At 43.2% G+C, this 144,179-nt stretch overlaps 1 protein-coding gene across 2 annotated transcripts; it reads right to left on the bottom strand.

Moving 5' to 3' along the window:
- Positions 1-23,635: 23,635 nt before the first annotated feature.
- Positions 23,636-100,303, bottom strand: LOC115370084 (fibroblast growth factor 12-like). Of its 2 annotated transcripts, none has more exons than XM_030066915.1 (5): positions 99,810-100,303; positions 43,348-43,458; positions 38,949-39,052; positions 25,438-25,636; positions 23,636-23,883 (listed from the first exon to the last, which is right to left on the bottom strand). In XM_030066915.1, the coding sequence occupies exons 1-5, from the start codon at positions 99,835-99,837 to the stop codon at positions 23,741-23,743; spliced, it is 585 nt and encodes a 194-aa protein (XP_029922775.1). In that variant the 5' UTR covers positions 99,838-100,303; the 3' UTR covers positions 23,636-23,740. The 2 variants fall into 2 exon arrangements, with proteins under 2 accessions (XP_029922775.1, XP_029922774.1); XM_030066914.1 differs by lacking the exon at positions 99,810-100,303 and adding an exon at positions 51,935-52,133.
- Between the last annotated feature and the right edge of the window lie 43,876 nt (positions 100,304-144,179).

The following is a 144,179-nucleotide window of genomic DNA, read 5'->3' as shown; positions in this document are numbered from 1 at the left end:
GTTAGGGGAAAAGTTTTGAAATTAGGTTTAAAAAACATACATACGGTAGTTTTTCAACACCAAAACTATAACCTTAACATGTAGCCTATGTTTATATCACGAATAAAGATGTGTTATGAAAAATAAAAATATATATATATAAATCGTTAGTGCTATTTTTTTTTGTTTTTCCACCCGCTCTGTTTCGCTGACTGAAAGGGTTGTGTTCAATGGCGTAACATATCAGCACATTATCAACTTTCATGCACTTTATTACACTTTATTGACTTTATTGATGAAAGTCAAATCAGACACGTCGCTGATAAACACTAGGATTATGGGTAATGTAGTGCTTCTCTGTGATATGACATCGCAAATAAAACGTGTTTTCTTAAAATAAAGTTGATATTATACGGGACTTGTGGACTCGGCTGAAGCACATGCCATCGTTACACATCCTCATAGCTCGTGGTAAGTCTGCCTTGGATGGTTACAACGTTATGGCTAATAATCAGACCTTTTTCCGGAATATCGATTAAATTTGCACTTCCGGGATCTATGAACTACCACCCACAGCGTGACGTCACGGAATCTCGCCGACTTTCAGTGAACACCGTTTGTGTGGTGATCACACGGAATTAAAACCATAGAAATCGATTAAAACAGGTTACATGCGAGGAGCACGCAATGCGTTATTAGGAGGTCATGCTCATTTCACGGATTTCTGTGAGAGCAGGTTAACCCCACGCCTCCCTCCCCAGATTTCCACGGCGAGCGGAAGCTACATCAGCGACAGTGGTAGCAGCGTCCATAGCAACAGCCATAGCAACGATAGAAACCTGAAAGAATCTTCGTAATAACTAACAAAGTAAACATTATATACACTAACTGAACGAAGATTTTGGAAATAAAATGCACATTTCCCGCTAGAAATGTTATCAAAACGCACTTGAATGCATAAGCTCTCTTAAAATATTGCATTTTCCACTGAGAATAAAAGGAATGTCCGCCATTTTTCTTAAGGCTCTCGCTTCGGGGCTTGCGCAGGCGCGCTGATCGCTCGTGCTGCTGGAAATTCGTAGGAAAATGCACGAAAATTTGTGCATTATTTTTCGTACGATATCATACGAACTGTTTCATGAGAATACGTTGACCTGAGCAGTGTTTAAGGTTTGGCCCAAAGAGTGTTTGATCGGAAAAATGAGTTTAGGCTGCTGAGAATTTGGTTCAGAGAATGGAGTTTACAGTTTAAGCAACTGAGGAACTGTATGTTTGCTTTACTGTACTGTAAAGTACAGTATACTGTATACAGTTTTGAGTTTTTTGGTAATTATATTCAGTTGTTAGTGTGGAAAAAATGCTTAATTCCTATTTTGAGCTTTGCAGAATTCTTTTTGAAGAAATAAATGAAATGCAGTAAAAAAAAAAAAAATGCAGTGTTTTGTGTTCAGTATGTTATTGTGTTTCTGCTGATGTGAAAGTGTGTTCATGTGATGGAAATGTGTTTCCTTTTGTCATCAGAGTTAAATTTTGACAAAGGATTTTGAAGTTTTGATGACAGTGTTTGCCATAAATGTGTATGGTTTATTTCCAGGTGTTGTGTCTTATTTGCTTGTGTTTAGAGTTTTGGCACAGTGAGCAAAGCATTTGCAAAATGAGTTCAAGCAGTCGAAAAAAAAAAAACAAACAAAACTGTAACCTTCTCTTTTATCTGCTGGTTTGGGTCTCTCACTGTGAAGGACAAGAACAGGCTTAACTGCATAGTGAGAATGTGTGGCAGAGGAGGAGCTCTCTGTTCTGTATAGAGCCAGGGCTGCTGGGAAAGCAGGAAGCATCCTGACTGGTCCCAGTCACCCGCTGGCCTGCCAGTACAGGCTCCTGCCTTCTGGTGGCCGGTACATGGTACCAAAGGTCAGAACCAACAGACTGAAAAACTGTATTTATTACTTTGTGGTGAATGTGTGTGTTATTGTCTCTGTTGTGTTGCTGTGTTGTTTTTCTGCCGGCTGCACAACAAATTGCCCCTCATGGGGACAATAAAGTTCACTAAGACTAAGAATACATAGCTCTGTTTGTGTATATATGTCTGTGTGTCTCTATGTTTAAATACACATGCTTGTCTGTGTGTTTGTGTGTGTGTGTGTGTGTGTGTGTATTTGTGCGTGAATGTGTATGTGTGTGTTTGTGTGCGTTTGTGAATGAGTGTTCATATGTCAGTGAGCATGCAAAGTGTCTGGACCTTTCTTTTGGTTCCGTAAAAGGAGCATATAAGTCCTTCAGCAGAGCTCCACTCGGTATGTCCGATCATAACATGGTTTATCTTGTTCCGTCTTACAAACCCGTCCTGAAGAGGAACAAGCCGGAGAGAAGATTGGTTCCGGTTTGGTCAGAGGAATCGATCCACTGCCTCCAGGACTGTTTCCACACTACGGACTGGGATTTCTTCAAAAACGTTTGTGTGGATATTAATGAATTAACTGATGTTGTCTCTTCATATGTTTCTTTTTGTGAGGCCTCCATTATTCCACGGAAAGAAATTTTCTTTTACCCCAATAATAAGCCATGGGTGACTAAAAGTGTAAAAACTGTAATTAACCAGAGAAACATTTGTTTCGCTCAGGGCGACACTGCTCGATATAGAGAGCTCCAAAAACAGCTAAAAAAGGAGCTTAAACTTGCTAAATGCAGGTATAAGGACAAGGTAGAGAGCATGCTAAGGGCAGGCAGCTCTCGTCCTGCATGGGAGGGGGTCAAATCTATGATGGGGATGCAACCCAGGAAGAGCCATGTCTCCCTCACTGGAAGGCCTGATCTGGTGCTCTCTAATGAACTGAACAATTTTTATAACCGAAGTTACAGTTCAACAACTGTAACTTCAGTGAGGAATTGTCAGTTTTTAAAAATGTTGTCTCTTCACAGTATAATCTTGTTGACAGGAACAAGGTGTGTAAACTTTTCCGTGGAGTCAAGGAAAGGAAGAGCCCTGGCCCGGATGGGATTGGAGGGCGTGTTCTCAGGAACTGTGCTGACCAGCTGGCAGACATATTTACTTTTATCTTTTCAATGTCCCTCCAGCTTCACAGGGTCCCCTCTCTTTGGAAGGATTCCATTATTGTTCCAGTTCCCAAATCTGCATCCCCCAAATCATTAAATGATTTTAGACCTGTGGCATTGACTTCCCTTGTTATGAAGTCCTTTGAGAAAATTGTCAAGGAAAGACTTCTGACCTGTGTTCAAGACAACCTGGACCCGCTGCAGTTCGCTTACAGGTCAGGTAGAGGTGTCGAAGATGCATTAGCCACCCTTTTAAATCTCGTCTTGACTCATCTTGAGGGAGCCAAGACTTTTGCCCGTCTTTTATTCATTGACTTTTCATCTGCTTTTAACTGCATACAGCCACACATTTTAGCAGGAAGATTGAGGGACTTCCACAGCATTGATCCTGGTCTAATAGCCTGGCTAATGGACTTTTTAACGGAAAGACCACAGCGTGTGAGGGTCAATGGTGTCCTGTCAGACACTCTTGTCTCCTCCACTGGATCACCTCAGGGCTGCGTCCTTTCACCTTTGTTGTTTGTGTTGTACATGAACGAGTGCCGTAGCCAACATGTGGGGCGTCACATCCTGAAATTTGCTGATGACTCAGTAATCGTGTCCTTGCTGAGCAGTGATGACCCTGACCATGGCCCTGTAGTAAAGGAATTCACGGACTGGTGTTCCTCATCGTTTATGTGCATCAATGTGTCAAAAGCTAAAGAAATGTTGATTGACTTCCGTAAACATCTGTCAGTCACCTCTCCTCGTGTCATTGAGGATCAAGCTGTCGAGCTGGTCCACAATTACAAATATCTTGGGACTAACATTGATGACAAGCTGTGTTTTGATTTTCATGTGGATGCTGTCTGTAAAAAGGCACATCAACGAATGTACTTTTATAGGAAACTGTGGAGCTTTAATGTTGACAGCACTTTCATGAGGATGTTTTATTCCTGTTTCATTGAATCTGTTCTGACCTTTTCTTTTGTTTGCTGGTTCGGCTTGCTTTCCCTTAAGAACAAAAACAGATTGCAGGGTATAGTGAAAGCGTGCAGCAAAATTGCAGGGATTAATCTAAATGCTCTTTCTGACATATATAAGCTCAGAACCCTGAGCAAGGCCCGCTCACTCCTCACTGATCAGAGCCACCCCTTGGTTGGTGAGTTTGTGCTGCTCCTGTCAGGCCGCAGGTATATCCTGCCAACATGCAGAACGAACAGACTAAAATACTCTTTTGTCCCTGCTGCCATTGGGTTTCTGAACAAATGATTGATAATTGTCTGTTCTAATTATTGTTTCATTCTGTGTTATATGAGTCGTCATTCTGTGTTTGTGGCTGATTGTTTTGTCCTACTATTGCTGGCTGCAGAGCAACTTGCCCCACGGGGATAATAAAAGACTCCTTGAACCTTGAATCTTGAGCGTGAGAGTGTGTGTTTGTGTATGTGCTGTAATTTATATGTGTGTTTGTGTGTGTGTGTGGTGGGGGGTGGGGGGTGGGGTTGGCTTGGTGCCACCCTCAGCTGAGTCGAAGCCCCACTTGGGCCACCGCAGTCGTAACAGTGTGGACACACCACTGGTTTTTACAGTTTTTCTCAATTGCTTAAACACAATTTCTGGAACAACTCACCATTTTCTCAAATCTTCACACACAATTCTAAAAACTCACACCCAACGGTACAAACATCCAACTTCTGGGTCCCAATTAGTTTTTACCCTCAGACAACACACACAAGCTGTCAAAACACACACTACATGAGTGTTTGTTCCACACTGCAGGGATTCATTCAAAACGCTGCCACCAAAATGTCCACAATAGGTTTTATTCACAGTATTTCCATATTCAGCACATATACAGGTTCATCAGCATCAGCATCAGCAACAGCATTAGCATGATCTTGTCTCAGGTCAGGGTCAGGCCATAGTATTTCGTCAGCATCACACATTATGTCTGCTCTTGCCAGGCAGCGTGGGAAATATCCCCTTGTGGACCCAGTATGGCATGGTGGTGGAGGTGCCACGATTGCTAATAGCTGCACACATGGTGATGCTGCCCCTCCCCTCTGGCCTGGAACTTGTGTGATTGTTCGGTGTCCAATGATGTTGCGGCCCCTTTTGCGCATTTTTGTCAGATTGAAGCCTGCTTCATCGATAAAGATGTACTCATGATGGCATCCATCTCAAAGCTTCTCTACAGGAGTCAAAAACACACATTTTACTTGAAACACAGTACTGTGTGTATTGGAATGAAAGATGGGCCTTTACTCTACATACTATAACATTTCTGTGTTGTATAGCAATAACCTGCACATATTGGAATCATTGCTCCTTAACTCTGTCAGAATTCCTCTCAAAAGGCACACGGTAAAGTTGCTTCATCATCTTCCTCTTCCTCTTTGTTGTCCACCAACCTCGGCATGGTTGTGTCCAAAGCACATGAACATGCCTCCAAGGCAAGGCAAGGCAAGTTTATTTGTATAGCACATTTCAGCGACAAGGCAATTCAAAGTGCTTTACATAGAGCATAAAGGCATTAAAACAATATAAAAGCAACACAAGAAAACATACATAAAAACAATTAATAAAAAGAAGCTAAAAGGAGAATAAGATAGAACAGGAAATTAAAAGTTACAGTGCAGTGTAAAATATTAACTAAACCCTTAATGTGGTTCAATGGAAGGCAGCGGCAAACAGAAAAGTCTTCAGCTGTGATTTAAAAGAACTGAGAGTCGCAGCAGATCTACAGTTTTCTGGGAGTTTGTTCCAGATATGTGGAGCATAAAAACTAAACGCTGCTTCTCCATGTTTAGTTTTTCCTCTGGGGACAGAAAGCAGACCTGTCCCAGACGACCTAAGAGGTCTGGACGGTTCATAATTTAGCAGCAGATCAGAGATGTATTTTGGCCCTAAACCATTTAGTGCTTTATAAACCAACAGCGATATCTTGAAATCAATTCTTTGACACACAGGAAGCCAGTGTAAAGATCTGAGAACTGGAGTGATATGATCCACTTTCTTGGTCTTCGTGAGGACTCGAGCAGCAGCATTCTGAATCAACTGCAGCTGTCTGATGGATTTTTTAGGGAGACCTGTGAAGACAGCATTACAGTAGTCAAGTCTACTGAAGATAAATGCATGGACAAGTTTTTCCAAATCCTGCTGAGACATAAGTCCTTTAATTCTTGATATATTCTTAAGGTGATAGTAGGCTGACTTTGTAACTGTCTTAATGTGGCTGTTGAAATTCAGGTCTGAGTCCATGACTACACCAAGATTTCTGGCTTGGTTTGTGGTTTTTAACATTATTGACTGAAGCTGAGCGCTAACTTTTAATCGTTCTTCTCTGGCTCCAAAAACAATTCCTTCAGTTTTGTCTTTGTTTAACTGAAGGAAATTCTGGCACATCCAATTGTTGATTTGTTCAATGCACTTACTCAGTGCTTGTACTGGACCATAGTCCCCTGGTGATATGGTTATGTAGATTTGTGTGTCATCTGCATAACTGTGGTAGCATATTTTGTTGTTTTCCATAATCTGAGCTTGTCCGCTCAGATGTGTAATTACCTATGGACACAAAGTACTCTCTGTCCTTTAAGTAGGATTCAAACCAGTTTAGCACTGTGCCAGAAAGCCCCAACCACTTTTCCAGTCTGTCCATTAATATGTTGTGGTCAACCGTGTCAAATGCAGCACTGAGATCTAGTAATACAAGCACTGTAACCCTGCCACTGTCAGTGTTTAAGTGTATATCATTAAATACTTTAACAAGAGCGGTCTTAGTGCTGTGGTTTGATCTCCAGGTCCTATTTATTGACCCACAATTCTGACTGGTGTGTTAACAATTTTTAGGCTGAGTGTTTGCACTTGGAGAAAGGTGTGGTCTCTACGTTTAGGTCATGATAACTTGAGTTAATTATATTGAGAGCGTGTGTTTGCTGAATGAACACAGTGCAGTGAATGATTTATCTGGCCACTTTTGTGTAAGGTTTTGCAGAAAGAGTTTTGAATATTGAAACGTGTGGAAACAGGTGAATTGTGTTTATGGTTATGGGAAATGCGTGTGTGCTTCTGGGAAAGACAAAAAGGTTTGGTTTTTTGTGCAACAGGAACCAGTTTTTATGTTTTAGCAATCGAGAAAAACTGTAAAAGGTGTTGTTTGAATATTTATGAAAGTCAAGAGCTTCATGTTGCTTTAGAGTTTCAGCTGTTTTGTTTGGTCCAAATGAATTTCTCCTCCCACCCTCCTAGAAACAGGTTGGTACAGTCGAGTGCAGAGGTCCAACCCATCGCTGTGAGGTGGGGGTTAACGTGTTTCAGCATCTAAATATTCATCATGTCATGATATTTAATGTTGACTGAGGACAAAATCATCTTTGTCTGAAATGTTTTACCTGTGTGTTTTACTGCTGATCAAAGTCTGCGTCAGGTAGATTGTAATCTGAACAGTTCAACGTTCATTTTTTTTCTGCTGTTGATCCACCAAGAGAGCAAAACACTGTCACAGATTATTGTAGCTGTTATATAATATTTTACATGCAGGTAGGGTCAGAGCAAAGTCGACTGGACTTGATAGTAGATTTCAGAAAACATTTTGCTTCTCCTCCAAGAAGCTTCTTCAGTTTTGACTGACTGGCAGGGAATCCCAGGTATTTAACCTGTGTGGGGTCGTTGTCAGGGTCATTGATACCACTAATATAGGAGCTGCTGGGTGTTAACCATCATCACTAATACCCCTTTTCCACCAAAGAGGTTCCAGGGCTGGTTCGGAGCCCGTGCCTGACTTAGCACCTGTTCTTTGTTTTTCCACCGCCCAAGCACGGGGCCAGGCAAGCACCGACTGCGAGCAGGGGCAGGGGAGTTGGAGTAGTAACATGAAAGGGCGCAAGCCAGTAATTTCGCCTAGGGCGGCAACATAGGCAAAACCGCCACTGGGTGGTTCAATCTCCTGGGAAGGGATGAGAGGACAGCGTTGTAGATGGAGGACAGGTGGTGTCTGAGGCCTCCTCCTCTGTGGACTGATGGTTTCTCTGCTTTGACACAGATCGCCTCTTTCACTCCTCTTTCAAACCAGCTGTCCTCCCCGTCCACAATATGGACATTGTACTCGTCTTCCTCATGCAACAAGTCCTTCAACTCAAACCGCCAGACAGCTGCTTTGTTCCTGCCCTCTAATACGACCCACAGGAATGGTTCCTACATTAGCGCCCCCTACCTGCAGCAGGAGATATGCCACAAGCCATCGAATGTCAAACGGTCACAGTTTGGTGAAGTTTAGGCAACAAAAATACTTGGTTAAAGTTAGGGTAAGATTAAGGGTTAAGGTTATGGTCAGGTGAAAGGTTAGGTTTTAAGGGTTAAGGTTGGGGTAAGGTTAAGGTTTAGGTAAGGTGAAGGGTTAAGGTTGCCTCTGGAGTTGCCGTTGTTAAGCCCAGGTCTTATCAGCAAGAGTTTAGAGTTTTAAACTAAATTCAAAGTCTCTCAGCTAAGTGGTTACAGTGTAGATTGAGGCTTTAAGTTTTTGGGGTTCCTGGTTATGCACCTATGGTCCCTTTGCAAACGTGCTCGTCACCTAAGCCTAGGCCGGCTTAGGTGAGGTCCTTAATTTGGAGAGTCATGATTGGTTGAAAATGCCCAAATTGAGACACAAATACTTGATGAAGGTTAGGGTAAGGTTAAGGGTTAGGGTTAGAGGACCTTCATCTTGACAAAAATAAACACGCAGAAACAAAACATCGGAAAAGTAATACCAGTCTTGCTTCACGTGGGAATCAAACTCAGGTCTCCCATGTGAAAGGTGTGTTTTGTGGCATGACCTGCCTCCTACATGACTCCGTCACAGTTTATAAGAACACACATCACTTTATTACCCCTACCTAACTTTAAAACAGGGCTCTGGCTCAGAATAATGTGCTTGTGCAAACAAACCGTGGGGTTGTTTTTTGGGGGAGGGCAGCCTCACTCCTGCACTGTGAGAATTCACACTCTGTTATCACATCTGATGTTCTGCATGGAAAAACACCTTCTGCACAGCAATCAGATAAATGTAGTGTGTGTGTGTGTGTGTGTGTGTGTGTGTGTGTGTGTGTCTGTGCTGTATCCAGCAGGTGGCGCACAGCTCACACATCATGTGAGTGTTGAAGCTTCACTCTGATGAAGACGAGCTGAAAACATGAAGAACAAAAGAAAGAGAAGGACCAAAACCAAGAAAAAAACTAAAAAAAACTATAGAAACACAGAAAGAAGGAAAGAAAGAAAGAAAGAAAGAAAGAAAGAAAAAGAAAAAAGAAAGAAAGAGAAGGGATAAGTGGTTTGAAAATGAATGACTGGATGAAGACAGAAAGAATTCACTCACCAGAAAAGATGAAGAGCAAACTGGCAAGAAATGACTAGCAGATTAGCATGAAAATAGTAAAAAATAAAAAAATAAACAAGTCACAGGGAAATGACCATGTTGCCGTGTGCTTGTTGGAATTACAAGATACTTGGATTTCCCACATTGACCTGAACGCAGCATCAGCATCGAAACCTGTGCTCCTTTCTGAACTTCCTGCAACAAGTTCCAACACACTGATGCGTGTGTTCGAGAATTAATGAATATATATAAATGTGTGTGTGTGTGTGTATGTTTGTATATATGTGCATATATGTGTGTATTGTTTTTAATATTTTTTTTTTTTTATCTCAGCATCATGTATGTATAATTATTCATTTTCATAGGACAAGTTGGCTATTTTGCAAAATATTTCTATGATAAGCTCCTTCCGCCTTTGTTTTTCAGTTCAGCTTTGAATGACTTGATCACACACACACACACACACACACACACACACACACTGCTGGTGGTGGTGTGTGGTCGTTAGAGGCGAGCTGTGACAAACGCTGACATCAGCAGCTGAGCCGCGAGTCGCCGAGTCGCTCAGACGCTCTCACCTCCAGTGTTAGTCATCTGAGTCAGTAGAACACCATGCTCTGTGTGTGTGTGTGTGTGTGTGTGTGTGTGTGTGTGTGTGTGTGTGTGTGTGTGCAGGCTGCTCCCTGACTCCTCTGACCCACATCACTTACAGAGTCACAGTGTGCTGCACCATCAAGTACAGAAACACAACCCTGGACACACAACACACCTGCTTCTATAGGGTGTGTGTTGTAGAGAGCAGTGGTGTTCAGCGTGGGATCCGGGGCCCCCCAGGGGTCCTTGAGTGTCCTCCAGGAGGTCCTCAGCAAAATGAAGAATCGTTTAAATGCTTGTGAAAGGCGTCTGAACACAGCCTCAAAAAATCTGATCTGATCTGATCTGATATATATATATACAGTACAGGCCAAAAGTTTGGACACACCTTCTCATTCAATGCGTTTTCTTTATTTTCATGACTATTTACATTGTAGATTCTCACTGAAGGAATCAAAACTATGAATGAACACATGTGGACTTATGTACTTAACAAAAAAAGGTGAAATAACTGAAAACATGTTTTATATTCTAGTTTCTTCAAAATAGCCACCCTTTGCTCTGATTACTGCTTTGCACACTCTCGGCATTCTCTCCATGAGCTTCAAGAGGTAGTCACCTGAAATGGTTTTCACTTCACAGGTGTGCCTTATCAGGCTTAATTAGTGGAATTTCTTGCTTTATCAATGGGGTTGGGACCATCAGTTGTGTTGTGGAGAAGTCAGGTTACTACACAGCCGACAGCCCTATTGGACAACTGTTAAAATTCATATTATGGCAAGAACCAATCAGCTAACTAATGAAAAACGAGTGGCCATCATTACTTTAAGAAATGAAGGTCAGTCAGTCCGGAAAATTGCAAAAACTTTCAATGTGTCCCCAAGTGGAGTAGCAAAAACCATCAAGCGCTACAACGAAACTGGCACACATGAGGACCGACCCAGGAAAGGAGGACCAAGAGTCACCTCTGCTTCTGAGGACAAGTTCATCCGAGTCACCAGCCTCAGAAATCGCAAGTTAACAGCAGCTCAGATCAGAGAGCAGATAAATGCCACACAGAGTTCTAGCAGCAGACCCATCTCTAGAACAACTGTTAAGAGGAGACTGCGCCAATCAGGCCTTCATGGTCAAATAGCTGCTAGGAAACCACTGCTAAGGAGAGGCAACAAGCAGAAGAGATTTGTTTGGGCCAAGAAACACAAGCAATGGACATTAGACCAGTGGAAATCTGTGCTTTGGTCTGATGAGTCCAAATTTGAGATCTTTGGTTCCAACTGCCATGTCTTTGTGAGACGCAGAAAAGGTGAACGGATGGATTCCACATGCCTGGTTCCCACTGTGAAGCATGGAGGAGGAGGTGTGATGGTGTGGGGGTGTTTTGCTGGTGACACTGTTGGGGATTTATTCAAAATTGAAGGCACACCGAACCAGCATGGCTACCACAGCATCCTGCAGCGACATGCCATCCCATCCGGTTTGCGTTTAGTTGGACCATCATTTATTTTTCAACAGGACAATGAGCCCAAACACACCTCCAGGCTGTGTAAGGGCTATTTGACCAAGAAGGAGAGTGATGGAGTGCTGCGGCAGATGACCTGGCCTCCACAGTCACCGGACCTGAACCCAATCCAGATGGTTTGGGGTGAGCTGGACCGCAGAGTGAAGGCAAAGGGGCCAGCAAGTGCTAAACACCTCTGGGAACTCCTTCAAGACTGTTGGAAAACCATTTCAGGTGACTACCTCTTGAAGCTCATGGAGAGAATGCCAAGAGTGTGCAAAGCAGTAATCAGAGCAAAGGGTGGCTATTTTGAAGAAACTAGAATATAAAACATGTTTTCAGTTATTTCACCTTTTTTTGTTAAGTACATAACTCCACGTGTTCATTCATAGTTTTGATTCCTTCAGTGAGAATCTACAATGTAAATAGTCATGAAAATAAAGAAAACGCATTGAATGAGAAGGTGTGTCCAAACTTTTGGCCTGTACTGTATATACTACTCACAAAAAGTTAGGGATATTTGGCTTTTGGGTGAAATTTATGGAAAATGTAAAATGTTCACGCTACAGTGTTATTATATCATGAAAGTAGGGCATTTAAGTAGAAGCATGCACTGGTGATTTCCTCATCTCAAACAATTTCTTGAAACAAAAGCCAACAACAGTGGTGAATATACCACAACAAAAACTGTCATTGTCAATAACTTGTCATGTGCCCTTGAGCATCAATTACAGCTTGACAGCGACGTCTCATGCTGTTCACAAGTCGACTTATTGTCTGCTGAGGCATGGCATCCCACTCTTCTTGAAGGGCGGCCCTCAGGACATTGAGGTTCTGGGGTACAGAGTTACGAGCCTCTACACGGCGACTCAGCTGATCCCATAGGTTTTCTATGGGATTCAGGTCTGGAGAAAGTGCAGGCCACTCCATTTGAGGTACCCCAGTCTCCAGCAGCCGTTCCCTAATGATACGACCTCGATGAGCTGGAGTATCAAACACCTGATGTGAATTTTGTCGTTAAGCTCTTTGTTAGAGAACAGCAACTTGTGCAAAAAGTACTGCAACACTGAACAGTTGGACATGTGCATTCAAAAATTTACAGAAGGTCACATTAAGTTCACCTGTAAAGGTTATAATGCATTTTAGGTCCATCCTGAAATTTCACAAAAAAGCCGAATATCCATAACTTTTTGTGAGTAGTGTGTATTTATATATATATATATATATAGTTCTAATTTGCTAATCATCTCTTTCCCCTATTTTAAAAGAATCCAGTGAATTTGCTCAGGTTTCAAAGAGTTAACCCTTTGAAACCTGATTTCTGTCAAATACACCAGGAACCTGTCAAGAAATGACACTATTATTGAAATAAATTAGAGAGAGAGAGAGAGAGAGAGAGAGAGAGAGAGAGAGAGAGAGAGAGATTTATTACAAAATGTCCAGAAAATATTAATTATTAACTATATATATATCTAAACTATATATGAACTTCAGGAAAAGGTCTTTTTATTTTGTTGGTTTTCTTGTTGTTGTTGGGTGTTTTTTTTTTTTTTTTTTTTTTGGCTAATTTTCAATGTCATTTCCCAGAAACCAAATGAAGCTGCTCAGGTGTCACAGCATCCCTGCAGGAAGTGATGCATCATGTTCTTCATGTGTGCAGTACAGAAGACACAACAATGTAGGAGCACTAATAGTACCAGTAGTTGTTATTTTGTTAGCAGTACTGTAGCAGTAGTGGCAGTAGTTATTTTCTTAGTAGTAATAATAATAGTAGTCATTATTTTCTTACTACTAGTAGTACCTGAAGTAGTTATTTTCTTAAGTAGTAGTAGTAGTAGTAGAAGTTATTTTGTCAGCAATCATCGTTGTAATAGCAATAGTAGTAGTAATAGTAGTTATTTTATTAGTAATACTAGTAGTCATAGTTGTACTAGTAGTAGTTATTTTTGTTAGTATTATAAGTGGTAGTGGTAGTACTTATTAGCAATAGCCATAGTAGGAGCAGTTCTAGTACTACTAGTAATTATTCTTTAAGTAGTACCAGTAGACCTAGTAGTCATTTTGTTAGTAGCAGTAATAGTAGTTGTTTTGTAGTTGTAGTCATTTTGTTAGTAGTAGTACTAGTAGTTTTAGTGTTAGCAATATTTAGGTTGTAGTTTGAACAGTAACTGGATGAAACAGGATGAAAAAACACACACAGAGGACTTTGTATCATTCTTTTTTATTTTTGAATAATCTTTTTCATCCTGCTGCGTATTTGCGATGACTTGTTTCTATTATATGATGCATTTATATGAACGTGTCTCAAAAAAGGTGCAAACATCAGCAAACACAAAGAAAGAGAAGAAGAGAGTTCAGGCTTGACAAAGACCGTTTCAATATGGCGACAGTTTCGTCTCCGTGCCTCACAGAGGGCCCCTGTCGCTTGGTAATGACATCATCATATCGTCCCGGCACACGTGGGCAGCCCTGCTAACCTCCCCTCCGCTCTCTTTCTCCAGGCCTGACCTCCAACTCCTTACAGGAAGTGAACCGAGAGCCGGCCGACCCGCCGACGTCCGGGCCGGGACGCCCCGGGAAGGGAAAGGGCCCAGAAACTCTCATGGACGCCAACGAACTAAACCATGGCGCGTTCAGCCCGCTCACCCACGACTCATCTGTCACCACCAACACCCGCTCGGCCGCGGTGCCCGATCCACTGATATCAACGGGTCGCGAGGCAGCTTGGACGTCCTTGGGTCGGCCGGCCACTTACATTCAAATCACGAAACTCTTCACAAGGAAGTGCCCGTTCCTTTCTAACCTCTCTAATTCTATGAAGCTCAACTTTCCGCTAAATCACCGCTTCTGCGTCCGTGTACTATCACACTTACAGTGACCACTTCAGAAGTGGGCGTGGCCACAGGTTCCGGAAGAATCTTTCCCATTGTACATGTTGTACACATTCATCTCTATGAACTGACTCTGCTCTTGCAGGGGAGGGACAGGGTTCTGGTGCTGGAAGCGTTCTGGTTGCTGATTGGTTTTTATGACGGTAAATGGTACTGTGTCCTCTGGATGCCTTTTTACTAAAACCTGTCAGATTTTAACTAACGTTTATCAATGCATTATTGAGAGCATCCTCGCCACTTCTTTCATGGTGTGGTTTGGTAACCTTACTGCACAGGACCAGGGTAGTTAATCTGGCCCAAAAACTCACTGGTACCGACCTGCCTGATCTTGATGAGCTCTACAACTTGAGACTTTTAGTCCAGGCTTCAAAGCTTGTCAGCGACACTCGTCACCCTGCCTCCCACCTGGCAGACGGTACCGTTCCATTAAATGTTCTGCCTCTTGGTTCACAAAGAGTTTCTTTCCCTGTGCTGTGTGTCGCTTAAATAACCTTTAACTGCACACCTGAATCCATCCTTGTACCTGCATGCTCAGGTGCCAAACATGAGTACTCTCTCTCTTTTGTATTTTTGTCTATGATTTTAGAGTAAATGTTTTCACTTTTATATATTTCTTATATCCTTTTAGATGGTTGTGGGACTATCTCTGGTGGCACTGTCATTCTTTATGCACCTAACTGTTTTTATTATTTATCTTACCTATTTTAACTGTTGTCTCACTGTCCCTTATGTCTTAAATGTGAACTTAAATGTGACTCTGACTCTGACTCGCTTCTAACACACCTACAAAGAGAATCGATGTTTGGGTGCTGATTTCCACCCAAGAGGAGCAAACTGGCTCCCTGAACTAGCAGTTAGCTCGACCGGCACTAGATGGTGCTGTAGTGCAGAGTTTGGCTCATCAGAGATGCTAAGCTTTACAGACACATGAAATAATCATAAAACAATCCCATTGGACATGTCAGATGTTTAACTGTATGTGTTACGGCTGAATGATGACCAGAGGAAAAAATACAGTTTGAACGGCAGGTTTTCTACCCAGAAGTGACTGTTGTTGTTGGTCTGTCGTCATGGCGACTCGGTCGGTGTCAGTCGGACTCCTGGACACAGAAACCAGACCACAGGGCTACGATACAGCTGAGAAATGTTTACACCTGCCTGTCTGAGAAATCACTAAATACTACAGTACCCATGAGCCTCGGCGACTCAGCGTTACCATGGTGAAGAAGCCAGGAACATATTCAGATATAGTCAGTGTTAGTTGACACTGTGTTGTAGATCAGCAGCGTCTGTTTGTCAAAGTCAAAGCTGCAAAGCTCAGAATCAGAATGGAGCCCTGTGATTGGCTGTGCCTTGAAGCAATGCACTGTGGGACTCGTGGTTGACTTGTCACCTAAACTTGTTCTGTGCACAGGCTACTACCTTTGGTGGGGGTTTTTTTGTTTTGTTTTGTTTTTTTCAGTCATTTAAAGTCAGTTTCATGTCCGTCCACGTGTTGAAACAGACCGGCATGTTGTGTTCACTAGGGGGAAAATTAATGGGAATTTTACTTTCGGAACCCGGGGCACCCAAAAATCACCTACGTCGTAACTCTATTCCAAAAAAAAAAAAAAAAAAAATACTGCTCACATGTGCCACCTGGTGGAGATCACAGGCAGGTACGTGTGGGAAGTTTTTGTGGCTACGATTTGTCCTTTAACGCAGGCGGTGAACATGACAGAAAGATCTCTGTTTCTCCTGGGTCTCAGGTCTTTTCACATCATAAAACAGATCCTGTCGGTTGTTAAAATAACTCATAATACAGTCGCCAGCTTGGATGCCAACAATCCTAATACCAGTTTCCAGAGATAAAACATCACACCACTCTGTGTGTTGACACGTAGCATTAATTAATTAAAATCATACTGGATTTGAAGGGCGTTCCCACTCTAGGCAATCCAGTTCTTCTGCTGACGGTTAACACTGACTCCATAGAACTCCATAGAATTAGACTGGATAGAGAGGACATTCTCTCTGAAAACAAAAGGACACACTGTGTGCTGGGGGTTTGGCTGCAGGTTACAGTGACAAACAGAGAAGTGCATTAATGCAGCGTGATCTCGCTCGGTGTACAGTCGCTTCAAACCAAAACGGTGAAAACACAGGGAAGAGCCTTTTCTATTAATTTCAGTTCTACGGTGTGACCTCACCCCTCTCCCCTGCTGGTGTCGGTTCCCCGTTGGAAGACGTACTCAGAGGCAGTATGCAGTGCGGACTGTGATTGGCTCGTTCATTTCCCTCCATCCTTCCACACTTTACAGACAAAATGCCAAATCCCCCCGCGGGGACAAGCTTTCAAAATAAAATTTAATTCAGTTTAAAAAAAAAAAAAAAAAAAAAAAAAAGGGCCACGGTGGCCAATTAAAGTCAAGCTCCTGACCTCCTGACTCCGCCCACTCTTGCTCCCTGCCACTGAGCTCTCGTCTGGTTGGTCAGATGCTGGCAGAAACCGCGGTGTGTTTGCTAACAACAGAGCATGCATCTCAATTTGCTGTCAGGTGACATGTTTTTTTGTGTTATTATTTTAAATCACATGCAAAAATGTTAACACTTCACTCTTCTGTGTTTATATCAATCGGCAGAAATAATAATAACTTCCTAATATGTTAGTTATGGCAAGCTTCTCCGGCCAGAAGTTTGATCGCATTTCCTTGCCAAAGCGAATCCACTTCCTGTCTGGACTGGCATGAGCAGGACCTGAAGCCAGCCCGTCGTGGCTGATGGGAGGCGACTGGGTTTCCAAAAATCCTCTTCAGGTGAAGTGAATCTCTGTTTACTCACGCAGAGATTAACTTCAGCCTGACTCGTGCAGGACATATATCTGTAATATGTGTATTAACTGTGAAGCTTTCAATCCCATGCAAATCTTCCATGTCTGTAATCCAGAAATTACAAATTCCGGCAGCAGTGACCCCTCGCAGACCCGTGACGATCGAGGCTTACTGACAAAAATTAATTCTGCGCAAACTGAACTGTTGATTATTTGTTCTCAGCATGTGATTTATTTTTCTTTACTTTTTCTGTAGACATGCAGTTTCTACCTCCATGAAAAAGCAGCGGTGGAAGGTGTGGAGGAAGATTTTGGTCACATTTTTAGCGCGGGGCAAGCTGCTAGCGGTTCACAGAAGCAGCGGTGATTCTGGCAGATTTTATAACGCCGCATGAACGAGCTTAACGAGGATTATGAGGCGAAGCAGAATGCATTGCGAATCCTGCGAGAGTCGGACATTCATCGAGATTTTGGGAAACTCAGCCTGCAGTTGCTGAGAGGAAGAGGCGACGTTAGTAGAAAAAGAGGGAAGGTAAATGTCAGACAGGGCAGTGCAGCTTCCCAGCTGAGGGTCCCAGCCTCACACTCTGAAAACAAACGGGTCTTTTTCAACACCTTCATCAGTTTAACTTGGGACAAAATGCGCCTTGGGTTCCTTTTCAACACTTTCAATAACAACAACTTCAATGAATCAATAGTTTCAATGGTAAAAAAGACACATTTGGTGCCAGACACTCCCAGCCAAATGTGCCACACACTCTCTGATATTAATTTATTTTTAAAATTTCTCAAATCTGTACAATTTCTAATCGCCTGCCTTTCAGCAGGAACTCTAACAGCAAACTGCAAGAGAGAATGCGTGTCGTTAAGATGCATTCAAGTACAACTGATGTTGGTGTAAAACAACACAACGCTCAGCACTGACGCACTGAAAAGGAAGTGAAGACGCATCCTGATGAACAAAACCCACAGTGTTGACAAAAAGACAAACTGCTGTTGGCAGAACCAGAAACTCAGATTTCTCCAATCCAGATTTGAGTTCAAAAGCAGAAGACACTGAATTCAGAACAAAGCTCCAGCGTCTGAGCTGAAGCCTCTGTAAGCCTCTGTCTTGTTTGGTTATCATTTGACGTCCGGGTTTGATTTTTCCAATGAACAGCAAGTGAAGGCATCACTGTCGAGCAGCCAGCCTGTGAACTGAACATCAGAGTTAAATGATAAACATCTGCTGGCGGAAGTCCTGATGCCTGAACTGGGGGCAGGACGACGGATAAATTCAGAATGAATTCAGAATAAAGCTAGAATACATCAGTTGATATGTTAAAATTCATTATATCTATTATATTATTAAATTATTTTTTCAAATTGTTAGATACTTATCATGTCAGAATATTCATCTTTTTATTTACTAAATTTGGATTTGTTATTTTTTAAAGATATGAAAACCTCATTATTTCTACTTCCTGCAAAATAGGACATCTTCAGTCAGGAAGCAAAATGCCCTCAAAAGCCATTTCAATGTGACTTGCATGGTTAATATCCTAACAGGCCCAGTGGCATGACTTTGAGGATCGGTGGCTCAGCATCGTTCTGCACAGTTGCTCAACGCTTTGATTACATCACGTCATGGATATATCGAATTGTATGGTGAGTTAAGCCCCTGATCTGACCGTCATCACACCATCAAATGGGCGTATCTGTCAGAGCCAATCAAACATTAGCTTTAGCCACTTTCATTTGGTTGGGCAAAGGTTAGGTTGGTTACGGTTAGGAAAGGGTCTTTGTTTAGCTTAGGAAAGGGACTGTCGTCATGGTTAAGGTTGGGAAATGCTCTTTGTTAAAGTTAGAAAAGGGACCGTTGTTATGGGTAAGGTTAGGAAAGGGACCATCATCATGGCTAAGGTTAGGAAAGGGACCATTGTCATGGTTAAGGTTAGGAAAGGGACTGTCATCATGGTTAAGGTTAGGAAAGGATCTTTGTTAAGGTTAGGAAAGGGACCATCATCATGGTTAAGGTTAGGAAAGGGACCATCATCATGGTTAAGGTTAGGAAAGAGACTGTCGTCATGGTTAAGGTTAGGAAATGCTCTTTGTTAAGGTTAGGAAAGGGACTGTCATTATAGTTAAGGTTAAAAAAGGCTCTTTGTTAAGGTTAGGAAAGGGACTATCCTCATGGTTAAGGTTAGGAGAGGGACTGTCATCATGGTTAAGGTTAGGAAATGCTATTTGTTAAGGTTAGCAATGGGACCATCGTCATGGTTATGGTTAGGAAAGGGACCATCGTCATGGTTAAGGTTAGGAAATGTAATGCAACACTCGTTAACTTTAGCTAGGCTTTGGCTGGATATTGTTGGCTCGCTGAAGTCAGGACTGGATCCCGGGTCTCTGGCAAGAATCTGAATCTGAATCTGAGTCAAATCAGGTTGTAACTTTTTGAAACTGCTTGTTAGCAGCAAACAAACCACCGAGTTTCTTTGACGGAGGCGATGAGGCTGTTTTCCTGCTTCCTGAAGCTCATGGACTCACTGGAGACGACGGCTCCACCAACAGCAGCCATGGTTTTTTTGTGTTGTTTTTTTGGTGTGGGGTTGGTGGAGGCTGGGTTAAGACAGTTAGTTTAAGGGCAGTGCTTTTTCCTGTACAGGAAATTCAACGTATACATGAAGCAGGGCAGTGTTGTCCAACGCGCTCCCATCAGCCAACGCCTCGACACACTGGAATGCTGGGTAAGTGTTACCACGACAACTGGGATCTGCAGCGTGTCCGGGCTGTGGAGAGCACGCTGATGTCACATCTGGATGATCTCAATTTTTTATTATTATTTTTTAAGTCAGAACACTTGAAAGTAACTTGAAGTAGGAAGAAACTGAAGTTGGGGGCTGAACCTGAAGCCCTGACAGTTTAACTGCTCACCGCTGATGAGAACCCTGTGTCACACCCACTTGGATGTGATGCTTCCACTGCAGCCTCAATCTAATTAAAAAACAAAAACAAAAACAAAAACAAAACAAAACAAAACAGCATATCTGACTCAAGCTGCAGCTAAAACTCTGGCCTGGTCATACACATGAAGGCTGGGATCAGACTGGATGCGCTGACAGGAACGAGTGGCGTCTTTTTCTAGTTGTTTTCAGTGGGGCTGAAGCGTTCTGCCAGCTGCCGCTTCCATTCAAAAACACAGAAAAACACGAGTTGAAAGTGATCTTATTGTTATACGCTCCTGCATTGCGCGTCATCCTTCGCTGTCCAATTGGATGAAAACAGAGGCGAGTCTCGGTGTGGTGTTTTCCCATGTCGGCAGTTGTTAAAAAATGAAACTGGAGGAGAATTTGGTCGTAGTCGTGACGGCCGACCCCGAGCTGTACGATTTATCAAACTGTGACTACCATGTTGAAAACAAGGCATGGCAACAAATGACTGTCACAATTGAGCAAAATGGTAAGTCACTAAAAATCACAAGACTGTTTACCATCGCTGCTGCCATCTTCAGCTAATTTAATTTGATTATCTGCCCATCTGGTGGACACCAAATGCACTTGCAGGTTTTTAATTTAGATTTTTTTTATAGTTAAGTCAGGGGTTGTTGTTCTGTTTGGTTTGTTGTAAACTTGTGCGCCTGTGAAGCCCTTCGAGACTGTAAACATGATTTTGGGACCTTGAATTGAATTGGCTAACTGTCACTGGTCAGCATTAGCTGTTGAGTTGTTGTGTACGATAGCAAAAGCCAAAATGTGCTTGTGTTAGTTTTTTGTGGCTCCTTCTCCAGAAGAGCCAGAACATGCTCTCTAACATGCTGCTTGACAGGTGGGAAAAAACAGACGCCTCGAGAAACACCACAGTTCGCTTCACCTGTGCTGACGGCGAATTGTTTCGGATCCAGTAAAAATCCTCACCACCTTCTGATTCCAGCTTCACCGACATCATCAAGACTCTCAGACTGCCTTCCTTCTCTCTGTTCACGTCTTTATAAAATTAATACTTTGGGGTTTTTTTGGCTGCTGGTCAGACTAAAGAAGATGTTTGAAGGCATCACTTTGGGCTCTGACCACTTCCCATCAGACTTTGTCATGATTTGAAACTAAATGACAAGGCAGTTGACCAAAGAATGAACTTAAAAATAGATGAAGATGTTCAGTTGCAGCCGTTGAATCTGCACTGAAGGTTTTATGATTTACGGTCAAACATGAGCGTGTGAACTCTTCAGCGTGACGTCACCGTCCTCTTCTGCTTCTTCCTTGCAGCTCAGAGGCTGGAAGCTTCCCAGTTCCCGGGTGTCCTGAACGCACCGCGAGTCTCACACATGAACAGGCTGACAGGAGGAGAGGAGGAAGCCTGCGGCCTCGTCAACTCGTCTGCAGCTGTGCTGGATAGATTATGATATATATATAAACACACACACATATATATAAATGTCCTTTATATCTGACTGATCATGCATCTGTGTCTGTCCGGCAGTCCATCCAGCCATCTGTGTTTCTGTCTGATCTTTGGCCTGATGTTAACTACATTCCCACAGGAAAAGACTTTTAAAAAAAAAAAACAAAAAAAAAAACCCTCTAAGATCTGATCTCTTTACTGCAGGGGGAACCATCCAAACCATCAGAAACCACAAAGGGTTAAAAATCTGTTTTTGGCATAAAAATCGATGAAATGAATAATCAACTGCCACTTTCAAAGGTGAGTTTGTAAACTCGGTGCTCAGCGTGTTCATCACCGCCCAAACAGTTCAGATCAGACTGTTCTCCCGTTCTGTGGAAACTAAAAAAAAATAGATATATATATGAATGATTATTAATTTCAACATGCAAAGACATTGTTTAACCCTTTGTCACTCAAACCTGACATTTTCATTGGAGGTTAAACGTGGAAAAAAAAACATCACATGTGATTCACAAAGAGTTAAACGTCTGACTTTTTCTGGTGCTTTGTAATACCCAATAACGAGTAATTAATATCCAGTTAATGAAACAATCATTAATAATCAGACATAGATGAAGCTAGGGAGAGGAAGCTGCTGTAATACTGAGCTGAGGGTCCCTCCTGCCTGATGACATCACCAGGTAGTCGCAATGCCATTGGTCAGACAGGTAAGTAGACCCCGCCCCTTGCAGAGGGCCTCGCAGCAGCGCGGCCTGAGCAAAACTTTTCGACACGTGTTTTCTCAGCATGAACACCATCTATAATATCATATCAGATTATAACACAGATCAGCAGACTGTTTTCTAACGTTAGCATGCCTGGACAGGGAAGGAGGAGACTCAGAATCACATGTGCTTGGACTGAAACGCAGCATCAGACACACCGGACGCGTCGCCGTCAGACGAGGACGAGGAGGGGCCGCAGGCGATCAGAACCACCGTTTCCTCCATCCGACTGTATGTATGTCAGAATATTTAGATAGAGACGACTCCCCATTTCAAACAGAGAGGAATCATGAACTTGCTACCACGTCCATGCAGTGAACTGGATACTAACAGTTGAGAAACCCAACGCGCGCTTTCCCCCAAAATGCATTGCAACTGGAACGGTTGGTGAGGACGCCAGGCATTGCACTGAAGGCGAAAGAAACTTCCAGTGCGGCGCAACTCCGCGGCACATCCGGTGCATCTGAGGCATTACTCAACAGTGTCAATAATATAATTTTTTTATGTTTCGTGTCGGTGATTCCAGAAACGATCAGGATTCACAAAATCTCTGCTCTGAAGACTTTGTGGGGTCTGACTGTGAAAGCACCACAAAGCCAGGAGAGGGAGGATGCATTCACCAGATTATTATTATTATTATTTTTTTTATCACATGCTTTCTCTCCATTTCAGACCTGAACTGGGAGCGGGTTGTGCAGTAACTATCACCATCAAGTACAAACAAAAACCAGAGAGCAGGACCTTATCTCACAGTTCATTTTGTTTCCTCGGCAGTGTCTGCAACAAAAACCTCCCTGTCCCGCCGCTTTAACCCACCAGAACGAACTGAAAGAGGAACAGAACAAGAAAACCTGTGGCAGCGCAGGACAGAAAAACAAACTTAAAGAGACATTTTGATCGTCGAATAAAACTCTCGTCTCTGATTGGCTCAGAGCAACACAGAGAAGCAGGGTGCCAAAGTGCCGTTTGCATTCATCGAAACAGAAGAAGAAGAAGAAGTGAAGTTTCTACATGGCTTAAAGCTTCGGAGTTCTCAGCGCTCGACTCGGAAACATTTTAAACGCCGTCGTCGGCGAAGATGATGATGATGGTTTACGATAGTGATGACGAAGAGCGGATGTGCTAGCCTCCCGGCGCCACTCAGCAGCGCTTTTTGCATAAAATGTAAATTCATCACCAACATCCTGATTTGCTTTTTCAAATCCCCAACCCCCACCCACACCTTATTATTTTTTATTTTCTCTAAAATATTTCATCACAGGCAAGATTTTTTTTTTCATTTGTGTTAACTTCTTTTTTTCTTTGTTTTTTTTTTGTCGTCTTCGTCGTCGCTGTTGTCGCTGACATCGTTGTCGTCGTCACGGTTGTTGTTGTGGTTGTTGTGGCTGTTGTTGTTGTTGTTGTTGTGGCTGTTATGGGCAGCAGGGGGCGCTGCAGCTACGAGCCGTCCTGCTCTGTACAGTCCTCCTGCTGCTCCTCCTCGTCTCCCACCTTCTCCCCTCCGTTCAGCATCAGGCTCCCTGAGTCTTTCCTCGTCTTCTCCTCGATCTCATGCAGCGACGGCTCCTTGTACATACACACTGAGGAGAGAGAGAGGCACACGCTGTTAACCCTGCAAGCCCCGCCCACACGCCCTCACAAGAAATTACGTATCATAATTGTAATAATACGGGTTTTCTGGACATTTTCCCTATTTGTCTATTTATTTATGGAATAATTCTTTATCTTTCTTTCTTTGAATCTTTTCTGTTTCATTTTCATTATCAGATTTCTTAGACATGTCCATGATATGATCTGAATCTGCCAAGGAGGAATTTGTGATCCACTTGTGATCCAAGGCAGCACTCAGGTTTAACAGGAAGGGGAAGGAGTCAAGGAGACAGAGGCAGGGATGGAGGGATGCAGAAAGGAAGAGAGTGCGGGGGTGAAGAGAAGAAGATGAAAAGAGGAGAAGGAAGAGAGGAAGAAAGAAGAGAAGAAGGGGGAATGCGATAGTGGAGGGATATTTGTGAATAAATTTAGAGGAGAAGACAGGAAGTGATAGGGTATGGAGAGAGAGAGAGAGAGAGAGAGAGAGAGAGGGGGAGAGAGAGAGAGGAACAGATGAGAGGAGATGAAAGCAGAGCCTGAGCGCCGGCTTCGTGTTTCCAGTTAAACCTCCATCTGTGATATTAGAGCTTCACTTTGTCCTCAAACTCAGAGGAAGTCAGCGAGTCGCACTTCCTGCAGGACGACCGCTGCTAAACTTCAGCCGGTTCACGTCCAGACGCGCCTCAGCGGGACGCCGTCGTGTCGGAGCGGCTGCAATCCCACCTCCTGCGTTTCCACGGTTACTCTCCTCCTGCTGCAGGCAGTTTGAGGCGCATCACAGCTGGACTGCCTGCCTCCTTAAAGCACTGGTCCCCAACCCCAAAACTCAAACCCATCCCGTCCTGTCTTGTCCCGTCCCATCTTGTTCTGCCCCGTCCTGTCCTGCCCCACCCCGTCCCGTCCCGTCCTGTCCTGTCCCGTCCCATTACGTCACATCCTGCCCTGTCCTGTCCTGTCCCGTCCTGTCCTGTCCCATCCTGTCCCATCATGTCCTGTCCTGCCCAGCCCCGTCCTGTCCTGCCCAGCCCCGTCCTGTCCTGCAGGTTTCTGCCCCAGCTCTACTCCTGCACATCTGACCCAGTTAGGGCCCATGCACCTTCCTGCATGCCCTGTTCAGGTAGATCTGTTTCAACTAATCAGACCAGTCAATGAAACAAAAACCTGCAGGACAGGACAGGACGGGACAGGGCATGGGGACTGGGTGACTGGGCTGGGAACCACTGCCCTAAAGAATCACTGAGAGCCTCCCAGTCACATTCACTGGATTGCATTCTGGTCTATGGATGCTGCAGTGTTGCATTCTGGTCTATGGAGGCTTCAGTGTTGCATTCTGGTCTATAGCGGCTGCAGTGTTGCATTCTGGTCTATGGAGACTGCAGCTGGGAGGGACCGACACCAAAACTGGACGTTTCCCGGCCGAAGTTTTAGATCACTGGAAGAATTTATGGTATTGTAATGTTGTAGGAAGTGTGTGAGTGTGTGAGTGTGTTAGAGTGTGTGTGTGTGTGTGTGTGTGTGTGTGTGTGTGTGTGTGTGTGTCTCACCCTCGATGGGTCTGGGGACAAAGTGTGCGCTGGGTTTGGTTTTCTTCACCCGGTTTCCCTTCATGATGACTCCGTCCTTGTTGAGGCCGAGGAACCAGGCGCGGCCCGACTCGTGCTGCCGGTACAGCGTGGACGAGTAGATGACGTAGTAGTTCTCGAACACCGACTCCTTAAACTTACACTCTGCTGTGAAGATATCCTGGTGCACGCGCACACACACACACACACACACACATACACACACACATAGGAAAAACAGAATGTGTTGATGAAAATCAGCATGAGGGACCGGCGCATTTACACAACTTTCTTTCTCAAATTTTGTGCCCCCTTTCGGTCCTGGCACAACTAAACTAACATTTTTTTTTTTTTTTTTTAAACTCGTAGTGATAGCCACTTTTCTGCAGAGGTTTCTAATCTGACTGCAATACCGGCACAATCCACTGTGGCGCTATACTGCAGTCAGCACAGAGCTGCCAAAGAGGAAGAGCTCTGGGTTTGGGTTCGTTAGCCTGGCTAGCTCAGTCGGACCCAGTGGCCACACACTGAGCTGAGACACACACACACACACACACACACACACACACACACACAGCACACACACTGGTGAATCGTAAGTCCATTTGCACCGAAGCAATTTCTTGTATTTCAATAAATCTGTTTACTGACTTACATCAGACGAGCTCAACGACACAAACTGCCGTTAATAAAGCTAATAAGCATAGCGTTACAATGTCTATTTATAATAAACGGTACTTTTTTTTTTAATTCACAGGCCTTGTGCAGTTAAAATACATTATCACAAGTTTAAGTGTAAATTATTATGAAAGATTACGCCCTAAATTCACGGTGCTTTCATTGTTTTCCCTCAATGCGATTTAATTACTGCATGAATACTAGAGCACAGTTTCAGAAATGGGGGTACGTGGAGGAACTCCAGGGGGTACATGAGATTTAAAAAAATTATACAACACGTAGATCCGACCGAGCAATCTGACTGGTCAATCAGACGTTTAGAATGTGCTCAAATGAGCATGACAGCACGGCTAGCCGTGCTCAAATGAAAAATACCTCATCACTGAAAATATTACTCCGCCTGTATTTTATTGCCAGAATCTGTGTGGTTTCCATGGCAGCACGAAACGTTTCACTGAAACCCGCATCAAAAGCCGCTGTCAACTTTGTTAGTCTGCATAATGGACCATTTGGTTGTCAATTTTGATTTATTTGGCGACCTAAGTTTGGATGAATGGCTGAAGGAGGAAGACAAGACAGAAGAGAAAAAGGAGAGATACACGAGAGTGACGAGTGAAGAGCTGGATCAGCTGGAGAGGTCAGGAAATGAAGCCGGTACGGCCCGGTCAACGTCTTGGGCCGTCAAATGTCTACAAGACTACCTGACAAACACCGGGAAAACAGCTGATTTCTCAGCTGTAAGGAAAGAAGAGCTGAACAAGATCCTCCGTGAATTTTATGGAGCTTTAATTTCTATAATAAAGAGAATGAAATGCCTCAGCAGATTCAGCACCACGGACAGTACCTGCCTCAGCAGATTCAGCACCACGGACAGTACCTGCCTCAGCAGATTCAGCACCAAGGACAGTACCTGCTGAGGCAGCGTCAGCACCACGGACAGTACCTGCTGAGGCAGATTCAGCACCACGGACAGTACCTGCTGAGGCAGGTTCAGCACCACGGACAGTACCTGTCAGATTTTCCACGGAGATGTGCGGCTGTAACTTTGTTCTTGTTATTAATGTGTTAATGTTATCAGTTATTAATTAGCCTGTTAGTCATTATTAATTTGTTTAGGCTTTATGAGTTTCCTAGGCCACTGATTTAATTAATTTGTCTTTTTTTTTTTTTTGCATCCGTACATTGAAATGAACATTTAATGAATCAAAATATCTGTGAAAACTGTCATCTTTATTTCAGAGGTAAATTGATAACAGACTGAAAAGGTGATTCTATAACTCTGTTCAGCCTTAATGTGACTGCTTACTGTCCTTACTTTTGCTGCTTAGCCACATTAATCGGAGCTGACGTTAAATTGGAGTGACACACCCCCAGCTGAAATAAAACATCTGTCGGTGAGTTTATGAAAAGACAGATGTTTGTTGTGGCGCCGACACTGGAAAGCAGTAGCCTGTATTTAAATATAACTGTTAATATAAGTTGGTTGTAGATAAAGATCAGCTGTGCTGCTGAGTCGTTGTCACGGCAACTGTTAGATTGAAAATGACTGAGAAGTCGGCAGAAGTATAACTATCAGTCCATGAAAAAAATGTTTTTTTTCCAGCGGATATTCTAGTTACAACATGATTGAGCTAGCAGAGCAGTTTTGTGTTGCTGTGTGTGGCATTTATTCAGTTTTGGGGAATCACGATGTCTAGAAAACATGACAAGCTCAAGCTGGCTACTGACAAGGACTAGTTACCGTCAGATCTCATGTATTTCCGCTAAAACGGAGAGAATACTAGCAAAAAACTTTGATATTTTGAGAGTGAAATGCCCACAGTATGAATACATTTTGATTATACATTTTATTTTAGTTGTATAATCACATTATTAATAATGCTTAAATATATGTTAAAAAATAGCATCCATGGAAGGTTCCTTAAAAAATATTATTTAGCCTAATAAATATTCATTAAAATATAAATGGGAGTTCATAAACAGAATTTTATATTCAGTATTCAATTTCATCATCCCGAAACACCCCGAGACCAACAGGGCTGTGATTTGTCTGTTCCTAATCATCGCTGTCGGGAAAAAAGCACCAAAAGTTTCTGCTGTTACAGACAATTTTTCTTTGCCGGGATATTAGACCTCGAATACTAATGAGAACATTTTCATAGCCCGAATTTTATTCATGTTCAGCACAGGTAGGATTATATGACAGGAGAATAATACCGTTTCCCCTGGGACTATTTTCCCTGGAGCAGGAGGAGGAGGGAGCGTTTCAGTGTGAAAAAGTCCTGAAAAGCCAACAGTGCTGCTGCTTTTAGGAAAACTCCTGTGGAGGACTTTATTGGGCTGATGGAAAACTGGAGTGAAGAAAGTGTGAAGGCTCTGAAAGTTCATGTTCATATCGTAGTGGAATGAATGGAAACCAGCAGCTGGAGGAAAGGGAGGAGGAGTGATGTGGCAGCTCTGAAACCCCACTGCTCGCTCTGGGAGGAGAGCAGAGGAACGTTCTGGAACATGCAGAAGAACCGGGACGCAGCTTTAAGATGTGACTGTCCACTTGAGACTGGACTGGAACTTGCACTAAAAGACTTAAAATCAGCTCTGGGGACAGGTTTTCACCCAGACCCTGGTAGAAAGCTCTGATATCTACAAACTGTAAACTGTACATCCCGTGAGCTCACATCTATAATCTGCCTCTGAACTGACTGAAGTCCTACTGACATGAATCCAGTGAAATGTATTTACAACGATCTGACACTGCAGCACTTTGACTCAGCTTTGACTAAACTGGATATGAAATGGAATCTCTTTTTTAAAAAAATTCTTTTCTGATGTGTTTGTCTGGACATGGGGACGTAGAACTAGAGCAGGCAGAGCAGCTGTGGAGTAAAGCGTTGAGCTGGACGATTTGAGACCAAACTGGACTTTAATGGAACATTTTCCAACACCATTTTAGCACAGCACCTCCCCTTAGACATAACAGGTGTGTGTGTGAGAGTGTGTGAGTGTGTGTGTGTGTGCGTGTGTGCATGCATGCACCCTCCGGATATAACAGGTGGTCAAGGTGGAGAAAGGAATCAATCAGAGCAGAACACACACACACACACACACCCGCACACACAGAGTTTTAACCTTCCTCCTCTGTTTTCAAAGCAACAGTTGGTTCCTGCTGCTCCACATCCGAGGACCAGCTGATTCTTGAATAGAAGTTTTCTAAAGTTTCACAGAAAAATGTGCTAAAGTTTCGCATGAACTCTAACTGATCGTCTGCAGACACGCGGCAGCTGCGTTTCCTTTGCTGGTCACCAGTTTTTTCTGTCTTGGTTGGTTCTCTTGGTTGGCCACCGTCGGCACAGTGAGCAGCACACAGCCACAGAGGAAGAACACACCAGCAGTTTGTTTCACGTTAAGTTGAACGCAGACGACTGCTGGGCCTGCTGGTGGCGCCAGAGCAAAGGACTTTGTGGAATGCACTACCTCTCAGTTTGCGTACTGCAAACAGTCTCTCCACTTTTAAAGCCCAACTGAAGACGCACTTGTTCACTTTAGCTTTTGGCGGAGTATAATTACTTTTATTGGGTCTATATTCATTTTGTTTTTATGTCTTTTCTATGTTACATGTCTTTTTTTTTTATTGCTTGCTATTGCTTTTATTGCTTCTGCTTCTTTACTGCAAAACACTTTGGTAGGCCACTGGCTGTTTTAAATGTGCTATACAAATAAAGCTGACATTGACATTGACATTGACATTGACTTAGGGTCACCGAGGCGCCAGGCGTCATCCAGGTGTGTTGTCACAAAACATCACAGCGATCCTCTGAGCAGTTTTGGAGACACAGTGTTTATTTAATGTTTTCACCATCAAACTGTCTGGAGCCCAAATCCCCCAGGACACGTCTGAGCGAGGCTGCATCCTGTTTCAGCTGCTTTCACATACATACAGTTTTTTGGACAGGTTTTTGATAATTTTCTAATAACATTTTTTTTTTTTTTTTAGCTAATTTCCTTTCCGGAGTTGATGAACTATTGAGTGAGATATCTCACTTTCGCCCCTCTCTGTAGACAGCTGGTCTCGCTGGACGGATCCGGCGCTGACACCGTCCACCGGTAACGTCGTTTTCGCTGGTGTTGCAAGGCATTGTGGGATTCCCTGCTCTGCCTGAAGAGCAGCTGCATGCTTCTCTCCTCCACAACAAGGAACCCTAGGCTTGACTTCCTGTGTCCTCATTGGAAAATGTCCACTCCCAAGCAAGAAGTGCTGCCAAAAAAGGAAGATTTGCCGAGACGGAGCCATAAATCTCCATTTGTCTGCCTCTCTGTCACCGTCTCTGCACGTCAACATCCACTCCTCTCTCTCTCTCTCGCTCTTTATTCTCCACGCAGAGCAACTAAAGAATTGCACTTTAAACTTTGATGGCAGCAGCAGACATGAATAATGGATGCTGAGTGGACTCAGCCAAGCAGAAATCAGCCTCCCAGCCGCTGGTTTCTGTCCTGAGCCGAGACTCGGTCCGGCTGCTTTAGGATGCTTTACGTCAAATTTAGGGGTGTAGCGGTTCACCTAACCCACGGTTTGGTTCAAACCTCGGTTTTCAGAAACTACTAAAGAAACGTTTTGAAAACTTGAAAACAGAAAAAATGTCTGGATTTTATCAACAAAATGTTGCTTTGCAATAGAGAACATGAGCATTACTATAACACTTTTCTTACCACTCCTCTTCCACTCTGATACGGTGGCCTGTAGTATTTTCGACAGATGTTCACTTGTGTGTCTGAAGAACAGGATTTTTAATGACCCAGTTGTCGGTGATATAATGTGCGGTGATTGTGATGAAGCTCTCCGTTGCGTGCGACATCCAACCGTCCGTAGTTAAAGCAGTGAACTCTGCGCTGCTTCAGTCCTCGTGTAGTTTAGCCTTCACGTCGTCATGAAGTTTAGGCAACACATTTTGGCTGAAACGTGGTCGACTGGGCACGTCGTATCACTGTTGTCTGAATCCAGGGTTTTCAACGAGTGAAAAGGGGCGCATATCCGATTTGAAGAGTTTGCTGTTGTTGTTTACTTTTTACTCCGCTGGGCTGAGTAAGTGCAGCGTTGGGCTGACGTCTCTGAATATGCGCTTGCACGTTTGAAGTGTTGCCAGCCGCTTCCACAGCAAGTTTCACAAAGCACAGATGACAAATTACGTGTGTTTTGATAATGTCACGACTTCCGTCCTCATTGATATGAACAGTGAACCTGAAGAGGTTCGGGAAGATGGAGTGAGTTTCTAAACCGAAATCCTTTGAACCAAGGTTTTCCGGTTCTGTCCAAAACCGTTACACCCCCGGTCAAATTACACTGCACATCAGTTTTACTGTGTCAAAAAGTTTCCTGTGTTGCGGTAATACCATGAGAGTCAGAAGATAAGTCTGGAAAAACTGCTGTATTCAAAACCAAATTACTGCATTTTTACATCCCCATGTTTTATATTTATGAACAACATGAATTTATTTAGTACATGACAAAAAGGGGCGGAGTTTCAAGAGGGGAGACATTATTCTATTTTTTACTGTTTTATATTGAGACATCCTAAATTAATGAACATACTTGTTTCTCTTATTAACTTTTTTTTTTTTTTTATTACTCTGGTAGACGTCTGTTTTGCTGCTGCAGCAGAAACAGTTTCTGAGGAAAGTGAAACCTCTTCTGACAAAAAAAAAAAAAAAAAAAAACAATTTTCTTATTATTTTTATGATAATCATTATAAACCATTATATTATAGTAATTCCTAATTACTATCATTATTATCTATTTTTTTTTCTTACGACCTAATCTGATGTGTTTTTCAAGCCAGGATTGTCTGTGGCTGTGAAACATGAACTGACTGATGCTTAAAGATGTAATTTTATTTTTATATTTCTGAGAAGTGCTTTGGAGGCATTTTGAAAATTATTATGATTATTATTATTTTTTCTTTTTTCTTTTTTTCTTTTTTTCATTTTTAAAGAAACTTGAATGAAAGGCAGGTTGCTGTTCAGGCTGCTGTGTTTTCAGGCGAGTCCCAGCAGCCTGACTTTTCCTCAAATAGCAGCAACTTTATCTGGCAAAACTATCTGGCAGATAATGTGACGATGTGACAGAAAATATCATGAAACGAGATCGCTGTGAACGCAAGGAGGAAAAAAAACTGCAGAAAATGACAAGCAGATCGTCAAACTTAGAGGATGAGGACGTTTCCCTGCACTGGAAGGAAACTTTACAGTTTCAGCCAGAAGTTAAATAAATGTATTGATTTTTTTTTTTTTTTTTTTTTTGATAATGGTTATGTGATTAAGTTCCACTGACACAACAATAATTAAATATTGCTGCAACATAATATCATGACTGAGCTGAACTTAAAATATTTGATTCAGCATAAAAGAACACGTCATTTAAGTCCTGGCAACTTAATTACATTTGTTTAATTTCTCTATTCTTTAGCTTGAATTTAGTTCTTGAATCTAGATTTTTTGGTTTTTAGTTTCTTGGGGTCTGAAACAATGTGTTTTTTTTTTTTTTTTGCTTTCGATGGTGATAATGTAGTATGAATGGTATGAATATCAGTAAACATGTGAGCTCGTCCCTCTGCGCCTGTTAGCTTTTCGTGAATCTGCTCTAAACCCTGACCTGCAGTGAACAGGGGGCATTTCATGGTGCAGGGAAAAAACTGATCCACTTAAGTGTAAAGCTTCTTTTTCTTATGTTTTCTTTAACAATTTTTTTAATTTCTGAATCATGCAATTAAAAAACAAAACAAAAACAACAATAAATCATAACACTGAATCTCAGTACTTGTAGAATTGCAATACTTAAGGCCTTAAATACTTAAATACTTCATGCATATTGTTCATGCAACTGTTTCCCATGGTCCAGTGTTTGAAAAAAAAGTGAACAAAAATTACAATAAATTGTAATGTCAAATTGAAATACTTGAGAATCACAATATACAGTACAGGCCAAAAGTTTGGACACACCTTCTCATTCAATGCGTTTTCTTTATTTTCATGACTATTTACATTGTAGATTCTCACTGAAGGCATCAAAACTATGAATGAACACATGTGGAGTTATGTACTTAACAAAAAAAAGGTGAAATAACTGAAAACATGTTTTATATTCTAGTTTCTTCAAAATAGCCACCCTTTGCTCTGATTACTGCTTTGCACACTCTTGGCATTCTCTCGATGAGCTTCAAGAGGTAGTCACCTGAAATGGTTTTCCAACAGTCTTGAAGGAGTTCCCAGAGGTGTTTAGCACTTGTTGGCCCCTTTGCCTTCACTCTGTGGTCCAGCTCACCCCAAACCATCTGGATTGGGTTAAGGTCCGGTGACTGTGGAGGCCAGGTCATCTGCCGCAGCACTCCATCACTCTCCTTCTTGGTCAAATAGCCCTTACACAGCCTGGAGGTGTGTTTGGGCTCATTGTCCTGTTGAAAAATAAATGATGGTCCAACTAAACGCAAACCGGATGGGATGGCATGTCGCTGCAGGATGCTGTGGTAGCCATGCTGGTTCAGCGTGCCTTCAATTTTGAATAAATCCCCAACAGTGTCACCAGCAAAACACCCCCACACCATCACACCTCCTCCTCCATGCTTCACAGTGGGAACCAGGCATGTGGAATCCATCCGTTCACCTTTTCTGCGTCTCACAAAGACACGGCGGTTGGAACCAAAGATCTCAAATTTGGACTCATCAGACCAAAGCACAGATTTCCACTGGTCTAATGTCCATTCCTTGTGTTTCTTGGCCCAAACAAATCTCTTCTGCTTGTTGCCTCTCCTTAGCAGTGGTTTTCTAGCAGCTATTTGACCATGAAGGCCTGATTGGCGCAGTCTCCTCTTAACAGTTGTTCTAGAGATGGGTCTGCTGCTAGAACTCTGTGTGGCATTTATCTGGTCTCTGATCTGAGCTGCTGTTAACTTGCGATTTCTGAGGCTGGTGACTCGGATGAACTTGTCCTCAGAAGCAGAGGTGACTCTTGGTCTTCCTTTCCTGGGTCGGTCCTCATGTGTGCCAGTTTCGTTGTAGTGCTTGACGGTTTTTGCGACTCCACTTGCGGACACATTGAAAGTGTTTGCAATTTTCCGGACTGACTGACCTTCATTTCTTAAAGTAATGATGGCCACTCGTTTTTCTTTAGTTAGCTGATTGGTTCTTGCCATAATATGAATTTTAACAGTTGTCCAATAGGGCTGTCGGCTGTGTAGTAACCTGACCTCTGCACAACACAACTGATGGTCCCAACCCCATTGATAAAGCAAGAAATTCCACTAATTAACCCTGAAAAGGCACACCTGTGAAGTGAAAATCATTTCAGGTGACTACCTCTTGAAGCTCATCGAGAGAATGCCAAGAGTGTGCAAAGCAGTAATCAGAGCAAAGGGTGGCTATTTTGAAGAAACTAGAATATAAAACATGTTTTCAGTTATTTCACCATTTTTTGTTAAGTACATAACTCCACATGTGTTCATTCATAGTTTTGATTCCTTCAGTGAGAATCTACAATGTAAATAGTTATGAAAATAAAGAAAACGCACTGAATGAGAAGGTGTGTCCAAACTTTTGGCCTGTACTGTACATCCCAGTCATCATGACAGTATTGAATCGGGAGACGAGCCTATAGTCTACCGGAGAGCATAATGGAGAAGATCAAACAGCCACACATTTAACCGCATCATGGCAGGTTTCCACTGTGGCTTGTATTTTCAAATTAAACATTATTTTTTATTGCAAATCATTTAATTTGTCACATAATGCCAAACACACCTTGACCTGCTTAATAGTAGGTGATTGATTTGATTGTGACAAATTGTGCAACTCAGACAGAAGTTTATGATTATGAGTTCATGATGGCTTTAGCTACATAAAACGTGTGCATGACAAACCTGCTGCTACTTCACTACCACTTCATTGTTACTGCGCTGCAAATACATTGTTCTGTCGAGTGTGTTGTGATATGTGACAACAGTTTGCTGTATTCAGCACAACGCACTGGGACTGCAAAACACTTGAAACTAGAGAGCATCTTGAATGCACCCAGCAGACCCTCTGCAGGCTCGCTTGAGGAGGCACCACTGTGAAATTTAGGAGGCTGTTGTGTCACAAATGGTGAATGAACTTTGTGATGCCGACCCTTTTAGCTCTGCCCGGGGTGGCCGGTGGTCACCGATCCTCCGCCTACGAAAGAGGAGAGTAACCTCTTCAACTCGGCCGGCATATTTTCTTTCAGAGGCAGTGACTGGCTCGAAAGCTAGAGTGAAGATAATGGTATCATATGAAACTAGATGCTCTGAGGTGTCCATTGATACCAAACATGTCATGCTAGGTTGTCAGCAAGGTGGCTAAATATTGCTACAAACCTATATTTCTGCATTTTCAGTGGGGTCCCTCGACCTCTGACCTCCAGCTGTGTGAATGAAAATGGGTTCTCTGGGCAGCCACGGCTCTCCCCTTTGCAGACACGCCCACCTTCTGCTAATCCCATGCAGTTTGGGCCCCAAAGCCTGCAGTCCACATGTGTTCTTGTGGCCTGTTGTAAAATGGTGTGTGTGTGCAGACTGGGGCCTATACCAGACTATGCTTTCATACCAAGTTTTCCTCATATTTACATAAACATACTTTGGTTATGTAGCCTAATTGTTTCCCACTGGAAGCTGTCATATTTGCTACTACTGGAAAAGGCATAACTGTAACCAATCCGTGGAGGTTAAAGTCAGTAAGGCAGTAAGACGCTGACCAAAACAAAATCAAGTGGAAGGGCAGATAAATCGCCATCATTCAGGCAGGGCATGTTTCTTTTGTGTGTTGGAGTTGAGGCTGTGTGTTTCTTTCTTGGGGTTACTGGTTCATTTCCCATGGTGGACCTTCATGGACTCATGCATTTACTTTTCTCTCCAACACTCGAATAACTGTTATATTCTTCTATAAGGACGTGGAGGAGCTTGAGGCAGACCTTGTGATTCAAGTGATGAAGACTGCCGTCATCGGGTGTGCAACCATTTGTGGTCGGGGGAACCAAAATCCTGGAGGGGACTGTCGTCAGATCCTGTGCTTTGCTGATGGGTGTAATATACGCTCCTAACCTCAGTTGGCCCAAGCCATTGATGTTCACCTTTGAGGTATTTCGGAAGTAAGGAGTGTCAAGTGTAGTATTTTCTGACTGTGCTCTAAAACCTCAGTGCTGAGGTCCCGTTACAGCTCGTGTAACCTGATCCAAGTCCTCCAGATTCAAACATCCAAATCTGGGCTGGAAAACACCTGTATTTACACGCCCCCTGTGGACAAAATCGTTGGTGTTTCCCTGGAATGAAGACAGCATTTCCCGTGAGCACCACCGCCTTGTGTGGTAAAGATCTTGACCTGGCCTTGTTGTGACAAGTGAGTGAAAGACGTTGACGGGCGAGAAGAGACACTTGTGTTTCCATCCCAGCTAAGAACAGCTAGGAGTGTGTGAGTTTGCTTTGGTGCTGATGTTTTTTGAGACTGGGACGTGGACATGACTGGGAGTCACTGCCTTCACAAAATGAAGAGCTAATCTGACAAACAACGGCCAGATTAGAATAAAACAACTGACTCCCACTGACACTGACAGCAAGATCAACTCAACTCCAACTAAACATTTTCACACAAGAACAACTCAACTGGGACCAGAGAACCCACTCTGGAGACTGAGCTGGGACCAGAGAACCCACTCTGGAGACTCAACTGGACTGGAAATAAAATGAACTAGTCCAAGCCCCTATGTGCCCTATGTCTATGTGCCAAGATGGAAATGGGTGTGGCCTATATCAGGAGATTCAGCTCAATGTTCATTCAGGCCTGGACCCCAGAAAGCTAAATAGAAATGAAAACTAATGAAAAATACAAAACTATACTAACTCTGCTGTAAAGTGGATCTGGCGGCTGGGGAGCGATACATGTCAGTCTGTTAACATGAGGATAACCCACAGCTTTACTAACTACATTAACATTAAATAAAGTTTTATATATAATTAACACAGAGCCCGGGAGTCAGACGTGAGCCCTGTGTGTCTCAGCACAGACACATGCAGCCTGGGAAAATGTAAACATAAACTCTTCTGGTCTGCATGCCGTGACTCCGACCCGCTGACAGGCATTTAAAATAACTTTATAGAGACTAAAAAACTCTTAGTTGCTTAAAAGAAAGCCATCAAACAAGGAGTGGATATTATATGACTAGTGCCATCACTTTATGCCAAAGCATAGAGGGTCAGGTGCTGGAGAACTGAACTAGTTAATGACAGCGTTTTTGTTTGTGTGTGTTTGTTTTCATTTTGTACTGCAGCATCACAGGGTCTGACAGCAGACTTCTCTACATGATGGAGCGGCCCAGCATCACGGGAAAGCGTGTAACAGACCCGCTGCTCCACCACAGGAGGCGTGTCAGCATCACATTTTGTGTCACCGAGGAACTGCAGGGTTTTATGAGGAGGCAGTAACATGACGTGTTCTACAGGGAGCGGCAGAGTCCACACGAGGAGGCAGGCGGGGGGGTGGACACACGGACTTTGGTACAAGCAACCCGAATTCAAATCCAAGTCCGAGCAAAACCAGTGTTTGTTTTTAAAGTGTTTGCTAAAGTTAGCTTGCCAGCTAACGTTGCTAAATACGTAGCTAAACACCGGGCAAACAGCTGATTTCTCAACTGTAAGGAAAGAAGAGCTAAACAAGATCCTCCGTGGATTTTATCGAGCTTTAATATCTATATTAAAAAGAATGAAATGCCTCGGCAAAGTCAGCAGCACAGACAGTACCTGCCTCAGCAGATTCAGCACCACGGACAGTACCTGCTATGGCAGATTCAGCACCACGGACAGTACCTGTAAGACTTTCCACAGAGACGTGCAGCTATAACTTTGTTCTTGTCATTAATGTGTTAATGTTGTCAGTTATTAATTAGCCTATTAATTGCTATTAATTTGTTTAGTCTTTGTGACTTTCCTAGGCCATTGATTTAATTAATTTGTCAATTTTTTTGCATCTATACACTGAAATGAACATTTAATAAATCAACACGTGAAAACTGTCGTCTTTATTTCAGAGGTAAATTGATAACAGCCTGAAAAGGTGATTATATAACTCTGTTCAAGTATAACTATCAGTCCATGAAAAAAATATTTTTTCCAGCGGATAATCTAGTTACAACATGATCAAGCTAGCAAAGCAGTTTGGTATTTATTCAGTTTTGGGAAATCACAATGTCTAGAAAACATGATAAGCCCAAGTTGGCTGGCTGACAAGGACTAGTTAACGTCAGATCTCATGGATTTCCACTGAAACGGAAAGAATACTAGCAACAAACTTTGATATTTTGAGAGCAAAATGCCCACAGTATGAATACATTTTGATGATACATTTTATTTTGTTGGTAAATGTTGTATTATCACATTATTACACTTGCTTGACCATTATTATTGTCGCAACAGTGATGCGGCCAGGAACGAGATGCTTGTGCATCACTGAAGTGTTCCCTCTCGTGTAATAATGCTTAATTGTAGTGAACATTAGCTAACAAGATAACAGTCACGCCTGTGCTAATGTTACTGGACCTGCTAGCTGTGAGCTGTGAGCTGAGGTGTGCTGCAGGGAGGGAAGTCTTGTCTTTCTTACTTTCTTATTTGTTGTGTTGAATTACAACTTAATTACAAACTGATTGATATGGCGATTGATTTCAAGTCCCAAGCCCAATCAGCCCGATGCCGCCTTCATTGGGACAGTTGAAAAAAGACGGACAGACAGACAGACAGACAGACAGATAGACAGACAGATGTTCTTACTGATGTGTAGAGGAATCCCTCTCCGTTCATGGCGACGTACAGTCCAGCCTTCACTCCCTGGATCGCCACAACCCGCAGACCGACCGGGATCAGATTAAACAGAGCTGCAGACAGACAGACAGGCAGACAGGCAGACAGACAGTTAGTTACTACAGAGGCACTGACAGGTCAAAGGTCACCGTCTGCCTCTCAGCAGCACAGGGACTCAGTTCATCAGGTTGAACTCCAGAACTTTAATTCATTTCCACATGACGGCAGCGGAGGCTTCGCAGCACTCGTCCCTTTATGAGATCAACGGGTCATCTGCCGTTTCGCTCAATTATTATTTCAAGTCACAATCTATGGCATTTTCCTCCAGATATCTGTGTGTGTGTGTGTGTGTGTCCTCTATATATCTGTGTATCATTTCAGCTGCCCCCTCCTTTGAAGCTCACATTTCAAGACAGGACATGTCTTGTGAAGGCCGTCCCGTTCCAGAGGCTCACAGGAACTTAAAGGACAGTGTCAGTGAAGCCGTCGCGCTCCCAGAGATCCCAAATCCACAAGCGGCGGCCTCGTGTTCCCGTCCTGTGTGAAGGCGGGCTGGACCTGCTGGGCCTGACACTGGCACTGTCTTTTAAAAACTGTATATATTTTCTAAGAAATAACTTGTATATTCTGTTGAGACCCTTTTTTTGGTATGGTATATAAATATATATTTTTACCATTCCACACTGTCACGCTCAAAACTTTCTTCATATTTACATAAACATAAACATGCTTTGGATATAACCTAATTGTCCCCATTAGAAGCTGTTATATTTGCTGGACGGTGCGTTCAAAGTAAGTAAGACAGTAAGACACTGGCCAGAACAAAACCAAGTGGAGGGGCGGCCGCTGTCTCAGAGCAATCACAGACTGCTCCTTTAAATGTGAATTCAAATGGGCAATTTAAATCCTCAAAGCTGTCTTCTAGATAATATAATATTATTATTAATATTATTATTACATAATTTATTATGTAATAATAATAATATTTGTTTTGAGTTTTCCTTTTACTTGTACTGTTTTTTTTAAATGTATTAATTCATTCCTTTTCTTAAACAAAATGAGTCTGTCTGGAAGAAGCTTGTTCAAAATAAAGGCTCTGTACTGAGAATGTGCCCTGCAAAATAAGAGGCCCCACATGCCTGCAGTCCAGTTTTGGACCATGACCCACTGTTTGAGAACCACGTGAGGAGTGATGAAAACCAGTTTCACAGTCTGGAAGACAATCAGCTCCTCATCATCAGCTCTTCTTAAATTTAAAATATTCCAATTTATAAAGGCCATCCAAAAAAAGCTAAAGATGCATGACACAGTATTTATTAACTATTTAAAAAGTAACATCTGTAGCAACTTAATAATAACCATCAAAATACTGTTTATTATACTGTTATACGTTTAAAACCAGTTATTACACATTAACAAAGTGTAGTAACTATATAAAATCTGTTGCATCTGTCTGTTTAATGTTTGTAGATATTTTACAAATGATTTCTTAAAGGTTTACAAATCATTTGGAAATAATGAACAAATATTTAATATAATAAAAAAAAATGTTTGAAATGTGTGCACCAATAAACTGTTATTAGTCTACTAAATAATGTGTTAACATTATTAATTAATTAATCATAACTGATTATAATTTAATTGTTTGTTGACTGTAAATAACTACTAACTAAAGTTTAATTAACTTTTGATTCACTATTTATTAATGATAATTATTCTAAGGTCTTTTATAAAGGCTTTTTTTTTTTTTTTCAATTTTCACTTGGTCTCACAATTTTGCAAAAAAACAACAACAAAAAAACACAAAATGCGTCACAAATTTTATGAAAACTGTCAAGTAAGTCAAACTCCCAGCGCGAGGTCGCTTCACATCGTCTGGATCATCACTGCAAGATCACGGCTGCTTCCTCCATGATTTGTTTTAAACATTTTTTTAAAGTAGATGTGTTGCGCATATGCAAATGAGTTAAATTTAAAAAAGATCAGATTTGTTGTAGGTGTGTAAATGAAGCCGGTGAAGCAAACAAAAAGCAGATTTGTTGGCGGCGTTAAATCCCTGCTAAGCCTGTTGGACGTGACGATGTGGCCTCAGCTGATAAAAACCAACAAGAAAAAGACGATGAATAAAAAGGAAAAGAGAGAGAGAGAGAGAGATAATCCACAGAGGCAGAGAGCTGCAGAGTGGGTGATGAAGAGGAGGAGGAGGAAGAGGAGGAGGAAGAGGCCTGTGGCGGTGTTAATCCTCCTTTATTTAACACGGAGAAACACAGTGAGATGATTTGAGCGAGCCGGGCGGCCGACTGTCACTTTGAATTGTGGGGGAGAGAGAGAGAGAGAGAGAGAGAGAGAGAGAGAGCATCCAGCCCTCCTCTGCTCTCTTCTCCTTTGTTCTTCTTCCCTCTTTTTTCCTCCATGTTCTCCTTTCTCATCTCCACTTTTCTCCTCCTCATCTTCTCTTGTCCTTTTCTTTTCTTCTCCTCCTCTCTGTCGCCCTCTCCCTCTCTCTTCCGCCGCTCCCACAGGTGATTTTATCATCGCTGCACAGCCGTGCTTCGTTCAAACCCAAAGAACTTTATTTTGAAATTCTGGTGAGAATCCCAAACATGAGCTGCTGACTTCCAGGGAGATGAGTCTAAAATGATGCAGGAGACATGCGGATCTTTTCTATGTGACGTGATTCTGCAGCTGTAAAACAGCAGCAGCTTGGCTCTGAATATTTCCCTCAGTATCAGAGAGAGGGAGTTTCAGTTTCAAAAAGATTAATAGATATATTAATATATTAATTAATTATAGATATATAATTGTATTAAGGTTACTACGAAATTTGAAAAAAAAAAGTTATAAGAAAATGACCATGAAATTGAAAAAAAAAAAAAAAAAATTATTCGGAGAACAAAAACAACAACAGAAATATAAAATTACCTAAAAAAAAAAAAAAAAAAGAGCCCGCACACAGAATTTCCCAGTTTGGGATCAATAAAGTAAATCTATCTATCTATCTATCTATCTATCTATCTATCTATCTATCTATCTATTTATCTATCTATCTATCTATCTATAGGCTCTTGGGTTTGACGGAGTAAAGGTGTCTGAGTGGAGACAGAAATCTCTGAGCTCCTCCTTCAGGACGCAAAAAGCAGGAAAACTGACGGGGATCTGGGGTCAGGGAGACGGGACGGGCTTCATGGAAACAGTTGCAGGATTAGACAGGAATGAATCGGGCAAAACAGGAGGACAATTTCACTCCCGTGTCTCTTTGAGTTTACGTACTAAAACAAGAGAAAGAACAGCAGCTCCTCGTCACTCCTGAATCGATTGGAGGTTTTCCGGTCTCAGGTTTTCCTCCACTCGTCTAACGCCCGTCCCGTCTCAAGCTTTGTCCTGCATAACCTGGTTCTTGTGGTGCTTTTCTGTAATCCTGCTGCTGAAGATCCTGAGAGGGACGTTCCTCTGTTTCGCTGCCATCCTGGAGCGACCCCGCTGCTCTGCACGGCAGCGCTGGGTGGTTCCTCTTCCTCTTCCTCTTGAGGTTTAATGGAGGCTGTCGCTTAACTCCACCAACCGGTGTCACCTGGACAACGCCCCTCCCCCTAACAACCCCCACACCCTCTCCCCTCGCCCCAGGATGACCGTGGGGTGGACGTCCTGGGGCTTTAAAAAAAAAAACTGAACTTTGTGTGCCTGTGCTTCCTATTTGTAGACGCGTCTGTGGAGATCCTCAGTCATCCAGGTCACTGAGCTGAATTGAGGTCAACTGGACTTGAAGAAGTTTCACTCGTCATCCAAAAGAACACACCGGTGGGGAGTCCCAGGCTTTCAAAAACGTGTGGGGGCGTTCTCCAGCTGGTTGACTTGTTAGCGCTGAAAGTCGAAAGTGTCGCAGGGTCACATGACTTTAAGATGAACGACGGTTGTTAGGGTCACTTGACTCACGAGGGTCGCTCACCTGGGACCCTAACAACCTGGATGAGAAGGGCAACGTCTTTGAGAATCTACCAAGTGCAGCTCCTGTGTGGATATCTGCTTTCACCTCAGTGTCTTTGATATGTTTTAAGATTCTATTTTTATATAGACTTTGATGCATTTTATGCTTATTTTGTTATACTTTGCTATGTAGTGTGTGTATTGTGAATGTGTGTCATTTCACCCTGAAGTGTGTGTGTGTGTGAATTTTGGTCGAGGTTTTGATTTTTTAGATTTTTTTTATGATCTTATTGTCTCTGTTTACCTGTGAAAGGGGCTGCACAATAAACTTCACTCGACCTGACCTGACATGACAGCTGCACACAGAGAGAACAGGGAGTCGAACCTGCAACCTCACCGCACAGACGGTGAATGCAGAATAAAGGCAGGCGCAGCAGAGACTCACTGTAGTCGCTGTTCTCGTCCTTGTTGCCGTTGATGGTTCCATCCGGCTGCATCTGCAGGTAGAAACCCTGCTCGCTGAACAGACGCGTCACGATGCCCTTCAGCTGCGGCTCTGAAACACACAGAGAGCCCGGGTTAGGACCTCACACACACACACACACACACACACACACACACACACACACACATATCTGAATGTCACATCTTCCCAGCAGCAGTATTTCTCACTTACTCACTCACTCTTCTCACCCGTATCAAACGTCCCAAAAACCTGATCTATCCTGACAACAGGAGGCTCTGTGCATTCTGGGTAAAATGTGGTATGAACTCTGGTTCAGGAGGAAGGACCTGACAAACCTGCAAATCTGTCATGTGGAGCGTCAGTCAGCTGAGCAGCACGGGGAGGGTGAGGGCAGGTAAAGGTAAGGTAAAGGTAAAGCACGGTGAAATAAAGGCAGGTTCTGGTTTGGTAAAAGTTAAGACAGTAAAGATGCAGGTGAGGTAAAGGTGAAGGTCAGTTAAGTTAAGAATACTCCAGCATTCTGGGCAGAAAGCCGCTGCTCCGACTCGCCCAGTCTGCCCAGTGGTTCAGCTGCTATGGGCAGCATTTCCTGAAGGTAGAAGAAGATCCACCACAAATTGACTTCTCCTCAAATGACTCTTTTTGTTTTTTTTTTATTTTTTATTTCAAGACATTTCCTACCCATCCACATGATCCACTGATGGAAGAAGACGGCTTCAGAGCTGCTGGGAGGTTTATTGTTTCACATTCACAGAGACAGGCTAACGACTCCTATAGACTTCAAGTCTTTATGCTAAGCTAACATGAAATGCTACCCATAGGAACTGAACCACTGGACGTCCAGAGGTGGAAATGATGTCCAACATCTGGTCTGGGGAAGTTGGGAAAAAGGGATTTGGCCCAAAACATTGGATTGTTCCTTTAAGGTAAGATATAGGTACGCTAAGGGTCAAGTAAAGGTAAGGGTAAGGGTGTGCTAAGTAAAAGGTGAATTATGCAAAAATGCAGAGGGTTGATTTAAGTTAGAAAGTCTTTAGGGTGCACACTTAAATATCAACCCTCGGCATTTTTGCATTGTGCACCTTTCAAGGTAACTTAAGGTAAAGCCTAGGTAAAGTAATGTAAGGTGATATAAGGTAAGGTAAGGTAAAATGCAAACTACAAATAAACAAACAGAGCAGTACTCTGATTACTGTCATACAAACAGTTTGATCTGATAATCTGAGTGTGGAAGAGCCGGCTGGTTCGGCTTACTGAGGACAGAAACTGTGCAGGTCAAAGGTCACCACCAGCAGGAACACACATAAAAGCAAAGAGCTTACTTTCACCCATCAGAGTTTACGTGTGCTGGAAAATCTCCCATCCATCCATCAATCAAACTAATCATTTTCATTCATTCCTTCATTTGTTCATTTCTAAAGCATTTTTCAAAATATTTCACATAAGTGCTGCACAAAAGTCAGGTAAAAGCTAAAAACAGTGACACATTTTCCATTTTCAACACCAGTATATTCCTATTCAGGGTCGTAGGGGCTTGTGCCTGTGCCACACAGAAAACAGGAAAAAAAAAACAAAAAAACATACAGACAATAAATCAGAATTTGCTTGGGTGTTTGTTCCTAAACGCCCCCAACGACAAGCTTTGACAGAGCAAGGCAGCACGATGCTATCGGTCTTGTATTCAAAGAGTGGCTGGTTCGATGCCCACAGCAGCCGTGGCGGTTGCGGTGGCAGTGGCGGCGGCTGAGCGTCCTGTCAGTGTCCTTGAGCGCTCGCCGCCGGTCCCTCTGGACGGGCAGCGTCACTTAAACGCCTCGAATGTAAATGTAACGTGTGCTGGTGTAGTGAAGCGTGCTCCAGATGACAATGTGGGGCAGGAAGACTCAGCACTGGAAGAGATGGAAATAGACCAGAATACAGCGAGCTAATGTGGAGCAGGCCGCTGTGCCACTTAGCAGACTGACTGACTGACAGAAGAGTCCTCAAGCCTCCGTCCACAACGAGACGCTGGCTTTCTAACTCAGCCTGTTGTCTCCTGCTTGCCCCCACCCACCTTCGGGACGTCCCAGGATGTGTAGTTTAGGTGCACAGAACTGCTTAAGGATGATTTATGTGCTGCTGAATTCCAGTGTCTAAAATGAAGCACAACACATGCAGATCGTTTCTATTTGATGTGATTCTGCAGCCATAAATCATAAATCTTGGCTTTGAATATTTCCCTCAGTATCAGAGTGATGGAGCTTCAGTGAAGCTGCAAAAACTTGCACAAAAAGTGTTAAATATCCCAATATGGACTGCAGCATACAAATCCAGTAGCTGGGACTGGACTGGGAGAGCGACGGGGGATTACGTGATGAAGCATAATGAGTTGATTCGCTTTTTTCATGCTGTGCATCTAAGAATTCCACATAAGAAAGGGCAAGAACAGGCTTCATGTTGTCTGATGGATCTGTTTATGTCCAACCCTTCACCATTTTACATCTTAGTCACTTTTGGTTTTTCGGTTGGAAGCCCAGCGGAGCCGATCAGCAGCATCGCCGGGCGGGACAAACGTCGAGGTAGGAACGCCAGATAGCGTCTCAGCTTACACAAGAAAATGGATGATAAAAAACCCCTTGATTAACAAATTCATCTAACAGAAGGCCTGTCTTCTCAGTACTGCATCAGCATTGTAGTTTTTTCAATTCAAGATCAAATTAAATATGATTCTGATTGTGATTTTTGTAAAATTTTGTCCTGATGTGTTTGGTGACAAACTATTTTCCCCGCGGGGATTAATAAAGTGTACTGCATCGTATCGTATCCTGCCCCGGGTGACCTTCCACAACATTATTTATGGTTTTTAATAACTTTTCCAGAAACACCTCTGATGTTTTCTTGAGGCTATGTTTGTATTGGGGAAAGGAAATAGCAGAAAATAACAGTGAGTTACAATACTGACAGCCATCTGCGATGCCATGACACAACACAACACCCGGTGCTGATCTGGACCCACGTTGTGCGTTTGGCTCGGTGACGCCCGGCTGCCCGCTCGCCCTCGTTCACAGCCTCTACTGGGAGCTGTCACTCCTCCAAAACCAACCAATCAGACGGTCTGTGGAGCGGAAACACTTGGATTACACTGACACGAGTACAGCTGCTACCCACAGCACAGGAGAAGATGAAGATGATGAAGAGGAAGAAGAGGGAGAAGAAGAAGAAGATACAAAGAAGATGAGGAAAAGACAAAGAAGAGAGAAAAAGATGAAGTACAAGAAGAGGAAGAAGACAAAGCAGAAGAAGAAGACAAAGAAGAAGAGCAGCAGGAAGAAGAAGAAGAAGAAGAAGAAGAAGAAGAAGAAGAAGAAGAAGAAGCAGACAAATGAGCAGGAAAATGAAAAAGAAGCAGGGGAGGAAGAGGAAGATGATGAAGAAGAAAAGCAATAGGATGAAGAGGAAGAAAAAGATGAAGAAGATACAAAGAAGAGGATGAAATAGGAGAAGAGGAAGTAGTAAACGCAGAGGAAGAAGAAGAAGAAGAGGCTTTATGTGTCCCGTTCCAAACACAGTGACTAAATGTCTTCTGAAGGCCAAAATCAAACAGCAACAGGAAGGTCACAGTCAGGAAAAGGAGGTCAAACACGACTGAGGGAAGAAAGTCTCAGAGCCCAGACGCTTTAGGAGGCCGTGGTGCTGGGGTTAGCACTGCCTCACAGCAACGAGGTCCTGGGTTCGATTCCCCCGCCGGCCGGCCGGGGCCCTGTCTCTGTGGAGCTCCGCTTTCCTCCCACAGTCCAAAGAGACGAGCCTCGGTATGAATGTGCCTGTCTGTCCGTCCTGTCTGTCTGTCCTGGCCTGGCGACCTGTCCGGGGTGTTTCCCTTCCGCCCGGTGAGCGGTGGGACCATCACAGCCCTCATGAGGATAAGCGGTTTGGAAAATGAATGAATGTTTTAAGAGACGATACAAAATCCCCAGCCTGAACCGTGACTCAGAATGTGGAGTTTGAAACGGTCGTCTCTGTGGACAGTTCAGGGTCGCACGGCCCCGACGCTGTTTCAGAGACGGGCCTCAACATGAACGGGTCGAACCGGCGTGGGCCTTTGTTCCACGGCGAAGCCAGAGTATTTCTGGGTGGTTCCACAACAGCTTTGGCACTGACTAATTTCGCGGCGTTGGCAGAGGAGTTTGTTTATGTCGGGAGAACTGATGCACAAAAACAGGAACACGTTCTGTGGCCTTCTACAAACTATTTCCCCGCAAAATGAATGCCATATTTGTAATATACGCCTCTTTTCAAGGGTATATATATAGAAAAATGACACCAGTTCTTCTTTGAACAGAGGCGTATTTTGGAGGCAGCGCTCTGAATCTGCAAGGGCCGGGTTCTCTGTCCAACCCAGAGCTGGACGGCCCCCCGCCCCAGGGGCCCCCATGTGACCGCGCTGCCTGCACCGTCTATATTTACACACTGAACAGAGTTTTAGTATTTCAGAGGCATTTCCACCCTGACAGGAAACAGTTCTGAGGTAATCACTAATCCAACGGATTTTTTATTATTTTTTTTTTCATTCTCGAGGCTATATTTATATGTGTGCGTCACTCCAGCAGAAAATGCCAGTTTTAACCGCCAACAACACCTCATGCTTATCACATGCTGCTCCCCGAAGCAGACAGAGGTGTGAGGGAGGTGACACTTCCTTTTCCAAAGTGTCTGCTCGTGCTCAGATGATGGATTCATGACAGATGCATTAAATCAGGTTCACTTGTAGAGGTGCAAAATATCTATCTGTCTATCTTATTATATCTATCCGTATCTATCTATCTAACTACACACACACACACACACACACACACATATGTATGTCACAGTTGCTCTGGCATTTCAGCTGGTCTGAGATGAACTGGTTTGATCTAATGTAGGTTAAAGTCCAAGAGGGGGTAATTTGATGAACCGGCTCTTCAGAGGAGAGGCTTTTTTGATTTATGAGCTGAGCACAACTGAACCTTACAGACCAAACGAAACACAGGATCTGATTTATTCTCTGTGATATGAAAATATGATTGTGCATGTCTCTCTCCAGGTATCTTGGGCTCGCAGGGGGAGACGAGCGGCGAGGTCCCCTGACACTCAGCCGTCCTGCCGGGACAGACACTGAGCTCACAGCCTGTCTGAAGACAACCAGCTCACCCTGTTCAGTCAGTTGTAGACAGTCAGGCTTTCTAGTTTAATTTAGTTACAATTAGGGGAAATGGTGTTATTCATGCAACTCTATGTAATAATAATAATAATCATGTTCATATATATATATATATATATATATATATATATACATATGTGTGTGTGTGTGTGTGTGTGTGTGTGTGTGTGTGTGTGTATAAATGTAATGTAGAAAACTGTCATGTTTTTTGTAAAATGATTCATCCTTGAGAAAAATTATGAAACACTGTAAAGAAAAAAAAAAGTTCTGTGTATGTCACACGTGTGACTACTCAGTTTCGTTGAGCAAACCTGGAAGGAAGCAACAGGCAAAAGGCATTGTTCATGCCTCATAAAGAGCACAGGAAAGTCGCTTTAAAGTGTGCCTGGTGGTTCATTGTTGAGATGTTCCTGCAGCTGAATGGCACCTCGGGGAGCTCTGCTCGCTGGTGGATTAAAGTACGGTTAAAGTTTCCAAACTAACTCTCGGGCTCGTACTGGGCTTCAGAACAAAAACGCGCTGACCTCTTGGAGTTTCAGCAGCAGACGGGGAATCAGTAACTCTTAATAAGGCTGAAGATCTACAAAACATTCTTCTGAAAAAGCCGTCTGGGCGTCCAGCAGCCAAAGGTTGACAGCAGCGGCGAACAGTTTTAATTAGCTGTGCGGCGTGTTCTGCATCTGAGCAAATGATGTTCTCTTAATGTCACAGGTCAGAGTCCGACTCATGATGGCATGTTTAATCGTCCCTCCCTTCTCCTGTACGATCCAGCAGAATGTTACAGGATCATCTGTGTAAAGGCAGGCTGTTTGTTGGATTGCCAACAAAACATGTTACAAGTCCTGCCAGCGGTGGGTAGTCAGCAAATGAGAGTAGCAGCTCATAAATGTATGGATGTTGAAATCTATCCAGCACACAGCAGCTCCTCCCGGCTCACTGTGAAGTATCTCCTCCACATATTTTTTCAAGAGGGAATTCCGCTGAAGTTGACTTTTAGGTTGCTATTCTGCAGCAGTAGACATTTTCCTAAAGTTTCCAAACCTTTCTTTTCCCACTTGTTCTATCACTTCTGAAGCGGGGGGTGAGGGGGTGGGTGGGTCTCAAGAGGAAAAATGCAGCCCACTGACATCATCGCATGAGATGCTGGAACAAGTGTTTCGTCATTAATTTTTCCATACCAACATTAAATATTTAGAATTATGGAGAAAAAGAAATTGTACATGTTTGATAACGGCACAGGAAGCTGCTCGTCCATTTGCTTTCGCCTCCCTTCCATTTATGAGGTAATATTGAAGAAGCTGAGGTAAAAATTCAATGCACCACGGCTACAGTACACAGTGCTGCACCACAGTTTTGGCCCTATGTTGCTATGGTAACCAAGGTTCTAAAGTCCTGTTACTATGTTACTGCGGTAACAACAGTGTTCCTAAGCCCTGGTACTGTGTTACTACGGTAACCAGTGTTCTAATGCGCTGGTATTGTGTTACTACGGTAACCACAGTGTTCTAATGCCCTGGTACTGTGTTACTACGGTAACCACAGTGTTCTAATTCCCTGGTACTGTGTTACTACGGTAACCACAGTGTTCTAATGTCCTGGTACTGTGTTACTACGGTAACCACAGTGTTCTAATGCCCTGGTACTGTGTTACTACGGTAACCACAGTGTTCTAATGCCCTGGTAGTGTTACTACGGTAACCAAAGTGTTCTAATGCCCTGGTACTGTGTTACTACGGTAACCACAGTGTTCTAATGCCCTGGTACTGTGTTATTATGGTGTTACTGCTGGTGTTCTAGAGTCCTGGTGTTAAGTTACTATAGTAACTGGTGTCCTAGAGGTTCTAGAGTCCTGGTTCTGTGTTACTATGGTAACCACAGTGTTCTAGAGCCCTCGTTCAGTGTTGGAACATAAAATGAATTCCTCTAGAGCCCTGGTGCTATGTTACTACGACAACCACAGTGTTCCAAATCCCTGGTACTATGTTGCCATGGTAACCACTGTGTTCTAAAGCCTCTGTTCTGCGCTGCTGCCGTGTTGCTGCTGGTGTTCTAGAGTCTAGAACCTCTCGAACTGGTGTTCTAGAGGTTCTAGACTCCTGGTCCTATGTTATTATGGAAACCACAGTGTTCCAAAGTGGTGGCACTATGTTACTATGGTAGCCATAGCGTTCTAGAGTCCTGGTTCTATGTTACTACACAAATGTAAGTCCTCCACAGCCCTGTTGCCCTGAGATCTGTTGCTACAATAGCCACAGTGTTCTAAAGCCCCAGTTCGATGTTAGAGTCACATAAAACCAAACACAAACAGGAAGAGGAGCACAGGACTTTTTTTTTTTTTACCTGAGGGAAAGGAATTGTATGTTTTATTGCAGAACGAAATGGGAAACCCCTCTGTTAATTTCACCTCATGCCATGCTAACATGACCCAGAGTCTCCCAAAGGTACTGTACTTCACAAACACGAGGTAAATATGTTGAAACGTCAGTCAGGAGAGCACACTCAGTTTTTCCAAAAATGTTGGAAAGCACTGGAGACAGTCACATTGGCATCATATCAGAAGGCATGGAGTGTTGCCGGTGCTTAAAAGGCCAAACAGTGAAATCGAGCCTTGGAGATGCTGCTGCAACCCTCACTGCTGAAAATGATGATTTGAAGCGCTCTGTGTCAGACCTGCAGCTGTTATGGCACACCATTAAACACAGAATATCACATATTAACAACTCAGTAGAAACAGTTATATATGGATCTTGAGAAATGGGTCTAAAAATATTCAAGATCAGCCACAGTTGGCGATGTTTGTACGGCATGTGTCAGAAGACTGTGCAACATTGTCTTTTTAAAAGACAGGACCTGTGGCCACAATCCTGCCAGATTTATACAGATACAGATATATGAAATTAACGTCTCTGAAACAAGTGAAGCCAAAACATTGCTCTGCTCTTGCGGACACACACGTGAAAGACTTTCTTCAAGCGGCCACAAGTGAGTAGAAGCCAGACCTGAAGAGGGATTGTGGGCAACAGAGACTGCCAGGTGTCCCACTGAGGAAACCCAGGTGAGAAAAGTCCTATGAAAGCTGTTAGACTATGTGATTAGGCCTGTTGTAGTGTGGGCGTGCATGTGTGTGCAACTCTTTGCAATGGTGCGAGGTTTTTTTTGGCTCTTTATGCTGTAAATATTGGCTACCCCCTGCTATAGGAAATGTTCATTCAGAAACTGTGACTCAGCACTGAGCACTAATCACATCGGTCCAGATGGACCGGGAATCCCCGGCTTGTTCAGCGAACATCAAAGATATTCCTGAACAGTAGCTCAGGTCATATTCATTCCTTGTCTCATATGACAGTAAAAACTCTGCGACTGTAATTTTTGACTCTGCAAACCAACCTGGTTTCCGGCGCACCGGCCTTTTCTTCCCACTGCAGAATCTGACTTTGCTGAAAACACTGAAGATGTGTCGCTCGCACAGCGACCTCGGGTCCTTACTGGGACTCGAACGCCTCTTGTTTGTTGCTACCTTGTCGCTGTTTGACTCCCGGGCCTGACGCTTCTGTCGGATCAGGGAGCTGGCGATGGCCGCTGCCATCTCCCTCCAAGGTGGCCAAATCCACCAAGATTTAAAAAGCTTCCCCTGATTTTTCTCCAAGGTTCAAGAATTTTTAAAATTATTCCGGAACAGTTGTCATGTCACTCCCTGACTGGTGGAATCCACCTGGCTGCCAGTGTTTCTCCTTGTGAGCCTCAGAGACTTAAAGTGGCAGCAGAGGAAGGTTGGTGACCAAAGTGTTCCAGCTTAAGGCTGTTCCATGATATGAAGCTGCTTCAAACAGGCCTTCTGTCCAAATGAAAAGTTTCATTCCAAAACACTACAGATCCATTTCTGAGAAGCATCTGTTACCTGATATTCACATGTGGTTGAGAAATAACCAAAAGGATTACTGATCCTTCAGTTCAGAGATGGTTAATAAGTTAACTTATGTTCCACGCTGGGTTTTGGGTTCATCGCAGCGATCATTTTCCAAAGGTAGTCATCCTTTTATTTTCAAATCGTGGCCATGCTGCACCCTCTGGAAACTGTGTTCATGAAGTTTTTGGGTGAAGTTCCTGCTGGTTATCAGGGTCGGTCCGTTGCATGAGGAGAGTGAAGCATACGTAACACGACCTTCATCAGCTTCACCTGAGGAGGCTCGCTGCGATGATGCAGGACGCCTGCCGTGCTTCGAACATGACAGAGAGCAGCAGCCAGTATGAGATGATGGATGATGGATGGTTTGCCCGTTCGTCCCCACTCCATCTCCGGTTGGCTCACATCAGTGGACGAAGCATGTTTCTCTCAAAGAGTTGCATGACTAGGATTTACTCTACTTACATGCTGAAGGCGCACGCATGGAGTCAACACAACGTCGGTGGGCCGTCAGCCTACAATCAATACATTAATCGATGACCAGGGCCGAGCTGTTGACCCATCTGAACCTCGTGGTGATCCCAGAGAAGCTTCATCTGCTCATTGCCCCTCCGTCTTCGGCGTCCGTCCTCAGCAACTTGCAGAGTTGGTGGAGACGCAACTTGTTTTTTCTCCGGAGAACAGAGAGGTGAGGAGCCACCGGGACGCCTGGGCTTCAGGGAATTCACCGCAAAGAAACGCGACGCTCGCCAGAAAGTCGGAGGAGAAAATGGTGAAGCCGCTGAGTGGCTGCATCAACAATCCATAAAGTCTGAAAATATTCCCCGTAAGCTCCAGGCTGACAATCAGGATTCAGCAGATGAGAGAGACGACTGGACCGATAGAACAGCGGATTACTAATGAGGCTTTTCTTATCCTCTATTCCTCTCTTTTCTATTCTAACCCGTTTCTATTCCCTCCTGCTCTCCGATCCTCTCCTCCTCTTTGCGATGTGAGCTGCTGTGTGTGATGAGAGGCTGAGAGCGAGAGAGAGAGAGAGAAAGAAGGGAGAGAGGAGAGAAGGTAGAGCGAGAGAGAGAGAGAGAAGGTAGAGCGACAGAGACACAGATATAAAGCAAGAGAGAGCAACCAAGGGAGAGAGTGAAAAGAAGGTAGAGAGAGAGCAACAGTCAGAGAGAGAGAGAGAAAGAGAGAGAGAGCAACAGAGTGAGAATGTGATAGAGAGCGAGAGAAAAGAGTGAAAAAAAGGAAAGGGGATGAAAGGCAGAAAGAGCAACAGAGAGAGAGAGAGAGAGAGAGAGAGGATAAAAGGTAGAGAAGGATAGAGAGTGGAGGTGTTTTAGAAACCGAATTCCTAAAAATAATCTGCTGGATGTTTCTCCCACAGCGCACAATACTGTACCTTCACCATGTAATCCCTAATCCACATTACCAGCCACTGTACCTTCACCATGTAGGCTAATCCCTGATCCCAAACGGACTAAGAACATATTCTTTGCAGAAATTTTACATGAGTAAAAAATACTGATGGGATTACTGGGAAATCTATTCAGAAGTGTTTACAGATCACGTTTACTAAAGCAAACTGTTAAATCAGGGCCGGATTATTGTTTCACTAACGTCATTATGAGTCAACACATGGATAATTTAGGCTGCTTTCTGATTTATTACTTTAAATCAATCAATTTGTAGCCGACCAATCAAAGAGAAGCTGCACGTTGGCTCGTGAAAATAACACATAATGTAGAATTACATCAAGCAGAAGAGACACGTGCCGCAGAAACACAGCAGAAATTCTACATTTTGCTAAACGAACACAACCGGCCTGCTGGCTTCAACTTTACTGCCACTTCTACTGACCGATAGATCATGTGCAGTGTAAGTTTTAATTAATTTATCATTGTTGATGACGATTAAATAATTATTTTAAAAAACAAAATATTGTGATTTAATATCTGGGCATGTCGGAGTCCGGATTGAGACGAGCTCCACGTTCCTTAATCTTTCTTTGTCCCGTGCAAACAGGACCAGAGTTCAACATGAGATGTTGTGATGTTGCTGTAAAAATTATTTTCATTCATTCGTGAAGTCATCTCTCAGCCTGCGATGGAAACTAAAACTGCTCAGCCCAATAATGAAGTGCCAGGGACAGATGGAGTTTCAAACGAGACGGCGCCCTCTGCAGGCGGAGCGGAGTCAGTTTGCTTTTTGTATTTAGAGACTGGAAACATCACTGACGCATATACATATATATATATGTATATGTGTGTGTGTGTGTGTGTGTATGTGTGTGTGTATTTCTGAATGACTGAAAAAGAAGATTTTTCACTCAATGCTTGGAGGGGGAAAAAGTGTAATAAGCACTTGGTTGAAGATGGCTGAATCTACATGGTTCTCATCATTGGATCAGCTCATTGATTTATGACGTGCTTCTGCCAGCTGAGTCTAAATGGTCCTCACTTCCATCAGTCGCACCTTTAGGTAAAATTTAAAAGCCCGACCTCGCCGTGCAGCTGCAGGTCTGTCTGCGAGCGAACCACCAGCATGCCTCGTCTGTGGAGCACCTCCCTCTCTCTCTGTCTCTCTCTCTCTCTCTCTCCCCCTCTCTCTCTCAGCCTGCAGGTATCTCTCTGACTCTCAGCCAGTCTCCTCCCATGCTGCTGCTGCTGCTGCTGTTTGGAGCGGAGGTGATTCACCGGCTGAAGCTGTTTGTTCCCAGCAGCCCCAGCTCTGTGCTGCCGGCTGGGAGCACCGAGAGCAGAGGCTGAAGCCGCTCGCTGCTCCTTTCACCCGACGAAAACCGACAGAAACACACCAGACTTGGGAGGACAAACACACTGAGGGCCGATGAGAGACTGACGCGGCTCAAGATTCAAGACGTAGATTCTTAAAGCAACAAAGAGCGAAATGCAGTGAAAATGTGACCACGCCTCCTGTTCACTGTCTGTATGAGCAGCTGTGCGATGCATTCTGGGAGCGTTGCGTTTCAAGAGACGGGCCGTCACGACGGTGTCTCCTCATTGGCATGAAGTTGAGGTCAAGGCTAGTTTTTGCAACTCGCCGCTTCTGGAAAACTCCAACAAAACTTTTCCAGTCAGATCCAGCAGCTGCAGGTTTGATCTCACTGAACCGTTTTCCTAAAGTCACAGAAAGTTTCCAAAAGAGCCGCCATGTTGGCCCGGTTTCAAATCCGGGAGAGGACGGCTGGTGAAGCGTTCGTCCAATCAGATGCAGCCAGGGAGAATTTGCACAGTTATAGGTGAGAGAGCAGCTGTCAATCATCAGCAGTGGCCACGCCCATCTTGCATAGCAGCGCGACACCTGGTGTCAAACACACACACCTGTGCACACGCAGTGTGGGGGTCCGTGTGGTTATCTGATTTTTGTTTTAACATACAGAAATTACAATGGAAATACAAGACATTTTTCCTTTTCATGGGCAGCAAGGGATGAGCAAAATTTGAAAGTAGCTGAATGCTTTGATTTTCTTTTTCTATTTCGAAAAACTAAACTAAAAACTAAATCCCCAGAAAACAGAAACCAAAAAAACTTCTTTTCACTCAGCCTTAACAAGTGGTACCAGTCACATCTGATTTGAAACCATCAGTCCCTTAACCGACGAGTTCTTCCACAGAAAAACTGACTGAACTTACAATTTGACCTCAGAGTCAACAGGCGCCATCAGCAGCCAATCACGCTCCAGTTTCTGCCTCATTGAAAGTTGTAATCAATGAGGCGCGCTGCATTTTAGGTTCCACTACAAAAAAAAAAAAAAAAAAAAATCCCTTTCTCATGGTTGTTGCACCAACATGTGTTTCTGTTCGGACTGATGTTAAAATATGTATTTTTTCCCCTAATTTTCAATTTATCTATTATTATTACTATTAATACTATTACCATTATTTTGTAGATTTCCCCCCTCCTCTTTTTCTTCTTTTTTCTTTTTTCAGTAAAGCACCAGTAATTTTTTTTTCTAATTAATCTAATCACCTTTTCCCCCGACATGTTTGTTTTATTTATTTGTTTTTTCAAATTTTCTGGTAATTTTCTTGATTTTTTTTATTTTTTATTTTTTATTTTATTTTATTTTATTTTATTGGCTTACCACCAATCAGATGAATTGCCTTTGGTGTCATGGTGTCCCAACATGCTTATCCATCATTAGTATGGACTCAAAATGTATTCTTTATACAGCTGAAAAACATTTTAATTTAATTCCATGGGAGCAAATCAGTCCAAATGTTATTTTTTTGAAGATGACGTGTCATTTAAATTTCCAGCTGCTTCCTGCTGACACCTACCATGCAACACATGGGGGGAAAAATCAGATTGCAAATATTTTGACAAATACTGCGATTTGGATAGTACTTGCATTTTGGCATTTTTGCATCATAATTTTCATTTTAACTGGATTTTTTTTTTTGTGCCAAATTGTCATGTTTCTTACAACTGGAGGATATGATTTATGGGCATCTCCTCTTCGCATTATTTAATTTTTAAAGCTACACCGTCGCATTTAACCCTTAGTGAAAAATTGCAGCTGCTGCCGTATTGCACTTATCTAGTTTGCGATTTCAATGTGATTTTGAGTAATTGTGCACCCCTTGGCGGGACCCAAGAGAGAAAGTGACATGTGAATACTCATCAGGAGCCGGACCAAGTTTTAAAACCACCTGCACAACTTCCTGTTTCCCTCTCACTTCAGCTCTGAGTTCGTTTGAAGATTTCTTTACCGTGCAGATCTGTTCTTACAATATGGAGCCAAGTCTCTGCGTGCCCTACTTTACCAGTTACTGTTAAAAAAATAATCCAGCAAATCTAATCAGTTGCAGCTTTGCCCGCGGCTAATGTGTCCACCGAATTTCATGGAAATCCCTTCAGAAGGTTTCCAGATAGGCCGCTGACAGGCCGTCAAGCTGAGCGCTGATATTGCCGTCGCCACGCCGCACACGAGTGCTGAGTCACTCTTTAAGCTGCTCAGAGGGAAACCGGCGGGCGAAAAAACGCCACATCTGAAACACGTCTGCAGCGGACGTGTCAGTGAAGGCACCGCCATGCGGAATGTAGGCCTAACAGCCTCCGACAGGAAACCAGGTCAGCTGCTTTAATTACTGCCATGTATTTGTGGCCGTGTGTGCGCACAGCGGGACCGCAAGACGAGCCTCGCCGCCCGCCGCTCACAGACGAGAGCTCACGCCGCCCTGAAGCCTGACTCCAGGTTTCACCGTCACATGAACAGATGCTCTGTGTTTTCAGGGTTTAATGTGATTCGCTGCTTCAGAGCCTCAGCCACGACTCCACGCCTCGGCCTCGTTCAGTCTCTGTCACATCCATCAGCATTTTCACTGATGATTATGACTAATGCAGTGCCTGATACAATGGGTGAAAATGTGTGAAGTCTTACATGTGTCCAACCTTTATTCTTTATTCTTTACTTGGATCCCCATCAGCTTCCAGAACGGGGTCAATAATCTTCCTCTGAGCTCCACGTGAAAAAAACAGCCACAGTAAAAACAAGCAAATTTTAAATTACACCGTACCAATAACAGAACAAGACAACAAGCCAAATGTAAAGATCAGTCAATAAAGTAAAATCACTCGACATATGAACCAAAAATAGTGAGCTGCAATGTCAGATACACAACAACAAAAAGCAAAAACAGGAAATAGTTTTGAAAAATTCTATTGGAAATTCAGCATTTTTTGTTTTAATAATAAAAACATAACTACTTTGAGTCTGTGTGATACTGAGGGGAAACGTGTTCCAAGTAGAAGAAGTTCTACAGAGAGCAGTTCTCATCATACAGTAATATGATACATCATACAGCAGCGTAGCGCGCAATCAGCCAACTGGAAAATACATAATGAATATGCAGATCTGATGTCTACTCATGTCAGGAAACATGAGCCTACAGCTTAGCAGGTTTTCATATTCATGTGTTACACGGCGTTGGCCCTGAACAAACAGCATCCTGCAGTGTTTCCTGTGAATCAGCTCGTCTGTGACTGGAAGCTGCTGAGTGTAAACAGGCTGGGCACCATGCTGTTCCTTCATTCACAACAGAAATGCAACCCAGCCATGAAAATGAAAGTGAAACTTAAAATGTATATTTTTCTCCAAAGCGGCGTGAATTAGTGGCAGCGACTGGACCCTGACGTTATCGAAGACGTGTGAAACGGCTCAAAACGCTTCGAAAATGATCATGCCTGCAGCAAAAAATACCTACATCTTGTTTTCCTGACCCGATCGGGACAAGTGACTGTGGCCCGTCCCGATCCTGCAGGGGGCCGCACCGTCAGGCCGTCCTGCTGACGGCAGCTGTGCTGAGCTGGAGCAACACCATGAGTTTGGGAGAAACTCACTTTTTGTTGATCTTACGGAGAGTGATGTGATGAGACTGTGTGTCCAGTGTGTGTGTGTGTGTGTGTGTGTGTGTGTGTGTGTGTGTCAACCCTGCAGCACCAACACATTGAGTCGATTTAAAGGAAAACACCCTTTTCCTGACTTCCTCAAACTGAGACCAGATGTTGGACACCATGTCCACCTCTGGACGTCCACTGGTTCAGTTCCTATGGGTAGCATTTCCTGTTAGCTTAGCATAAAGACTTGAGGTCTATGGGAGTTGTTAGCTGGGCTCTGTCAAAGTGAAAAAATAAACCTTCCAGCAGCTCTGAAAGAGCCAGGCTAACAACTCCCATAGACTTCAAGTCGTTATGCTAAGCTAACAGGAAACTGAGCCACTGGACGTACAGAGGTGAAGATGGTGTCCAACATCTGGTCTCAGTCTGGGGACATCAGGAAAAGAGGACTTTGCCCAAATCCTTTGAGGCATTCTGTGGTCAGTTCGTGCTGAAGGTCAGGCGGAGGCCCGTTGTGTTCGTCATGCAGCCGCTGCTGTGTGTTATAAGCTAATGTTAGCAAGCTAGCTCCAAGTACAACAGAGCGCGGTTCAATCCCTGGCTGGTGACACCTGGTGTCAAAACGATTATCTGACTGTTAACTTCTGAGTCTGTCAATTTTCAATTTACATGCACAATCACCAGACGTGTTTCAAGAGGTAAGGTCGTGTAATTAGCAGGGTCAGTGCTCTTTTATAAAGCGAAGATGACAGACCAGAGGTTCTGAATGCAGCTGCGCTCAAAACAGCCAACATCTGTTTTATGTTTTTAGTTTTAGTCATGAAGACTCAGGACGTACGCAGCCATACACTGAGCTAACGCAGTAATTACTGAGATAGTACTGCATGACACTGGGTAAGGTAAGATAAAAACCAGTCATAGTAGTCGTAGCAGTAGTAGTGGCAGTACAATTAGTAGTAAAAGTAGTAGTAATAATACTAGTAGTGACAGTGATCATCCTATTAAGCAGCACTATACTCTCACCATCACTGTTTCCATCAAGAGACCAATTTAGAATCACATTGTTCTTCTTAATATTGTATATATTATTTAACAGTAGAAGTTAGCAGTAGTACTGCATGTGTACTACAGTAGTAGTTAGTATTGTGTGTATTACAATAGCACAACTGTATGAAGTGTACTGCTGTTTTATTGTAATCCTGTCATGCTGACATTCTCTTGCCCTCTGATGAGGCAGTTTGTCTATTGATTGGGAAAACATACCACCACTCTACACACACACACACACACACACACACACACACACACACACACACACACACACACACACACAGGATGGGTGTTAATGAGCTGTGGGATCGATCCCCTGCTGCCACAGTGGATTTCTTGTCCTTCACATCTGAACTGTTTCATTTGTTGGACCAGAGCCATACTGAGTTAGCCCAGTTAGACCAGAGTTAGTCCAGTTAGACCAGAGTTAGTCCAGTTAAACCAGAGTTAGTCCAGTTTGACCAGAGCAACACTGAGTTAGTCCAGTTAGACCAGAGTTAGTCCAGTTAGACCAGAGTTAGTCCAGTTAGACCAGAGTCAGTCCAGCTAGACCAGAGCCATACTGAATTAGCCCAGTTAGACCAGAGTTAGTCCAGTTAGACCAGAGCCACAATGAGTTAGTCCAGTTAAACCAGAGTCAGTCCAGTTAGACTAGAGCCACACTGAGTTAGTCCAGTTAAACCAGAGTCAGTCCAGTTAGCCCAGAGCCATACCGAGTTAGTCCAGTTAGATCAGAGTTAGCCCAGTTAGACCAGAGTTAGCCCAGTTATACTAGAGCCATACTGAGTTAGTCCAGTTAGACCAGAGTTAGTCCAGTTAGACCAGAGTTAGTCCAGTTAGACCAGAGTTAGTCCAGTTAGACCAGAGTTAGTCCAGTTAGTCCAGACTGGGGATAAACCTCATGTTCAGTCACTGGACTGTTCACATTCAAACAGCGTGCTGCTCTGAGTTTTGCCTGAACTGACTGTGATTAGGGAATGTTCTGTGAATGATGAAATGTTGAGATTACAGGTTTCAGTTACACGCACACACACACACACACACACACACACACACACACTGTAAACACCCCAGTTCAACAGGGAACGTCCTCTGGGATCAGACCCCCTCAGGTGGCAGTCTGGGACTCTGTGACGGGAAAATCTGACTGAGATGCTGCTAAAATCCTGAGTTATGTCTTAGTTCTGCTCTCAGGCTGCTGTGACCTCTGACCTCTGCCCTCTGTTCCACTGCGTGTCTGTGATGTTCCTGATGTTGGAGCCGGTTCTGCTGCCATGGAGTCTCCAGCTCCACTCAGATGGTCGGCATTAATTAATCATGTTGGTCTGCCAGCCATCTTCTCTGTGCCGGAGCAGATCACCATGTTACAGCTTCCTGCTCTGCTCGCTCTCCCCCTTCCCCCACAACACTACAGCCCCCCCTCAAAGAGAAGAGGGAGTACAGCGGTGTGTGTGTGTGTGTGTGGGCTGCAGAGGAGCTGCATGTGTCAGTGTGTTACGCTGAACAAGAGAAAGCCATTTTGCTTCACTGCCTGCTCGCTCTGCACATTAAAGATTCAGCTGGAACACACACGACTCGTGTTGTAGCAGCTGAGCAGAAGCCTGCAGTCACACACACCCTGCAGCACCCTGAGACACCCTGAGACACCCTGAGACACCCTGCAGCACCCTGCAGCACCCTGAGACACCCTGAGACACCCTGAGACACCCTGAGACACCCTGCAGCACCCTGAGACACCCTGAGACACCCTGAGACACCCTGAGACACCCTGAGACACCCTGCAGCACCCTGAGACACCCTGAGACACCCTGAGACACCCTGCAGCACCCTGAGACACCCTGCAGCACCCTGAGACACCCTGAGACACCCTGAGACACCCTGAGACACCCTGAGACACCCTGAGACACCCTGCAGCACCCTGAGACACCCTGAGACACCCTGCAGCACCCTGAGACACCCTGAGACACCCTGAGACACCCTGCAGCACCCTGAGACACCCTGAGACACCCTGCAGCACCCTGAGACACCCTGAGACACCCTGAGACACCCTGCAGCACCCTGAGACACCCTGAGACACCCTGAGACACCCTGCAGCACCCTGAGATACCCTGCAGCACCCTGAGACACCCTGCAGCACCCTGAGACACCCTGCAGCACCCTGAGACACCCTGAGACACCCTGCAGCACCCTGAGACACCCTGCAGCACCCTGAGATACCCTGCAGCACCCTGAGACACCCTGAGACACCCTGCAGCACCCTGAGACACCCTGCAGCACCCTGAGACACCCTGAGACACCCTGCAGCACCCTGAGACACCCTGAGACACCCTGCAGCACCCTGAGACACCCTGCAGCACCCTGCAGCACCCTGAGACACCCTGAAACATCCTGCAGCACCCTGAAACACCCTGAGACACCCTGAGACACCCTGCAGCACCCTGAGACACCCTGCAGCACCCTGAGACACCCTGAAACATCCTGCAGCACCCTGAGACACCCTGAAACATCCTGCAGCACCCTGAGACACCCTGCAGCACCCTGAGACACCCTGAGACACCCTGAGACACCCTGCAGCATCCTGAGACACCCTGAGACACCCTGAAACACCCTGAGACATCCTGCAGCACCCTGAGACACCCTGAGACACCCTGCAGCACCCTGAGACACCCTGAGACACCCTGCAGCACCCTGAGACACCCTGAGACACCCTGCAGCACCCTGAGACACCCTGCAGCACCCTGAGACACCCTGAGACACCCTGCAGCACCCTGAAACACCCTGAGACACCCTGAGACACCCTGCAGCACCCTGAGACACCCTGAAAGACCCTGAGACACCCTGAGACACCCTGCAGCACCCTGAAACACCCTGAGACACCCTGAGACACCCTGCAGCACCCTGAGACACCCTGAAAGACCCTGAGACACCCTGAGACACCCTGAAAGACCCTGAGACACCCTGCAGCACCCTGAGACACCCTGAAAGACCCTGAGACACCCTGCAGCACCCTGAGACACCCTGCAGCACCCTGAGACACCCTGAGACACCCTGAAAGACCCTGAGACACCCTGAAAGACAGACCGAAACATCTAGAAATCTGCAAAAGTCAAACAGGGCAAAACAGATCTGTCTGTGAGAGTAAAAAGCTGAAACACAGCACCCGGAGTGATTCTCTCAGGAGACGTTTGTCTTTGTCATGAGGGCAGAAAACGCCCTGAACCAGAACTCTAACCACATGCAGGACACTGCTGGACACTTCAGATCAAAGTTAGAGAAAAAGAGCTGCATTTTCATCGGAAAATAAATGACAACAACTAATATTGATAAATGTACGTTGAGGCAAAAGCCTCTGAAACAGTGTTTTAAGACCTTTACTTAGACCACAGGACATTAAAACTCTCAACTCCCACTATAAAACACACACTCACCATGGAACGAAAAAAAAAGTATTTACACTACTACTTCTGAAATCAATAGCACTTAGAAAAGGGACACAAAAGCTCCATTTGAAACTGACACTAAAAAAATGCAACATGCACAAGTGGCTCAGTACAATCTTCTGTAGTTTCCCTGCTGTGTTCAAGCTCGCTCGGTATTTTGAGAATCCACAGAAAACCAACAGGATAACATCATGTGGCATTCACATGCTAGAATACACCCATTAATATCAGCATATATATATTATATAATGTATCAGCATATCCCTGCTAACAGGTCGGGTTTAGTCGTATTCATGGATTTCAGCTTCTCCTGCTTCCTGCTGTTTACATGCAGAGGCTCAAACAGAAGACATAAATATCCAGAACAGAAACACAATGTTAATGTGCATGAAAATACACACAGTGAGGGAGAGAGAGAGAGAGAGAGAGAGAGAGAGAGAGAGAGAGAGAGAGAGAAAGGATGAGGGATACACAGAGGGATGGAGAGACAAAGCAAAAAGACAACAGCGAGATGAAAAAAGAATGTCTCTCAAACTGCATTTAAACCATGTGACACTGAAACACTCTTATCTGTGTGTGCGTGTGTGTGTGTGTGTGTGTGTGTGTGTGTGTGTGTCCCATAACTAAAAGTGACAGCCCACCAGAGCAGCTTTCTCTCTCAGCTTCAAGTGATCAGAATAACAAAACACCTTCTTCTACTGAACAGCTGCATGACTGGGAAATTAGCTACACAGAAATAATACATAAATAAATAAATAAATAAATAAATAAAAATAGATAGATGGAAAGAAAACAAAAAGCAAAGAAAGAGAAAAATTGGAAATGATCAAAAACTAGAGAAAAATGTCTGGAAAACTATGATTACAATTATGATGATTATATATTTAAAATTATGTAACAGGAAAAAAGATGCTCTCGCTTCTTTTTTGTCTAATTTTCAGGTTCTTTTCTTTTTTCCTTTTAATTTTCTTTGGTGCGTTTATTTGTTTTGCTTAAGGCCACTTCCTTGTCTGTTTTCCTTTCTTTATTTTCTAATTTTCTTGTCATTTTTTTACTTATTTATTGCTCATTTTTTGGGGTCATCTCTTCTTAAGCTGCTCATTGCCTTTTTTCCCCCATGCCGTTGAAAGAAGTCAAAGGCTTATGTAAAGAGAGTTCATTGTGTAATTGTGTTGTGTAACAGTGTGCAGAGCAGAGACAGAGGACACACACTGACACCTGCTGGCCAACACTGGCAACTGCACCTACAACAACTACTGATATTTCTATTTCTACTGAGCGAGAAAAACACTTTTATAGTTTGTTCTGCCTTCATTGTTCTTACAGTTATAAATGCCCTTGCAAGACTGCATTTCTTATTTTATTTGCACTTTATTTATTTGTTTTATTTAATTTAATTGTATTTTACATGTCTTATAATCTATTTTAATCCCTCTATTGTATCATATTCTTTTTCTGAAATCCACTTTGAACCGCACTGATTTGTATGACATTGTGCTGCACAAATAAATTTGCCCTTTCCTTGCTGCTACTACTGCTATAAGTACTACTGCTAGTACTATTATAGGTACTTGTACTGTTACCACGGTGACCGGCGACTGATAGGAACCAGAGTGGAACATCTGAATCAGTTTGGACTTTAGAGTTTGTGTTTCTGTTTACAACAGACTCACTTTATGTTCCCTGTTTACAGCTTTGTTCCACCGATGTATTGCACACACACACACACACACACACACACACACACACACACACACACACACACACACACACACACAGAGTGCATGTATACAGCAGTGAAAGCAGGCGTATGTGATAAATGTTTGATGCTGCTCCATTCCAAAGCTGATCACTAATTTAGGAGATTTTTCTCCTGTAAAATTCATGAGCGCTGGTTTTTTAGATGGGCTTTTAAAACATCCAGGCTGCTGCGGCACGCACTGCGGGGTGTGTGTGTGTGTGTGTGTGTGTGTGTGTGTGTGTGTGTGTGTGTCTGTGTGTGTGTGTAGAGGTTGACACAGGAGTGGATTCTTAACTCCTGTCCCGTCCGCATGCTGGAGGAATGATTCCTGTCCCTTCCTGTTCCTAGCTGTTCCCAACTGGTCTCCTCCATCTGTTGTGTGATGTGTTTTTGTGCAGCGCTGTCCCGGTTCGGCCGGCTCTGTCTGTGTGTTTTTAGATGCGACTGAGCTTCTGGTCTCCGTCCTCCAGGTCATGGTTATCCATGCAGGGATGATTTGAGATCAGCTGGATTATTTGTAGGTTCTTGAAGACGTTTCACTTGTCCAGCTGTGACAGACTGGTGGGGAGTCCCAGCTGTTTAACCTGCCGGGACGTTCTCCAGCTCATTGAAACCACTGGATCTTTGGTGCTCCTCCCTGTTGTGATGAGCCTCATCATTGTTGGTGGAGTCACCTGACTTCAGGAGTGACCTGTGGTTGTGGAGGTGACCAGGGGTCAAAGGTCCAGGTTGCAACCTGGTGTCCTGTACATCGACGAAACCAAACAACCACTAAACAAATGCATGGCTCAACACAGGAGGTCCCACTCCTCAGGACAGGACTCAGCAATTCACCTGCACCTGAGAGAAAAGGGACACTCGGTCGAGGACCACAACGGACACACCTTGGACTGATGGAAGCGATTTATGTCAACACAATATCTGTCTCCAACCTACAACACCATCCTGTCATCAGTGTTCATAGGAAGTTGAACATGTCACCCCTGACCTCTTGTGACCCAAACAACCACCATTCACTCCTGTCACACCAGGGAGGAGAACGTCCCGGCAGGTTAAACAGCCGGGACGCCCCGCCAGCCTGTCCGAGCTGAAGGAGCTTCTACAAACAGTCCAGCTGATCTCGATTCATCTCCACGTGGATAAAACAGCCGTTTGGAAATCTTTGGAGTGTGGCAGGTTTTTCCTTCCTGAGGTAATAACTTAACAATCTATGTGCCCAAATATCAATATATCTTATTACAACTTTGTATTTATCTTCTCAAATGGACGTAATTGAACATTACTAAACTTGTAACGGCAGCCGTTGAAAATAAAATTACAAAAACGGTCTAAAGGCGCGTGAGTGACTGTTTGGCCAGAATTGTTTACAGTCTTGGCAGTTGGGTTCCGTTCCATTAGATCTTTTCTATTTGATGTGATTCTGCAGCCATGACACAGCAACACCTCGGCTTTGAAGATTTCCCTCAGTGTCAGTGTGATGGAGCTTCAGCAGAGACTCAGCATGGAGGAGACTCTGTGCTGCAGTGTGCAGAAAAAAACATGGATTTATCATTTTGAGGAAGCTTAAGGGGAAATTTAAGGGGGGAAAAAAATAAACATAAAATAAACTAAAGCACCACAACACCAGTACAGACAAAGACAAGCCCAGCAGGGATGTTTCTGTGACAGACACACCACGACAGTGTCAGGTCTCTGCAAAGTTGATTTTTAACTGAAATGTACCTCATTTTGGTGGGAAAAGTGTGTGTGAGCTGTAGTTAAAAAAAAAAAAAAAAAAAAACAGAACAGTGGTATGGTCCTTTAATGAGCCTGGTGACTGTGAATGTGCTGCAGCTCCTGTTTCCCCCAGGAGAGGGCAGTGTGAGCTCTGAACATGCAACAGGACAAACCCACACACACACACACACACACACACACACACACACACACACACACACAGCTTGTTGTATTGCTCTAGGGAACTTCAGTAGAGGCTCTTAGGTGCCTTCAGCAATGAGGGAACAGTTGAATTTCACAAACATTTAAACTCTGAAACCGGATCCAGCATCGCTAATTTGACCTTTAAAAAAAATATTTTTGTAACTATGAGTAAAACTTTCCTCTATATTTATTATATATCTATTTATTTGTTTGTTTGTTGTTGGTTGTTTTTAAAAAAAATTCTAATAATTTCTTGCATTTTTTCCTTCAAATTAATGTGTCAGCAATTTTTTGATAATTTGCTAATCATCTCCATCCCCCAACCCATGTTGTATTGTTTGTTTTTTGTTTGTTTCAAATTTCTGCTAAATTTCTCATCATCATCATCATCATCATCATGGTCGTTGTTGTCGTCGTCGTCATCATCATCATCACCATTATTCATAATAGTATTAGTAGTATTATTATTTGAATTATTTATTTTAATTTTTTTTCAGTAAATCTTTCACTTCTTTGCTCATGGCCTTGTTTTTCTTTGGTTTGTTTGTTTGTTTGTTTATGAACTCACTCGGGTTTTTAAGGGTTAAAAGTCACTGCAGTGCAAACTGTCACAGCAACAAAGAAGAACTCTGAGTGATGATTTCAGCGTGATGAAGATCAGCATCGAAACAGTGATAGAGGTGTTCATTCACTTCTGTGTTTGGCATTGAGCTCATAGTTAGTGCTGCTGTTGGACTGGACTGTTTCTAATATTTTGTCCCCCCTCATGGATATAAATGGAGAGGACAAAAAATTAGAAACCCCTCTCAGTATAATGCAGTCCAGTAGCAGACCTCTGCAAACTACAACCTCAGTAATAAGGAGCTTCTCAGCCTCCTCCTCCTCTGGTCCTGCAGGCCAGGAGCAGTAGGCACACACACGCACACGCACACGCACACGCATGCACACACACACACACACACACACACACACACACACACACTGAGGAGTCAATGGATGATAACAGGATCCCACAGCGAGAGCCCGACCTGCAGCAGAACATCTGCTGTGGACGAGACCGAGGCCTCCCAAGTGCACACAGAAAAATAAAAACCAAAACTGGGTCTTCGGAGCGATGCCATAGAGGAACTATTTTTGGTTCCACAAAGAACCTTTTATCAAGAAATTCTTTAAAGAAAAATTTCTGTAGATGGTTCTTAGCAAAAAAAAAAAAAAAAAAAAAAAAGGTTCTTTAAAGTAGGTTCTTTTATGGACCCAACTGGTTCAGTAAAGAACCTTTTTTAAATGCTTCTTTAGTAATTTTTCAGAATAAAAGATTCTCTGAGTGTTTTAAATCAGATGACTGTGTGCAGGTTGAAAAGCTGAACATGTTGTTGGCCGGTTCTCCACGTTCCTTGTTCCTTCACTGGGTTCCAGACGAGCTATTAAAAATGTCAGCTGTGACGCTGTGGCATTTCTCCCTGTTTTCATTCACTTTTCTGAGAGTTCTGAAAGAGCTTTCACTCCGTCTCCTTCCTTCTTACCTGGAGAATCCTCCATTAGAACAGCAGCCCACCAAGGTGAGACACACCTGGCCTTTTCCACCTGCAGCGTGCTCTGCAGCCCGGGAGCTCAGAGCGATAAAACATGCAGGTGTTTTCTTCTTCCTGCTCCTTTTCACACATGCAATGTTTATATTTTTTGATGAGAATTTGTTGTACATCTTTACCCTACATGTATTTGTTGTTCTTATTTTGAGTTTTTTTTTTTTTTTTTAACTCAATCCTCAGTTTGTCTCCACCCTGGATCTTCATTGTCAAACCAAACTCCAGTGTTTCACCTCCAAACACTGCCGACACTCATCTGAGCGGAGGTTAGAGGACAGATCCACTTCCTGCTTCATCACAAATTGCAACTTTTTAGCCGATTGAGTTTTCCAGGAAATGTTGATGTTCCACAACGGCAGCCAAAACTCTCCTGATTGGCCAGAATTATATTTGTTGCCGGGCAACATGGGGCACTAAATGAAATCCCAGGAAGCAGGAAAGTGAATCAGCGCCGGCTTGGAGACGCTCCGCACAACCTGATGAGATCCATGGCTCTGACCGGGCGATGACATCGCAGACACACAACGGCTCCAGATGATTTTCTTCAGCTCAGTGCGTGTGTGTGTATGTGTGTGTGTGTGTGTGTGTGTGTGTGTGTGTGTGTGTGTGTGTGTGTGTAAGGGTTTTCAGTCTCTACGTAACAGATGGTGGAGTTAGGAGGCGGTTCTCTGAGAGACGCAGACAGACGTATGGAAGCAAAACTGACATATTCTGTGTCCTCTTAAGGTCCGGCTCAGACTGGACTGTCTCTGTCTCTGCTGTCGGACCAGCACTGTGAATTTTTTCCTGCCAGCTGCTTGTTAGGTTTAGGTGAAGCGGCATCATGTTTAACCCCTAACCGCTCCAACAACCCGTCCAAGAGCGAGAGTGAAGATCCTGGATCTTCAAGCGTGTCATGCGAGGTTGTCAGCAAGGCAAGTTAAATTTTGTTGAGGGAAAATCTGTCATGTCTGTTTCCAGCAGGGTCCCTTGACCTCTGACCTCCAGCTGTGTGAAGGAAAATGGGTTCTCTGGGCAGCCACGGCTCTCCCCTTTGCAGACACGCCCACCTAATCCCATGCAGTTTGGGCCACAAAGCCTGCAGTCCACATGTGTTCTTGTGGCCTGTTGTAAAATGGTGTGTTTGTGACCTCTAGTGACCTCTAGGAGAATCACAGCCTCATCAAACTTTACAAACACAAACTAGAGAGCAAGGCCGTTCAGAGGAGCTCTGCTTCTCCAGCTGGACGGACAGTGAGGGCCAGTTTCTGACACGTTAACACAACACAACGCTCAACATCCAATCACAGGAAAAATACAATTCCTACAGAAATCTGCAAATGTCAAATATTTCTGACACCAAATCAAAGAATCAATTTTTCTGTGGTGTTCCTCAAGGTCTTGGTGTCCAAATGTGGGATTTGGGGGAGATTTCTGACAATTTGGTTAATTCTCCAGCAGTCAAAAATGGTTAAAGTTTGCACCCAATGTGTGTACCAAATGGTATCAACATAAAAATTGCTGCAACTTATGACACATAACTGAACATGGGAATGACTTCATATAGATCGTATCCTTGTATCTTGTATACCTCCATCATAATATTCTCCACCTTACACACTCTAAATAAAAAACAGAATACAATATTTATTCCAGATTTATTACTAGAATAACTTGACACACAGAGCTGAGATCCACGTCAAATTAATCTTCAGGTTCCTAGCTTTCAGACGTTCACTACTTCTATTTGGCTTCTACTGGCTTCTGCTGTTGACCTTTGACCTCTTTCTGAAGACCACCTGCCCCCCACTAAAATGAGTCTAATATAGGTTGGGAGTGGTGAGCTGGTCTTTAAAACAATAAAGTCTTTTTCCTGTTGAAATATGTTGGCTTTGTTATTCTTTGTTTTAATCTGGTATTAAGTCCTGAGAGTAAAAACGTTTTAACCCTTGCTAGATCCTCCTCCCTCGTCCTTTTCGGAGTGCAGCGTCACACACAGCCCCACCCCCCGGCGCCATGGCAGCAGCTCGGTCCCGGTGGAACGTAGGCGGTCCGTCCGGGTCGGGCCAAGGCGGCGCAGCAGTGAAGCCGGAGAGTTTTGGCGTCGCGCTGCGGCAGAGTTTCCAGTTCTGCCCTGCAGCAGAAATGTGAGCGCAGCACGACCAGAAAACACAAGTTTAGCGAAATCTGGAAAAAGCTGCAAGCCGTGTTGAAAACCTGACACCAGGCATCGTGTGACCGAGGCTGACAGAAACAGACCGTCTAGCAACTTCAATAAATAAATAAATAAATAAATAAATAACTCTTCAACCTGTGGGATGAGAACGTGGGAAACGCACTCGTCGGGGTCTGGGGCTGCGGGGGGCCTCAGGGTCTTGCTCGAGGACCCCCAATGGTTCCTTTAGGAACCATAAATGGTTCTTTGCCAAACTTCTTCAAAGAACTATTTTTGAGAGAGTTCTTTGTGGTCCCAGCTGGTTCAGTGGAGAAACTTTTTTCAAACAGTTTTTTGGTAGTTTTTCCACAATAAAAGGTTCTCTGAGCCTTTGAAATCAAATGATTCCGGGCAGGTTGAACAAAATGAACATGTTGTTGGCCGTTTCTCGACGTTCCTTTTTCCTTCACTGAATGGACTCCTGAACTGAACTGGAGTCCTGAGGCGTTTCTAAGTTGTTTTTTTTGTTTTGTTTTGTTTTGTTTTTTGAGAGTTGCGTTCATCATTCTTCACCACAGCCTTGCAAACTGCACCGTCTGCCTTTTGAAAACCCCGCGTATTGATGCTGCGGGTAAACAGTTTGAGCAGATCAGGTTTCATCGGGGGGATTCGGGCTGATCCGTGTCTGTCTGCTGAAACTCAAACTGCAAACTGTCCTGTTTCTCGTGTTGGACGGACGCCGTGTAAACACACAGCGTCCACAACAATTGCAGAACATCCCACAGACAACAGACAACAGACAACAACAGACTGCAGAACCCAGCAGAACGTCCACCGACACGACGGCTGCACCAGGCTCTGCTATTACAGCGACTACTTCTCTTTACTTCAGTTTGGCTTTTTGTTGTCAATTCTAGTTTAGTTTTGATCAGTTTTTTAAAGCAGGTTTGCTCGTCTACTTTACTTTTTATTTTCTGAAAGGACATGGTTTGGGCTTATTGTTTTTAATAAATATATTTTATTGATTTTCAAAATTATTATTCACAAATACAAGAGATGCAAAAAACATTTATTTGACCTCTAATCACCTGGTGAACCCTAAAACACAAAGAGGCACGATACATTAAACATGATGACAAACTGAATTCCTCATTCCCACTGCTACACAGGATCACAGGTTACAGAACACATTTAGATGGAGGAGGGGGGAAATATTAAAAGACAGTCAAACAACTGCATTGAGTACTCAAACAAAAGAAAAAGAAAAGGGGAAGCTCACTACTGAAACAGAACCTTTATAGGTTCCATCCTACTTTTTATCAAGGGGAACCTAAAGAGTCAAAAAAATCCAGAGAGGGTCTCCATGTCCTAACAAAGGTTTGAAAGGACCCTGTGAGAGTGTATTTAATTCTTTACACCTTTAGGAAATACATAACACGCCTGACCTGATGAGAGAGGGACAGAGGAGCGCATTGCTTCCATTTCAAAAGGATCAATTGTCTGGCGAGGAGTGTAGAGAAGCTACAAACAGCTGGGCTTTGTTTGGTGAGAGAGCACAGGGTTCTTGGAGGTAGAACATCTCCCTGTATAGATGATCTTTGGTCCCACCCTCTTATTCATCATGGGACTCACGCATATGTTTTCAAATAATGAGAGAAGTTGGTATGTCATAACTTTTTACAAATGTTATCGCATCACTTCACTAATTACTCTCTCTAAAAAGTAATTAGATTACTGATTACTAATTACTTTTGGGTCACTTTAAAAAACCCACATCAGCCCTTTTCACAATAACGAGACACTGAATCACATGAGCACTGACATGCACCCAGTTTACTGAGACTACTGAGATTTCTCAAATTAAAACATTATCCCTTACATTACCTTGTTTCTGGGATAATCTAATTACAGTAATCTGAGTGAAAGTAATCTGAGTAAAAGTAATCTGAGAAAAGTTTCTTGTTATAACATGATGTAATGAGATAAGATGTCATTAGTTTTTTTAATTTATATCATGACACAGATATTGTTTTTTAAAGTTATGTAAAAAAAAATGTTTATGGTTCCTAAAAGAACCATTATTTGATGTTTTTTGATGGGGTTCTTTTAAGAACCTCTGTCTTAAAGGTTCTTTGTGGAACCAGAAATGGTTCTTCAGTGGCATCACCCCAAAGAGCCATTTTTGGTTCCAGTTAGCACGTTCATGTTTCTGTGTGTAGGAACACCATGATGATGTCAGCGGGAGCTCCCTGTCACACACGTCATGTTACCATGGCAACACTGTACACCATGTCAGAGATTACAAAATAAAAGGCCGTGATGTCACACAGTTTAAATCCAGCAGCAGCCACACACACACACACACACACACCACTACATCAAACACACACATGCTGAGTCCATAAAGAAATACTACAGGATTATTTATACAGAGAGATTGTAACAACACCACAGAGATAAACATGCACTTACACACACACACACACACACACACACACACGCACACACACACACACTTCAGGTTTTGAACTTCTGGACCCCCAGGGTGACCTCCAGGAACCCACGGACCTCCATCTGAAGAGTTTTTTTTTCTGTATGAGCCTGATGTGAAAAAATATTTTGATGGTTAAATTATTTACATGTGGGACGTGCATACTGCCAGCTGGAACAGACATTAAACCTACTGATAATTTAATTCATTCATTAAAAACTATTAAAATCAGCCATCACACATTTATTTTTATGTTGTGCAATTTCATTAAAACAGGGACCCTTATATATGTTGGTTTGTGGTAAGTAAATGTTTGTAAAGGGCTTACAGCTTATGTTTGCTTATGTTATTCTTATGTTATTTTTTTTATTTAGTTTTATTTATTTATATACTGCTTAATTACTCATAATTTCCATGGATTTTTAACACTTTTTTTTAACCAAAGTTTTTTTTTTTTTTTTTTTTAAATATATTTATGTTTTTAATTTTAATTTTTAATTATTATTATTTTCTTTCTTGCTTGCTTGCTTTTTTCCTTACTTTTTTGGCTAAAGCTCCAGGACCGTTTGCTAATCACATTTTTACCTTGTTTGTTTTTTTTTTTTTTCCCTAAAGAAATCAGGTGAAATACATTTTAAAGGGTTAAGGAGTTTGGATGACAGTTTGATGGTTTGAACTCTAACTGACGGAGCTGAGATGAAACCAGAGAGAAGAAAAAGTTCAAATGGTCCCTCACACATTCTCTACATTTTTACAGATTATTGTGAATTAACTATTATTATTATTATTATTATTATTATTATCACAGGAACTCTAGAGGAGCATCCCAGTGGAAACTCACACACGCTGTGGAATATCACAGGAAAATTTTGGGTTATTATAGAATGACTACAGGATAGTTAAGACAGATTCACACACACACACACACACACACACCTCTCACCGGCTGTGTCGGTGTGCTTGGAGCGCTTCGCACACAGACACTGCAGCATCCGAGCTCCTGTCTGCAGGAGAAGCTTCAGTCTCCTCATCGGAGCGCAGCCGTGGATCCCGTCCCGATGCGCGGACACACCGCAGCCTCCCGCACGCACGCGATCCCGCACGCACCCGCACCTCTCCTCTGATTCTCCCCGGTGTTCCCTGTCCGCGGGGCTCCCCTGTTTGTTACTCCCCCTGTTACTCCCTCTGTTACTCCCCCGGGGCTCCGCGGCGGCCAGGTGATCCGTGCGTGTCGCCGTCGGCAGCAGGAGCGCGTGAGCCGGGCTCACCCTCAGACTGAAACTCAACAGGTATCCTGATGGTCTCGCGCACCGCCAGCGATGACGTGGACGCCTAATTAATGACCTCATTAATGATCTGGCAGCCGAAACGCGCATGCTCTTCATTATTATTATTATTATTAGGCCTATTATAATTAGTAGTAGTTGTAACTGACTTTAAGTTGAGATATTTTGTCCGCAGCTCTTATTTATTAATAAGAGTGTATTAATAAGAGTGTAATAAAAGTGTTTTCACTGCTTTCACGTTGTTGCTGTGAGCTCCCAGTCAAAACAATGGATTTAACTGAAGTTGGGTTGAAAGTCTTTACAGAAACATGATTTTATGTTTATAGTGAAAATTAGATGATTTCTAATTCCTGAAAAAAGAGACCTGTTTTGTGATTTAAACAATCTTACGCATTTGTTATCAGTTTAGTGTCATGAGTTCCAGCAGTAAAAAAAGATGTTGATAATATTGGTATGATATGATATAAAAAATAATGTGTCAAATAGTCTTGGTGAGTGGTAAACAGACTTTACACCTCATAAATATCAAATGTTCTCAGCAGGAAATGAATCCGGGTCGCTTTGACCCTCGAATGGAAACTTGGGGTAGAAATACAAAGCATCTATTTTCATGCATGTTAACTTGTTGCTCCCTGTTATCTGTGTGTGTGTGTGTGTGTGTGTGTGTGTGTGTGTGTGTGTGTGTGTGTGTGTGAAGCGTTGGCACCCAGCCGCTGCCCGCCTTGGAAAACACATATTACATCTCAACTCTCCTCCAGCTTAAAGAAAAGACTAATAAATAAATACATATTAAAGAAGGTCACTGCCACTGGAAAAAAAAAAAAGAAAAGAAACCTGAATCCCTGATTTCCTACGAAATACTTTTTGTCTTTAATGAGATATCTGCCTTTCTCACTCCACTGTGTGTGTGTGTGTGTGTGTGTGTGTGTGTGTGTGTGTGTGTGTGAGTGAGGGAGAGACTGACTGACTGAACTGCCTCTCCGAAATATTCTGCACTAAATGCTCAGATGTGGTTGTGGTCCTGTGCCTGTGGTCCTCAGATAAAATATGAACACAATACATATACATATACATATATTATATTATTATTATATTATACTATATTACAATTCTGTCATCAGAGATGTGAATCACAGATACGACCTGCCGTCTATAAATCAACACTGAGATGGAGCATGCAGCTGCTCAGACACAAACACATTATAAATATAACAGAGACATCAGTGTCAAGGTCACCACACACACACACACACACACACACACACACACACACACACACACACACACAAGCACACACAGAATAGGTGGTAATTTTAGCTGAGCAGTCTGCTGAAGCTACACATTTTATCATGAAAGCTGCATTGAAGGAATCCTGTCAGAGTTATGATAAACAGCACCACCTGCTGGCACAAAGTGGAATAACAACTGTAATTGAAAGACACACACACACACACACACACACACACACACACACACACACACACACACACACACACAGTGCTGGTATGGTGGTTACAGGTTAGTAGTTATGCTGACTGTCAGACTTTAAGTTCTTCAGCTTAACTTGAATTAAGATCTGAAGGTTTTCAGTTTTAACCAACCAGAACTTTTGTCATGGCTGCTTAAGGATCTCCTCAAGGTTCTTCAAAGAACTGCAGCAAAAACAGGTTCTTTAAAGAACCAAATAATCTGCACATTAATCCACAAGGAAAAGAACTGTTAGCTGCTGCCGCCACCAAATAACTCCAATACACATGAAGAACCTTTAGCACTTTAAAGAACCACAGAGAGTGTGTGGAGAACCAGCCCCTAAATAAAGAGGTTCTTCAGCTGCTGAGGGCTCTTTGTGGAACCAGAGAGCATTTTGAAGAACCCTTTAGGAACCAAATTCCGCAGATAAAAACACTGTTGAGAAAGGTAAAGGGAAACTGTGGAGAACTTGACTGGACTGCTGAGCGCTCTGCCTGTCCGTGTTGGTCAGCTGCTCGCTCACTGACACACGTCAATAAAACACTAGATTAGGTTAAATTAGGTTCGATTAGACTAGATTAGAGTCATTAATTCCACTTTCAAGACAGAGCAGGTGACAGGCACCAGCAGAGAGCAAAGCCTGAGGACAGGTGAGGGGTTGCTAGTTCAAGTCCAGACAAGGACGGCAAAGATATCTGTTTATATTTTATATGCCAACATGTACGTGTGCATACATTTGGACGGCATGTGCACAATATGGCATGTGTACAACTGCACGTATGTCGGTGTGTGTGTGTGTGTGTGTGTGTGTGTGTGTGTGTGTGTGTGTGTGTGTGTGTGTTGAAAATAGCGCACTGAGGGATATTTGTGGAGCGAGAGGCTGAGGCGTCTTTGGGCTGAGGAGGGTGTGAGACACAGGAGAGCTGCTCAGAGATGTTCACACCAGTATTTATATTCCACTGCTAATCTGTGTGTGTGACGGCGGGGCAGGGGAGCGGCCGGCAGGAGCCCGACATGTTGGGCGATATCACCTTCATCCTCGACTTCCTCACTTCACCTCATATTCTAAAACTCCCTGAAGCACAACACTGCCGTTTCTCTCCACTACAGACACAAATATCCACTCTATAGAGTTTACATACCTACATACACCCCTCTGTTTTCTGTATATACACAAATATACCACTGTGTAGTGTGTGTTGTAGTGTTTACTACTCTATAGTGGGTATATACCTAAATATACATAAATAAACTTTTTTAGAGTGTACACACCTAAGTATGCCACTCTATAGTCTGTGCATACCTGAATATACCATTCAACAGTCTCTGTGTACCTAAACATACCACTCTATAGTGTGTATATATGTAAACATAGCACTGTAGTGTATATACCTAAACATAGCACTGTATAGTGTGTATATACCTAAACATAGCACTGTAGTGTATATACCTAAACATAGCACTGTATAGTGTGTATATACCTAAACATAGCACTGTTTATTTTATTTTATTTTTTTATTTTTAGACTTTATTTGAGCAGGGACAGTACACATTAATTAACATCTGCAACAGCTGTAGTGTATATACCTAAACATAGCACTGTATAGTCTGTGCATACCTGAATATACCATTCAACAGTCTCTGTGTACCTAAACATACCACTCTATAGTGTGTATATACCTAAACACAGCACTGTATAGTGTGTATTTACCTAAACATACCACTCTATAGTGTGTATATATGTAAACATAGCACTGTAGTGTATATACCTAAACATAGCACTGTTTTTTTATTTTATTTTATTTTATTTTTATTTTTAGACTTTATTTGAGCAGGGACAGTACACATTAATTAACATCTGCAACAGCTGTAGTGTATATACCTAAACATAGCACTGTGTAGTGTGTATGTACCTAAACATACCACTCTATAGTGTGTACATACCTAAACATAGCACTGTAGTGTATATACCTAAACATAGCACTGTATAGTGTGTATATACCTAAACATAGCACTGTTTTTTTTTTTTTTTTTTTTTTTTTTTTTAGACTTTATTTGAGCAGGGACAGTACACATTAATTAACATCTGCAATAGCTGTAGTGTATATATCTAAACATAGCACTGTATAGTGAGTATATACCTAAACATACCACTGTATAGTGAGTATATACCTAAACATACCACTCTATAGTCTGTGCATACCTGAATATACCATTCAACAGTCTCTGTGTACCTAATACACCACTCCATGTATATATACCTTATTACACTATTGTATATAGCAAAAACCTAACTATATCATTTTATAGTTTGTATATACCTTCATATGCACTCTATAGTCTGTATGCACCAATATAGTGTTCAGTGCTCTGTATAGTGTATACATGCAGTGTGTGTGTCATGCTTTAGTCTGTGTATACCTCCATACACCACTCTGCAGTCTGCGTACACTTTAACATATGCAGCAGTGGATGCACTACGATTTCACACGACATGTAACGTCCAACACCTAATAAGACATTACATGGCTTTAAAAAATCAGATTTTTTCTTATTATTATTGTTGTAATTCTTACTCTTCAGCATTGCTGATTTTACTTTGTTTTTGCTTCACCCTCAATGTGTTTCCTGAGGCTTTAAATGAATAAAATGATGATGATGGATTTGCTCATACTGGAAGCTGAAAAAGCAGCCCTTTGCAGTCCGATGGATCGACAGGTGAGGAGGAGGAGACACAGGTCAACAAAGACAGAACAAAAGACTCATTACCAGTTAGGACTTAAGACCTTCATCAGATTATTTGCCTTCCCCTCCTCATGCTGACTGTAATAATGTCTGACTGCCCTTTATGGAACACAGAAAATATAGAATTCACTGCCATGATGGATGTAGCTGCACTGAAAGTGTAAAAGCTACATTTCTGACCACAGAAACACCTGGTGGGTCCCGACACCGACGGCAGCTGTGTGTGTGTGTGTGTGTGTGTGTGTTGGGACGCCCCGAGCCGGACGGGGGCGGCCGGGGGGCGGGTTTGAGTGTGCGGCTCGGCTCACCGTGCTGCTCGCTCTCCGTCCCGGCGCTGCCCTCCTCCTCCTCGCCTGCCGGCTCGCTCCTGCTGTCGCCCGAGAGCAGGCGGCGAAACAGACTGCAGTACCGAGTCATGGCACCAAACGACACGCCTTGCAACCTGGGTCTACAGCCAGTCAGTCAGTCAGTCAGCCAGTCAGCCAGCCAGTCAGCCAGTCAGTCAGTCAGTCAGTCAGTCAGCCAGTCAGTCAGTCAGAAGCCTGTAAACTGTGTGACAGCGGACAAACGCTCCACATGTCTGCTCTGAGCTCATGTTGACACTCTGTCTCTCTCTCTGCCCCCCCCAAATACACACACACACACACACACACACACACACACACACACACACACACACACACACACACACACACACCTCACAGCCTTTGGCGGGCTGTCACTATAAGCTGCTCAGCTGCTGTGATTTGTGATGTGTAATGATGCAATGACAACTATTCAAAATAGCAACAACAATAAAAAAAAAAGTAATAGGAGATATTAATATCTGCAGAGGTGGTTATTTCAGCCCCTGATCCAGCTGCAGTGACGATAACAGTAGCTGCTTCACGGATGATCATATTCATTCAGCAGTCACAGGTTAAATAGTAATGGTATCACCACTAATATTAGCAGCGGCTCAAATAGAACAGCAACAGCAGCAGTGTAAGAGCATGTGTCTCCACCTGCAGGGGGCGCCGCAGAGCCTGAGCAGTACTCTGAGAAAAAAAACGTTCCAAGATAAAACTCACAAATTTACCAGAAAGAATTTGCATATTCTCTGAGATTAAAGCTGCGAGTTTTGAGAAACAAAATGGAAAATTCTGAGATTATAAAGTCACAAGTTTGCGAGAAAGAAACTCAGCAAAATATTTTTTCATGTCAGCTCCATAATTCCTCCTGGCCCTGACTCGGCGGTGGTCCGAGCTGTCGGCGGGGTCCGGCTGCGGGGCCACAGTAAGAGGAGAGCGCTCACTCTCACTGTGGAAATAGCAGCGGCTGTAAGGGAAAGTGGACTATTTATATCAGCGTTGAGTCAGAGTGAAGTTTACATGAAGACGAGAGAGGAAAACACTCTGACGCAGGGCTTCTCTTAAAGGCTCATTCCGCCTGTTTCGCTCCCTGGCCTTCCTCTCCTCGGTTCTCCCGTCGTTCTGATTGATCAGGTTGAAAACTCAGAGGCAGGAAGAGGATGAGGATGTCCGACTGAAGCAGAGGTGCTGTTGCTTTGCTGACATTTGACTTCAGCAACCGTAAAAAAAAAAATTCCTGGTGCAAAAATGAGCTTCAGAAGCTCTAAAATGTCTTAGAAACAGACCGAGCTTGTCAAAAAACTAAAACTAAGACTTCTAAAATTGCAAGTTTGATTTTTGATTTAAAGTGAAGAATATGTGAACAAGATCAATGTACATTATAGATGCTGATATGCAATCAGCGTCCACTTTATCTGATCCACCTGTATAATCTAATCTAATCCAGTCCAGCTGTTGTGCCCTAAAGTTTCCTCTCCTGCTGCCTATAATGCTCAGCTTGTCTTGTTGTCACGGTAACAGAGGTGTTCATTCACTTCTGTGTTTGGCATTGAGCTCATAGTTAGTGCTGCACTTTACTGACAGCTGTTTCCACTATTCTGTCCCTCATCATTGTATATAAATAGGGAGGTCAAAAAATCAGAAACCCCTCTCAGTGTAATGCAGTCCAGTATCAGACCTCTGCAAACTACAACCTCAGTAACAAACACAGAATTAAAGAGACACATTCTGCACAATGTCAACACAAACTGAACATGATACACTTTGTTAAAAGGTAGAATTGATGGCAGAGCTGCTGAGCTGAACTGCACACACACACACACACACACACACACACACACACACAATAGATAGATGTAGATATGTGCATAGTAAATTAATCTGTGCATTACCTGCATTGTTAAATGACTGGGGGAGACGTAAAGTGGCCTCCTCTTTTATTAATTTATTTTTATTCAGATTTTGGAAATGGAAATTTGGGTTCAGGCGTCATCTTGTAAGGAAAAGCTTCATTTCAAGACTCTCCTTCACAGATTAAACTCTGACATGCTAAAAATGTCCTTCAAAGTCATTTTTCTATTTTTAAAATGCTTTGAAGCCTTTTTTCCTGTTTCTATTTTCTCAAATCCAAACACATTTCGAGGCTTTTCAGCTCCGGGTGTCAGGACGCAGCAGGATCCAGTTGAACTGCCTGTGAACGGCGGCTTTGACCAGATTTAACCCTCTGAAGCCTGAGCAAACTGGCTGGATCACTTCCAAAAGGAAATAAAAAAAAGAAAAAGAAAAAGGCAGTTTAACAAGGACCTGAACTTCTGCAAGAAATTAATAATCAGCCACAAAAAAGAAAGAAAGAACATAAGAGAAAGAAAAGAAAAACATGACCTGAAATGACCAGAAAATTGTAAAAAAAGGAAAGAAAAAAGAAAAAAAAAGGTCAAAGAAATAGGGGAAAACTACATTTGTCCCAAACATTACATTTATAATCATAATAATTTAAGATTTAACATTTAAGGACTTTCTTTTGGTTGCCTGATCTTCTATCATTTCCTTGTTTGTTTGTTTTTCTCTTCTCACTAAGTTTTGGTTCATTTCTTGCTTATTGTTTTTTGGAGGAAACCACTCGTCTCTGCTGCGGCCTCAGAGGCTGAAAACCCTCCAGGCTGCAGTGTTTGGTGCTGCACTCCCCCCTCTGGCCAGGCGGGGGCGCTGTGTGGCAGCGAACGAGGCCGCAGGGCGTGACGGGGAGCAGCGAGACCTGCAGGCCGATCACCGTCACACCGTCACCAGTCACCCCTTTTTTCCCAACCGTCCATCGACTCGATTAATCCTAAGGCTGTTTCTTTATTTTACTCCACTTGCAGCTCCTTCACACACACACACACACACACACACACACACACACAGCCCTGTCCTGTTGTCTACATGCAGTGTGCTTGTTTCATCTGTTGTGTCTTGCTTCACTAATATGTAAATTAATTAATTAATTAATTAATTATAATAAGGGGTGACAACTTAACAAGAAATGATCAGAAAATTAGCAAGAAATGAAAAAAGAAAGGAAGAGGAAGAAGAAAAAAGGACATGTCCTGGAATTAAGCAAAACCAGATAAATTAAAAACAAGAAAATGAGCTAAACTTTGCCAGTCAAAGAAAATGTTTTCCTGTAGCAGCATATGAATCATATGAAAACACTTTGTTGTTGTTTTTCCTAATAATTTTCTCCCATTTTATTTCTTTCTTTTAGCTAATGTCCGGGTCATGTTGTAACCTTTCACTCATTTCTTGCCGCGTCGCTCACTGCCTTGTTATTCTCATTATTATACGTTTTTAAGAGAAATCAAGTGGATCTGCTGAGGGTTGGAAGTTAAACGCCCGTGGAAGGAGGCTGAGCGCCGCCTGGACAAATCTGACCTCCGTCCTGCTGTCAGACGCTTACGTGGCCTCTGAGTTACAAAAGGAAGGTTTTCTTCTCCTCCATGCTGACGCTCCATCCCTCTGAGGGAGATATTCAAACCCAAGCTGCCGCTGTTGCACGGCTGCAGAATCACATCACATAGAACAGATCTGCACGTCTCCTGCATCCTTTGAGACTCACTTCCCTGGAAGTCAGCAGCTCATGTCTGGGATTTCCACCAGAATTTGAAATAAAGTTCTGTGGCTTTGAATAAGGCGGTGATGACGCCGTCTCACATGAAGGACAAACAGGTAGAACAGGAAGTCAGACGTTTCACTGGAGGAAACATAAAGAGACTCTTGGTGACGCTCTCCACGTTTCTGCAGCAGCCACACGCCCAAAGCAGCCTCTGAGGGCGGCTGAAAGGCATTCTGGGACATGTAGGCGCACACTAACTGCAGTGGAAGCAGATGACATCATCACTTCATCCAAACACGCTTCCTGACAGTGGGAGGCGGAGGACTGATCCTGAGTCAGATCTGCAGGACACTAACCCGACAAATCACCCTCTGATCCGGATTCATGTCGTGTCTCTGGTCTGTAAGTCTTCCTAGTCCGGCCAGACACACACACACACACACACACACACACACACATACACACACACACCCACACACACACACACACACACACACACACATTAAGTTGGGTGTGTGGTGAGGCTGCTTTTATCTGATTGCTTCCTTAATGGAGGATCTGAGTCACTCTGCTGATCTGGCATCAGTCTGTATGACCATGTGCTGTTTTTTTTTTTTTTTTTTTTTTTTAATACAAATAAAGATTTGTTGTTGTTGTTGTTGTTGTTGTTGTTGCTATGTAAATAGTTATTTTGTTATTTTTAACCTTCACTAAACCTGGAAGCGCTTTCTGTCTAGCTCCAGTAGTAACTATGGTAACAGTCACTGCCACAGTGGTAACCAAGCCTCCATCAGGTATCACTCCTACAGTGGTAACCATGGCAACAGCCCCCATCCAATATTAGTGCTGAAGCCGACACCACGGTAACAGGCCTCTATCCTGTATCAGTACTACAGAGGTAACCACGGTAACGGGCCTCTCTCCTGCATCAGTACTACAGAGGTAACCACGGTAACAGGCCTCCATCCTGTACAGTGGTATCCATGGTAACAGCCCCCATCCAATATTAGTGCTGAAGCCGACACCACGGTAACGGGCCTCTCTCCTGCATCAGTACTACAGAGGTAACCACGGTAACGGGCCTCTCTCCTGCATCAGTACTACAGAGGTAACCACGGTAACGGGCCTCTCTCCTGCATCAGTACTACAGAGGTAACCACGGTAACAGGCCTCCATCCTGTACAGTGGTATCCATGGTAACAGTCAGTACCACAGTGGTAACCACGGTAACGTGCCTCTCTCCTGTATCAGTGAAAGTGAAGCGAGGGCTTTTACACATTCTGGGCAGCCATTTTGGCTCATAGGTAAAGTCACTGAAAACGGAGAGGTGTGGCTATGTTGTACAGTGGTAACCATGGTAACACTATTAGTACGGGTGTACTGTATGCTGCTCATGTGATTCCTTCGCGTGTGTGTGTGTGTGTGTGTGTGTGTGTGTGTGTGTGTTGTTTCTTTAACAGCACATGATGTGTTTGCTGCAGTCGCTGCACCTGTCTGCTCAGTGTGGGCGACTCACTGAATCATACTTCTATCACTGCTATTGTCCAACCATGTGTGTGTGAGTGTGTGTGTGTGTGTGTGTGTGTGTGTGAGTGTGTGTGTGTGTGATAGAGACACATGATTATGTTTCTGGCCTCACACTCTGCACTGAAACAAACTGGAATTTTCCTGGAAAAACTGCACACACACACACACACACACACACACACACACACACACACACACAGAGTCCAGGCCTGTCAGCAGCCTGCACAGTGCTCGTGGTGACGGTGAACAGACGGTAAAACAGAGGCTGCATGTCGGCGTTTGGATGATCCAGCTCGTTCATAACAGACAGAAACAGAAATAAACTAAAAAATGACCCACCGCCAAGTTTCTCCAACAAAACAGCACCTGAATGCAACACGGTTCAGCAGCTGACTCAGAAAACCTTTCCTATCGGCACTTGAACGCAACATCTACGACAGCGCTTCAGGGCCAACGTAGGACAGATGAATTATGGCGCTGGGGCGGGGCGGGGCAGTGGTGGGAGGGGTTAAAAAAAAACAACTCAAATATTCATGAGGATAATCTTGAATCTTCTGAGATTATAAAGGCACAAATTCGCAAGAGAAACTCACAAATTCTGAGATTAAAGTCGTAAATTTATGAGACAAAAACAGTGAAAATGATTTTTTCTTCTCCTGCTGATTTCTCAGAATATTAACCCCGCCCCCCCCCCGTCACGCGGTGTCACGTGGAAGCGCCTGGTCGAGCGAGTCGGCGTGCTCGGCCTTGAAACGCGACCTTCGGAGGCTGTGGGACGCCTTGCCTCCCGGAGCAAGGCCTGATGGGAAGTGATGCGGCGGCGTGCGGCGCGGCGGCGTGCGGCTCGCAGCCGGCCGGCGCCTGCCGCCCAAAGAAAAACAGAGCTCCTTAAGTGGGGTGTGTTCATCAACCTACTTTCCAGAGAAGGTGTGTGTGTGTGTGTGTGTGTGTGTGTGTGTGTGTGTGTGTGCAGTGCAGCAGCCTCCATTTGCAGAAGAGCCTTGTAAATAATTGAGAGCTCTGGCGTCTTCTCTCTCTCTCTCTCTCTCTCTCTGCATGACGATACACTTTAAGCTTATGCTCGCTCGCCCACTCTCCTCGTCTCTCTCTCTCTCTCTCTCTCACACACACACACACACACACACACACACACACACACACACACAGTCTCTGTCTCTCGCCTCATCCTCCAGCCTGCATGACGCTGCTGCTGACCTCCAGCGTTCAAATCCACAAAACTATATTTCAGTTTCTGGTCATCGTGTGTGTGTGTGTGTGTGTGTGTGTGTGTGTGTGTGTGTGTGTGTATCACTTGTGATGTCCTCAAGTGCCTCAAAGGGGCAGTGTATGAAAATTTAATTGGTCAGAGAGAATATGAGGATGTAATGTGCTGGAATATGAATGGAATGTGTTTTGGCTGATAACTGAGAAATAAAATGAACCTTGCAGGCTCTGCTGAGCCGCCCGGAGCTGAACCTGCAGGAAAACAACCAAACTAAACCATCTCAGCTGAACCTGCAGGAAAACAACCAAACTAAACCATCTCAGCTGAACCTGCAGGAAAACAACCAAACTAAACCATCTCAGCTGAACCTGCAGGAAAACAACCAAACTAAAGACCAGCGGCTGTCCCTCCTGCTGCTTCATCTGTTATCAAGGAGCTGACTGCTGATCAGCCGATGGATCGAAGAATCGTTTCACGTGTTGGGAGCAAAGTGTCGACGAGAGGCTGGTCAAAGATGATGTCACACACACACACACACACACACACACACACACCCTTTCTATTTCTACTGCAGAGCCATCAAACACTCGATCAGGAGGAAGAGAGGGAAGGACATTAGAGAGAGAGAGAGAGAGAGAGAGAGAGAATGAAGGAGGGGAAGGATGGAAAGGCCATAAACGGGGAGGGAGTGTCTCTCTCTCTCACACACACACACACACACACACACACTCCCCCCTCCCCCCTCTCTGTCGGAGGTGAACAATAAACAGGAGATGCTGAAGTCAGCATAAAGATGCTGCGTGCGTGTGTGTGTGTGTGTGTGTGTGTGTGAGTGTGTGTGTGTGTGTGTGTCAGCACATACGTCAGCCGTGTGCTGCAGCAGCTGACTCTCAGTCTGCACACACTCGTCCGTCAGCTCTGGCTCAGCTTTTCTTCTCTCCTCTCTTCTTCTTCTGCTGTCAGGACGTCGCAGGGCGGCTTCCTGTTTCCTCCAGTGCATGCAGCCACTTCCTGGCTAACGTTAGCATGCAGCCACTTCCCGGCTAACGTTAGCATGCAGCCACTTCCTGGCTAACGTTAGCATCCAGCCACTTCCTGGCTAACGTTAGCATGCAGCCACTTCCTGGCTAACGTTAGCATGCAGCCACTTCCCGGCTAACGTTAGCATCCAGCCACTTCCCGGCTAACGTTAGCATCCAGCCACTTCCCGGCTAACGTTAGCATGCAGCCACTTCCCGGCTAACGTTAGCATGCAGCCACTTCCCGGCTAACGTTAGCATGCAGCCACTTCCCGGCTAACGTTAGCATGCAGCCACTTCCCGGCTAACGTTAGCATGCAGCCACTTCCCGGCTAACGTTAGCATGCAGCCACTTCCCGGCTAACGTTAGCATCCAGCCACTTCCCGGCTAACGTTAGCATGCAGCCACTTCCCGGCTAACGTTAGCATGCAGCCACTTCCCGGCTAACGTTAGCATGCAGCCACTTCCTGGCTAACGTTAGCATGCAGCCACTTCCTGGCTTGGGTTGCCAAGTTTCACGCAAAGGGTTCAAAATGCAGCTGTGTCCAAGAGCCGCAAGCTAAACGTATGCTGACGTTTCAATCATAATTTTGTCACAGGATACACGACGAGTCTAAATATTAGTGAAACCAACAGAAAACAGGTATATTTCCATCCAAGGCCAAACCTCACCGAATAAAAGATTGTCCTGCAGTGATTAATGATGAAATACAAATAAAATAAAAATACAATAAAATGAGGCTTCATTCCCAAAGTGAAGTTTGCTCAGACTGAAGTGAGGCCACATCACACTCCTCTGGAACATTATCAAATAACAACATGTGAACAGGGATATGAACTGACTGTGACACTGAAATTATTCATAATTCGTTTGAGGGGCTTTCACACAGCGCGTGGTTTGGGCCGCGTTGCGCACGTATTTGCTATTTGACTGCAGAAAAAAAATGTGGCCTATAGTGGAAAGAAAAAAAAAAAAACATCATATATCTCCAGGTATGCCAAGTTTCAGAAAATGACAAGAGTGAGACTTTAGCGTCATGATGCGTTCCATTTCTAATTAACCAGAAAGTAGAAATGAAAACTGTAACAAGAATTTTGACAAAAGACATTTATTTGTCAACACAAATAATATAGTAGCCTTTAGACCGCCTGTTTTAAAACGACGACCCAGCCACGCGCTGTTCTGTTGTCTCTGTGTTGTGTTTAGTGGCGTGCTGTACACTGCAAAAACGCAAAATCTTACCAAGATTATTTGTCTTATTTCAAGTCAAAAATGTCTTATTTCTAGTCAAAATATCTCATTACACTTAAAATAAGACACGATCACCTCAGAAGTAACTTGTTTTTAGACAATTTTTACTTGTTTCAAGTGAAAATTTACTTGAAACAAGTGAAAATTTGCTTGTTTCATTGGCAAAATTTGCCAGTGGAAAAAGTGAAAATTCACTTGAAATAAGTGAAAATTAGCTAGAAACAAGAAACAAATTTTGCCAATGAAACAAGCAAATTTTCACTTGAAACAAGAGACAATTGTCTAAAAACAAGTTACTTCTGAGGTGATCATGTCTTATTTTAAGTGTAATGAGATATTTTGACTAGGAATAAGACATTTTTGACTTGAAATAAGACAAATAATCTTGGTAAGATTTTGAGTTTTTGCAGTGTAATGAAAGATAGAGATGCCAAGACCCGCCTTACGTTGCTTCTGATTGGTTCATATTGCGTGGTGCCTTCCGTGGTTGGTTAGATTTAGGCACAAAGGCCTGATGGGTTGGTCTGGGATTGGTTATCTCGGTCAGTCAATCAGAGTTACTCGAACTACGGCAAGCCGCGAGGACCAAAGTGTATTATCATGAAAAAACTAAATATAGAGTATTGAATGGTGTGAGACAGGTCAGGTGTGGCGTGTGCTGTGAGGACGGGTCAAACTGCGTGACTGTCACACCGCTCCGTATCTCTGCCAGTTTTTAAACACACCTGGTTTTCCTAAATTCCTGGATCTCTCTCTCCATGCCTGGGCTTTTTTAATGAGATCAGGTAGGACTGCAGTCTGCTGTCCCACAGCTCTGCACACAGAGAGACAGCCACAGTGACGCTTTCCTCCATTGGTGTTTTGCCATTCTGCCAAAATCCACCAGATTATTTTCTGATTCCACTTTTCTCTCTTATTGGACGCACCGAGGTGATGTCACTGGGCGCTGCGTCCAAGTTAAAACATTTTCAGTTTGGGCTCAGTGCACCCGGGCCTTTGCCTCCTGGCTCCTGGTTACCTGCTGCTGTTGCTATGGCGGGGCGGGCACAGTGTAGCTTAGCAACACTGAGTGACAGCGCTTTGACCAATGAACGGAGTGCACATTCACTGACGTGTGAATGAGCTCCACTCATTGGTCAAACAGCGGGAGGGGGGGCAGACTCTCAAAAATAAGGGACAAAGTGCGTCCCTTACTGGTTCAATACGGGACGTGTGCTTTGGTTGGCAAATAACGTTAGCAGGGTAACGTTAGCAGGGTACCATTTGCAGGTTAACGTTAGCATGGTAACATTAGCAAGGTAACCTTAGCAGGTTAACGTTAGCATGGTAACATTAGCAGGGTACCATTAGCAGGTTAACGTTAGTATGGTAACATTAGCATGGTAACGTTAGCAGGGTAACATTAGCAGGGTACCATTAGCAGGTTAACGTTAGCATGGTAACATTAGCAAGGTAACCTTAGCAGGTTAACGTTAGCATGGTAACATTAGCAGGGTACCATTAGCAGGTTAACGTTAGTATGGTAACATTAGCATGGTAACGTTAGCAGGGTAACATTAGCAGGGTACCATTAGCAGGTTAATGTTAGCATGGTAACATTAGCATGGTAACATTAGCAGGGTAACGTTAGCTGTCCTGCTGCGTGGTTCTAACAGGCGCGGTGTGGCGTGGCCTGAGTGTGATGTCAGAGCAACATGGCTGGACTAAAACCAGCGTTTACATGACGGGCGTGGAGGCGAGTCAGTGAAGGCGGCGTCTGATCGGCCCGCTGACTGACAGGAACCAGACGGACGCTCTTATTGATCATCAGTAATCGATCAGTTTGCATTACAGCTCAGCGCCACATCACATCACATCTCATCACTTCCATTCAACACAAAGCCAAACAAATCAATGCGCCAGAGGCTCCATTTACATCCAGCACTGCCTGACCTGACCCCGCCCACACACACACACACACACACACACACACACACACACACACAGGCAGACAGTGTTTGGGTGTTTCTCAGCTGATCAGCAACACAAACAGAAATCGACTCCAACTACACACCTCCTCTGGGACTCTGTGTGTGTGTGTGTGTGTGTGTGTGTGTGTCCATTCAGTCTCTCAGGTTACTCTCGGCAGGTCACACGGCTGCAGTCTGCATCTGATCCTTAAAGAGACACAACAGATTTACTTGTCTGCTGCTGATTGAGCCTTTAAAACCCGGCAGCCCCAATCAGCTGCTTTCATAAACACAAAATGAGCCCAAAAAGTCACAAGATAACAGACCTGACAATTAGAGCGCGCGTACACACACACACACACACACACACACACACAAATAACAGAAATCAGATGAATTTAAACAACCAAAAAAAAAAAAAAAAAAAGGAAATGCCATGAAAATTACTCCCCAAAATAAATAAATAATATAAAATAATAAATAATAAATATCATATTGTAAAATCTACAATTATAACATCCATTTTTGCTTACAGTTTTTTTGTTTTGTTTGTTTAAATTTTAGTTGACATCCAGATCATTTTCTTTTCGTTTTTTCAGATTATTTCTTGCAGAGCTGCTCGTTTTCATTTTTTTTCATATTTCTGAAAGGAATCAAGCCAGTTTGTTTTGGGGGGGGGGCTGAGGGGGTCTGGGGGGGTCTGAGGGGGTCTGAGGGGGGTCTAAGGGGGTCTGGGGGGGTCTGAGGGGGTTAAATGTGTGTGACAGGACACAAACAAAGAGTCGGACACCAGCAGCTGCAGCCACAGGACGACAGCGCCGGCGACAGTCCACCAGGTGGCGCCACGGGCCGAAGTCAAACCGCGCTCATTTGCATAAACGCCCGGCGCTCTGACGACACGCGGCGGCCGGAGTGAGGACTGTGTAGACTCATCATGTGTGTGTTCCACGTTTCAAACAGCAGGAGGTTTGCACCTTTAATTAACAGAGAAAAGGATCTTGAGCTCATGAGGCAGCAGCTCCAGCCTCAGCTAACAAGTCAAATCCAGGTCAGAGGTCAGAGGTCAGAGGTCACCTTGACGTCAGACGGAGAGTTAAATCGTATCCAACTGACTCACAACAGACCTGAGAGACGACCTCTTTTGGTTTTTACTCGTAAACATCAGAACTACAACCAACACGGCTGCTCGTTCCCTTACAGTCGCCATGAAACGACCTCACATGACCTCACATGACCTCACATGACCTCCACTTCCTGTCACACACAGCGTCTTAAACAGTGACATCATCATTCTCCACTAGTGGCTGTAAATTCAAATTTCAACCAATAAAACTTTCACAAAGCTGTAAACATCCTCTGTCATCCACCTGTCCCTTCAAAATAAAAGTCTGTTTCTCTCCCAAACTGGAGGAAGTACATCGAATCCACAAAATAAGAGTCTCGTTTCACGGGCTCTTTAAGAGACTAGATTCTTGTGCTTCGTTTTGTGCTGCAGGCTGACTGAGACAATGCGCACACACACACACACACACACACACACACACACACACACACACACACACACACACACACACATCCAACACATGGACATTATACAGTAAACGTCCTGGGCACCAGAGAAATGCTGTCAAACACACTGTATACTCTGACGTGTGCTGCCACTATGTTCAACATGTATGAGTAACATATATATATAAATACTTCTATATATGCACATCTATGAAAACAACATATTGTCCTTATATGGTCATGTCTGTGTGTGTGTTTTTTATGCAGGTTATATTTAAACGGACACATTAAATGACATTTATGGAAGTGCACTGTACGTACACTACATATTACATTTGCACTGATTTGGTTTGATTTGTTGCTATGGATTGTTGATATCTGTCTCTCAGTCTTTATGATTTGATAAAGTGGCGAGTTGCTGTGTGGATGTTCAGTGTAAAGGGATGAATTTCCATGTAAACAAATCAGCCCTGCACCTCCGCACCCAGAGAGCATCATGGGTAAGACAAACAGCAGCAAGGCAGCAGCTTAACACAGCGAGCTGGGTTCACGCAGAAACCCTGCGGAGGGAAAGGTCACTCATCTGTGGACCCCCGCTGATGGGGAAAAAAGACTGAACTGTTTAGTCCTTCAAACCCTGAGCAGCCGGGATTACCAGAACATTAACAATTACTGGAACATTTAGGAAAAAATGTATTAAAAAAGCCAAAGAAATTTACATGAAATTTAATGGATAAATAAATAAAGTATGTTTGTAAAAAAAAAAAAAAAAAGTGAAAAAAATGAAAAATTTAAAAAAGAAAGAAAATTTGTAAAAAAAAAAAAAAAAAGAAAGAAAAAAGAAAAAAACATTTAAATTTAAATTTAAAAAAGAAACGTAATTTGTAAAAAAAAAAAAAAAAGCAACTGTATTTATAATTAATATAAACATAGACTTTTAAAATATAACTCTTGCCATAATTCCTGTATATGGATAGACAGAGGAATACAATAACAGCCCACAACATCGTAAATGCACTTCGTCCAAATTAGAAATAAGAAATATGATATTAGAAATGCACATCATATTGCACGCCACGCCAGCTCTAACACTCGTGACGTGGTTCATGTGTGTCATGGCGTGTTACGGCGTGTCATGGCGTGGTGTGGCGTGTCATGGTGCAGCATGTCATGGTGCGCCGTGTCATGGCGTGGCGTGGTGTGGTGTGGTGTGTCATGGTGTGTTGTGGCGTGATGTGGCGTGATGTGTCGTGTCATGGCGTGGCGTGGTGTGTCATAGTGTGGCGTGGCGTGGTGTGTCATAGTGTGGTGTGGCGTGGGCGTGGCGTGGTGTGGTGTGTCGTGTCATGGCGTGGCGTGGCGTGGTGTGGTGTGTCGTGTCATGGCGTGGCGTGGCGTGGTGTGTCATAGCGTGGTGTGGCGTGGGCGTGGCGTGGCATGGTGTGTCGTGTCATGGCGTGGCATGGTGTGTCATGGCGTGGTGTGTCGTGTCATGGCGTGGCGTGGTGTGTCGTGTCATGGCGTGGCATGGTGTGTCATGGCGTGGTGTGTCGTGTCATGGCGTGGCATGGTGTGTCATGGCGTGGCGTGGTGTGTCATGGCGTGGCGTGGTGTGTCATGGCGTGGCGTGGTGTGTCATGGCGTGGCGTGGTGTGTCGTGTCATGGCGTGGCATGGTGTGTCGTGTCATGGCGTGGCATGGTGTGTCATGGCGTGGTGTGTCGTGTCATGGCGTGGCGTGATGTGGTGTGTCGTGGTGTGATATTGAGTCAGACGTCCTGGACGGCAGCCTGACGCTTGGAAAGTTAAAGCGAGTTAGAATGACTCAGCAGATATGAGAGCTTGTCAGGGCTCTTCAATCAAATCAAACCAAAACACACACACACACACACACACACACACACACAGACAGACACACACACACACACATACACACACACACACACACACACACACACACACACACACACACACACCACATGAAGTTCAGTTTGTGGCTGAACTGGTTCTGGAGTCTCAGGTGAAAATGTTCAGGCCTGTTTGCTGACAAATCTGATCAATCAGTTCCAATATTCAGCAAAATAATCCCATTTTCTCCACATGTCAGTGTCGTGCAGCCCGCTGATGGATGCTGCATGTGTGTGTGTGTGTGTGTGTGCAGCCTGGTGTGTACACACTGCAGTAGATCTGCTGTGTTGGACTGCAGCAGTGTTCTCAGCCGACTGCAGAGCGGGTGTCAGATCAATTTTTACAACAAGCCTTAAAACAGAAGCAGCACTAAAACCCAAGGAGAGTCAAGGTCACAGCGGCTCTGGTCCAGATTAGATTTTACTGTCAGACGTTAGATATGGAAACTGCTCATGTCCAGATTCTCTTGAAAAGCAGCCATCTTCATCTTCATCTTCATCTTCAGTGTAAACAGGAAGTGCAAGCCAGTCGCCAGAATAAAATGTTGGCCTTTTATGTTTCTGCAGCTGATTCACTGACTCAGCAGCTAACTTTAGCCACTCTCGCTAGCTTTAGCCACTAAAACTACCTGGTTACGGTTAAGAAAAGGCTTGTCGTCGTGGTTACGGTTAGAAAAAGTTCACTAAACGTTGCCTAGGGCCAAACGGGCACTGCTCTCGCTCAACACGGGACTCAGACTCTGGTCTCCCGAGGGAGCGTCGCGTCTTAGATCGAGGGGTTCGCCCCTCCTCAAGGTCATGGTGTCCTGATGTGGCATTTCTGGCCATTTTTCTTAATCCTCCAGTGGTCAAAATGGTTCAGTTTTGCACCAAATCTGTGTAACAAATGGCATCGACATAAAAATCGCTGCAACAACTTATGACACATAACTGAACGAGGGAGAGGCTTCATACGTCTCCATCATAATATTTTAACCCTTACACAGTCTACATAAAAAAAACAAAACAAAACAAAACAAAAACAGAATACAGTGTTTATTACAGATTTATGACTAGGATAACGTGACACTCAGAGCTGAGCTGCATCTCACATTAATCCTCAGGTTCCAGCTCTCAGATGATGTTTATAAAGGGTGGGAATGATAAGGAGTTAAATTCAGATGTTTGCAGAGACGATCCAGCGGCTGGATGTTTGATTTGTGCCTCTGACACAGTGGGAGGTGTTTCAGCCCAAACCCTGCAGCTGGAGGACAGGCATTACATTATGAACGAGTAATCGATCGATCACAAATTATATATTTTACCGTAAAAAATGGTTACAGGACGTCCGTTCTTAACATCGGTTGCACTAGTGTTTCCAATCGGACACGGACCTCCCTGACATGGCCGATTCAGCAGGTCCTTCAATCACTCTGTTGTAACATTCAGCTGCCAGACGTCACAGCAGTATGGACTTCTGTTCTGGTATTCTGAGCTGGTATTTATGTGATATACAAGTTTAACGCCACATATCTCGCTCTGCACGTCATCGACGTCCTTTTTGTCAAAGTATTTCCAGACGTCACTCTTCCCGGTCGTGGCTGACCTTGGTGCATGTGACGCCATAAGAGCTGCAGCCAAAACCAACATACTGCACAGGGGCTCCAATAGTAAAACGTTACTCAAATACCGACGTCAACGAGTACTCGAGTACTCGGGTAACTGTACCCAACCCTAATGGAAATGCAGAAAAATTTCAGCCCAAAAAAAAAAAAAAAAAAAAAAACCTGCCAGACATCCCATAATGCATTCCTCTGTCTCAACCCTCGTTAAGTTCGTTAACAGTGCTCTAAGGAACCGGTTCCCCTCATCTCATGCTGCCTTCAAGTCATGTAGGACATACAAGACCCAGAGAGCAAAATGTGATTGAAACCATGCTGACATGTGTTCAGACAGAAATATTGAATCCACGCTGAAGCCAAACATTGAAATGATACAGAGAAAGTCCCTCGGTTTGACAGTGAATCAATGTTGGGTTTTCATCCACAGCTGACACTGAATCAGTGTTGCTTCAACCATCATCTAAATAGGAATCTACATTAAAATTTTAGTTGATTATACATTGAGACAATGTCACTGAATCAATAAGGATTCAACCATCATCTGATAGTAATCTACATGTACATTTCAGCTGATCAGAATGTAAACAGACTGTATTTCTAAAGGGCTTTTCTAGTCTACTGACCACTCAAAGTGCTTCACAGTGTTTGCCTCACATTCACCCATTCACACACACTGATGGCAGAGGCAGACACGCAAGGCGCCTAACTGTTCATCAGGAGCGGTGAGGGCTTCAGTGTCTTGCTCAAGGACACTTTGACACACTCTGGAGGAGCCGGGGATCGAACCAAGAACCCTCCAATGACCAGACGACCGCTCTGTACCTCCTGAGCCACGCCTCACTCAGGGCCCACCTGCTGGCCGCTGCCACCAATGATCTTCAATGATGGATCCAAAAAATCAACATTTTTGACCATAAATCAATGTTGATTCAACAACTTTTGCTATCTGGGGAATCACAGCAAAACAACGGGAGGTGCAAGTGGAGGGTCGGCCGATTAAAGACCGGGACAAAAAGAGGAAATGTCCGTCGTGGTTTAGCCTCAGCTGCCTCCGGCTCAGCACCGCAGGGCTCGCTGCACCGCTGAGCACGAGTCCGGCCGCCACGCCCGCCTCGGTAATGAAACAAGTAGTGTGATCACTCCTCACAGCGAGGAAGAAGTGAAGCGATCCGTTTATTTAAGAGTCCTGTGTCATTCCTTCTTTTTCCCCCAGTGAAGAGCCCAACCCTGCCCTGAGGGAGGCGGTCTGTGTGGGCCAATCAGCAGCCAGTTTGTCTGCTTGTTTTGCTGTGAGAAGAAGCTTCATCATCATCATCATCATCATCATGGAGAGTCTGAGCAGCAGAGTCACATGACACAGAGACAGAGAAGCTGATTGGCCACCATGCGGCCTCCCTCAGAAAGGAACTAAACAAAGACCCAGATCTGTGTGAAGCCTGACGTCTGAAGGTTAAAATCTGACCTCTGCTATTGGCTGATCTTTGGTGATGTCACCAATAACCGATCAGCAGTGGCGAGTGTTTTAAATGTCAACAAGAAACTGATCGTGTTATCTGACAGGTCTGTTTTGACCTCTGGTCGGCAAGGACGCGCACAGTCACAGATGTGAAGCTCCGCCCTCCGTTGGCCTCCGTGTTGTGGACAGGGAGGTAAAGGTCAGCCTCTGAGCTGATGGCGGCGAGCGGAGGCCACGCCCCCAGGAAGCGGCGCCTCGTGATGCTGCGTCTGTGGAGATTCGAGCGGCGGGAGGCGACTGACGGACAGCGAGCTCCACTGGAACTTCACATTTAAGAAGACGAGCAGGCAGGCGGCTTGCTCCTCTCACGTGAGCCAGATCAGGTTTAGGCACCGGAAACATTCGGTTAAGGTGAGAGGACCTCCGTCGTCACGGTGACAATAATTAACCACGCAGAAACAAATGACCCACGGGAAGAGCAATGAAACAAATGCTTTGCTCCGCCCACACTCCTCTTAGGCTCTTTGCTCAGTTCAAATTCAAGTTCAAATTGCTTAAAATAATAAAAATACAGTGAAGCAAACATAACTCTGATGTACGTGTGTGTTACTGAACACAAAGCACCGGAGAACAAAAGAGCTAAAAAGCCTCTAGAACATCTTCAGTATCAGCGTTTCAGTTCTTGTGTTTGCATGTGTCTGCAGTAAGTGGACACACACACACACACACACACACACACACACACACACACACACCACTGAGTCAGTGTCACACAGAATCCCTAAACGGCTCCAAAGGCAGGAAAAGACACCAGGCAGTGTGACCTGAGGCGGCAGGTGGAGGTCACCTGGCCAGTGTTTGTGCTCGTTTGGATGCGACCCGTCGATGTCCTTTTGTTCTCGAACGTTCCTGCTCCTTCGCTTCTCGAACCCGTTACCGTTCCTGCCGGTGGCCCTGCCAGCTGCCTGCCTGTCAGAGGCTTCAGAGCTGGAGTGACATCATATGAAATCCTGGCATCATGAAACTAGACGACCTGAGGAATCCATAAACCCTCAGAACTCAGGTCCGATTAACCCCTTGGCAGCAGGCCAGCCGACTTACTGTCTGTCAGAGGCTGCAGAGGGAAACCAGACTGGAAACTAGACAGCCGGAGGAATCGACTGATGTCCAACATGTCATGCTAGGTTGTCGACAAGGAGGCGAAATGTGGCTGCAAAGTTTGGTTCAATTTTGTTGAGGGAAAAACTAGCAAATCTGTTTCAAGCAGACCTCTGACCTCCAGATGTGTGAATGAAAATGGGTTCTCTCCCCTCTGCAGACACGCCCACCTTCTGCTAATCCCATGCAGTTTGGGCCCCAAAGCCTGCAGTCCACATGTGTTCTTGTGGCCTGTTGTAAAATGGTGTGTGTGTGCAGACTGGGGCCTAAACAGTCTTGGAGCTGCATCAGTTGGCTTTGACTGGAAAGCTGAGACTCTTGTGGATTCAATGAGCCACATTTGATTCCTGTGTGATGATGTTGGCCCCCATAGCAGCCATTTCACTGCAGGCAGAGACTTTTGTCCAACTGGACGTCGCTGGAGAAAATGACCTCTAGTGACCTCTAGGAGAATCACAGCCTCGTCAGACTTTACAGACACAAACTAGAGAGCGAGGCCGTTCAGAGGAGCTCTGCTTCTCCAGCTGGACTGACAGTGAGGGCCAGGCACTGAGAAAATTCAAATTCTTACAGAAATCTGCAAACGTCAAAATAAAAGCCTTTTCTGTGGTGTTCCTCAAGGTCTTGGTGTCCTAAAGTGGGATTTTGGAGGGATTTTTGACCATTTTTATTAATTCTCCAGTGGTCAAAAACGGCTAAATGTTGCACAACATCTGTGTAACACAACACAAATATAAGCATGCTAAGGCTAAGCCATACACAGCAGTGATAAGAACAACTCAGCTACAGAGTGACTGAATCAGATGTCAGTACCAATCCTGAGCAGCTTGACAACCTCAGGCCGTGGACACTTAATCATCATTTATATATTTTTTCTGTTTAAACACTGGTCCTCCATTACTCAGCACCTTAACTGCTTATTTATTATTTATATCTACATCTTGTACTGCCACATTGTTTTGCACAGTTGTACATACATTCATAGTTTAATATACATTCATTCTGTTTTAACTACAGCATCATCTGTATATTTCATATTGTTAGATGTTTATATTTTTCACTGTTATAGTCTTTAATCTATCTGCTTTATATTGTACAGTGTGTTTTTTATGTTTCTAATGACACTGATGTAACATAATAATTTCCCAGTTTGTTATTAATAAAGTAAATCTCTCTCTCCCTCTCTCTCTCGCTCTCTCTGTCTCTCTCACTCACTCTCTCTCTCTTTATCTATCTATCTATCTATCTATCTATAATATGTTCCATAAATTCATTTCCATCACAGGGAAAATAGCTGGCTTTCAGGACTTTGTGCTCAGCCGGTTCTCACTTGTTTTTATGTTTTATAGTTTTTTTTAATGTTTTATAGGCTGTGTTGCTATGTTTCATGTTCTTTAACTGGAGTCTTGACTGTCCTGTTGTGTTTGTATTACTGGAGCCATGCTGCAAGCCACATTTCCCACGCGGGACGATACAAATCTGAACGGGATGCAGACAGGAACATGAACGGGAGCTGCCACAGTGTCAGACAGCTGATCTTGTAAATGAAACATTATTTTGTTGTCTATCAGATTGCCCAAACTGGGGTGGCAGGGCCTGTTTTTAGGGCGGCGGCTGCCAGCCCAGGCCACCCTGGCAGAGCCGCCCCTGGAGCGACATACAGGCAGAGAAACCGGCGCCTCCCCACCGGGCCGATCGGTGAAACGCCTAAAACAGAACAGCCACACATTTCGTTTCTCAACATTTCGCCAGAATCCGACCGGTGGTGTCCGACCCCCTGACCTGTCTGTGAACCTGCCTGTCTCCCTGCTCCCTGGGTTCCCAAGCCGGGGGGCAGGGACCAGCGGAGATCCTTGAGAGGGCCACAGCGGGGTCCCCGGCCAAAGGAGCAGTGAACGGGTGAATTTAACTTTTGTGACATTTTCTGGAAGTTCAAATAAAACAGGAAAAGGAGGTTTGGAAGGTGTTCTGTGGTGATACAGGTTCAAACCCCCGACTTGAGGGTCGGCCTTTTAACGTGAAAAAGTTTGGGCCCCTGTCGCAGCCTCCACCGACCTGTCTGCCTGTCAACCTGTCTACCTGCCAATCCACCTGCACAGCTGTCTACCCGTCTGTCTACCTGTTCCATCCTCTGCCTGTTAATGCATACCTCCAGACCTGTCTGTCCCCCAGCCTACCTACCCACCTGTCTGTCTACCTGCCTGTCTGTCTCTCTGTCTGTCTGTCTGTCTGTCTGTCTGCCTCACCACCCGTCTGTCTGTGTTTTGCTGCATCAGGCTTCTGTCTCAGCCACTGAAAACAAACACAGCAATACAGTATTGACACGGATACCCCACCACACACACACACACACACACACACACACACACACACACACACACACACACACACACACACACACACAGATGTCTCTGCACCCCATCCCATAATAATAACCACACCTAAAAACTCCAGCAGCAGCAGCAGCTCGCAGTGCTGCAGCACAACGCAGCACGGCGCAGAGCGGGGCTGCTACCCACCATGCATCACTCCATCCCTCCATCCATCCCTCCATCCATCCATCCATCCACCCCCCACCGGCCCCTCTTACCTAACACCGCCTTGTCTTTGCTCTCCATCTCCCGCTGTGCTGAGGTGAAGTCCTCGCTGTTCGGATGCGCTGGGTCTCTCTCTCTCTCTCTCTCTCTCTCTCTCTCTCTCTCTCTCTCTCTCTCTCTCTCTCTCTCTCTCTCCTTCTTCTTCTTCTTCTTTTTCTCCTTCTTCCCAAAACGTCAGAAATCCGCTTGCCTACTTTTCCTTCCTTCTCTTCCTTCTTCGCCTTCCTTCCCTCCCGGTTCGGCTGTAATCAACGAGCGTCGGGCCGTGAAAAACAGCTGATAATCGATCGCTGATCAATCGCGGCAGCAGGAGGAGGGAGGGAGAGGAGGAAGAGGAGGAGGAGGAGGAGGAGGGGGGCGATGAGTCCACAAACCAAAACACAGCACTTTGATTTCCCGGTGATTTCCGCTCCGGACCTGAAGCCTCCCGTCTGCCTCCCGTGGCTCCTCTGCGGACTTTGAGGCTCGTGCGTTTCACCTGTCCGCGCGCCGCCGCCGCCGCCTCGGTGCTGCTGCTGCTGCAGCTCGAGCCCAGCCGGAGAACACAGCAGTGACGTCACCAGCAGCTGAGCTTTAAGGTGGTATGATGATGGAGGCTGAGGAAGGTGAGCCGCCAGCCAGTCAACAGCCAAGCTGGTGAAAGTGAACTGGAGCCACAGGCAACACTGAAGGAAAAACAGGTGTATATATAAAAATATATATATATAATTTCTGAGATTAAAATGTTGAAGTTGATTCTGCTCGTTGTGTTTTTCCTGCCATGTTTTTGAGAGAAATCACCCCAGTTTGCTCAGGTTTCAACAGAGATCTAGTCTTGTAAATTAGAGAAGGCTGAGTCTCGTTATAATAATACTCAAGAGGTGAAGCTGCAGGGGCGGATCTACCAAGGTGGCCTGGGCTGGCAGCTGCCACCCTGACAACAGGCCCCCCCAAGTCAGACCAGTCTGACTTTTACTGTCTGAACAAACTGGAAGAACCACAGCTGGAGGATCTGAGCTCACACACTGAGAGAGGCTTGACCAGCAGCAGAGGAGGAACCATTTTTGGTTCCACAAAGAATCTTTTGGCAAGAACCAACTACATTTCTGTTGATGGTTCTGTTGATGGTTTGATGGAACCATCAAAAAATGGTTCTTTATAGAACTGCAGCAAAAATAGGTTTGTTAAAGAACTATTTTTCAGAAAGTTCTTTGTGGACCCAACTGGTTCAGTGAAGAACCTTTTTTTTAATGCTTCTTTAGTAATTTTTCAGAATAAAAGGCTCTTGTTTTAATGTTTTAAATCAGATGATTGTGTGCAAGTTGAAAACCAACATGAACATGTTGTCGGCCAGTTCTCCACGTTCCTTGTTCCTTCACTGGGTTCCAGACGAGCTATTAAAAATGTCAGCTGTGACGCTGTGGCATTTCTCCCTGTTTTCTGATGGTTTATAGAGTGAGACATTAATCCATTCACTGAGGAAATAATCTGCACATTAATCCATTCACTGTGGAAATAATCTGCACATTAATCCACAAGGAAAAGAATTGTTAGCCTCTGCCGCCACCAAATAACTCCAATAAACATGAAGAACTTTTAGGACTTTAAAGCAGTGGTCTTCAAATGGGGGTACGTGCACCCCTAGAGGTACATTGAGGTACTGCAGGGGGTTCGTAAAACTGTTTTTTTTTTTTTTTCAGTCATGCATAATTCCTAAAAAATTACCCTATGCTATAATAAGTTCAATAAAACTGTGAATGTAATTTTTATAAACCACATTTTACATTCAGTATTCCAAATATCAGCATCTGGTTGTGGTTGTTGTTTCAGATGCTGATGGAGTTGGATTGGACGTCTTAATAAAGGCTTTTTTTTAAAACCTTTTTTTCCTGCACTGATCAGGGGGATCTTGGCTGGCAAACATATTTCAAAGGGGGAACATTATTGAAAAACGTTTGAGAACCGCTGCTTTAAAGAACCACAGAAAGTGTGTGAAGAACCATCCCCTAGACCAGGGGTGGGCAACCATGTGCCATGGAGGCTGAGAGGCTGCAGGTTTTCTTTCTAACCAAAAACTCCACCAGGTGATTTCACTGATCACCTCACCTTCAAGCAGAGAGCAGGGACTAATCAGTGAAATCAGCTGGTGGAGCCCAGCCCTGACCTAGACAAAGTCATGAATGCTCGGGGACTGAAGAGGATAAGAAATCCGCTTGCCTACTTTTCCTTCCTTCTCTTCCTTCTTCGCCTTCCTTCCCTCCCGGATCGGCTGTAATCAACGAGCGTCAGGCCGTGAAAAACAGCTGATAATCAATCGCTGATCAATCGCGGCAGCAGGAGGAGGGAGGGAAAACAAGATAAAGCATGAAATAGAAGAATATTCTCTGCTAATTTAGCTTTAGCTCTTTCCAGTGTATCTGACCCGTCCAGGCATCACACAGCAGCATGCCAGCTGGCTCATGGGCATGCAGCCTCTCTGTTTTATCATCTCTGGTCAAAGCCACTACATGAAGCCTTATTGGGGCTGACTTTGGCGGCCCCCTGTGGACACAAGTGGTAGTGTTTATCTGGAATGAAGACTGCATTTCCCATGAGCCCCACCGCCTCGAGTTATAAAGCTCTCAATCTGGGGCCAGATGTACACACTGTAAAAAAAAAAAAAAAAAAAAAAGAATTGTAGAAATTACAGTAAAAACTGTCAAATCATAAAAAACAAAACAAAACAAAACATTTTCTACAGTGAAGTTCAGGCAGGACTGAGAGTTGAAACTGTTTCCAAGTCTCTCACAAAACTGTGGTGCAAAAAAAAAAAAAAAAAGAAAAAAAAAACTAAAGGGAACATAACATTAAGTAAAACAAGTTTTCCTACACAATTATTCCCTCAAATGAACCTAACCTCCATAATAAGCAGCCAGTTTTCCTAAAAAAGCTATTTAACAATGAGAAAGACCCAATGTCTCTATTAATCCTTTGAAACCTAAAACAACCCCTCTTTATTCTTAAAAAAAAATCTTAAAATCACTACTTTGTCCTGTAACGTTAGCAGTGACTTTAAAAAATATAGTTTTCTATTTTTTAAATATTTCTACAGATTTTTTTTTTAATTTCTGAAAGATGTGTTTGTTCTTGCACGTTTTAATTTTAATTAATTTAATTGAATTTTAATTAATTTAATTTGTTTCTGACATTTTCATACATTTCAAATTTGATCTTTTTAGGTTCTTTTTTTTTAACAAAATAAATGGAATTTTGACGATTTTGAACTTTTTCTTTTAAATTTCATCTCAAACTGCACAGCACAGACAACAAGCCTTCACTCAGTAAGTACAGAGTGTATTTTCTGTCCTGCCCAGCTCGTTCAGAGGAGCATAACAAAGAAGGAGGCCCACACAGTAACACCTCAAAGAAATAAATGATTTATTAAAGGTACAATTAACACAAGTCAAAATATATATCAAGAGTGACTAAGGCACAGTGGAAACTAGGAAACCACAAAATAACCTCCAACCAGACCAAGGAGGGAAGAGAGCTCAGCAGTGCAGCACGATGACGCTGAGATGACGCTGAGATGACGCTGGTACAGGCAGGGTTGAAAAGGTTAAGCTAGCTTTGATTTCATTTTGTCTGTTCATTTTTTTTTTTTTTTTTTTTTTTTTTTTTTGCATTTGAGCATTTGCTGCAGTTTGTTCCCGCTGACGACGCAGCTTCCAGGCCACCGTACACACAGCTGGGCTCTAAAGTGCAGCTTTAAAGGTGCCAGATGTAGTTTTAAGAGATAGGCTACATTTCAAATTAAAGGAAGTAAAAAACATGCATTTATAGATTAATATACGTGTGTGTGTGTGTGTGTGTGGTTTTGGGGTGACGTGTCGAGTGTTTGGATGAGTGTGTGTTGGGTCTGGCTGAGCGTCAGGAACACAGCGAGAGCACAGACTGCAGGTGGAGGATGACAGGTGCTGAGACCACAGGAGGCAAAAATAAACCTGGCAACCGGGAGGAGAGAGAGAGAGAGAGAGAGAGGGGAAGGGAGAGGGAGAGAGAGGGAGAGAGAGTGGAGGGGGAGGAGAAAGGAAAAGAGGGTGGGGGGATAGGAGAGTGAAGAGAATGATGAGAGAGGGAAAGGGAGAGAGAGGAGGAGGGAGGAAGGGGGGAGGAGGACACAGGAAAAGGGAAGAGAGAGGAGGAAGAGAGGGGGAGGAGGCGGAGGAAGAGAGAAAAATAGAGTGGATGGGGGGAGGAGACAGAGAGGTGGAGGAGAGATACTCCTCAGTTTGTTTGTCAGCTCTCTGGACGTGATGTGACGTTAAGTTCTCTAACACAACTTTGCACTGATTTCTTGTGTTTGCCAGTGTGTACAAGTACTGACACACACACCAGTAGATGTGGTTTTTGATTTTGTTTGTTAGATAGATAGATAGATAGATAGATAGATAGATAGATAGATAGATAGATTTACTTTATTGATCCCAAACTGGGAAATTCCCACGCTACAGCAGCATCAATAGAAACGTAAAATAAAATTAAGAATAAGTATATACAATAAAGACTAAATACAGTAGTGGAAAAAAGTTTTGGGGCAGCCCCTGCATTTGTGAAATATTGCATTAACAAATCACTCTTAGGTCTTCAAGTGTGATTTCTTTTAGTCCAGTCACAGCCAAAATACTAAATAAACCCTAAAAAAGTCATTAAAAACTTCAAATTGATTGGTTCCATAAAAATACAGAAGAAATTTCTTCTTCCATCCTTCCCGGCCATTTTCGGTCACTACTTGCAAACTACCTTGCTCATGCAATTGTTTTTAATGTTTCATTTTAAATATTTTAACACTGAATGTATCTGATTGTGTATTTTCATGTTGTATTGTGTATATATCGTATATTGACCTCAACATCATTGTAAATGAGGGAAACCTCAATGATCTTCGAGGCTTTAAATAAAGGTTTGATTGATTGATTGATTGAAATTCTGAGTATTGGGTCATTTTGGTACCAGTGATGAAGGTCGTTCTTTTTATTAAAAGACCCATTTTGTGTTGCCAAGCTTGGTGTCTATATAAAGCAGCACATCTGAAAGTTCTTCAGACACAAAAATGGCTAAAACAAGGAACCTAACGCAGGAAACACGCCTGAAGATAAAGATTACACTGTCAAGAATTTAGTTTTGTTAGTTTTTCTTGTAAACAATAAACAAAAATATAATTTGTATTTGTTTGTATCTGTCTAATGCAGCCACACCTTTTGAAACACAAAAAAGATTTTTCCACAAATATTTCATGATAATATTTGAGATTGTGAGATTGTGTAAAATTTTAAGGGTGTCCGAAAACGTTTTTCCACCACTGTATATACAATAAAGACAATAAAGACTAAGTATATAAAATAAAGACTAACCTCAGAATATGAGATGTGAAATGTGAAATATACAGATGGCATGGCACAGAGTTAGCCTGAAACCATGAAACCAAGAAACCAAGTGGCAGAACCCGACGCCCCGTACTGGGATTCAGGAACTGTCCGACTTGATTCAGCCCCGTATGGAATCACCACTTCCCCTCCAGCCAGTATGAAAAACAGTATTAATGTCTATGAACCTAGGATGTAATATATAGATAATAAATAAACAGTTAAGGTATAAATAAAGAGTTAACGTTAAACAGTTAAAGTGCTGAGTAAATGGAAATACAAACACCTGCTTGTCATGACAATAAAAGTCTTTTGAATATTGATTTTAGAGAGAGAGAGAGAGAGAGAGAGACAGGAGGAGGAGGAGTGTGGCAGTTTGTCCAATCAGCAGGATGAAGAGGGAGAGATAGAAAAACACGTGAGAGACTTGGTGTTATGATTTGTTCCGGTTATTAATGTTATTAAGATGAATCTGAACTGAACTGACTCATGTGAGTGTCTTCTTCCTGTGTGTGTGTGTGTGTGTGTGTGTGTGTGTGTGTGTGTGTGTGCGTGTGTGTGTGTGTGTGTGTGTGTGTGTGTGTGTGTGTGTTAATGCCATGCTGGGTGTGGGTCTCAGTCATTTTCATGCAGGGTTATGTGAGGACAACAAGGACCTGCTGATGTCATTCAGCCTGCTGGGACAATCTGAATATTACAGCTGTCAACATACCACACACACACACACACACACACACACACACACACACACACACACACACCTTCAATAAACAGGATGGATTCCACCTGGTGACACTGAGCTCAGCCGCCTCTGATTGGTGGCTTTTGGTGGCACATTTGTTTTACTGTGTGTGTGTGTGTGTGTGTGTGTGACTCTCACTCCTCAGATCTGACACAGAGACACTGAGGAGTCATATGACCTAACCCTAAAGCCCGGGTACAGAGGTTCAGTGAAGGAGCTGCTGAAGGTGTGGATGTGGATCAGTGAGTCAGAGGAGACGCTGTAGAAGGACAGAGAGCCAGCAGGCCAGTCCAGATACACTGCCACTCTGTGAGAGGAGGGGGAGGGGGGGGGGGGGGGGGGGGGGGGGGGGGGCAGGGATGACTGTTAATCTGCTGTTGTGCCTGACGGAGAAACCACCAGAACTAAAGCAGTCCAGACTCCAGGAATTTTCGTTCCATCCAAACCCACGGTCTTTACTGCCTCCTCTCCTGCTGATTCCTCTGTAAGTCACTCCTATAGAAACGTTTCCTTCCCACTCGACCTCCCAGTAGCAGCGACCAGTCAGACCATCACTACACAGGATCTGTGGCCAGGAGTCAAACCTCTCTGGGTGATCAGGATATGGCTGCTCCTGTCTACCCCACAACCTGATCTCACAGAAATCCGTGAAATGAGCACAACCTCTTAACAACGCATTGCGTGCTCCTGGCACATAACCTGTTATAATTATGTGTGGCCACCACAGAAACAGCGTCCACTGAAAGTCAATTAGGATCCGTGTCGTATGGCCACCACGCAAACGCTGTCCACTGAAAGTCAATTTCATGTGGGTGTAGTTCATAGATCCCGGAAGTGCAAATTTAATCAAAATAAAATAATAAAATAAAAAATAAAAAATCGCCAGTTTTCTAGACTAGGCCTACCGTATTGACCCGCATAAAAGACGACCCTGATTTTAAGATGACCCCTCTTTTTCAAGACCATTTTTGGAAAATAGGCTACTTTTTATATGGACAAAATCTTGTTTGAATAAAAAAGCCACCGGCCTGCATCAGGCGGGTCGGCCGCGGCACCGGCTGGTACCGCGCCCACCCGGTCAGGTCTGCGGGATCTGACAGGTGAGTGGTCAGTGCCGCGGTCGGCCCGCCTGGTGCCATGGCCGGTACGAGTAGTATGTAACATGGAAGGGCGCAAGCCAGTAATTTCGCCTGGGGCGGCACATAGGCAGAACCGCCACTGTATAGTTTATAATGTCATCATTTTCATATTTTTCTAGTCCACAAAAATCACATTTTAAGCCATTTTGAAATCAATGAACGAAATTTTATTTTAATCTGAAAAACACCGGCGTTACCAAGGCAACGCGCTTCATGCTACCTGGTGACTCCCGGCTTCTCGGCTTCAAAGACGTCACGCCGTGGGTGGTGGTTCATAGATCCCGGAAGTGCAAATTTAATCGGTATTCTGAAAAAAAGGTCTGATTATTAGCCATAACGTTGTAACCACCCAAGGCAGACTTACCACGAGCTATGAGGATGTGTAACGATGGCATGTGTCCACAAGTCCCGTATAATATCAACTTTATTTTAAGAAAACACGTTTTATTTGCGATATCATATCACGGAGAAGCACTAGGCCTACATTACCCACAATCCTAGTGTTTATCAGCGACGTGTCTGAATTGACAGCTTTCATCAATAAAGTCAATAAAATCTAATAAAGTGCATGAAAGTTGATAATGTGCTGATATGTTACGCCATTGAACACAACCCTTTCAGTCAGCGAAACAGAGCGGGTCGACAAACCGTGGAAACACGTCAAAAATAGCACTAACGATTTATATAGTCTATAGATATATATATATTTTTTCATAACACATCTTTACTCGTGGCATAAACATAGGCTACATGTTAAGGTTATGCTTTTGCTGTTGAAAAACTACCGTATGTATGGTTTTTAAACCTAAATTCACAATGTTTATCCTAACCCGGAAGAGAGGTACCAGAACTACAATTCGTGCAGAGTTGCAACACACAGAGCAGTCCTGCGCCATAGCTTTTGTAGTTCTAAGATGTTATGTCTATTATGTGATGTTGTGATCACTAATTTTGCAATCTTAATCAAAGTTTTTGGGTGTGGGAAGAACGCCTGAATGGTCAGATTTTAATTTTTTTTTTCTTAAGATAGTGAAATCATGTTTTTTCCATGTTTTGACACTAGTCGGTGGCGCCCCCTATTGGTTTGCCATCGGACATGATAGTAGAGGTCAAGAGCTTTCCAAAAATGTTGACCCCATGTCTCTACCATATTTTGTTGCTGCACTGTAAGCCTTTAAAAGTGTCTCAGGTGCAAGGTTCAAAGGGCACTTGTGGGGAGCAGGAACTGCCCACTGGTCTCACACTGAGATATGTTACTCCATAGGTCAAGACCTTTCAAACGATGTCTTCATTGTTGTTCTGTGACAAAGTTTGATTTTCATTGTGCTCCAAGCCAAGGCTGTCTCAGGTGTACATCTGCAGACCTCTTTTAGGGCCAAGCTTGATAAAATCAGTCAAACTTCTTTAAGGGGGTATGTAATGGCCAAATTTATTTAGAATATTGATGTTAGTCATATACACAGTCATACTTTTCAATTTGGACCATTTCAAAGCTTTTTTTCCCCATAAAATACTCAATGTTTCATATTTCAGATTTTCCCATTAACTTAATATGGCCACCTGAGACACTTTTAAAGGCTTACAGTGCAGCAACAAAAAATGGCACAGACATGGGGTCAACATTTTTGGAAAGCTCTTGACCTCTACTATCATGTCCGATGGCAAACCAATAGGGGGCGCCACCGACTAGTGTCAAAACATGGAAAAAACATGATTTCACTATCTTAAGAAAAAAAAAATTAAAATCTGACCATTCAGGCGTTCTTCCCACACCCAAAAACTTTGATTAAGATTGCAAAATTAGTGATCACCACTTCATATAATAGACATAACATGTTAGAACTACAAAAGCTATGGCGCAGGACTGCTCTGTGTGTTGCAACTCTGCACGAATTGTAGTTCTGGTACCCCTCTTCCGGGTTAGGATAAACATTGTGAATTTAGGTTTAAAAACCATACATACGGTAGTTTTTCAACAGCAAAAGCATAACCTTAACATGTAGCCTATGTTTATACCACGAGTAAAGATGTGTTATGAAAAAAAAATATATAGGCCTATATAGACTATATAAATCTTTAGTGCTATTTTTGACGTGTTTCGACGGGTTTTCCACCCGCTCTGTTTCGCTGACTGAAAGGGTTGTGTTCAATGGCGTAACATATCAGCATATTATCAACTTTCATGCACTTTATTAGATTTTATTGACTTTATTGATGAAAGCTGTCAATTCAGACACGTCGCTGATAAACACTAGGATTATGGGTAATGTAGTGCTTCTCCGTGATATGATATCGCAAATAAAACGTGTTTTCTTGAAATAAAGTTGATATTATACGGGACTTGTGGACACATGCCATCGTTACACATCCTCATAGCTCGTGGTAAGTCTGCCTTGGGTGGTTACAACGTTATGGCTAATAATCAGACCTTTTTTTTCAGAATACCGATTAAATTTGCACTTCCGGGATCTATGAACCACCACCCACGGCGTGACGTCTTTGAAGCCGAGAAGCCGGGAGTCACCAGGTAGCATGAAGCGCGTTGCCTTGGTAACGCCGGTGTTTTTCAGATTAAAATAAAATTTCGTTCATTGATTTCAAAATGGCTTAAAATGTGATTTTTTGTGGACTAGAAAAATATGAAAATGATGACATTATAAACTATACAGTGGCGGTTCTGCCTATGTGCCGCCCCAGGCGAAATTACTGGCTGCGCCCTTCCATGTTACATACTACTCGTACGGCCATGGCACCAGGCGGGCGACCGCGGCACTGACCACTCACCTGTCAGATCCCGCAGACCTGACCGGGTGGGCGCGGTATCAGCCGGTGCCGCGGCCGACCCGCCTGATGCAGGCCGGTGGCTTTTTTTTTTTTTTTTTTTTTTAAATGGTCTTGAAAAAGAGGGGTCATCTCAAAATCAGGGTCGTCTTTTATGCGGGTCAATACGGTAGGCCTAGTCTAGAAAACTGGCGATTTTTTATTTTTTATTTTATTATTTTATTTTGATTAAATTTGCACTTCCGGGATCTATGAACTACCACCCACATGAAATTGACTTTCAGCGGACAGCGTTTGCGTGGTGGCCATACGACACGGATCCTAATTGACTTTCAGTGGACGCTGTTTCTGTGGTGGCCACACATAATTATAACAGGTTATGTGCCAGGAGCACGCAATGCGTTGTTAAGAGGTTGTGCTCATTTCACGGATTTCTGTGAGATCAGGTTGAAACAGAAACGGGCGTCCAGAAGCCTCAGACTAGTCAAAGCTCCTCAAAGTGTGGAGGAACCATTCCTTTGTCTGCCAGGAAACATGGACTGAACTTTTGCTTTGGCCTGTTGAGCTTCTTCTCATCTTTGCTGAACACAGATTTCATCTGTTTTTACTTTTCATTTGTAAAATGTTCAGCCTCCTTTTCCTGCTCTGAAAAACTGACATGAGCAGAAAACAACAACAACAACAACAACAACAACAACAACAACAACAACAACACAACACAACAGGTTCCCTCTCCTTCCCTCTCCATCCCGCAGGAAATGTGAATTTCCTGTGGGATGAATAAAGTATCTACCTACCTACCTACCTTCCTCTCTCCTCTCTGTGACGGATCTGAAATGCAGAAGTGGCAGGAAACACAGCGAGTTCACCACTGAAGTTAAATGGGTAACAAACTGATTTGTGTAAAACGAAGCTGAATATCAAACAGCACTGCGTAGGACAGGGCTTAGATACTTTTATTTTGAAGAGGCTACAGCGTATGAGGTGTGTGCTTTTATTTTGAAGACGCTGCAGCGTAGCAGACCCCAGTGTCAGTCAGTCCAGCCAAATGGAGACAGCCCCCTGCTGGCCAGATGTTAGAACTACAAGCCATAACCTGAAGGGGATTCTTCAACAGTTCAGCTGCGCCCTTTCATGGAATGGAATTCTCTATTGAACTGAACAGCAACAGCGCCCTCTGCTGACAGAGAGGCAGCACTGCAGAAAAACACCGATAATAATTCACCGTGAGATTAAATTAACAAAAATGTGTGATTCTTCTTAATGTCAACATTTACTTGACATCCATGTTGGTCTGGTCTGAGGTCACAGGTGTCAGTCAGGTGTGGTAAAGTATGGCAGCTGCCACTTATTGGAATCAGGTTTAGACTCACAATCTGCTCTCATATGAGAGGAAAACAGACCTCTGATTGCTTCAGAGGGAAAGAAACTAATATCTGTCATTTTTCATGAAAATGTATTTTGGAACCATCATGAAACTATGAAAATAACATCAAATAAATCAAATCAAATCAACTTTATTGTCATTTTGCCAGACATACACAAATACGACGACGTTTGCAGGGATCCCTACACCAAAACCAGCCTCCTACCAAACATAAATCAAAGACAGCAGCATATGTATCCAATATGTGTTTCTGTCAGGGTGTGAAGCTCTGGAAGTCACTCCAGCGGCTCTGCAGCTGGATCAAAGCCCATTTGAGGGTCTGGAGCAGAAGTTTGGAGGTGTGCAAGTTGCTGTTTGTGGACTTTGCTCATGGTTCTCCAGTGGATCGGATATGATCGCTGGCATGAGCGTGCAGAGAGCCTCTTGAGCCAAAAAGTCTTGATATGAAAAGTGGAACTTTTTAATGCAGCAGAGCGGACGTTTTGTTGGAGAAGTCAGGGAGACAAACTCTCTTGTTCCTTCTAAATCCAAACCTTCTTTTCTCTGAGCTCTGGATAATATCATTCTAATTCAAGCCCTCACTCATCTGCTCAGCCACGCCTCCCATCCAGTTTGTCCGTCACAATCAACTTTATTTGATCAGTTTTGGCAACATAACTGTGGCATTTTTCTTTTTTCAAATTTCTCTTTTTCGTCGTTCAGCAGCTTCTTTCAGCTTAATTGGCCAATTCATTCATATGAGAGACACGTCAATCATCTTCACCTTCCTCTGCACAAACTGAAAGCCGGCCAGTGCTCCCTCACATGTGGTGGTGTGCAGATATGGAAAGCCAAAGGACAAATCGTCAAGAGCTTGTTGTCTTAAGGAGATTTTAAAAGGAAATCATCATCACATTTCATTCATTGTGTCAAATTATTCCTTGATATGTATTTATGCTGTTCATGTGTTTCTTTGCTTTTCATTGGATCGTCGTCTGTCTGGTTGGTTTTTCTACTCATTTTGTGTGCAGTGTTGATTTTTTGGTTGTATTTTCCTAAATTATGTCAGCTTAGTTTGTTGGGTAAGTTGATGGGAAGTCTGTTTCATAGGTCTGTTGCATGTGTCATAAGACATCTTTTTCCCCCATGCAATCTTGTGCAAATAAAATAAATGAATAAAAAATAAGTAGAGCTGAAAAGTGAAGCCACACCTGGTGGTAAGGTACATTTAATACTCTGCATCTTTCAAATGTTAGCATTTACATAAGCATCATCCAAAATCCCACTGTCTGATGTTGGTGATGATCTGGTCTCGTCTGCAGTCAAAGTCATATACAGTGATGCTTTTTTGAAGTGTTTTCACATGTAACACAGAGTCACGCTGCAAATCTTCCATCCTGCATCACTTCTACAGTTTTAGCACTAAATGCTGCAACTTCCTCACTAACTGTTGCACGTGGGTCATGTGCACACAACTTCCTCATGATATGGTTCGTTCCCAGGCCGTATTTTGCAGCCTTTTATAATTTTAAAGATGACAGAATTGAACCCCGGTCCTCCCGTGGGGGGCAGGGCGGTGGCTCACTGATGCAGGATGGAGGACTTTCATCGCGGCCTCTGTAGTCAGAAAATGCAACAGAGAAGAAAATACAATTCAAAAGCATATCAGGAGTGATGATCGGCGGCCTGACCGTCAGACTGAAGCCCCGCACGTTTCTAACATTCAGAGAGCTGTGAGTGTGTTGGACAAGCCGTGATGTCACCACCCAAACTGCCTTCACACTGTGAGCAGCACCGGAGACAAGTCAGCATCACACCAGCCGCTGTACGCTGAAAGAAAAGCCCACTCGGCTTTAAGGCTCGGGTAATGGTTGGCTGAGGGATTATGTCAACATTACTCTAGGTATTAGGCAACGGGCCTGCAGGTTTTCTCCCCAATAACAGAGCTTGTGGGCGCATCTAACTCAGAGTGCTGATGGGGTTCATAACAACGCCAACAAGCCTGACAGACCAGCTCATATTTTCACTGCCACTGTCCTTCAACTGCCAGTCAGATTTCTGGACGGCCTTGCTCAGTTACACGTGTGATTTAGTTCAGCAAGCAACAGCTGGAAATGGAGAAGTTGATTACGACATTCAACACTTCCACACTTGTTGTTGGACTCCCACTAGTGGAGGGGAAGGCCTTGAAGGTCTCACCGTTACTTACTGACTGGAGACCCCTGGTGGTGATGACTAAACACTGCAGGGACAGAACTAGAATGTTTGTTTTACAACATGTAGATCCGACCGAGCAATCGGATTGGTCAATCAGACGTTTAGAATGTGCTCAAATGAGCATGACAGCACGGCTAGCCGTGCTCAAATGACAAAAACCTCATCACTGAAAATATTACGCCGCCTATATCTTATTGCCAGAATCTGTGTGGTTTCCATGGCAACAAGATACGTTTCACTAAAACCAGCATCAAAAGCCGCTGTCAGCTTTGTTCACCTGCATAATGGACCATTTTGTTGTCAAGTTTGATTTATTTGGTGACCTAAGTTTGGATGAATGGCTGAACGAGGAAGACAAGACAGAAGAGAAAAAGGAGAGATACGCAAGAGTGACGAGTGAAGAGCTGGATCAGCTGGAGAGGTCAGGAAATGAAGCCGGTACGGCCCGGTCAACATCTTGGGCCGTCAAATGTCTACAAGACTACCTGACAAACACCGAGCAAACAGCTGATTTTTTTTTTTTTTTTCAACTCTAAGTAAAGAAGAGCTAAACAAGATCCTCCATGAATTTTATGGAGTTGTAAGGAACAGCCAGGGACGGCATTACTCAACCGGCAGCTATGTCAGTTTAAGAGCCCGGATTAACTGTTTTATTAATGACCCACCTCTTAGTCAGGCATGGTGTCTCATGCAAGATAATAAGTTTACGACTTCAAACAACATCTTTAGTGGACTCATAAGGTCTCTTAGGAGAGCCGGTGGTGGCAAGACTCATCACCATCTCGCAATAACCGAGAAGGATCTTAAACTACTGAGGGACTGCTCTGCCATGAACCCGAAAACACCGCAGGGGCTGGTCAATAAAGTGTGGTTCGACATCCAGCTTCACTTTGGGAGGAGAGGAAAGGAGGGACTGACACCTCAATCATTCATCATCAAACGAGATTCAACAGGTGGGCTAATCAAACAGCAACATTAAAGCGTTAAAATTAAATGTTTAAAAAAAAAAAATCGTTGTCAAACTTCACTAATGATTTCGGTTTTATTTTGAATTTCAGGAGCCAAATATGTGACTCTCGCCTTCAACACGGAAACAAAGAATCACAAAAGCCATCAGGAAAGGGATCGCCAGAGCATAAGAGGAGCTATGTTTGAGGAGCTGGGGGGTGAGTTGTGTCCAGTCTCATTTTTGAAAAATATCTGTCTAAATTGACTGAAGAGGCAAAAGTTTTTTACCATCATCCAAGGAGAGCTGCAAACTTTGAGGATGAGGTGTGGTACTCTTTGGAGCCGAACAGTGTTAACTGCCTCGGCTCAATGCTTTCTTGCATTTGTAAGTAGGCTGGCACGTCAGTCATTTATACAAATCACTGCATAAGAAGTACCACAATCCAAAAACTGGCTGATGCAGGACTTGAAGCAAGAGAGATTATGTCAGTCAGCGACCACAAGTCTGAGAGCTCGCTGCACAGCTACTGGGGTCTTTCCCTGACCAGCAGCACTACAGACAGTAACTGCTAAGGCAAATTCAGCACCATGGACAGTACCTGCCGAAGCAGATTCAGCACCACGGACAGTACGTGTTGAGGCAGAGTCAGCACCACGGACAGTACCTGTTGAGGCAGAGTCAGCACCACGGACAGTACCTGTTGAGGCAGAGTCAGCACCACGGACAGTAATTGCTAAGGCAGATTCAGCACCACGGACAGTAACTGCTAAGGCAGATTCAGCACCATGGACAGTACCTGTTCAGGCAGAGTCAGCACCACGGACAGTACCTGTTGAGGCAGAGTCAGCACCACGGACAGTAATTGCTAAGGCAGATTCAGCACCATGGACAGTACCTGTTGATGCAGAGTCAGCACCACGGACAGTAACTGCTAAGGCAGATTCAGCACCATGGACAGTACCTGTTGATGCAGAGTCAGCACCACGGACAGTAATTGCTAAGGCAGATTCAGCACCACGGACAGTAACTGCTAAGGCAGATTCAGCACCATGGACAGCACCCACGGAGGCAGATTCAGCACCACGGACAGTACCTTTATGATTTTCCACAGAGTGGGACATTTCACAAAAAAACACAACAAAACTGTGACCTCTGGAGCGCTCACAAGCAATGTCTCTGTGGGGTTTTAGTCTTCAGGCAGTGCTGGTGCCTGAACAGAACTTTCCTGAACTGTTGCCATGGCAATGGAAATCAAAAAGGGTTGTGGGCAAAGAGCAGCTTGTGCCTATTGCAAATACTGAGAGAATCTGTCAAAAATTACAGCCTCAGCAGGTTCCCATGAAAATCTCTACAGACCTGGGAGGTTCATGACCGCAAATCTGTAGTCGCCATTGTGTAGAACCAACTTTCTGGAGCCCCCTAGTGGTGACAATATTTCTCTGGACGGTGTCCAGCAAGCACTGGCCTGGCTGTGCTTGTGTTTTAATGATGGCAGGAATAAACGCCTGAAAAACGGATGGGTGTGGCCACTCTCTCTCCTATCACCTCACAAGCACTTCCTCGCTGCATCTGATTGGACGAACACTTCACTGGTGGCCCATCCTCTCCTGGGTTTCAAACCGGACCAACATGGCGGCTCTTTTGGAAACTTTCTGTGTGATGTGTTTGTGAAATGTTTGAGGTGAGAAAAAAAGCCTGCAGCTGCTGAATCTGTCTGCATGTCAGATCCATGATGCTTCATCTGAAAGTTTCCCAGGAGTTTTCCAGTGGCAGACATCAATCCTCATTGATGTCGAGATCTAACCATTCATTTAGTATTTATTTTGAGTTTGATTTTACTCTGTGTGTGTGTGTGTGACTCTCACTCCTCAGATCTGACACAGAGACACTGAGGAGTCATGAGACCTAAACCCAAACCCCGGGTACAGAGGCTGAGTGAAGGTGCTGCTGAAGGTGTGGAGGTGGATCAGTGTGTCAGAGGAGACACTGTAGAAGGACAGAGAGCCAGCAGGCCAGTCCAGATACACTGCCACTCTGTTAGAGGAGGTGGGGATATGGATGTCTGTCTCTCTGTTGTTGTGACAGGCAGAGAAAGCAACACCAGAACCATGGCAGTACAGACTCCAGCAGTTTTTGTTCCATCCAAGTTCACTGTCTTCACTGTTTCCTCTCCTACTGATTCCTCTGTAAGTCACTGCAACATTAACCCATCCTTTCCTCTCAACCTCCCAGTAGCAGCGACCAGTCAGACCATCACTACACAGGATCTGTTTCCAGTGGTCAAACCTCTCGGGGTGATCAGGATATGGCTGCTTCTGTCTTACTGCTGCCACCTTCCTGTTGTCCTCAGACAGGACGAGGTGTCTGTTTGCTGTGTTTGTGTCCAGTTTGAGTTTACAGGAATCTGACGGAGAGAACAAGACACAGACTATTTGTTAAAGGTTTAGACAGTGGGGTGAACTGTTAAAACTGTACAAAATTGTCAAGGCCTTTGGTGAGTGTGTTCACTGTTTGGAGAGTCAAGCTGCAGTCAGTGATCCTCTCTCACATTAGCTGTGCTTTAACAAGCTGCTCACAGGCTGATTCCACAGCACTGAAGCCACTACAGATATTGGAGAAACAAACACTTGAGACTCTTGATAAGAGGCCGCATCACTTCCACCAGCGCCCACTTTGAAGGAAATAGAAGTTCCTGAGCTGGGAAAACCTGCTCAGGTATGCAGATGTGTGTGTGACTGACAGAGTTGTCCATGGTGTGGCTCCTCCCCTCTCAGCCTTTGTTAGCAGGAGGTCAGAGTCCCATGGCAGCACTAGAGGAGTCACTGCAGGGGACTGCATCATCCCACTGAGGAAAAGAGCCTTTAGTCAGTCCGAGCTCCACAGGAGAGAAACTCTGTTCCAACACACATCACACCTGAATACAGATATATCACACACCTGAACACACACAAGTAATTTAGTTCCCATTTAAAACAGAGGCTCATTAGTAATCAAAGGAGCAAAGGATGCTGAGGTACACAACCAAAGATGTGTCCCAAAGCTGAGCCTAATGATAAGGCCCTGTCTGGGTCAACTTCCACCCCATGAACACCAAAGAACAGGAAGTAAATGTAATGCTGAAAGGTAGTCCCATAATTATTTTGTGGTTTGTTTATTACCTTCACCTTGTTTCTTCTTAATTTTAGGGAGTTGGCATAACATCTGGCCAGGGACTGGAGATGAAAACTAGCCATGTGGCTAATTCTGGTGCACTAACAGTAATGTTGATTACTGTGCACTTTCATTGTTCAATAACATAAAAAATTAAATAGCATAATATAAATCCACACTTACACTTCCTCAGTCCTGGTTTCAGCCACTGCTCTCCACCATGGTCCACCCTGGAGGAGGAAACAGAGTCAGAGCAGCAGATTCTCTTTGAGGATGGAAACATGGGCAGTAAATAACCTTCCCTATGAAGGATTTAGCAGACCACGTCACTCATATCCACCATTCAACATGAAACAATACTCCTCAGGCCTCTATTAGACATTGTGTGTGTCTCTCCATTATGGGTGTGAATCTTTCACTATCTCATGATTCAATTTGATTCGATTTCGTTTTTCCGAGCCACGATTCCATTCAAAATCGATTTTCGATTCAAAGCGATTTTCAATTCAAAATCTATTCTCGTTTCAAAATGATTCAAAACAATTCTCGGTTCTCAATTCAAACTATTCTCAAATCAACTCAATTTCTGCTTCAGTCTAGGTGTGCAAGGGATCCTCATGATCTGCTCTAGTCTGCTTTGAAAGACAGAATGACAAGTAGTGACATTACAGTGTCCTTTTCAGTGCCCTTTATTAACTTTTCAACATTTATCGGTGTTTAGATTCAAGGAATAACATGATATAACAGAAGTTAAATTGCTTCTTATAAATAGAAATAGTGCACTTCAAACACCTGCCTTTGTATTTCTCAGGAAAGTGTATTTTCCAAAAGTAGTGTGTGGACCACAAAAGAAAATCATAAGCTAATCTTCAAGAATAACAAGTTATGACAAAAATAAAAGTGCTTCTTTTTAAATGAAAAATTGTACCCGTAAGCTAGCTGCCACTAACATTATCATGAAAGTGCATATTCCAACAATAGAACTGTCCATAACTGTGCAACTGTATGATTTTCAACACATCATGAAAGAAAACTTAACATAACTCTGTAAGGTTACTGTCCATTTACAGATGCAACATCCAGGTTCTTTTGTAGGAATAGAAGCTGATCTACGTGTGCTGGAGTAAGACTGCTTCGCTGTGCTGTCACTACATCCCCAGCAGTAGAGAATACTCTCTCAGCTGCAACACTAGTTCCAGGGATACACAAGTATCGTTTATCCAGTCTGGCCAAGAGAGAGAAAGCTGTCTCATGGGCCCTGCACCAGCTCAGGGGATCCTCTGACAGAGACAGTGGAGGGGCTTCCAGATATTTCCTCAGCTCCTCCTCAGCTCTGGTGCTGGCAGATTTATAGACACGACTGACCTCAGTAAAAGTCTTGCCCAACAGAGAAACTAGTGCAGAAGACCCTCTTTTAGGAGCAGGGCCTTCTTCTGGGTCTGACTTTGGCATCTCAGAGTTGTCCTTAACCACCTCTGGGTTCACTTGATGCTACAGGAAAAAAGTCAGCGGTCATATCAGTCATCCTGTACAATATAATCAGACCAGTCCCCCATTTGAAGATAAAATAAATAAAAAAAAATGCACACACCCATACAAAATGAGATGTCATCATCATAAATCATATGGACAATAAACTGGACAACATATGCCTAAGGATGTCTACCCAGCATGATGTGAGTGACTGCTGTATTTTTGTTTTCACTGAAACATGGCTCAACAACAACACTCCGGATGGCACCGTTCAACTCGAGCGGCTAACGTGTTACCGCGCAGACAGAGCCCTTACTGAAGGACGAAAATCCAGAGGTGGCAGGGTATGTGTTTACATTAACAATGGCTAGTGTTGTGATGCTGTGGTGGTTTGTAAACACTGTTCATCACGTGTGGAGTTCATGATTATCAAATGTCGGCCTTTCTATCTGCCGAGGGAATTTACTGTGATCCTGCTAGTCGCTGTTTATATGCCTCCCACTATCAACAACACAGTTAGAGAGGAGGCTCTGAGCGAACTCTACTAGGCCATCAGCAAGGAACAGACAGCTCATCCTGACGGTTTTATGATTGTTACTGGGGACTTCACCCATGCAGATCTCAAGTCTGTCCTCCCGAAAGTTCATCAGCATGTGGACTTTCCTACAAGAGGAAATCTCACTGTTATGCTAAGACCAGCATACAGTCTTCTTCAGCGAATAGTGAACACAGCTGGAAAGGTCACTGGTGTCTCACTCCTCTCCCTTCTGGACATCTACAACACCCACCTCAACCGAATAGCACTCAGCACACACACACACCCACAAACACACACATGCTGTCTGAGACCTTGGAAAGTGTGAAGTTCCCCACCCACAAAAGGCACCAGCCACTATAAACAACCACTAAATACGACCAGTACTACCTCAACACACGATCACTGTGGAATGCTAATTGTTGTTTTGTTTTTGTGTTTTGTTGCATCCTATTGTTTAATATTGTTTTCACATTGCTTCTTATTTTATCTCAAGTGTTGCAGCCTCTGCAACTACGTTGGAATGGATTTCTAGCTGGTCTTCCTTAGCAAGGAAAGGGGCTGCTGCTCAAGAAATTGCTCAATCATGTCCAGTGTGCTATTCCATCTTGTAGCGACATCACTTTTCAGTTTGTGCGGTGGCAACTGTATTGCCATTTTGATTTTGATTTGCGATGGTGCTTTGGTGGAAAAAACCTGTGATTTGCCTGATCCTCCCAAGCAATCGTGACAACGTGCTTAGCTTCAGAGCTCGTTGGGCAGTCAGATTCCATTCATCAGCAATGGAGTTAAACATAGCATTCACATTCACGGCGGTGTGGCTTTCATGCATCACACGAGTTTGCAAAACATGGGATTCGAGCTGCCAGGCATCAGTGATGAAATGCACGGTGAATGTCATGTAAGACTGGGTTGCTCTTGATGTCCACGCATCACAAATTAGTGCCAGCCTGGCCGTTTTGGTCAAGGTATCGGCGACTTTTGTTTTAATCTCTTCATAAAGCTGTGGTACCGCTTTCTCCGTAAAAAACTGACGCGATGGTAAGGAGTACTTTGCCTCAATTGTTTGCAACATAAATCTGAAGCCCTCGTTGTCGACCAAGCTATAAGGCCACAAGTCTTTTGCATTGAAGCAGGAGATAGACCTAGTTTTCTTTTTTGCCTGCTCAGAGTTGGCTGGGAGTTTTGTAAAGCTGTGTAATGTGCGTTGGTCTGCTGCCAGTGGCTTAATTGCCGGTAGCTCCACTTCTTTCAGCTCCGGATGATGTCGAGTGATGTGAGCCCAGGCATTTGTGGTGTTCCCAAAGTACTTCACTCTCATTTTGCAAACTCATGTCAAGCTCCTTCTTCCCGTCTAGTTTGTTAAAGCCAAAGTGAGTCCATATTTTTGCCTTCAAAGATGACGGGACAGGCTGAATCTCTTTCTCCTCCATGTTTGTTGTTTATCTTCATATGCTGATTGCGCACACCCCCCTCCATACGCGCTGCGTGGTGACGTCACTGACGCCCAAACAGGTTTATGGAAACGGAGGACGACAGCCAGTGGAGTTGTTTTTTACTTCTGTTATAAAATTGATATTTGGAAATTTTATATTGATTCTGAATCACAGTGAATGAAAATCGCAATTCATATGTGAATCGATTTTTTTCTTCACCTCTACTCTTCATACCTGAGAGCCTCCAGTCTCCAGGTTGGATCCTCCAGTCCAGCAGAGAGCAGCTTCACTCCTGAGTCTCCTGGATGATTGTAGCTCAGGTCCAGCTCTCTCAGATGGGAGGGGTTGGAGCTCAGAGCTGAGGCCAGAGAAGCACAGCCTTCCTGTGTGAGCAGACAGCCTGACAGCCTGCACACCATCACAAAAACAATCAGTCCACCACATCATCTGCTTTGTGTTTTCACAAAAACCTACACAGCTTAGGAATCTGTTCAGTGACATGAAGCTGCATGTAAATCAGGACTGAACTGGTCATGTGTTGAGCAGGTTGAAGAATCCTGACCTGAGAGCCTCCAGTCTGCAGTGTGGACTCTCCAGTCCAGCAGAGAGACGCTTCACTCCTGAATCCTGCAGATCGTTGTTACTCAGGTCCAGCTCTCTCAGACTAGAGGACTGGGAGCTGAGAACTGAGGCCAGAGCTGCACAGCTTCTCTCTGACAGATTACAGCCACTCAGCCTGAGGAGGAATTATAGATGGAAAAAAAAATTAAATGTGTTTCTCTTTTATAAAACCTCATGTTATGTGTTCAATATATCCAGTTATCTCTGAACCTACACAGATTTCTTGGAGGCTTTGACCACTGGCAGCAGCCTCATAAGAGCCTCCTCTGAAGCAGAGTATTTCTTCAGGTCAAACACGTAGAGATCTTCTGATGACAGTAAGATGAAGACCAGAGCCGACCACTGAGCAGGGGAGAGTTTTTCTCTGAAGAGACGTCCTGAACTCAGGTAGTGTTGGATCTCTTCCACTAGAGAATGGTCATTCAGCTCATTCAGACAGTGGAACAGGTTGATGCTTCTCTCTGGCGAGGGATTTTTCCTGATCTTCTTCTTGATGTACTGGACTGTTTCCTGATTGGTCTGTGAGCTACTTCCTGTCTGTGTCATCAGGCCTCGTAGGAGAGTCTGATTGGTCGGCAGTGAAAGACCCAGGAGGAAGCGCAGGAACAAGTCCAGGTGTCCATTTGGACTCTGTAAGGCCTTGTCCACAGCACTCTGGAGGAGTTTTAGTTCAGATTTCTTGTTGAATAGTACAGACCAGCACAAGGTTGATTGTTCTTCTGACAGCAGATTGACTCCAGAGTTGATGAATGTCACAAAGACATGAACAGCAGCCAGAAACTCCTGAAGGCTCAGATGGACGAAGCAGAAAACCTTGTCCTGGTAAAGCCCACACTTCTCTTTAAAGATCTGTGTCAACACTCCTGAGTACACTGAGGCTGCTCTGATATCAATGCCACACTCTGCCAGGTCTGCTTCATAGAAGATCAGGTTGCCTTTCTCCAGCTCCTCAAAAGCCAATTCTCCCAGAGACAGGATCATCTCTCTGGTCTCTGGAGTCCAGAGTGGATCTGTCTCAGCTCTCCCATGATATTTGACGTTCTGCACTTTAAACTGAACCACCAGGAAGTGGATGTACATCTCAGTCAGGGTCTTGGGCAGGTCTCCTCTCTCACTGGTTTTCAACACGTCCTCCAGAACTGTAGCAGTGATCCAGCAGAAGACTGGGATGTGGCACATGATGTGGAGGCTTCGTGACATCTTGATGTGGGAGATGATTCTACTGGCCTGCTCCTCATCTGTCAATCTCTTCCTGAAGTATTCCTCTTTCTGTAGGTTAGTGAAGCCTCTCACCTCCGTCACCATGTCAACACACTCAGGAGGGATCTGATTGGCCGCTGCGGGTCGTGTGGTTATCCAGAGGCGAGCAGAGGGAAGCAGCTTCCCCTTGATGAGGTTTGTCAGCAGAACGTCCACTGAGGTGGACTCTGTAACATCAGTCAGGATCTGGTTGTTGTTGAAGTCCAGAGGAAGTCGACACTCATCCAGACCGTCAAAGATCAACACAACCTGGAACTGCTCAAACCTGCTGATTCCTGCTTCTTTGGTCTCAGTGAAGAAGTGATGAAGAAGTTCCACCAAGCTCAACTTCTTCCCTCTCAGCAGATTCAGCTCTCTGAAAGTGAATGGAAATGTGAAGTGGACATGCTGGTTGGCTTTGTGTTCAGCCCAGTCCAGAGTGAACTTCTGTTTTAAGACTGTTTTCCCAATGCCAGCCACTCCCTTTGTCATCACTGTCCTGATTGGTCCACCTCTTCCAGGTGAAGGTTTAAAGATGTCTTCACATGTGATTGGTGTTTCTGGTCTGGCTGGTTTCCTGGATGATGTTTCAATCCATCTGACCTCATGTTCCTCATTGAGGTCTCCACTCCCTCCCTCTGTGATGTACAGCTCTGTGAAGATCTGATTCAGAAGTGTTGGGTTTGCTGCTTTAGCAATCCCCTCAAACACACACTCACACTTCTTCTTCAGGTTAGATCTGAGTTCACGTTGGCACGCTGCAGCGGCAGTTTCTGAATGAATAAACAACAAAAACATCAACAAATCCATGTTGTATAAAATATGAGAAATGTGAATATTTCCTGGTAAATGTATCTATTGGTCCTTTTCGACTGTAAGAACTTAGCGAGGTGTGCCGAGACCTGAAGACTATTTTACGGGTTCTGCCATCATTTCTATGGCAACAACATGGTTCCAGGTAAAAGTTCCCGGAAGCTGATTTGGGCCCTGCTCCAGGAAGTTTTAGGAGGAGCCAAAAAGGCTGTCTGTATTCATTGGTCAAGGTGTTGCCATGACAACACCTCTGTAAACATGAGCTATCAGAGGACAACACAAAGCAGCCGCCGACAAACAACAGATGGCAGAAACAAACGAAGAGCTGCACGTCCTGATCAGGATTTGGAGAGAATAAAGTTCACAGTTTAACAAACAACACAGCGCTGCCTCAGCTGGAGCGCCGCAGCTGTCCCAAGGAAGCCGGCGGGACGAGACGGGAAAACAGGAAGCTGCTTTTCACCGGCAGGAAGGAGGAGGACGAGCCGCCCCCTGCTGGCCAGGAGAAAAACTCTTGTGTAAAAAGTGTCAGAGGCTGAAATAATCTGTCATCAAGCAACAGCCTGACACATCACAACTGGTTTGATCTGACTGGCTGTTTGACTCGGCTCTTAATTGAAATTTTTCAGTGATGAGCAAAAGTTTGACTCGTCTGTTAGAAAGAAGGAAAAAAGTGAACTAATAAATTTCTCAGAGTTTAGGAGAGCTGGGTGTCAAGAGAACAGTCAAACAAAGAAATGAAACAAGACACCAGAAAGACTAAAACTAACATTTTTTGTTTAAATTTAAAATTAAATTTTTACTTTTTTTTTTTTTTTTTTTTTTTTTTTTTTTTTTACTTACTGCTCCACAGACGCTCAGCCAGCTCCTCCTGCTTCATCCTCCTCAGGAGGTGCAGTGTGATCTGCAGAAAAGCTTTTCTGCTGCTCCTCCTCTGCTCTTCCTCATCACCGTCCAGCACCTCCTCATCCTCCCTCTGCCTCTCTGAGCATTCTGGGTAATCTGGACTCAGAGACCTCTGCAGGTTTTTCAGCTCCTTCTTCACAAAGGTGTTGATGTTCTCCTCCAGCAGCTGGAGCAGAAAAATAACAGAATTAGACTTCCATATTAAAATCTGGACACAAAACACAAAATCAAATCCAGGTCAAAGAGGCTGAAAGATACAGAGAGCAGCACGGAGACGATTCTGAGCAGAATGGTTGTTGTTCAGTTGGTGTGTTGTTGTACATTTACACACCATAAATATGGAGGCCAGGTCTGTTTGATGCTGCTGGGCAGACTGAGCACTGGGAACCTCTGAGCTCTGCTGCTGGACTCTGTGGAGGACACACACAAACACACACACACACACACACACACACACACACACTGACTGATTATTGGATGTGATGTTTTGAAAGAGGAAACTCAGTCAACAGAGTCTGAAGAGTCGAACCAATTCTGGATCTCATGAATCTGATGACAGAAAAACCATCTGATTCATCACCAGTTTGAAATAATTACCCATCATCCACAGAGACATGGGTGTTTCTGAACTCAAGATATCGACTCATAGAGCGGTCACTCCTCATGGACACACAGCTGGGCTCAGGTCCAGGTCCAGGTCCAGGTCCAGGTCCAGGTTCAGGTCCAGGTTCAGGTCCAGGTTCAGGGGGGTCTGGTCTCTCCTGCTGGATCCTGATAGAAACATTATGAACACAGTGAAGGGATCTGCTTTACTTTCTTAGTCACACTAACATACTAAGATAATAATGAGTGACTTCTCTTCAGAAACAACGTTGTGTGTAAAATGGAGTGTGAACACACACAGAGCTTTTCCTGTGAATAATGTTGCTGTGCTGATTTGCCTGCTGAGCTCTGAGATGGAGAACAGTCATGGACAGTCAGAGATCCTCATCTCACCTCTTAGCTTTGGTCTGGCTGTCATGTTCCCCAGACAGAGTGCTTTCAGAGGCAGGGAGCCCCTCCTCTCTCTCCTCACACACATCCATAGCCGAGCCGACACCTTGACACAAACACAGCGGCTGATTGATGACAACAAGCTTTCCATGACAGGATGTGTGCTGTCTTCCTGTCAGCACCATGTCACATATACAGAGTGGACGTAACACTCAGAGCAGCCGCCCTTTACATCAAACCCACTGAGCAGCTTCATCTACAGAGGACTTTGAATCCTCTGGGACTCTTCACACATGGACCGCCAGCAGCTCACATCTACAAAGCTCTCATTCCAGCCTCGCAGCAAAATTCACTGCATTTATTTCAGATTTTAACTTGCTGATAATATGTTGTGGTAAATTAGTGGTCATTTATTCTGAAATGTGTAATTATAATAGTTACAAATTATTGCTAATTTTCAGGTAATTTCTTGATCCAACAGCGTTGTACAAAAATCTTGAGGGGCAAAGTTGTCAAATTGTGCCCCGAGTCAATCAAAATGAAAAACACTATTGGGACCCAGAAGTTGGATGTTTGTACCGTTGGGTGAGTTTTTAGAATTGTGTGTGAAGATTTGAGAAAATGGTGAGTTGTTCCAGGAATTGTGTCTAAGCAATTGAGAAAAACTGTAATGAAGGTGCCAGTGTGTCTACTGCAACTGCTGCTGCTGCTGCTGCTGCTGCTGCTGCTGCTGCTGCTGCTGCTGCTGCAGTGTCTACGGCAATTCAGTTCAACTGTAAATAGTTAAAAGTTTGCTTTTTGTATTTTATAATATATTTTTGTAGCACTATGTAGAGTGAATAAATAAAGGCATATTTATATAATAAACATATATGAATAAAAAAAACAAACATTTTTTTTTGTACATTAGTAATTCATTTTGCGCATAATTTTACATTATTGTTAGTAATAATTAATTTAAACAACAAAAAAAATCTGAAGAGCTGCTTGGGAGCCGAAAGAGCCGGCTCTTTTTAGTGAGCCGAGCCAAAAGAGCCAGTTCTCTAAAAAGAGCCGGAGTTCCCATCACTAATGCCATCAGTGCTCAGGCTTCAGGTGAAGTGTCTTATGCTTCTTCTACCAGAGACTAGACGCTTCTATGGCGTACTGCTGCCCTCTACTGTTTTGCACATGTAGCTGCAGGTGGATATGGATAAATGAAAACGAAACTTATGTTCAGCCACCTATTATACTCGTGTGGTAACTCACCCGGGCTGCACACCTCTGTACCGAACCCAACGCCCTGTATCAAAAATTTTCAGTATGAATACATGTATCGTTACACCCCTGGTTCCCTCTAAATGTTGCTGGCAAATACCCCAATATTCTTTCCCAAGTCCATTTTTAAAACCCCAGACCAAGGCATTTCTTCTTTTATATGGCATAAAGGCTCAGTTAGAATACAAAATACACTCTTACAGATGCCAAAAGCATCAGAGGGGCTTGCCCTTCCAAATGTCCAAATATATTATTGGGCAGCTAAATTAATATCTAAATTACACCCCTGTAGTTAGTCAGTTGCTGTGAATATGGAAACAGTTTAAACTCCATTCCGTATTTCAGGTAATTCCAGTACTCTTTCCCTGTAACAACAACCCATTTTGTCTCTAAATGATAATGTCTGAGTGATTTAGCATAAGATCGTTTGAAGATCTGTATATAGATAAAGTGTTGTTGCCGCCTTCTGTCAACTGTCCCTGAAATTCAGACTCTATAAAAGTCACCTTTTCAGATATCATCAGATATCACCACCATCTACCTGCCTTACAGAGCTTACGCACCTGGAGAACCCACAAAGTGCTGTGAGGATGGTGCTCTTTGATTCCTCCAGTGCTTTTAACACCATCCGGCCTCTCTGACTAGCTAAGATGCTCTTGGAGATGTAGGTGGACCAGAACCTCGTGGCCTGGATTACAGACTACCTCAGCGACAGGCCATGTCTGACACCCTCAGGAACAGTGGTGTCACTATTTTTGTTCATCCTCTGCACCTCTGACCTCTTTGACTCAGGAACATGCCACCTACAGAAGTTCTCAGATGACTCCTCAGTTGTCGGCTGTGTCACAGAGGACAGGGAGGAGGAGTTACTTCATAGGATGATGTGGCAGCAACCACTCACCGCCGCTCAGCATCGGAAAAACCAAGGAGCTGGAGGTGGACTGCCAATGCAGCTGTTGTTCCTGGGAGCCAGGAAGAACAGGCTGCTCTGCTCATCCAGGAATCAGTCCCTTAATGTGTGCATTAGGCTGCTATGGATGTTCTACTATTAACTAATGACCAGTGTTATCTTCTGTACTGGGAAGGTAGCATCAGGGCTTATGGTGCCAACATATGGGCCAAGCTGGTGAAGAAGAAGAAGATGAACAGCTCTTAGTCCAGTAATTTTAGGCCAAAATTTGGGTCAACCTAGGACAAATTGCAAGAGAAGCAAACTCAACTATTTTGTATCCTCAGTTTTTCCTGATTGAGGGAAAAAAAGTCCAAAGGAATCCCAAGTTACAAGTTGTTTGAATTATTCTGTTTACACATGCATATCACACATTATCTGATTTGATATGCGCTAATAAGAAATATCAGGAATAAAAGCCAGAAGATAGATAGATTTACTTTAGATAGATTTACTTTATCTGGGAATTTCCCAGTTTGATCCCAAACTGGGAAATTCCCAGATAGAACAGATATTTAAACAGTGAATTAATTCACTATTATATAGTAACCTTTTAATTCACTGTTTAAATATCTGTTCTTTCATTTATTCCTTATATTCCTTATTAGCACAGATCAAATCAGATCATGTGTGATATGCATGTGTAAACAGAATAATTCAAAAAACTTATAATTGACTTTTTTTCTTGTCTTTGTGTGTGTAATCAACTTGTGAATTTTTATAGTGATATCTGAAAGCCAAATGTGTGTTAAAAGGCTGTTTTTTTGGTGTTATATGGTCATATAGAGGTGATTTTCAAAACTTTCCACCAATGGGATTCCTTGGGACTTTTTTCCCCTCACTCAGGACAAACTGAGGATACAAAATCAGTTGAGTTTGCTTCTCTTGCAGTTTGTCCTGGGTTTTTTCATAAAATGACTGGACTATCTGTGGTGGAGGCAGTGATGGAGAAAAGGATAGGCTAGATATACTCTCTATACACGTGCATTTACAAACAGATAAAGTATGAGTGTATGTACTGTATGTATATTTTAGAAACGGCATCAGTGTCCTGATTTGAGGCATTGTGTAAGGACAAAGGCGATAGGGGTCTATTGTGTCCTATTCCTATTTGGCCATATTTTACCTTTTTTGTACATAGGTATTGCTATTTTTCTTTTTTCCAGGGATAAATGAGAAACTATTTCTATAGGGACATAGTGAAAAAAAATCTGGTCTTGATGTGAATTTCTTGCTTTGAGGTTAACTTTAATGTCAACTACTGCTACTGCTGCTGTGTCATTTGAATTTCTTCTTCAGGGGATCAATAAAGGTAAATCTAAACTATTGGTTTATTATAATTACAACTATTATGTGAGATTTTAGGGTAGATTCTGCTTCAGAACAGCTCAGAGAGGAATATGTGGTTTTATATCAGAAAACACATGGAACCTATACCACAGTATCATTAATGGAAGACGAACATACTGGACATTATTTCTTAATATGCAGTCTGTTATTACACCACATAATTCTTGTATCACTAACCAGACGGTGGTGAGAGAGTGGAATGAGGAGCAGAGCCTTACCACCCTGGACAGAAATATCACGGGGTAAAAGAATAAAACTAAGCTATTATCCTTATACTTTGTACATGTTGCATTACCTGATCAAAGATTTGTACATTGATACAAGTTTATACATTATACAAAGACACAGCAACCCCTTGGTGACACATTTTAAGATTTCATTCTGAACAATGCTATAGTAATGACTGAAGAAATGGAAAGACCTGTTTTCGTGATGCCGTGTTTAATTAAGGTAAGATAATGTCAACCACAGGCAGGAAAAGCATGAAAGCAAGAAATTTGAATTATGGCTAAATATTCTCTTGAAAATAAACTCTTGAAATTGACTCTGGTATGAAATAGGTAATCAGTTTTGGATTTCTTGCCTTGGGAATCCAAAGGCAGAAAACACCCTACATTTACTCTCTCCTTCTGTCTCACACTTTCTGTCTTCATACTTTACACACACACACACACACACACACGTCATTATCAGTTTTAACAGTTCAGTCCGTAATAGCAGGATAAGGCGTGGTATTAATCTGCCTGGGCTTAGGTTGTTTGATTCCCACATCACGACAAAATACAGAGAAAAAAAAAAAAACAGCAGGTGATTAATACTGTCAGAGGGACACAAATACAGACACAGAGATTCCTGTGTATTTTTTCATACTTAATACATTTAAATTGTAATTGAACTGCATTTAATATCAGATTACACGAGGATCTTTTGGACCTCTTGAATTGTACTATATATAATATATTTTAATATACAGTACTTCTAAAATCTCACTCTTCATTTGCTCAAAATCAGCTTTGCATGTAGTCAAATTCTATTTTTCATTATCTTGCAATGTAAAACAAAAACAAATCAAACAATAAAAAAACACCAACATTTAAATATATGTAACCACTGCATGTTATATAGATATCTAGTATATCTGGTATATATTTGAATACTTATGTATATTGTTTGTTTGACATATTTTCATAGGTAGTGGCAGATTCAAGGGTAGGCTCCTTAAAAGCTCTGCTTCAGCCTTACCCTTTTGGTTGAATCCTTACTGAATTTTTTTTTGCTTGTTTGAATTAATGGTAGTGATAAGAAATATGAGTTTGTGTTATAATGTTTGGATTGACCAAATAAACTGTATTCATTCATTCATTCATTCATTCATTCATTTATTCAGGCTGTTTGAAGGGCTGGGCCGAAAACATAAAAAGGGCACCTGCTGCATGACAGGCAGTCCCACCAGCGCTCAAAAAGAAATGGACCTGGGCTGTGAGGCTCCGCAAGTGGAACCCCAGAGATATTCTGTAACTTGGATTATGATTATTATCCATAATGTTGTAAACACTGAAGGCAGACTGACCACGAGCTGGGAGATTGTAAAACAATGTTTTCTGCTCCTGTTGAAACTACAAGTCTGGATAAAAACAACCTCGTTTTTAGAAAAATGAGTTTTATTCACGGTGTCACGGAAAAGTACTACACTACCCACAATCCTAACCGTGGCTCTGATTGGTGGAGCTCACTGTTACCTTGGAAACATTTACTGCACCTGCGAGTGTTTCCATTGGCTAGTGAGTGATGTCAGTAACATCAACATTAGTCAGCCCTGGTAACACTGGTTAAGGTAACATTACATTAACATTAGATAACATATGATGGACACTGTAGTTCTTTTGTGATTGCCGCTATTAGATACACAGACTTGTACCCATGACTTTTTTTTTCTCGTTTCTCTCAATTTCTAAATGCAGATCTTATTTAATCACACTAATTTCTGCTCCTGTTCAATTTCAGATTTCCAAATTGAGGTTATCATAGAATCAGCTAAGCAAGGTACCTGTTAGCTCCTAAGCCAAGCATCTAGGCTAAAAATGGGGTAGAAGTTTCTATAAAAGCACTTTCAGTATACACACATTTGTCTATGGGGAATTCGGAATTGGTAAAAATGTACAACTTGAAGAAAGCCTGCTGCATTGTCTCCTTCACAGGTCACACACTGTAGCAGGATGCCAGGGTGACAGCTCAGACTGTGTGAGCCCCTCTGACATCTGAGTGTTAGGAAGGGGCTCGAGCTAAAACTGCAAACCTGTACAGATGGGATGGATGGAAGTTTTGACAACTAACCTAAAGCGTACTTTGAAAATTAGAACAACACGGACAGTGCAGATTACATCAGAGATTACATCAAAATGCTAGCAAGATACTGGGCTACCTTCTTGGTTCTTTGCAAAAACGTGCACCATGTACTTTGCAAAGTTGTCCCAGCCTCACTTTGGGAAAGCCTTCCCTACAGGACACTTTGCATGGGACACTATAGAGCGCTGTATCTCTTTTCCACTGGCATTTTTTTTTCTCTCCATTGCACGGGCACCTCATGGTGTTCTCTTACTTGGAAGGACATCTCACAGGGCATCTTATGAGTTTCCCTCATCAGAACGGCACCTCGGGAACCTGTAAGCTCACCTGTCCTATAGCACATTTTCTCAACTGGACGGTCGTCCATAAACAAACTTCCCACATTTTCACACATGTAAGGACATCCTTTAAAGTGCTGCATCACATCTTATCCCCTGGAGTGGCACTTCTCCATTGGAGGAGCCCCTGATTTATTGTAATTTATTTATTTAATGTATTTATTGCATGAAAAGCATTTGAGGGCCATTCCAAAGACGGGAGGGAAGGGGTGATCCCATAAGGCTGGATCAAGTCTGACAGTTCCTGAATCCCAGGACCGGGAGTCTCATGGGTTCACACTAACCCTGAACCTCCGGCGGAGTGTGTTGTCCCCCAGGTTTTAGGTTATTTTCTTCTATTGTTTAAATTGTTCATATAGTATTTTTCTACATTCCTTGTTTATAATGTTTATATTGCTCGTTGGTACTTATTATCTGTATATACTGTTTATAGTGTAAATTATGCTTCATATCTTGCTATCCACTTTGCTGCTGTAATACGTGGAATTTCCCCACCGTGGGACTAATAAAGGAATATCTTATCTTATCTTATCTTTCATTTTTGGCCCTCTAGAGAGCACTTTAGCGATGCTCTTTCAAACATGGGGGAACCACATCCATGTAAATGCATTTTTTTTCTACCAACTAGAATGATATTTTCCAAATGCCCTTGCACTATAAAAACAACACTTAGTGTCAATAAGCTTTTAACTACTTATAAGTTTACCCTTTTTTATTTTAATTCTACTAATTATTATTATTGGGACCATGCTGCATGGTGATTCTGCACTTTAAATAAAACTGACTGACTGATTCACAGAATATATGGCATATCAAATGCTTTGGTATTTCTGTTCTGGTAAAGTTCACACCAAGGTGGCACATTTTACTCTGTTGTATTCTATTATCCTTCTTAAATGTCCCCACACTAGGGTTACCCTGAGCGGAGAGCAGGATGCAACCACTGACCAAAAGCACAACTAAAACAGAGTTTTGCAAACAAAGTTACAAAAGCAACATCAAAGAAGTGCTCTTAAGACCTTGAGGCATGATGGGAACTAGGGCAGCTTAAATTAGAGCCAAGACACCGACCCAGCCATCACCCCAGTTGGTTTACCAGAACGCCTCAGTAGATACCTGACAACTAACCATCCCTGTCCATCGGAAAATGCATCACATGTGGCATCTTAAGGAGGAATAGGAGGTGGAGGGGACTGTGTTAACTAGTCAAATACAAAGTCAGCCCAGATGAATGTGTGGTGACATCACATGGATGTGACAGCTTGCAGAGTTTGAGTTTGCATCGTGCCAAGGGGAGCGTGGGAGCTGAGTGGAGCGCAGGGCCCTGGCAGAGCACAGAGGGGGTAGCTGGACGGTGACAGGGGGGTGACAGGATGAGGACGGGGGGAACACACCGCCTGTAACATGGTGTATAGATGAAGTTTCTTTTTTTTTTTTTTTTTTTTTTTTTTTTTATTGGTGAAATTAAATGACAACAGACAAGGTGACATAAGCAAGGTGACATAGGGGACAAATAAATTACACCAAGTGAACACAAGATACAGACGGTGGACAGACAGTACGAACCACCACAGAGAATAACATAAAGTTGCGATGGTATGTGTATAGGTGTGTGTGTGTGTGTGTGTGTGTGTGTGTGTGAGTGTGTGTGTGTGAGCCTGTGTGTTGATGAGAAGACAGAAGATATAGTAATATAATGAAAATAACTAAAGTAATAATAATAACAATAATAATAATGAAAATTAAAAATAACAATAATAATAATAATAATAATAATAATAATAATAATAAATAAATAAATAAACAAATAAATAATAATAATAATAATAATAATACATATATACCTAGATACACCTATATATACACAATACAATATAATGAGAGCTGATACGACACATTATGATGCAATATAATAGTATAAAATGTCATGGCATAGTAAACTATTATTATATATATATATATACATATATATACATACACACATACATACATGACATTATATGATATGATAAGATACATAACATAATCTGATATGAGCCGATATATCCTGACAATCATAAGAATAATAATTGATGATATATATTGCAATGAGGGGTGAGGCCAGACTGGGGCATCAGGGAGGCGAGCAAGGGGGCCCCCCACTAGGCCCCAAGCAGCACAGCTGGAGGCCCCAGCGGGAAGCGGGGGTGAGACAGCAGTGAAAGGAACTCACCCCACCACCCACTTTTTTTTTTTTTTTTTTTTTTTTTTTTTTTTTTTTTTTTTAAATTTTAATTCGATTTTAATTTTTTTGGGGGGCAATCGTGCCTTGGGCCGCACCCAGACCCAGGGGTGGCTGCTGGCCCGTTGCAGGTTTGGCCTCCTGTGCCTCTTCCTGGTCAGGGCAACTCCCAGACCCTTCGGAGGGAGTCTGCCTGCTAAGGAGTGGCGTTATTTTATTTTATTTTATTTTTTATTATTATTTCTTTATTTATTTATTTTTCAGAGAGGGAGAGAGGTAGGACCAAACCACTCCGCCCCCCACCCGCCCCCGCCGAGGGCCCCGCCGCACCCCCAGGGAGCCCAGCATGGAGCCCCCGCTCACCCCCGCCCTCAGCCAATCCAGTCCAGCCCCATCCCCCTGCCTTTATTTTATTATAATAATGTCATTATCATGATTACCGCTAGAATAACATCTATATACATATACATACATACACATCCACACATATATATATATATACACATACATACATACACATATACACATACATATATATATATATACATATACACACACACACCCACATACACAACACAACAATGATAATAAAAAAGTAATAATAATAATAATGATAACAATAATAACAATAGTGATAATTATACCAATCATAATCATAGGCGTAGTAATAACGCTAGTAGTTATAATATGATAATAATAATAATAATAGTAATAATGACAGTTACAATAACTACATTCAATTGATTGATAGTAATATTAACTTACGTATAATATAGTTATAACCATCATTAGCATCAGTTTTATGTTAGTCAAAGATAGTTCTAATAATAACAAGAACAAACAAAATAAATAAGTAAATCAATGAATGAATAAGAAAATAATAATAATAATAATAATAAAAATAAAATAAGATAAAAAAAAAATTTAAAAAAAAAGTTTCTATCCCTAAAGATCTTGTATATGGTATAGCAGTGTCTCAAAAATCAGGGAAAAGGAAAATAAATATACAACAGGTAAGAGAAATAAATATACAAGGAAGTTTGTGTTTGTATATTAGAATAGATAAATGGAGTATGGTTGGGTATGTTGAAGTATGTGTGTGTTGTGATGTATGGCTGGGATCATGTACGTGGCATTAGTGGTTGAGGTTTTTTTTTGTTTTGTTTTTTTCTTTCTTTCTTTATTTTTTATAATGGCTTTGCTTCAAAGTGGGTTATGAAAAGGTTCCATGATTCGTTAAAAGCTGATATATTGTTATGTTTGTTAGCTGTAGTTCTTTCTATTGAGATGTATTCTGTGAGTAGGCTGGTCCAGTGATTGATATGACAAGATGTTTTGGATTTCCAATTTTGAAAGATTATTTTCTTGGCGACAGCTAGAGAGATGAGCAGCGGGTTTTGGTGTTTTGGCGAAAGAGTTATTTCTGTAGTGTCTCCCAGTAGGCAGAGTGATGGGGACAATGGGATTCTGCAGCCCAAGATAATGGAGAGTGTTTCAGTTATTGTCGTCCAGAAGGAGTGAACCGGTTGGCAGACCCAAGTGGCATGAAAGTAATTTTCTGTGATACCCAGAGTGCATTGTGTACAGGTGTCTGTGTTAGCTAATCCCATTTTTAACATCTGAGCTTGGGTGATGTGAGTTCTATGGATAGTTTTGTATTGTATGAGTTGCAAATTGGAATTAGCGGTCATAGAAAAAATTTTGTTATTGATATTTATCCAGAAGTCGGGGTTGGGAGATAGACTCAGGTCCCTCTCCCATTTTGTGGATGGGAGTGTTATTTGGGCATCTGAAATCAATATGAGTTTGTATAATTTGGAGACTATTTTTTTTGAATTAGTAATTTTCATAATTTCTGTGCTTAGTTCAGACGGTTGTAGCGTGTTGTTGGATATGTTGATTTTGGATTTGATAACAGATTTTAGTTGTTGGTATTGTAAAAACTGGTCTCTCCCAACCCCGTACTTCTGGATTAAAGTGTTGAATGATATAAATTGATTATTCTGGAATAAGTGATGGAGATGGGTAATTCCCTTTTGTTGCCAGGATGGAAAGTGAACAGTGGTGTTGTGCAGTTGAAAGTTCGGGTTGTGCCAGATTGGAGTGTATCTACATGGTGCTAGTGATGATTTTGTGATTTTGTGAGTTCTCCACCAGGCTGTCAGAGTTGAGTAGATTGTGTTATTGTTACAGTAGTCTAGTTTCCTGATTGATTGTGGAAGGAAGGGAAGGTCTGCAATTGAGGTTGGATTACATAGATTTTGTTCTAATTCTAGCCAAGAGTTATTGTAATTGTGCTTTTTGGTCCATTTGAATAGATACTGTAATTGGTTAGATAAGAAGTAATAATGAAAATTTGGTGCTTCTAGACCGCCTTGTGATTTTCCGTTCTGTAAAGTTGAGAGTGCAATTCTGGGTTTCTTGTTTTTCCAATAAAATTCAGTTGTTAGTGAGTTGAGAGTCTGGAACCATTTATCGGTGGGGGTGATGGGAAGTACTGAAAATAAATAGTTAATCTGTGGTAGTGTTTTCATTTTAACTGTTGCGATGCGTCCTATGAGGTTAAGTGGAAGTTTTGTCCAGCGCTTGAAATCATCTTCTGTTTTTTTTAATAGAGGGGTGTAGTTGAGGTTGAAAAGCTCTGACAGCCTGGGGGAGATATTTATGCCCAAGTATTTTATGTTACCGATGTGAAGTGGGAGGAGGGAATCTTGGGCTGCAGAATCCCAAGCGTCTTCTGATAGTGGTAGGATGGTTGATTTATTCCAGTTTATTGTGTAATGAGAAATTTTGGAGAAGTTATTAATGATCTTAAAGGTTTCCTGTAGTGATATGGATGGATTCTGTAGGTATAAAAGTAAATCATCTGCATATAGGCTGAGTTTGTGTTCTGAGTTTATGTTTTTGATTCCTTCAATGTTATTATTCTGTCGTATTGTTGCTGCAAGTGGTTCGATAAAGATGGCAAATAAAGATGGAGAGAGTGGGCATCCTTGTCTGGTTCCTTGGTGTAGTGTGAAACTTGGTGAGGTGATCCCATTTGTGGTTATTGTGGCCCGGGGTGAGGTGTAAAGTGTTCTTATCCAGTGGATGAACGACTCTCCAAAACCAAATTTGCGTAGGGTGGTGAAAAGAAATGTCCAGTTAACTTTATCAAAGGCCTTTTCTGCGTCTAGTGATACAATAACGGTTTTATTTTGTTGTTGTTGTGATATATTAATTAAATTAAAGAGTCTCCGCATGTTGTCTGAGATATGTCTATTTTTGATAAAGCCTGTCTGGTCGGGGTGGATTAACGTAGGAGTGACTGTCTCTATTCGTGTTGCTAATGTTTTGGTGATTATTTTTAGATCGGTATTGATTAAGGAGAGTGGACGGTAGCTGGAGGGGTAGGTTGGATCTTTATTGGGTTTTAATAGAAGTGACATTACAGCAGTATTCATATGTGTGGGTATGTTAGAGGTGGCTTTAATTTCTGTTGTGACTCTATAGAATAGTGGTGATAAGATATCCCAGAAGTGTTTGTAATATTCTGCTGGTAATCCATCTGGTCCAGGTGATTTATTGTTAGGCATGGTATTTAGGGATTTTGTGAGTTCTTCTATGGTAATGGGTGCATCTAAAGTATTAGCTTGGTCTGTTGATAATGTTGGCAGATTCAGGTGATTCAGAAAGGTGTCTATTTCCGATTGATCAGGGTCCTGTTCTGAGGAATATAGTTTACTGTAGAACTCTTGGAATATGTTATTGATATCCTTTGGATTTTGGGTGATTGTGCCTGCTGAGTTACGGATGGATGGGATAATTGCCTTCTCTTTTTTGTGTTGTAGTAGGTTTGCTAGATACTTACTTGATTTATTACTGTAGTGAATTTTTTCATATTTGAGTTGGTGTATAATGAATTGTGTTTTTTTGTGTATAATAGTTTCCATTTGGGTTTTAAGTTGGCTTAATTCTTTCTGTATTTCTTCGCTAGGGTTATTAGAGTATTGAATTGTTAATTGTTTGATCTTTTGTTCTAAAGTATTTTCAAATTGTTGTTGTTGTTTTTTCCTGTATGATGAGTATGATATGATTTTTCCTGTCATTACTGCTTTGCCTGTTTGCCATAGAACTGATGGTGAGATTTCTGGAGAGTCGTTCATCTCCAGGAAGGATGCCCACTCTCTTTTAATCATTGTGGTGAAATTGGGGTCTTCTAGCAGTGATGTGTTGAATCGCCATCTTGTGTGAGGTTTGATTATTGTCTGGACATTTATTGATAGGGAGACTGGGGCATGGTCACTGATCATGATTGGGTGAATTGTGTTTTCTCTGATATGCTGGTTGAAGGAATTACTGATGAGGAAAAAGTCAATTCTAGACAAAGAGTGATGGACAGAGGAATGATATGAGTATTGTTTTAGAGATGGGTTTCTCATTCTCCAGCTGTCGCCAAGTCCACAATCTTCCATGTATTGTTTTATTATATGGGAGGAGTGCCAGTTTCTTGAGTTGCCAGAGGTACTTGAGCGGTCAATTGTGGGATTGAGAACAGTATTGAAGTCACCGGCTAATATGATGTTTGTCGTATTATGCAGAAGGGAGAAGAAGTTGTGGAAAAAGGATGGATCGTCATTGTTAGGGCCATATATGTTTGCGAGTGTATATGTATGGTTATGTATGGATGCAGTAATAATGATGAACCTTCCGTCTGGGTCAATGATAGATGCGTTATGGGTAAATGGAATCTTTTTATTTATCAAAATTGAGACGCCTCTTTGTTTACTGTTGTATGTGGATGAAAAAATTTTATCAAATTGTTTAAATTTGAAATGTTGTAGTTCAGAGTTTGTTAAGTGTGTTTCTTGTATAAAGCATATATCAGCCTTTAATTTTATGAGTTGATTGATTATTTTAATTCGTTTAGTCTGAGTTCGAATGCCACGTACATTCCATGTTACTAAGTTAAGAGTTTGTGTGATTGTGTATTAGATGTGTCTGGTGTCTTTCTTTGAATGAGAAGTAGGGGGAGGTAAAAGAGAGAGAGGGAGGGAGAGAGAGGGAGAGAGGGTTGGAGTGAGTGTGTGCAGGTTTACTTGAGCAAGAGAGAGAACCAGGGGGAGGAGGAGTGTGTGTGTGTGTGTGTGTGTGTGTGTGTGTGTGTGTGTGTGTGTGTGTGTGTGTGCGCGCGCGCGCGCGTACATACAACACGTAGTTTGGGCACATAGAGCATGGAGTGAGAGAAAAAAAAAAAAAAACATAAAACAAAAACAAAAGATGACAACAAAAACAGTGACAACATGTCAAAATGAAGAGGATAATAAGAGAACATAGAAGGGAAAAGGGCATTTGGTTGCGGTCTTAGGAGAGTCCTCGGAGCTATGCCGGTTCGGAGGTGTATCTTTGATTCATTGCAGTTTGTTTAAAAGAGCCATGGCGTGGTTTGTGTGTTCCGGTATAACTGTCCCTCGATATACAGTCTGTCAACTACAAGTATTGCACGTTTGTCTTTTTTCCGGTTTTCTTTTAAGATTGGGTACAGCACTTTTCGTCGTTCATTGATTTCACGTGGGTATTGATCGTTAAGTCCAAATGTTGTTCCTTTGAGTTCTTTTCCTTTGCTTTTTACTAGTTCTTTATGTTTAAAATGTTCGAATTTCGCGATGATGGATCGTGGTCTACTGTCTGATTGCCTGCCGAGACGATGAACTCTGTGAAAGGTAATGTTTTTGACGGTGTCGGGTGGTAGTTTTAGTTGCGTTTTCATAAAGTCCTTGATTAGTGTTTCGGGGTTGTCAGTTGTGTTTTCAGGGATGCCAGAGAAAATGAGGTTGTCGCGCATAGAGCGAGTTTGTAAGTCCAGGATAGTTTCTTTCATTAGTTTGTTTTCTCGCTTGACGGATTGAATTTCATCATTGAGTGTTTTGACGGAGGTCTGCAGTTCGTGGTTTGACTGTTGTAGTGTGATGATTTGGTTGTGGGCAAATTCCAGGCTATCGCGTATATCTGTGACTTCTTGGTGCACTGTAAAAAGCAAGTCCAGTTTTTTATTTATGCTGGCGAGTACACTGACCTCTATGTTGGTGGTTTCCAGGTCGTCAGTGTCAGTTGAGGAGTCCTGTTTTTTCCTTTTATTCGGGTTTGCCATGTCCGGGTCCATGTTGGTATGCTGGTGGTAGTAGTAGTGGTCAATAAAGGCTTCGAGGTCTGTTGTATCCTCCACTGTAGTAGTATGGTGTTCCGGGTTGATAATAGCAGTTGGATGGTGTGCGATCTGATCTGGTATGTATTCTATATTACTTAAAAAGTACTTTGTTTGTTCTTTGTTTGTTCTTCAGCGATAGGGCGCCGCCATGTTGGATCTTGCCTCCGGTATCCGACTCTCGCGATGTTTGCACTCACACAGCCATGAGCCGCACTCACCTTGAGCCGCACTTAGATGAAGCCGCACAATAGATGAAGTTTCTTAGTGAGGTGCGGCGTGGCTCAGGAGGCAGAGTGGTCGTCTGGTCATTGGAGGGGAAATTATAGTCTACATCACATCCAAACTGATCCGTTTGATAGGTTCTTGGAATGTTCTTGGAATGGTTCCCCCTTTTCCTGCACAAATCACTTTCCACCATAAGTGCAATATCACTAACATGCGTGTTTAGCACTCATTAAGTAATTTCAGCACTGTCTGTGTATTAAGTCTAACAGCTCCTGAATCCCAGTACCGGGCGTCGGATTCTGTAACTTGGTCCATTTTCTATTCATATACACTGTTTATTATATATATACTGTTTATATTTACATAGGCTGTTTATATTTTTTTATATTTATTATATATATACTGTTTGTATTTATATAGGCTGTTTATATTATTTATATTTATATATACTGTTTATAGTTATACATACTGTTTATATTTATTTATATATACTGTTTATATTTATATATACTGTTTATACTTATATATCTTATTTCTTATATTTACACTTCTTTTTTTTTTTTTTTTTTTTACCTTATTTTTTACTTTTATTTATTTATTTAGGCTTATACTGGGACCTGAGTCCTAATTTTGTACCACTAACGTGTAAATGTGTAAATGACAACAAAGTTCCTTGAATCCTTGAATCCTTGAATCCTTGAATCCTTGGTTCTGCCTGTCAACACACTGTCACTCACCGTAACCAACAGAACCCAAGATGTTCCTCTCCTGGTTCCAGTTCAACTGACCGTTTAAGGTGGCAATAAAGCTCAGCAGTTATACCCATCCCCCGCCCACACAAACACACACTCACACACACACCCAGACACACACACACACAGACACACACACATGCACACACAGACCACCACCACCCCTAAATGAAGATGCTGGTTCAAATCATTGTGTAGGAGCAGTTTAATTTAGTGTTGGCATATTATTGTTTTTTATTATTTTTTATCTTTAGACTTAGCATTCACTATTATTTCTAACACATGGTGGCAGTGATTAGAGACAGGATATATGTTGGGCACAGGTGACAGGAAGAGGTGGGCACACAAGTTTTCACCAGACCTGAGGCAGGGAGGATGGACAAGAGCTGGTATGTCATATAATTTTGTCTCTTCAATAAAACAAGTAAAGATACGAGGATTGACTGGACCTTCTGTCTTTTGGGTCTGCGTAAAGATCACTAATGCTCCTCCTGTGTATGTAAAGGCAAGAGTGGAAATGTTTGTAGGAAAAGGAGAAATTGCCATTACACATTGTGTTGGGCAAACATCTGTCCTGCTGAAGTGCCCCTGAACCAACACCTGGATCCCTGCCAGCTCAGCAGGTGTGATTCTGTTGCTCGAACCTAACCTCTGACGACGGCTCAGGTCAGCACAAATAAGGTATTTATTTGAAAAATACTTTAAAACCAAAGTGGTTTCCTGACAGAATGAAACAGTGATTTCACGTCTCTGAACCCTATAAAGCCTGAAATATGAAAGAATTGGCAGAAAATTCCAATTTTTTGAAATTGAACCCTTTATTTAGTCCCATAACAAAATGTAAAAAATAAATAAATAAATATGTTATTACACGACGTTTGTTTTCAGGGATGCACAGCCCACGGCTTTCATTTATTTATTTATTTTTACTTTGAGTGCTCTCTTCAGCCCGCTTGTCTGAACTATCACTTCAAGTTCTTGATTTTTGCGAGTTAACGTGAGCTCTGCTTGTCTTGTGAACATAAAGCAGGAGTTTGCAGCAGTGTGACTGATTTTCTGCCTGCCTTGCCAGTGACTCCAGTGCTGCCTGGCAACTCTCCAAAAAAAAACACATTCACAACAAATTAGAGTGAACGAGTGCTGTCTCTCTGTTAGTCGTCATGTCACCTGCCCAGGGACTACAGATGAAAAGTAGTTGTTTTCACTAATTCTGGCATATTTACATGGGTGTATCTCTCACACTAATGTTCATAAATATGCAGTGTTCCTATTAAATAAACCAATAAAAAAAGTCACAAATCCTTAGACTGTTCATTCATTCATTCATTCATTCATTCAAGCAACTCTGTTGTATTATCTAACACCCAGCCAACATTTTGCCTCACAGAGAAAGCGCAACTCAATTTGTTCAGTTTGTCCAACAGTTCAGTGTCTAGAGCATGGCTTAGTACAGTGGTTTTCAAACTTTGTCTCTGATTTCTGAATCCAAGCACCTCATTTATCCGACTACAACATTTTGCTTTGAGAACTACAACAGAAAACCAACAGCTCTCATGCAGTGGATGAATGATAACCCACCCGCTGAAGAATATAACATTACAAATAAGAAACTGGGTGAAAGAGCTGCAATTAGTGCCTCTTGAACAGATTTATTTGAACACTCAAGTAACATTAATATTATTAAGTAAAAATAAATACTTTCAAAATCCTCTAATATACTCATGAGTTATACATTTTTCTATTTTCAGATTTCTCTCACGTACCCCCTGTAGTACCTTAGTGTACCAATGGGGGTACGCGTGCCCCCATTGGAGAAACGTGGTGTTAGTACCAAGTGAGTGGAAGTCTTCTCTTGCAAATGCATTTACACCTTTTCATTGGTTTCACACATTTTTCACACCGTCTTTAAAACAGTCAGCACAGATCAGCTGAGATCACAAAGAAGTGTGTGTGTGTGTGTGTGTGTGTGTGCATGTGTGAGAGCATTTGCATCAGTGCTCATAGAAACATAGGCTCTCATGGCACTGATAATTGCACCACTGCATAAATGAGAGTGCTTTCGATAAAAGATGGACCTGGGTTTGTGGATCACATTTGTTTCTCCCCTCAGTGTGGCGATTAACTTCATCCAACTCAAATCCTGCTCAGCCACTCATAAAGTCTTGTGGAGAATGGTATTAACTTGTGTCGAGGTATAAGCCCAGGGCTAATTTTAGAACCGTTTTATCACTGCTGTGCCAGACTTACATACCGTGGTTGATGACTAAAGAAACTTGCCACACTATTTATAGGATAATCTCATGAAATCCTCCCCGTCATTCCCAGCCCACCCTCTCCCTCACCCTCCCACTTATAATTATCTCCCTGACTTTGTTCTCCACTCTCTGTCTTCCTCCCTGCCCTACAATTTAGCTTGATGGAACTTCCTGTTTAACAATTAATGCATGCCTTGTTTTGGCTTTTTGGGGGCATTACTGATTGCAAAATCATCCTGTTTTCCACGTTGGAGGCTATTTTTGTGTTTAGTCTGGGATGACTAGATTGTATGTCGACTGTGAGTCCAACACTGGACTCACAGTCGACATACAATCTAGTTTTTGTGTCTTTGATGAAGGGCCAAAAGTGAAACGCTGACTGTGAACATTTTTAATTATATATCGCATACGTGTTAAATCTATGTAGCTCACCCTGCAAAGTCATATTAATGACAAATATATTAATTTGGCAATATGGCAAACAGGAACAAACAATCATATTTTTTTTTATCCTTAAGATGTATCGTTATTTATTAGTCTGTTTTGATGTAACAAGCTCTGCTTTAGCAGACAGTAAATTGTCTTATCCACTGCATTTGTTATGAAAGAACATGCACAACCTTGAATCGCTAACAGGAAAAAAAAAATAAAAGAGAGATTTCTTCCTAGCTAAAGCACACAGGGACAGATTTAATGAACATAAAAATACCCCGAAATCAACACCAGAGAAAAAGTCAAG

Source organism: Myripristis murdjan, chromosome 13 (genome assembly GCF_902150065.1).
Source record: "Myripristis murdjan chromosome 13, fMyrMur1.1, whole genome shotgun sequence".
In the NCBI taxonomy this organism is placed as follows: domain Eukaryota; kingdom Metazoa; phylum Chordata; class Actinopteri; order Holocentriformes; family Holocentridae; genus Myripristis; species Myripristis murdjan.
The sequence above is the reverse complement of the archived record's forward strand: the minus strand, read 5'-3'. Positions and strand labels throughout refer to the sequence as shown.

What these genes read in the sequence shown, in the direction of transcription:
- LOC115370084 (XM_030066914.1), bottom strand. Translation starts at nt 52,133, where the DNA reads ATGGCAGCGGCCATCGCCAGCTCCCTGATCCGACAGAAGCGTCAGGCC. An exon ending in GGACGAGAACAGCGACTACA is followed by an intron (nt 39,053 to 43,347) that starts GTGAGTCTCTGC and finishes GTCTGTCTGCAG; the next exon opens with CTCTGTTTAATCTGATCCCG. An exon ending in TGTCCCCAGACCCATCGAGG is followed by an intron (nt 23,884 to 25,437) that starts GTGAGACACACA and finishes CTCTCTCCTCAG; the next exon opens with TGTGTATGTACAAGGAGCCG.